This window comes from Calypte anna, chromosome Z (assembly GCF_003957555.1).
Source record: "Calypte anna isolate BGI_N300 chromosome Z, bCalAnn1_v1.p, whole genome shotgun sequence".
Classification (NCBI taxonomy): Eukaryota; Metazoa; Chordata; class Aves; order Apodiformes; family Trochilidae; genus Calypte; species Calypte anna.
The window spans coordinates 64,319,310-64,425,250 of NC_044274.1; the positions used below are offsets into that span (position 1 = coordinate 64,319,310).

The window sequence follows — 105,941 nt, forward strand, 5'->3', positions numbered from 1 at the left end:
TGATGTCCAAGCACATCCAAAATGAAATACAATTTTTCCTGCTCTGGAGAGGAAGAGCTGAGATGGTATAGGTCAGTAAACAGAAGGTGAAGAATGCAAGAGAGCTGAGTGAAACATTTCTGCCTACAGCTGTCAAAGACAAATGCAAATGTGACACGCATTTTCCACAAGGTGGCAGTGACTGCTCACGGTTATACACACACAAGCTGGCTCGAGGAATGCCTTGTGCTTTTTACCTCTTGGCAGCACTGAGCTGAAGGTAGTACTCTAGGTAATGGACTGGAGGAGAAAGAATGGGGTGTGGGTTCCTACTGGAATATGTGGCACCAGCTGCCAAACCCTCAGGAGCTGGAGCATCTGGGTTGGAGCGGATGTGGTGAACTCTAGGGAGGCAGAGGAGCCAGGCATTGGCTCCAACTGCATTCACAGAAGTTTTAGACCAGGATTAGGTCTTGAGGCAGTCCATGATATCTCCTCAAGGAAGCAGTCATTTCTGGGTTTTTTTCACCTTTCTTTGCATCTGTTTTTATCTCCTTCCCTTTTTAATCTCAGAAATCCCACTCTCAAGTCTACTTGCAAAGGCACATCTATGTGGACTGGAGAAAAGCATCACAGTAAGACCAGAGATGACCATCAGCACAGCCCCAGCTGCAGGACCATTGAGAGTGGGCACTGCACCCTGGACAGAGCTGACACCCTTTTCACCTCTACAGATGCATGCAGCTGAGGAGTGCTGCAGTGCCAAAGAGGACCTAGCCCAAGTCAAGCCCTTTCACACCTTCTGACAGCCCCAGCAGGGCCACCAGGAGCTTGAACTTTCCCAGAAGGATTTTGAGATCAGCTGCAGAGTGCTAATGTCAGCCAGGTTGATGACAACTTGCACTTGCTGCTCACAGGCATTGTGCAAGTGGCTGTAGGACAGGCCGGACTGCCTGAGGTGCACTACCAAGGCTCTGCCTAAAAGCACACATAATCCTGCACTGAAGAAAGGGCTTGTCTCAGCAACTTCATTACACTGACTGATTACTCATTGGGTTAGTTTGCTTCACTAGAGAGCAGAAATTAGGTTTTATGACCTTCATACCACCTTTCACCACTGACACACTCATGCACACAACTGCCAAGGAAAATAAATCTGGTTTTAATACTCCCTTTTTCTTTCATCAGCACTTGTGGAAAAAATCAGGTTTCTCTCCATAGCTTTAGAACTCTGAGGACAACAAAGTTTGTTCACAGTAAGAAACTATCACAAGACCTCCAGTGCTGGACAGTGAGGGATATTACTGCCACTTCTTCACAGTTCCCAGTCAGTTTTTCATGCGGAAATCGCTACAGTTCTCAGTGAAGTTCAGAGGTTCAGGAGGGGGCACAGGTGTTTGCTCTTGATTTAAAAAAAAAAAATTACATTTTTGAAGTAAAACAGCCTTGAAAAATCACCAGCAGTTCACGAAGCATGAAATCTTTACACAGATATCAAGGGAAATGTATAGGTCAGAACTTTAAAAGAAAGCAGCTGAGCCAGGATTATTCTGACAGACAAATATTTCTGCTACGCTGACCAAGGGACAGGAACACCATTTGGCTATTTTTAATTCATTCCCTAGCCACAACTTACCTTCACTTGAAACAAGAGATCATGAATTCACTGGGCTTAATTCAGTGTTTTAGGACTTGCAAGCCCTCTGAAAATTTCTCAATAAAAAAGTGCCAAAAAACCCAGTAGACTGCTACCCCATGCTACAGCCTACTGACAACATACTCCTTTTTCTGATTTACCATGTACCATGCTGTGCAGGAGATACAGACCTTTCTCAGATGCCACCTGAAAACCACAGCACTGGAGGTAACCTAATCTGGTAAACACCCTTTAAAGCAATCAGCACCTCTCTCCTACTTGTGCCGATGTGCATTATATCCTCAGTGGGAAATACAGTCAGCCTGTATCTCAGAACATGTGTTGTGCTTAGTCCATTCATAAAGCATCAGTTGATTTGCATCTTAGGTAAGTGATCTCTTCTTGTTGATAGACAGAACATCCAACCCTGGCATTGCAAAGCCATTAAGACCACTTTGGATGGCTCAGATCAATAATGAAAACTAAAAATTAACCAAGTCATCCTCCACAGTGGCTGAAGGTGCATCACCATCACCTTCAATACTTGTCTGTATCCTGTAGTAACAGGTTCTTCTTTTGGCTTCTAAAGATACTCATTGTTACTAACTCATCTGTGTGCCTCCTTCACTCGGAACCATGTGGGTCTTGGACATCAATTTAACACAGGCAGGGCCAATGTATTGATCTAATCTCCCAGGAGAGCCAGGGCGAACACCTTGGCAAGTTCAGCTTTAGAGCTTGCACACCAGTGGCCAAATTACACAAGGAAATAGGTGACCTATCTATATCACCTATACTGGTCTTGGGATATATAAGTGCTTGCCATGTTTTAGTGATTGTGTCAACTGCAAGGAAGTCAAGGGCAATCCACAAACAGAACTAAAACACAAGCAAAATATTCACTAATGGTTTTATTTTGTCTATTATTTCAGAACAGCTGACATATTTGTATTTCCTCATGAGAGTAAAAGAAAAAAAGCCAGTCAGTGAGGAAACTGGTAACACCCAAGTGTTGTTAGTCTGTTTGTTGCTCCTTAATACTGGTTAAAAAAAATACCTCTTGGGTTCTGGGCCAAAGCAATGAGTAAACATTAGTCCTCAGCTTTGCCAACAGCTGGCAAAGATTTTGGAATTGCTTTTGCTTTCCACCAGCCAATTCTCAGAAAGGTTACTGTTAAGGCTACTGTTAAGTCTGTTCAAAATTTCTAAATTTTCTAAATTAAAATGCTGACAAAGTTCAGCATTTTAAAGGCACTCATTCTGTGTAGCTTTGGGAAACAACTGTCAGGTTCTTCAACAGCAAAGTGATTGCCATGAATTTACAATTATAAGCCCAGTTATTAGCAGAAGTTATCATCATCAACTGTCCAGCAAAAAAGGCTGAATCATACCTTTCAGTTAACAAGATAAAAATACTTTAAAAAAAAAATCACATTCTCCTATGCCAGTCTCCCAGGAATATGTGCCCTTCACACTTTTACAACAGCTTTTCCAATATTTTCTCCCTTTAACATTCCAATGAAAGCCATTGGCATGTTCATAAATCCTTCAGTGACGTGTTCACAGTACTTCACTTTCCCCTGTCAAAAATAAGAAAGGGAATTACTGAGTTTTTATTCACCAGCTACCTATTTTTTACCATCTCTGTGAGACTAAACTGCAACCAAATTTTCTCCAGCTTCTACGTTTTACCTGAAACATGTAAGATGGCACATAGCAGGGTAACTTTGTAAAATGAGGTAGGTTGTTGTGAGGATCTGGCTTTGTTAAAAGACCTTCTGCTTGGAGTCACAACAAGAAGCAAAAGTCACTGCTATAAAAACACAAGGACAGATTTAGTACTGCTTGGTCCCCAAGCAACAGACAGCTAGGGGATTACTTCCCCAAAGCCAGGCCTCTCTCTACCCATAGGGAAATATGGAATTGCAAATCCAAGTGATCAAAAGCTGAGCCATCTCAAATTGTCACGTTTGCAAAAGGTAGAGCCTCTTAGTATACAGTGTTCACAGTCACAGCTTTTCACAGTCTTGAACCAAGTGTTAAACTTAGCTTCCATTTAGAAAAATAAAATTTAACAATTTCCCTATTAAGTCTCTCTACAAGCTAAATTTATAATTCCATAAACCAACCCATTCTTGGCAGTAATTTAAGCACACTACTACAGTGAAAATCCTTGCATATACTACAAATGGAAGAAAACTTCTGAATGAGAAATAGAGGAATTACTCTAAATATGAAACCCTTCATTTCCAGGGAAATATTTTGAATTACTTTGGAAGCATCCTTTTTTAAATCCCACAGGTATTCTGGAATACATCTAAGTAATACCATGTGTCAACAAAACAGAAGGGGTCAGGCACATTCACTACAGTTTGAGTGTCCCCAGAAGGCTCAAAAATCAAGCCAGGAAGAAGATAAGTATCATGTTTGGCCCTCACCTCAACAGCTATGACAAGAGACCCCTTGCAAAGAAGGGTGTGAGTACACCCTACAGAAAACTTCTTCTTTCCTTACCTCCACAACCCATTTTAGCAGTGCCTTCAGACCTTCCTCCCGGTGACTGTCCCAGCGGGTCACAATAAACCCTTCCATTTGAAGCTCTTTGAAGAGCATTGGAACCTGAACATAAGGCCCTGCAAGAAAAAGGAACCAACAAACCACTTGCAGTATCAGTTTCATTTGAAATAAGACTCAATGAATAAAGAGAGCTTTTAAGACAGTAAAGAGACCACTGAATCCCTTTGTGCCATTCAGAAGCAATTGCTATTTTTTCCAAACGGAATTTCCAGTGCAAAAGATCAAGGATGCATGAATACTCAGTCACTCAGGGAAACAAAGGCCTGATCTGTAGAGCTGTGTTGCTTAACACCCAACACTTCAGAAAACACATTCAGAAGTGCCCTCAACTTCATCTGAGAGGCTGAATTCTCTGGAAAGACTGTTTTGTCAGCTTGACAGCCTGCCAAGCTGGCTCTTACTAAATCTCAAATAAAAAAAAAAGTTACACACATTAAAAAATTTTTTCCATCATTAAAACACGTTATAGTTTCTCCAGTGTCACATTTTTAAAGTGATCTGGGAGTCCAAAGCTGGTCCGTTGCCAAAGAGAATTCTGGCCTCTCATTTCTTCTAGGAGGCAAATTTGGAAAACTTAATGAAGGCAAAATACTGAAACTGAATATTCATCACAGCCACATTTCCCAGCAGTTTCACCAGTAGCTGAAATATTTTGGGAAACAAACAAACAAAACAAAACAAAAAACCCAAACAAAAAACCCAACAAAAAAAAATGAACAAACAAACAAACAAAAAAACCACCCCAAAACAACAACAAAACCAAACCAGAACAAAAACCAACCCCTAAGCTGCACCATCTCTCAAACCCTGAGGGAAAATCCACTGTCTTATTTTAAAGTATGTAGTGTGTAAATGGCATCATGCCACCACACCAGCCTTCTACTGAGCTGCACCTGCTTAGAGCCCTGGGGAATCCTGTTTTACATTGTTCTGTCTCTTCTTCATTTCTAATCATCTGTTTTCCAGCTGATACAAATGTGCACAAGGGAGGATCAGTGCATACACACACACAGAGTGTGGTCACACTCCTGCTGTCCCAGAGCAGCAGTTCCCCAAATGTACACACACACACATACACTCAAATGGCATACAGAAAAAAAAAAAAGTAAAATCTCCAGAGACTCCCATTAGATCTTTCTCTCCACCATCACGAAACAGGAAATAGAAGAATGCTGTCCCACACCTTTCTGAGGCAGAGATTCATTGTACTGAGAGATGGCTCCACAGATTGCAATCCTTCCATATTTCTTCATCTGCTTGATAGCAGCAGTGGCAAATTCCCCACCCACCTACAAGAACCAAAGCATGTGCAGTGTTAGAGACAACACAGTGTCTGGCTTTGACTGACAAAACACCAGCAGGTTCACTGAATGTTTGAAAACACTGAGCTCCACTACTGAGAAGATTTAGTGGCTACAGAAACCCCTACGTTCAGTCAACACCTATGAGGATTTGATCCTCACTCTTCCAAAAATTAGTTATTAACACAGTGAATCAGTTTTCATTCTGTATTTGTTTCACAAAGTTTGGTTTGAAACTACTGGGCCAGACTTGCCCCGAGAACCCTTCTCCCCAGGGACATATCTAGGGTCACTAAAAGGCACAACCCACCTCAGCTTTTCCCCCACAGCAGTCTGCACTTTTACATCTTCACATCACAGTGATGTCAAGTTTTTACTTAATAATTCTCTTCTCACAAATAGGGATGTGCTATGCTCAGAAGCTTTTAATGGACAAGAACTGTGAGAAGACTTACTGCTCAGAAAAGCTTTGCACAAAAGTTGTGAGAGGGAATGGACTTGACCACAAAACCTATTTAAGATTTTAGCAGCACAGGGCGTGAAATATGGAAGGGTAAGGCAAAGCAATTATGATCTCCTGCCACAGGAGCAAGCACTTTGCTCTGGCACCACAGGTTCACATCGACTGCCAGGGGTGCTGCACTTCACCCAGAATGACAGCACTGCCATCTTATGGATCATCAGACAGACTGCTGAGATGCTAAATGGGTGAAGGTGGATGCTCTTTAAACCAGGCAGCTAGCCAGGGAATTTTAGGACAGTATGTCAGCTAATACCCCTGTGATAGGTTCTATGTCAGCAGGTATAATGTATAAATTAGCTCTACAAGCAAATTTTAAAAGCTGGTTCTCTGGTTTAAAGATGATTTGACAGGGTTTGACTGCATCCATACTGTTAAACTCTCTTAGCCTCCAAAACAAGATAGTCACAATCAAACAGCCTATCAGGAACAGTTCACAGCTCCTGTTAACTTCAGCTGTACTTGGAAGAGGTCAGAAACCCTCTGCAGGCCATTCCAGCAATTTTACAAGTTGTTCTTGCAACCTGGACCATGTAACATCAGGATGCCCATGTTCACTCTCCTTCCAGCAACAGCAAAAAGCTGCATGGGCTACAAGGTGGGGCCAGGAATGACAGTCTGTTCAGTATCAGTTTAAATGTTCACTGTTACTCCCAGCACCCCAAAATGTGCCATATGTTCCAGACTGAAGATAACTTTTCTCTCTCCATTCACATATACTGCCAACAACACAGCTTGGTCTTTTGGTCTTTGTCCTCGTTGCTACTGCCCTTATGAGCTGCAGAAATAAGTGTGGGAAGGTAACAGGAAAGCAGTAAGCTCTTGCAAAGATCATTCCTCTATTTGATGGAACTCAGTATTAGGTTTGTGGTGTAGTCTTCAATAAGAAGTATACCATACCAAGTTTCTGCTGTAGTTTAAGGAAATTAAGGTCTGGTCAGGGCAAGGCCCCTAGCCTGAACTCACATTGTCGAAGAAACAGTCATAGCCATCAGGAGAGGCTTTACGCAGTGCTTCATCCAGAGACTGAACAGTTTTGTAATTAAAGGCTTCATCAAAGTTTATTTTTTTCAGATAGGCAACCTTGTCATCTGAGCCAGCAGAGCCAACCACTTTGCAACCCTGCAAGAAAAGAAGAAAATATTTCTAAGCCTCCCTTCACAACACATGCTGACAGAGAGTGATGGGGGAAGGGCTCACCCTTGAAATCAGGCCGTCCTCAGCATTTGAGTTCCTGACCTCTAGGAAACATTAACTAGCTTTGCTACACCTTCAGGAGCTTGTCCCACCTCGAGGCATTACTGTAAGCATGTCTTCAGGGATGCCTGCCCTCCTGTGGCCCTGCTCTCCTGTCTCCCAGGTGAGCCTTCTGAGGAGCAAATATGAGCAGTTAAACCACTCACCCCAATTTTAGCAAGCTGCCCCACCACTGAGCCCACAGCACCAGCTGCAGCATTAACTAGAACTGTGTCTCCTGGCTTTATCTTGCAGACCTTCAGCAGACCAAAGTAGGCAGTGAGGCTGTGAAGGAAAAGAAAGAATGCTCAGTGCAATCATTTTAAAGCCACCCACTGTCAACAAGACCAAGTCCTTATCTCCCATACAAACTTCAGAGAAAGAAGGAAAGAACATAAGATGACCAAGGCACTGCAATAGTGAATACAGAAGCACAGCAGCTCTGTCTTCTGGAGTGCAATTTAAAGGATCCCTGCTTTGCTATATGACATGATAGCTGTCATATGCTGTTCTGGGGGCAATTCCAGAAAAATGGTGATAGCAGAAGAGCAAAATGAGCTAAAGAAGACTAGTTTGGGTGCCAGTGAAGTTTGAATCTTTCCAATTAGGTTAATTCAGATTTAACTGGATTCTTTCCAGACCCTCCTAGATCCTCTTCCTACCTTATTATAACTCTTCAAGGAGAAGCACCGTGATCTCCAAGGCAAATCTCTGATCTAGAGGATGGGCCAAATTTGAGGCCCTCTACAGAGTAAGGGCATCTGGAAGCACACGTTTTTTACCAGAGAAGTAGACAACACATTGGTAGAAAAAGACAGGAAAAAAGGATCATACCAGATAGGCAGATAGGCAGAAGCACCCTGATCAGCAAAATCCAGGGAATGGGTCTTTGCACCCATAACTCACCCTGGCATGCCAATCGTTCCAAGAGCCAGAGACTTGGGGAGTGATTCTGGCCAGCCAGAAGGAAGGAGTTGTAGGTCTTTACCATCAGAGATGAAATGAGTTCTCCAGCCACCTCTAGCCACTACAAAGACTCCCTCCTTGAAAACAGGATTCTTACTTTCTACAATCCTGTTTAAAAGAAGAAGAAAAAAGATAGTGTTGTGTCAGAGACAAATCATTACTGGCTCTTCCCTCCTTTATTCCTGTTATCCTGTGATGCAGGGAAAAGAAATATTTTGCATCAGGATATTTATCCTGTATCTGCTGATCCTTTAGGCCTCTGCTGTCTTTCCTGAAATGTCTACAATCTCTCATCACCCTGGGAATACTGGGCAAGATTATTCTAGACTCAGCCCTACTCACAACAAATCAAATGTTCCCATATGGATGCCGCTTTTTTTTTTTTAATATAAATAGTACCAGTCTGCTATAAATTCAGACCAAGCTTCTGCAAATTAGAAGGCAGGAAAGAAGTTTCCAGGATTAAAGGGTGGAAAAGCAAGAAGTCACAGATAGGCTGTAACATGCAATACCCTTCTCAGACAACTTGCACCTCATTTAATGATTCTCAAGATGGAACCTCTTGGGGTGAAAAAATAAACATACAAAAGCTGTATCTAATAGAATGGAGAAGTTCATACTTGCACTGTTTCTGTGCCAAGTGAAAATTCAACTTTTTTAGCACAATGGGAAAACTATATTACTATATTGGGGAGGGTTAGGAGAGTAACTCTGAAATATTGTAAACAGCTTTCTGGCCTTCTGTTCAGCAGACTTGGTTGTTAATTTATCCCAGCCCTCAGTGTTTCTGCAGAGAAACACAAGAGTCAAGGGGCAGCAACCTAGAGACAGCACAGTAGAAACAAGCTGACAAAGGGAAACATCTGTGTAGATAAATTACCACAAGGTTGGGAAAGAACATATTTAAGGTTAGATAACCCTCTGGCCAGAGCTGTATCTTTAGGTGATGTTGAGGTATTCTCAGCTGGAGCAGACAGCATGTGTGGTTTCAGTCATGCAATTACTAGCACATCAGATTTAAAATGTGGGGTTGACACTCATGGCAAGTACAATGATGGAGTACTTTGTACCTCTGCTTGTAAAAATTTCCTTTGGAAACTTAACATCAATTGTATCAGAGACCTGAACACCCCCCAAGAAAGCAGAAGAGGTTCTTAGAGGAAAAAACACATTCCAACCAATTACAAGAACACAGTTGCAGAATACAGTGAAGTCAAGAAAAAGTAAGGCAGGCTGCAGATGTAACAGATGTCAGCAAATTCCTTTGACATCTGCCATGTGTATGGAAAAAAAAAGAACTGAAGATCTTACCTGGCAACCTGTGTGCCTATCATTATGTCCCCTTCCTTCATGTCCCTTCGACTATAAGGTCTGTAACACAGGCAGAGATCACTTACTGTAAGTAAATTTAGTGATGTTCCTGATATGCTATGAAGTAGTTGCTATCATTTGATAAAAAGAGAGCACAGGCAGTGATGCTGAGCAGATCACAAAGCGCTTGTCATTGTAATGACATAACTGGATGTCTTCCAAAGCCAGCTACTTTTGTATCCCATCTTCAACAAATACTGGGATAGAGTTTTGGGGACACAAAAGCATTAATCTTCCCAGCATGGTCAGCCATTACAAGAAATCAGAGACTCCAAAGAACCTTGGGCACTAGGGTCCACCAGGCCTCTATGAACTACCCAATATCCCTGTGTTTGAACCTATTACAATGGGCATATTAGCCATTTCATACTCAGAATATGTACCCTTAAGTATAAGCTTGCTAAAGTAAGTGAAGCACTACTGCAACAGGGCTGTGGTCTCATCTGAGTCCATTGCATTCCAGTGGAAGAGATATGACAAGGAAGAATTGCGGAGTCAACTCAGTATCATTAACCTGATGTCTTGTTAAATCTGACACAGCTTCACATTGGGAGTTTTGTAATTTACACCCATTTTATAAAAAGCAGACACAGGCATCTGGGACTCAGGCAACAGGGGGTGCTCCCAGTACATGTTCTTTTGAGGTTTAAGTCAGAGATCAAATGAGGAATCATAGCCAGCAATTTAAAAAGAAGAAAAAAAAATATACCTCATGTAAGGATCAACACTGAGAAACACTGATTCAAGCAGCACCTCTGTAACAAAAGACAAAGCAAATTCCTGGGCATCAGCAGCAGCACAATAAACTGTAGTTTCCACAAGTCAGACTTCCAATAAAAACAACAAGAATTCCTGGCAGCAAAAAACCCATATCCTGTAATCCTTTAGGGAAAAACTAGCAGCATTGAGTACTATATTCATTAGCTTTGTCTGGATTATCACTATGCTGTTACAAACCACTTTCTGTAGTGCGTCCTTAGCAGGCTTGCTTCCTTTCATCCCTGTTTTTCTTTATCTGCTTCCCCTCTACACATGGCTCAAGAGGCCAGAACCCCTAAGCAAAAAAACTGGTTTACTTTCAACCCCTATATAAAATGCCTTTCCAGGATTCAACCAGCAGAAGGTGGTAAGAAATCTTGGTACAGGTCACAGCCAAACACCACTTTGCTGCACTAAACAGAAAGGAATGGCTTTCTTTTCTAGGTATCCAGTTCTGCATCTCTGTCTCTAAGGCCACTAGTTATTGTGATATACACAATTAAACACATTTTAATTTAAATTCTCATTCACTCAGAAGTTTTAGCTGTTCATCTCAGCCTCCAGAGACTACCATCTTCTCCAGTTTTTTCCAAAGGTTTTTGCAAAATATAGATGAAAACCTTTCACCAATAAAACATGTTTGGGTTTTGCTAGTTATCTCATTGCTGTGTGTCACGGTTCAATTCTTTATTTCTAAATTAAACAAACTCCCTTTCCTTGCAGTTCTCAGTCTTGAGGGTATATTACTTGAGCAATTTCTCCAGTAAACTTCATTTGGAAACACACTGGAACGTTTTTGCAATCAGGCACCATGTGTTATTAGGCAGCATGTGACTGTGAAAGGCACACAGCAGCCACTGCATGCCGGAGTTAAAACTGCTCAGCCACTGTTTCTAAAACATATCATCAAGAGGGGGCATGTCTAAAAATGCTCAAAGCCCATCAGCTTTGATGTTCTTGAGAAATCACCCTTCCCTGTTAAGGTACATTACAATGGGTCTTGCCACAAGACACGACAACCCATTTTCAAAAATCCAAGCCACAGAAACAAAGTTCTGCAGTCATTTGTCAGCAACCAGAACATCTCTGTAAAAAATAAAAACAGGTGGCACTCCACTTACCTCCATCCTTTAGATTTGGCAGCTCTATCTGTTTCAGTTCAAAGTCACTGGTTTTGGGGAAACCCTCAAAATGCTTCTTCAGAACCCACACCTTGGCAGTCACCATCCTGAGCAGGAAACAGCAGGGCCAAAGATTGCCTGCCAAAGAGAAGCCCAGTAGTATTGGTTAAAATTTCACAACGTAGAACAGTAGCTTGACAATGTGCCATCACACAAGACATCTGTTGGCATCCAGGGGCAATATTGCTGGATTAAAAAAATGTGTTAAGGACTCCTCTAAGAAACTCAGAGCTTCCTGCAACCAGATGAAGCTCCCTGCCTGCTGCCAGCAAGTCCTAGTCTGCAAAGCCAGCTCTAGCAAGATTCACATTTCCCACACTAAAAAAACAGAAGAGGAAAAATCTACCTGTTTGAGGTAAAAAAACAATGTCCTGGAAGGAGAAAATATGTTCACTCCTTAAACTTCTTCTTTTGCCCCAGTTACATGGGGTGAGTTCTGAACCTAAACTTTTATAAACTTAAATCAAACTGCAAGTGAGAAATAAAAAGGTAAGCAAAACCTCTTTTTGTGACAGCCCAAATGTTGAAAGACATTTCTACAGCTGCCAAGTTGGAACTTGGAGCACATTGTCAGCATCAATTTCCACACAATATGGAAACAAACGACTTGCATTCATTTTACCCTCACAGCCCCTTTTTCCTTTCTATAAGCAAGCACATCAATAAGGGCAAAGGAAAGAGAAATTTATACTTAGAGCAGGCAGGTGTGAAACTCTGTCTTCTGATGACAAGGTCAGTCAAAAATGTTCTGCATGCGACTCAGCAGCTGAACTCCTTCAGTCACACACACCTCCTGCAAGTTGAAAGACATCTGCTTTTATTGACAGAGCAGGTACCGCCCTTAATCCACTTTCCCAGAAGCAATAGTAAAACCTCAGTAAACCTGGCACAGGGAACACCCAACGTGAGTCACCTTTCTCCTAGTAAGACCTGTCATGCTGACAAACTGCCACAATTCAGCTCCCAGCCAGCTCCACAGCAATGTTCTGCAATATTGCAAGCTAAATATATTAAACTCATGGGCCTAGAAACAGTAAAATACTTAAGTCTGGAGGCCCAGACTATTGCCAGACCAGGAGTTTCTTCAAATCACATTTTACCACTTCAGCCCTAAAAATCCTAAGGGTTCTGTAACTGAAATTACTAAAAATTAATATTATACTCATGGTTCAATCCACCATTTAACACATCAAATAATGTATATGTACGCTGGTACTGCCAGGTAATACATTATGAGGATATTCATACATTTAGATGCCTGCAGGCTCTCAAAGGACATCCATATCCACACACCCCCACTACTCCCAGAGAAGGGATCCAGAGGATCAGAGCTTGCATGGCTATGCCCCTGCATGTTGGGAGATCTGTGCACTGCAGAGCAACCTTAACAAACAGTGGCAAGCGTTGGCTTTTTGCCTCATCTGTGTTGCAATGAGGCACATAACAGGGGAGAAGTATTTGTCCAGAGACTAGCTGCCTTCTGCTTTTTGTTTTTCCTGTGAAAATATTTAACTAGAATATGAAGGGTGGAAAGTGCAGAGACTAGTACCTAGCAGCATGTTTATCTACAAAATACCTGCAGACAAAAGCACTGATTAGGAACAGATACCTCAGGAAAATTAACATAACTTTTTAAAGACGCACAAGCAGGGACAAGGGTGAATGGAGCAAGCTCCCCCATTATTTAGATAACTGCAAAAGCCACCAGACCCATAAACTCATCAGCACTCCAAAGCTTTCTGTGTTGAAGCAGGGATATTCCTGTCGGGCCCATCACTTGGTGTGCAACAAGCCAATCCATGATGAGATGTTAGCTTTAATTTCCAGTTCTGTGCAGAAAAGGGAGCAGGGTGGTATTCCACAGCACGAGCTCAGTTGCCAGAAGTGTAATTAATATTTTCATAGCCAAACATGTGAAAAAAGAACTGTATCTCTAGCGTGAGTCTATAATTTGCACCCATGATTGGTTAACTGAGTTCTGGCTTCCATTAGAGGTGGCAATGCTCAACTATTTCATTACCTATGCTCAATGAGTAAGGGGCTTTTTGTTAGCAGGGGTCCCTACAGCTTATGGATGGGTATTTGAATATGGTAATAACTCATTAATGTTAATAGTACATTAATACAGTGAATTCAACTACTCAGTGCTCAAGGCTGTAACCAAGGTAAATTGAGGGACCTGTGGGGAGTGCTCCTTCCCATCCCATTCATCTGCCTTGCAGATGTCTTGCAGGCCTGTCTCAAGTCTGGCTGCTGACTGCTTGGGTTGTGTTTTTCTCCAATCTGTTTTTGTCTAGTTCTTACTGTTTCACTGTCATCTGAGTCCTACTTTTATTTTTGTGCCTTTTTTATTTTCCTTTACATGATTTTTTCCCCAAATGTGCTTTTTTTCTCTAAAATTTTACTTACTTCAATTAATAACTGACATATTCAGACCATTATAATCATTATTGCAAAGAGGCAGCTATGATAAACACTTGAGAAAGGACAGTCCATAAGGTGAAAAAAAGACTTATAAAAAAATAATCACTGGGGAGTCCCAGGAAAAAATTAAGGTCATGCATTTATACCAGGCATTCTTAAAAAAGAACCATCATAGCTTTTACTGAAATTGAAGCCCAAGTCAGCATTTATTCTGATGTCCTTCAATCTCTTCTTGTCCCTGGGTCTAGCCCATCAAGGTTTCTGAAGAATAAAATTTTACATTAACCTCCCTTTTTCCAAACTGCAAGCAAACCACCTTCATGCAGTTTATCACAGCTCAGTCCCCAAAGTCAGAGGGGAAAAGCAGGTCCACAATTCAGGGGAAAACGGAAGAGAAGAAGGAAGAGGTGAAAACTGGGATCCATTAGTAGATACTAGCACCAGGTATCCAGTAGATACCTGGAAAAGATGGTCAAGAATAAAAGAGAAGACAGACATACCTGAGAAAATCAAGAGGCTGAGGAGCTCATGGTAATACCTGCAATCTGGGAATCTTGCCATTAAAGTAGAAGAGCAGTAAAGCTCTCAAAGAAGCATGAGTCAAACCAGTTTACTTTCCTTAAGTAGTCCAAATTAATATTTATGTCTTGTATGGTATAGTTTCCTAGCCCAAACCTTGAGGACAAAGTCATCTTAGAAGCCTGAAAGTTAAAAGTAAATTAATTTCAAATTTGGGGTTAGCTTAACTGTTCATCTTGCTGCCAGTCACAATTAATTTGCAGATATGGCTGTGATTCTTATTTCCTTTTTATTCTCATTCTGAAGCAGAAACAGCTAAGTTCCCAGATATACTGGAAGAAAAGGGTATAAATAAAAGATGAGTAATGTATCAGATCTGAGTATTTCTCAGATACAATTAGTTTGTATATCTGAGCTACGAAAAAAACCACAGACCACCACAACAGCAAATTTGTTCAGGAAATCATCACCTCACCTAGTCCCTTCCTCCAAATCATATTTACATTATTTCTCTGCAGTATTTCAAAACAATCTGCCAGGCACCAGCATAAAGCACTCTCTAAATACTTTAAAAAACAAACCTGAAAGGACTTGTTGGCAGTAGAAACTGCCAAAATGGTCATAATCAGAAGGTACCTCAGGATTCCTCATACACTACAAGATTACCATTTACCTGGGAGTGAATATGGCCTCAAATTTTAAGTGACTTCAAGTGCTGGTAAAAATAGACTAATTAGAATTGACTCGTTCAGCTATCACAATATTTTCTAAGGCTTTTTTTTTCTTTCCTGTGGTGAAAACCAAGGTAAAGACAAACCACTCCCACCTTACCTTTAGCAGACACTATACTGCAAGTATCTGAGCAAGCATGAGTCTGCATTATGAAACAATAAAGCTGCAACTTTACTTCTCCGGGAAATACTATCAGGCCCTGGAAGGAGGTCAAAGATTGGATGGGAATGGTCATCCCTTGGTGAAAATACTGTACTTTGTTACTATCCTGTACTTTGTTACAAGGCTGTAATTGCAACAGAAGTTCAATAGCCTTGCAGAGCAAGCTCACACAGGGAGGGTGGAATAGGGAAGCCAAGACCCGAACTGAAAGACTCCCACTGACCTTCGGCTCTCAGAACCTGCACATAAAATAAAAATCTTAAAAAATACCTCAGGTAAGAAAGCATGTGAAGACAGCCAAAGATATAAAGGAAGACAGGACACTGCAGGTGACCTGTCCAGACAAACCAAGCCAAAACTTCTTCAAGGACAAGCAGGGATTCCCTGGTTACTGAGGGACACAACCATTCTTTCTACTTTTCCCTTTCTCAACTGCTGATACAGCCCAAGCACATGCAGCAATGTCTGGAAATGCAAAATCTCATCAAGCTGTTGAGACATAACAGCAGCAGTTTTGCTTCTCACGTTTGCAGGGACATGCCATGTTCTGTTTCACCATAGAAAGAAATATTTAATTTTACAGCTGCCAAAGAAAACTCCTATTTAAAAAAAAAAATAATAATTTAAAAACAAACAAGCAAACAACTCAGAAAAAACTTAAACTTCAAGAAAACAGAACTTAAAACCAAAACCAAAACTACACGAAGCAAGCAATTTTGTTTTAGGTGTAAAAGGTAAAAAATCACAGACTAGGGCTAGATGCTGTAAAGTTACTGCAAGAGCTTCAAGACTTAATAAGCTTCTCCATTAATTGCTCTTTCCCTCTCATCTCATTAACCCTCTGCAAAGGTTAAGCATTCCTCTCTTGCAGCTTAGTGTAGTAAAACAGCCCTGTGTGCTCAGAAAGGAAGTTACAAATGTACTTTCAAGCACCAGCAATCCTTCTGAGATGTTCTCATGAATCTCCCTAATACTACCAGGGCAGATTCATCCATGAATGAGTTAAAGCTCATAACACACACAAACAGGTTCTCCAATGAGAAGGAAGTCTCAGCTCCAGCCCACCTGGGCAGTCATGGCCTGGAAGGACAGAATCCTTCCACACCACCCTGAACTTGGACCTGAACAGAACCTGTGCTGAGTTCTCAGCTCACCTTTATAGGAAAGACACTGATATACTTGACTGAGTCCAGTGCAGGATCACCAGAATGATGAAGAGACTGTAAAATGTAACAGATGAGGAACAACTTAGGAGAAACAGCTTGGTTTAGTCTTCAGAAACAAAAGCTACAGAGGAATTTAGTGCCTTTTATAGCTGCTTAGTAAGATGGTATCAAGAAAATGGAAACCAGCATGATGATTTCCAGGAGTTTCCAAGACAGTACCCAATGACACATGGAAGATTTTGGGATTTCACCACTAAAACAAAATGGGGTCAGATATTGGAATATTGCCTGAAGAGACTGTGGTATCTACCTTCCTGAAATCATGTAACTTCACATGTCTGTGAACTGCGTGGGCTCTGCCCATGGGTACAGACTACATGACCTCCCAAAATCCCTACTAACCTAAATTATTCCATGACCACATAATAGCAATTATTAGGACTCTTAATTCATAACTAGTTCTCAGTACAACAAGGGCTTATTTGGTATGAACAACTGTGACCATGGAAATCTTAAGAATTAAATCTATATTAGTAACACGCAAAGTCATAATTTTATATTTATGTAATACTGTTGATTTTAGTTATTATTTAGTGCAGGTTTTTACCAGATACTCTTCAAAATACCTGAAGAACCAGAAAACTCTAACAGGAGATTTATTCAGGATGTAAACACCCTGATTTCTTTCATCAGAACTGAGTCCTGAGACAAAAAAATAGAACAATTATGTCATCTGAACCATAAATCAACAGCTCCATAGCACCATTTACAAAAGAACCACACCAAACCCCAAAAAAGGACCCTTACAATATTTGTCTACCCAAAAAGCTTTAACTTAATGCCATGAATAATAAACAGTTGTTGCTTTACCAAAACAGACCATTGTCTCTTATGTATCTTCTCTGACCACACTTTCAGTCCTTGGAGGTTCTACTGAGAACACTAGCGAGTTCCAAAACCCCTTCCTGAATTGATTATAAATTAGTTTTGTGCTGTATTACCAAATGTATTACAAAAATAAAAATCTTTCCTAATTCATAAAACATTCATTTCACAAACCTGTTAACCTATACTATATGTTTACCTTTATAGAGTGTGATTTCAGAACTAAGAAAGGTTCCTACTATGTATTTGGTATGGTGCACAAGTTGGTACAATAATACCAAAAGTTCTCCCAGACAAGCAGCTGCTAAAAGTATCTTTTCCTCCCTCAAAACACATGCTATATTAAATCCAACATGCTAATTCCACGTTAGGTAACAGCAACATTATTTCTTTTATTCCTTAACATTAAACACTATAATTAAAACAGCACATTTTACCGTTCACCAAATGAAGGACACAACTTTTAGGGCCTATGAGGTCAAAGTTAGTACATAACTACTAAGAAAATGTGAAATTATCCCTCTCCCTCACGTCACATAGAAACAGCGACCGTACCTGATTATAGTGGAAAGATTCCTACATAAGAAATGGTTCTTCCTTATTTCAGGCTTTAGCTAGAGTGGAAGAAAAAGCAGAGTAGCTGGACTACCTACAGCACTGGCTGCTGAGCTGCCAGTTCCCTCAGCCACACAATGACAAAATTATTTCAGCCCCAGAGAGAGCAGTCAGCTGCCACCTACAGCCATGGCCAAGCAGCCACAGAAACTAACCAGGAACTCTCTGTCAGGCAAGAAACACGCAGGCACCTTTGCCACAGAAGGCAGATGGTTTTGCCAATCACAAACTATTCACACATAATCTGGAAAGACTTTCTGTTCGCCAAATAAAAATTGTCTTTAATGACGGACGTGGCAGCACTGCCTCAGTAATGCCTCAGGCCAAGCTGCCCCCAGTGCAACTCCTCAAACGGGCTAACACAAAAAAAACGTGTTATCTATAACCTAGACCGGCAATATGAATTATTTCAAAGGATTAACACAACCTCAGGATCCAACCCGGGCGGGTCAGCACCATCAGCCCCGCAGCCGCTCCCCAGGGACCCAGAGCCAACAACTCGAACCCCCTGGGCCCGGAGTCTACAGTTACTACGCCAGTTTCAAGGAGTAAAGGCAGACCAGGTGGTTTGGCTTTTCCACTTCGACCCCAGCAGCACTGGACACCCGCAGCTCCTCCCGTGACTAGCAGACCTTGAACCGGTTCTCTTTATTCTGCTCAAATGCAAACACCGCTAGTCACCGCTAAACAGGCACAGACGCTAGACTTACTTGTGGATTTTTTCTGTTTTTTTGTGTTCTGGGTTGTTTTTTGGTTTCGGTTTGGTTGGGTTTTTTTGGGGCGGGGGCCAAGGGTGGTGGGAGTTGAGAGTACTGAGCTCCGCTTTTTAAATTTTAATTAAATTTAAGGGCGGGATAAGGACACATCCCGCAGTGAACAGGAGTTAGCACTCAAACGCGAAAGCTCCGCCACCTAACCCCACACTAACGCCCCAGCGCCATCTCACCCACCCGGTCTCTCCTCTCTCAGGCACTGCCGTCACACAGCACCAGCCCCGCCCCCCGCCACCATTTTCCCTTCCTTCCCGCTTCCACCCCCGCCCGTCTTACCCTGCAAAAGACTCGAGGGGGCCTTTCTGATCAGGGCTGGTCGATGCACTCGCCTGACCTGAGGGTGCCCACCGCCGCCTCAGACCGAGAATCTGCATTGCGGATGTGCTTGCTCCTCCTCCGAAAACAAATCAGCAGACGATCTAATTCCTTCACTCTCTCGCTAGGAAGGTAGGAGATGGGCGGCATGGGTCAGGCAGCGCAAGGGTAGCCTCCATCGGGCGCTTTATCTAACGGACGCCGCTTCGGCGCCAAAATTCATTTGTCGAGTGTCCGGCGGCGGCTCTGGTGCTGAGGTACTGGGAGCGGGAACGGGGAGAGCGCTGGGGAGCCAGGGGCTCGGCTTACAGCCTCCGGTGAGGGCTCACTTGGCACAGGCACCCGTGAGGTTGTGTGGGGCAGCCGCGGCTCCTCAGCGAGAATACGGGGAGTGCCGTGTCAGGGGCAGATATGGGGCTGTGCTGATGGCGCCTCAGAGCCGAGGCTGCTGTTTTTCCTGAGCTTCAGTGTTCCGGTGCGGTGGGGCTGAGGAGGTAACAGTCCTGCAGACTGTGAAGGAACGTTCCCCTCTGCAGGGTTCTGAAAGATTCGGACCTCTTTTTCCTTCGCTGGTTGGTAGAAAAAACCCAGCTTTGTGAGAAGCCAGGGTTCTGTCACAGTCTCCTTCATGCAGGTGCCGCGATGAGCATCGTGTGAAGGTGTAAAAATGTTGTACAGGTTACTGTGGGGATGCTTCCTGCATCTGGGGTTTACTTGGAATTTTCTATTTAAAAATGCATAATCTTTTGCATTTTTGTAAGTAATGCAGTATATTTTGTTTGCTTCTTTTTCTTTTTTTTTTTCTTTGTGATATGTAGGGTCACAATCCAGATACCTGTCTTCATACTCCTTGGAGGAATCTTGATCTTGATCTCTTGAACATAGAGAAGATGTACATCAAGTCAATTATTCTTGAAGGATTTAAATCCTATGCTGAGAGGACGGAAATTCGTGACTTTGACCCATTATTCAATGCCATTACTGGCTTGAATGGTAGTGGCAAGTCTAATATCTTGGACTCGATCTGTTTCCTTCTGGGAATTTCCAATTTGTCACAGGTAAAGAGAGAGAGTGCCTTTTAGAAAGGTTTTTCTTATGTCATCAACATCATATTACTCTCTTGAATGGTTTCTGATGGAGAACCTGAAGTGGAACTTATGTTAAAAAAAAAGTTTTGTGTATTTGGATTTTTCCTTACTTTAAACTGGGTCTCTACTGTTCTTGCTAATTCTTACCTTAAGATAGAATTATAGTTTCATCAATATACTACAGTGGCTGAAAGTATGCAGCTTAGAACATTACATTAAATGTACCTGCTATAAAGGTGGCAGCCTCAAGCTGAAGATCTTTTGCAGCTAAAGACACTAACTTATTTATTTTTAATAAACTTTTTCACTTATGGATTGTGTCTTAAAACTTGCCAAGAGGCTCGTCAGAAAAAAAGGTTATTTTCATGCAATGCCTGCTGTTTAAAAGATGACGTATCACTTCACTCTTACAAAAAATAATTGTGTGCTCTGAAATCAGCTTAAACCCCTGATTTCAGGTGATTTTTATTTCCCCCACCCCTCTATGTAATTGTAGACAAATTCAGCAGGCTTTCAAGGAACACTTCCTGATTAGTTTCCCTCTGAACTACTTAGGAGAATACATGCTTACGAATCTAAATGCTCTCTAAGTAAATATACTGGTGACCAAACTAGGCACCAGCTTTTTTTTTTTTTTTTAATTAGGACTATGAATCAAGTTTTTGTTAGGAAAATTGTGCTGAAACAATTAGCTGGCTCAGTAAGACTAGACTGGGACATACTCTGCCTGTTGTTTTGCAGTGCTAGCACCTCTCTGCTCCCCTATGTCAGTATCTCACATGAACTCTACAGCTAGATCTGCTTTTTTTTTGTTTGATTTTATTTCTCAGAAACATAGAGTGATGCACTGAAGCTGCATAATAAATATATTTCAAAAATGTATTTGTCTATTCTGTGGATTTAGGTGCGAGCTTCCAGTATGCAGGACCTTGTTTATAAAAATGGGCAAGCTGGAGTTAATAAAGCAACTGTGTCTATTACCTTTGATAACTCTGACAAGAGAGTAAGTCCTCTGGGATTTGACTCTTGTGATGAAATCACCATCACTAGGCAGGTGAGTATTTGATATGTCTATTGTTAAGTAACCTACAAACATTTTTACTATGCTCAACAAAGCTCACTTTTCAGGAAAAAAAATGCCCAATTAATCTCTAAAGTAACAAGTTTTGCAGCTGTGGCAATGCTTCTAGCGTGTTACTAACACAAACTGTAGAAGTAGATCCAGAGTAAAAATGGAAGTATTTGTCAGATCAGTCAAAGGTTATTAAATGTATTATATAACTATTTTTTTCTATTGCACAGGAACACAATAATAGTAGATAATGTTCCTAAAGCAAGTTAAAATTTTCTGTTTGGTAGCTTTTTCTTCTGCTTTCATATTTTTCTCTTAATGGGGAACTGTGTTGTACAAAGGACAAAGGAACCTTTATGTTTCCAATAAAGGTTCATCTCAAGTTTAAAAAACAAAAAAAGCAAAAACTTACAGAGTGTTGAATGAATTTTTCTTGTCAACATTGCCCTCAGTGACTGGTATTATGTTTTACTTAGATATTTTAAATGTCTCTTCAGTCCAACAACATGTTTTGATGTTCTATGTAGCATGCATATGTATGTGTATACAAAAATAGAATATGTGGGATTTGCTCAGATTTTTACTTCTTTATTACAGTTTACACTGTCAAGTGATTTTTTTTTAATCAAATTGTTTTTTCCATTTCTTTTCCTTACCTAGGTTATTGCTGGAGGTAGAAATAAGTATCTTATCAATGGTATGAACACTACCAACTCTCGTGTGCAGGATATCTTCTGTTCTGTTGGGCTCAATGTCAATAACCCTCACTTCCTTATTATGCAGGTATTGTGTAAATTTTTATAAAATCCTAAAAGTATGTGGATGCTTGCTCCCTGGAAGTGTTGAGGGCCAGGTTGGATGGGGCTTTGAAGGTGTTCCTGCCTATGCAGGTGGTTGGGTAGGAACTAGATGATCTGTAAAGCCCCTTCCAACCATTTTGTGAGTCTGTGAAGCTGCACTGAACTTGAGGCAAGATAAATAGTGGAAGAACATTTAATTTCCTAATAAGAGAAAAGCAACTTCTTGTCAAGTAAAAGTAAAATGTCTCTTAAGGTTCCTGGTAAAGCGTAGTTTGGCCCTAGAAGACAGTGTCTTCTAAACTTCATGTAGCAAGCTCTTTCAAAAACATACTAAGATTTTGTTCTCCTTTTTGTCTCTTTAACAGATAGGTGTTGCTTTTCCAGGTATGCTAAAAACCTAGAGATATTCTTTCCTAATACTTGTAGTCTGTGTTAGACAAGATCTTGAATGAAGTTCATATGGCTGCTTTTGTAAAAAGTTAACAAAGGAAGAGCTGACCAGTTGAAAATACTCTTACAAACATCAGCTCAGGGACTAGACAAATCTGAAATATTTGCAAGGAATAATTAAAAAAACAGGATTTACTGTTTCAAATGGAACTGTTCCAAGCAGAGGAGAAAGAAAAGTGCAGTTTTGCACCTACTGTTCTTCCCCCTAGTTACATATGAGCTAAATCTCCAAAAAGCTTATTTTTGATCAAGAATATATTCACTGTTAGCAACTTGATAAGAATCTAGAACATAATATGCAAATCAGTCCCTCAAGATGCGATCAGGAACATGGAGAACGAGGCTAAGAAAAGACCCAAGGGCCATTTCAAGCTTGCTTTCTGGGGAAGTGACAAACAAACAAAAAAAATGAGTACATTAGATTATCATCGTAGGAAAAAAAAAAAAAAGGAAGAACAATATTTGTGCTTATAATAATATGTATAAAAAGAAGTAGGCTTGGGATTTTGTTTCAAATTGTTTCCTACTGCATGGTACACAAAGACCATTTTTGTTTTATTTTTCTGTCACCAGGGACGAATTACCAAAATTTTAAATATGAAGCCACCAGAGGTATGAAAACCGTGGGATTTTTTTTTTTCCCTGAAGTGTTACAGATTTGTCTTGAATGAAAAAAAGTCAATACTGGGGAAGGGGGGAAGGTACCTAAGGGAGTTGTTCTAACATAAGAAAGAGATTTTTGTTACATTTTTTTGTCACATTGCTTCATTTTAGATTTTAGCTATGATTGAAGAAGCAGCTGGCACTAGGATGTATGAAAGCAAGAAAATAGCAGCCCAGAAAACCATAGAGAAAAAGGAAGCCAAACTGAAAGAGATTCAAACGGTACTACATGTTGGAAAGTGTACTTTCATTTATATTTGTTAAAGATCGTTGAAAAACTAGTGTGGTGTGGTCCTTAGTTTCTAGAACATTTAATTTCTCCACCTACAACTAGATATTTGTTCTTGCACATATAAGAGATTCAAAAGTCTTTATATAAATGTTCTTCCTGCTGTGTGTTTCAGATCTTAAGTGAAGAGATCACTCCAACTTTACAGAAACTGAAAGAGGTATGGAAAAGTAGAAGAGTGGTAGGGCCCTTAAAGTACTGAAAAAATACTTTCAGTTACCCTGAAGTGGAACAATAACATGTTTTCAAACTGTGTGGAATCTCTTAAGAGAGAAATCTTATTTTCACCGGTGGTGAGACACTGGCACAGGTTGCCCAGAGAAGCCACGGATACCCAGTCTCTGGCAGTGTTCAAGGCCAGGTTGGATGGGGCTTGGAGCAACCTGGTCTAGTGGGAGGTTGGAACCCTCCCATGGCAGGGGGGTTGGAACTACATGATCTTTAAAATCCCTTCCAACCCAGAATCATTCTGTGGTTCTATCGTATTATTCTATGAATACAGAAAATGTAACACTGAGGATTTCCGTGGAATTCTAGAGGGGAATGTAAGGAGAAGAAAGAAAACTAGAACTGGATAAAAGTAGAAGATAAAAACATATCTTCTTAAAAAAAAAATTAAGAAATATTTCTGCTGTACAATTAATTGTACAAGTATTGTTTTACCTAAGATTTTCCTAAGCAGGCCTGCAATGTACAATACTAAGTGTATTACTTATCATGGAGAACCTTTCCTCTTATCTACAAATATTAATGCTTGTAGAATTGCTTAGAAGATTTTTATAATAGTCCTACTTAATATTATGTTTCCATAAAAATTTGGAGATTTTTTTTTTTTAAACTATCTTTTCAGGAACGATCATGCTACCTGGAATACCAAAAAGTAGTTCGAGCAGTAGAACATTTAAGCCGTCTCTGTATAGCTTACCAGTTTTTTGTGGCTGAAAAGACACAGCAGACTTCTGCTGAAGTATCAATGGAAATGCAGGATAATATAACGAAATTTCAGGAGTCCATTGCTGAAAGTGAAAAGAAGGTGAAACAGCTTAATGAAGAAATAGCAGAGATGGAAAAGGAAAGGGATAAGGTGAGAACAGTGTCATACTTGTCTGAATACAAGAAGTTATATGAGAAGGGACTTATTTTTACAGATAACATACCCCTGAATTTTTATCTTCTTCTGTTGGGCTGTTTAAATTATACACTGCTCATGGTCATTCTTAGCCATTGTCTAAAGTACATCAATATAAATTTTTCACTTGTATAAAATTCTTTACTTCCAATCACTGTAAATTAGTAACTGAAGAGTAGGAACTGTTTGCCTACGTGTTTCTAGTCTGTGCATTAAATGGTAAATTTTGCCTGAATTTTTTTTTTTAATTCCCTTTTTTGTTGGTCTCTCATAAGTAATACACTTTAAGTAGGAAGCCTTTGGTTAACTGAAGTCTATACTGACCTCAGTTTTGGGGGCAATGAAATTGGTTAGTTACAGATGGACCACAGGGTCTTGGGATGCCTAAATGCAGCTTTTGTACATGTTGCAATACGGGATGATGTGGTGCTTCAATAGTGGCTTCAAGTTAGTTTGCATTTCTGAGGTAAGTGGTGTTCTGAGCTGTTTTGCTCTGGAGTCCATCTGCCTGCTTCACCAAATATTTAGACTTTATACATATAACTGTAAGCAGTTACTTAGACTGAATTACATTTCCTTTATTTCTGACGGTAGGAAGTTAGTGGTATGCTCCGTTCACTGGAAAGTGCTTTTACAGAAAATCAAAGAGTTAATACTAAAGCACAAAGTGCCCTTGATCTCAAGAAGCAAAACTTGAAAAGTGAAGTGGAAAAGTATGAAGAACTGGTAAAAAGTATGCAGGAGGTAAGACCTTTTTCTCTAATTTACTTTAAACAATAAGTTAATTCAGGTTGAGACAGACAACTGCTTTTTCTTACCTATTATGGTAAGAAAAATCCTATGACTGGCAAGAATTACAACAGAAAAGCAGAAACATATGGTAAGGGAATTTGCAGTTTGTGTGGCATAGGTACTAGGTTCCAATTAGAAACAAATGTGATGCACACAGAAAGAAAGATCTGCTCTATATGGTTACCCACCTTTTATTAAGCTGGGGAGAGATCTCTGTAGCTTCAGAAGCATTATGCTTTCTGGATATGTACTATTAAAGGAGAAATTTCTACTTTGTGTTTCTGAAAAATGACATTTTGGTGGGTTTTTTTGTGGTTTTTTTGCTTGTTTGGTTTTTTTGCAAGGGGAGAACTGAAGAACACTTGGTTGTTTAGTTCTTGGGAAGAAAGAGCTTTTCCTCCTAGTTCTTAGGTCATTGTCATCTCTTCCTGCCTTTCATCTTCTGTAGATCTTCAGTGCACTCATGGGGCAAGTACACACTTGAAAAGTTCCAAAGATTTGTAAGAACACAAAATTTGACAAAGGGTCATAGAAATGTAGTTGATGAAACTACTCATAGTTCCTCATGAACATTCTCCTAAACAACATGAATTTAAAGTTTAAAGACTCAGATTCTCTTTCTTTCTTTCTTTCTTTCTTTCTCTTTTTTTTTTTTTTTCGCTTTTGTTCATTTTGCTGAAGGATTCTGAAGCATTAGTGTCAAAGGAGAAAGAAGTCAAGAATAAAGAGGGTGAGCTAACTGCTTTACAGGAAGCAAAGGATAAAGATGCAGATGCTTTAGCTGCAGCACAACAGCATTTTAATGCGGTGTCTGCTGGCTTGTCCAGCAATGGTGATGGGGCAGCAGCCACTCTTGCTGAGCAGATGATGACCTGCAAAAATGAAATCAGCCAAGCAGTCACAGAGGCTAAGCAGGTAAGAATAAAAGCTTTGCCTGTCTCAGACCAGTCTTCACTCTCTTTTGAAAATTGTCCAAAAACCAGATGACACAATCTTGAAAGGATCTGAAAGGATTTGCAGAATAGCTATGCAAGTTATTTTAGAAGTTGGCATAGGCATTAAGCTAGCTTTTTGATAAAAACAAGTCTTTAAAAAACCCATAATCTGCATAGATATAGACAAGTAGGAAAAAGCTTTAACATTCTATGAGGAAGTATAAAATCTGGCATATGAGACACAAAGTACGACTCACAGTACTCAAAAGATTGATGCTATTGATAAGGAAGACATTTATACTGCTGTCCATAATATGCATTCATACTGTGGAGATTTCTACAGTAGAGGTTGATAGAATCAAAATAAACATGACATACTGTGAATGGAGAGTTCATAAAGAACTGTTTTCTCCTTAGTTAAATTGTGTGCTAGTCCCATGACTGAAACATTCTACTCCTGGTGTCTTAGCATAGAAAAACTTTGGGGGGGTACTTTTCATGGTACAATTTAAATTTTCAAAATTGGAAGTACACCTTACTTGTCCCTCTTAAGGAAGAACTCTTTTGGGGAAAATAACAAGGACATCTGTTTTTCACATGTTTTCCACATTCCATTCATGTGCTCCTATTATTATTATAGCAAATATAAATAATATAATAGAATAGAATATAGCAAATATAGCAAGTATTATTATAGCAAATACATTATTTATGTTTTTATTTCCAAGTCATGTGCCTTCTTAATTTCAGAAGCCAAGTCTGCTCTTTGGCATTTCTGCAGCCAGTGGAAACTTAAAAATTATATGAGCACCTTGCTACTGTAAGTGCTCCAAATCTGCATTTGCAATACTCTTTGAACATCTTGTTACATGTTTTCTGGATGCTTACAGGCCCAAATGAAGTTGAATTATGCACGACAAGAATTAAAGAATAAGCAAGCTGAAGTTAAAAAGATGGATGGAGGCTACAAGAAAGATCAAGAAGCACTTGAAGCTATCAGAAAAACGAAAGAAAAACTAGAGCACGAAATGAAGAAGCTGAACTATGAAGGTCTGTACAGACTACGTTGCATAATTTGGGGGGAATCTAAAAAAATATAGGAGTGTGCTGGGTTGACCTTGGCTGCCCATAGGTGCCCACCAAGCTGCTTTATCATTCCCACCCCTCAGCATGCCAGGGGAGAGTAAAAGTGATGAAAGGATCTTGGGTCAAATGAAGGGCAGGGATCTCCCTACTTGCCAAGTACTGTCATGGGCAAAACAGTCTTAGCTTGGGGAAGTTAATTTATTACCAATCCCATCACAGTAGGATAATGAGAAATAAGAGCAAACTTCAAACTCCTTCCCTCAAACCCTCCCTTCCTGAGCTCAGCTTTCGATTTTTCTCTTCCTCCTATGCCCAGACAGTGCAGGGGGACATGGAACGGGCATTATGGTCACTTCATTATTGCCACTACCACCTCATGATCTTCCCCTGTTCCAACGTGGGGTCCCACCCATGGGAGACAGCCCCCCATGAACTTCTCCAGTGTGAGTCCTTCTCAGGGGCTGCGCTTCCACCATCACTGGTGGGCTCAGTCTTGTCCAGTGTTTGGTCTGATTTGGAGTGGTCTGGAACTGGCTGCCAGACACAGAAGCAAAGGAAAAAAAAAAAATCTCCTTGCTTCCCATTGGCAGGCAATGTCCAGCAACTTCTAGGAAGCAGGGCCTCAGTACATGTAGTGCCTGCTCTGGAAGGCAAATGCCTTAATCACAGAATTACCATAGTTGTAAAAGACCTTCAAGATCCATTGACCTAAAACTGACAAGCCCTTAACTAACCTGTATCCCTATGTAGTATGGTTACACTACTTTTTGGGGACTCCACCACTGCCCTAGGCTTTCAGTGAAGAAATTCTTACTATCATCCAAACTGAACCTCCCCTGATGTGGCCTGAGGCCATTACCTCTTGTTACTATTACTTTTAACTTCATTGAACAGACTGATCTCCACCTCCTTAATACCTTTTTTCAGGTAGTTGTAGAGAGTTGTCTCCCCTCAGCTCCTTTTCATCAGGCTAAACAACCTCAGCTCTCTCAGCCACTCCTCCTAAGAGACAGGCTTCAAACTCTTCATCAGAAGAATGCTGTCTTTCTTTGGACATGCTCTGATAGCTCAATGTCCTTATCAAATGCCTCCTCACTTCCTCCTTTGTTTTAACTTTTATTGATGATCACTTCTTCTAATGGCATGGAATATCACTTGACTCGGTTGTCTTGGTGCTGTCCCCTCTCAGCCTCTTGCCCTCTCCCATCCTGCTGGTCTTTGGATCAAGGGTTTTAGGGATAGCCTGGATGCTGTGGGAGCATTGCTCAGCAGTAGTCAAAACACTCTTGTGTTATAAACACCATTGTCTAGGAATACCAAGCACAGCACTCTGTGAGCTACTGGTGAGGGAAAGTTATCTCCATCACAGCCAGACCTAATACAAGAAGGAACTGAAAAAAACAACTATGCTGCTTTCATGCATAAAGAAATTTCTCTGATCAAAGCTCTGCAAGCTCCTGTCTTCCACAGAAAATAGTTTAAAATAATTTGATTTTATAAACTTGAGGCCAATTTTTTTAAAGACTTATAGAAAATTTGAATTCCATCTAAACTTTATATGGACTGACTTCCTTATTCCTTCCTGGCTTTCCCTACCTAAAACACTTATTAAAGGTAATTTCTGATTCTGGGTAAGATTTGTTGCAGAATTTACTCAAAAATGCAAGTTGGTATTCCAGAATGACATTCAGAGAAACACTAGACTAGAAACTCTTTGTATGTTTGGTATTGTAATGGTGTTAATTTGTCTAATTCACAAAGAATTTTACAAAGTCTTTCAGTTATGTATTCTCTACATATATGTACAAAACAGTGTAGCATACAGAATTTTAAGCTAACAGATTTTTGTGTTCTGGATGCTTTTTTGCTGTTCACATTCAACTGTGAAGAAGAGAAAGAAGCAACCCTTTTAGCAAAAAAGAAGGCATTGAGTCATGACATCATCCAGCTGAGAGAACTGTATGAAGGCTTAATGGCAAAGTTTCCTCAGCTACACTTTGAATACAAGTAAGATCTCAGTATGATCCTAAAAGACATTTGAAAGTGATTTTGGAGGTACTTTATGCATGGCTTATGGGAGTTAGACAGTAATTCCATTAACTGCTTAGCTGTTGCTTTCCTTTTTGTGCCAGTGACTCAATTACCATCTTACCTCTGATGCAAGTGAAGGTAGGGAAGGAAGTCAGGAAATGTTAACTGAATTAATGGATATCAGGGAAAGTGATACAGTCATTCTTAAATGGCAGCCTTATCAAAATCTCTGGAACGTAAAAGTTTTGCGTGATGGTGTTTTCCAGCCATAAATCAAATGCAGTAGCTGAAACCATTGAATCCAAAAGTCTAAACAGTAAAATTACATAGTTATTACTTTTCAGAGTCCTGCTTGAGGACTGTGAGTAGATTTGCTCTGTGTAGACTGACATTGTATGTCTCCACCAATGAAGTACATGTATTCCCAGATTTACTTGCTGAGGTAATAATCAGTCTGAACATATTCCTATAATGGTGGTAATAATAGAACCTAGAATAACAATAATTTATTTTTTATATAAATTATTCACAATTGTGTGAACAAATAATACCAAATTCTGGGAGAACATTACTCTAATGACTTTTTAATAACTGTTTAGAGGGAAGTTCCTGTCTCTGAAGTATTTAAATTAACCATTTTCTATGGCTTTTTTACAGACAGAATTTAAAACTTCTTATATCAATATAATAACCAGTTTCTTGCTTTAAATATAACTTTTTAAGATGAGTGGGAGAGAAACAAACGTGATTATCATGATTTCTTTTAAGGGATCCAGAAGAAAATTGGGATGCAAACAGCGTGAAAGGTCTTGTTGGATATCTTATCAATCTGAAAGATCTGTCCAAAGCAAAAGCCCTAGAAGCAGTGGCTGGAAGGAAACTCTATCACATTGTTGTGGACACAGAGGTATGTTTATTACTTTAATACAGAACTCTTAAGTTGAGATCATGTGATTTGCAGAACGATTCTATGATTCTGTGAGCACTGTGTCTGAATACTTAAGGTGGTTTGAAGCCACGTAGGTGTTCAAACTGGCTCAAGTTTCTGGCAACAATACACTCCTCTTGCAGTGTCCTATCGTTTTACTTTACAAAATCTGTTATGTATTCAGACATGGTTTGTAACTTTTCTCCTTTGAGGTTACTGGCAAAAAGCTTTTAGAAAAGGGTCAACTAAAGCATCGATACACCATCATCCCACTAAACAAGATTGCAACCAGGTGTCTTGGAAAGAGCACAGTCAAGTTGGCCCAAACATTGGTATGTAACTAAATACACTGTTTACACTATTTTATTTGCTTTTACTTTCTTTACTAAAAAAAATGGGCTTCTTGATGATTATACTAATAATTTCCATAGGGTTTGAGGGTATCTTGGTTTTGTTTTGCTTTATATCCTTTCGCATATGGAATGTCTAGATGTATATTAATTAGTCTATTTTGAAATTGTTTTAAAATGTAATGAAGTTTTTAGAAAGTTTTTACTGAGAGAGGATAGAAATTAAATTTGGAAAAGCCTTACAGTGTAAGGCATACTTATGGCATTTCATTTGTTTTCTAGGCTGGTGCTCAGAACGTGCAATTAGCCCTTTTTCTAGTTACATATGATGCTGAGCTGCTGAAAGCAATGGAGTTTGTCTTTGGAACAACACTGGTCTGTAATAATATGGATAATGCTAAGAAAGTGACCTTTGACAAAAGGATAATGGCAAGAAGTGTTACAGTTGATGGAGATGTGTTTGACCCACAGGGCACTCTGTATGGAGGTAATTGCTGATTTTATTCATATAATAATACTGTGTGTCTGTTGATTTACTCAGCTCTTTTTTTCTTTTTTTTTCCTTTTTTTAATAAAAATTAACAGTAACCTTTTTTAGACTCATAAATATATCATATGTAATTGTATATAATACAAGCTGTTAGAGCAAAGACTTGTCAGTCTTGAGCTGACATAAAATGATTAGAGTAAAAAAAAAATTACAGCAAATTATTTGCATAAAGTAGTTTAGATTTTAAATACTTAAGTATTATTTGGCTATATAATCCTGTTGGAAGGAGACATGCTTTGAATTCAAGCACTTTTTGAAGTAATTTGAGGTAATAGATTTTGAAAAGTGAGTTGATTTCATAAAGAATTGCATATGTAGTATTCAAAATCTGCAGAACTAGATTCTGTGGCAGAGAAGGTAGTCTTGCTCCACTGAGAACTACTGAACTAGCTGCCTTTCTGCTTTGTCACTAAAACAAATCATCAGCCTGCATCTTTACTAGCATTTAGAATTTGCTGTTTGGCAGTGGTGAATCCACTATTCTAATTCCAAGTCCCTTGACTTTACTTTTTTATTTTTTTCACTGAGCAGGTGCGAGCTCAAGGGCTGCACCAATATTATCTAAACTTCAAGAAGTAAAAAACGCTGAATCACAACTCAAGATGAAGAAATGTGAACTCAAAAATGTAGAGGATGAGCTGGAAAGCTTGAAGGTTGTTGCTGAAAGGTAAGGTTTGCCCTCTGAAATGCTTGTCATCTCCCTTATGTGACTGAGTAAATATAACGAAAAGAAGTCTTTTTGGAGGGTATGGGGCCTGTTGAGAATGTAATACACAGAAAATTATTCCATTCCAGCCTCTCTCTATCACCAGTTTAATTTATAAGTACAGCAGTCAACAAGAAAAGTTAATTTTTAGACAACACATGCATGGAAACTTTATTTTGGGCAATACACAAAAAATACTTCAAATGATTTCAAGTTTTCTAAGGTTCTGTGAAATCTGCGGAAGAACAGATCTGTTCCAGTCATGTTTTTAACATACATTCAGAATTTCAATTTGTGATAGCACCTATTATTCTCCCAAGAAAATACAAAGATACTAAAGGAGAATATCCAAGTAATACTGCTGTAAGGATTTAAATGAAATAAATGAATAAGTGAAATAAATGAATAAGGATTTAAATGAAATAATTTTAAGTATATTTGATTTTTAGCTACTCAGTTAAAGAAGATCTTTTTAAAAAGATGAAACATAAAAATATATTTAGTCAGTTCTGTAAAGAACCTATAGGGAGGTGGTGTTGTGTAATATACTATTTAACAGCTTGATTTATTTTTCAAATTGTTTTGAGTTGTAATGTACTTAGAGAAATACAAACAAAAGGAATAATTTCTCATTATGCCAGCTGGAAAAACAAGAGCTTTCAGTTGTGAGATTCCATGTATTGTGTTTGTTACTTTTTAATACGCCCTACTGAGGCTGCTATATTAGGAGGAGTTATATTTGTAACAACTTACATACCTAGAAACTTCACAGTTGCTGTGGAAGAAACTGAATCAGACCTTTATGCATTTAAGCTTATTTGTCCCACAGTCTCATCGTGTTGCACGTTAGAATGGAACTATAAATATTTCTTTGTGTACTTTTCTCAAATTTAAAACTGAATAGCTTGATCCCCTCCATTCTAGCAGTGTATATCACTACTGTTTTCAAAGGTACCGGCAGCTGAAGCAGCAGTGGGAGATGAAGTCTGAGGAAGCAGAGCTGCTGCAAACAAAGCTTCGTCAAAGTGCTTATCACAAACAGGAGGAAGAGCTGCTCACCCTGAAGAAAACAATTGGTAACAAACACTTTCTTATCTTTTAACTGAAAGCTAATTGCTGGGACTGACATAGGTAAATAGCTTTTTGAGTAGCAGAATCTTTTCTTAAGAAGAAAATATGTTTCACTTTGAAAATGATAGCTTTGTATCTTGGAATATGTAAGAAACACAAGATCACAGTAGACTTTCACACAATTGATTTACATAATGTTGGTCATTCTCTTGAAGTGAAGGCTATAGTCTTATTAAATGTTGTGTATACTTTATCAGAAAAGGAGAAATGACATTGCAGTGAAGTCTTAATATTGATTTAATCCCATATTTGAGTATTCTTTTTGCAAACCCATCAGTTTCTGTAGATGTTTACAGTTAACAATTAAATAGTTTCTGTAACAAGAAGGCATTGGAAAGAAGTTCTGTTTGTATAGCTAAGGAAAAATGTGGAAGGAAAAAAAAGCAGCAATAAGTAAGACATCTGAAGAAAAATGATGGACAAAAGTGGTATGTATGTTGACCTAGTATTCTAGAGATGTGGTGATAGCTTATTAGATAAGTATCTGACTAATTCTTGATCGTATGACTTGGCATATACTTGTCCTGTCAAAAAAAGAGAAGAGGTAGGGAAAAAATTCTCGTTTCATTAATTTTATTGACTGGTTGATTGCCTATTTGGTGCCCTGCAAATAATGGTAGTAACAGCACAGTCATAGAGTAATCATTGAAACAGCAAACATAGAACCGCTTTCCTGTTAGGTGCAGAGATTAATTTCTTTCCGTGTGGTTCAGGTTATAAATTTAAAGCTAGGAACAGTGCCCAGTCTCAATATTGTACTTCTTGATTCAGTGGAGTGTGAAGAGGCATTGAAGAAAAGTGAAGAGAGCCAAAAAAAAGCAGAAGATAAATACAAGGTATTAGAGAGTAAAATGAAAAATGCAGCTGCAGAATCTGAAAAAGAGCTAAAAAATGCCCAGAAGAAGCTGGATGATGCTAAGAAAAAGGCTGATACTTCAATCAAAAAAATGAAAGAAAAGCAGCAGGTAAAACTTAAACTTTGTTGTCCATTTTAACTGGTTGGCAATTAAAAAGTGTTTGCAGTGATCAGAAAGCTTGATTATCATGAAGTTTTTATATTAGCAGTTTCAGAGCTTAGTATCTGATTCTGTAGTCACTGATTAAGAAATTGCTGATGCTTGCTTTGTTTTGTGAGATTGCCCCCTAGCTGAGAGACAGGCAGTGTTAATCTTTTACAGCATTTTCATAGAATCATAGAATAGGCTGGGTTGGAAGGGACCTCAGAGATCATTGAGTCCAACCCTTGATCAACTACCGCCACAGTCACTAGACCATGGCACTGAGTGCCATATCGAGTCGCTTTTTAAATGTCTCCAGGGATGAAGAGTCCACCACCTCCCCAGGCAGCCCGTTCCAATGTCTGATCACCCTTTCCGTGAAAAAATTCTTTCTAATATCCAATCTGAACTTCCCCCGGCACAATTTAAGACCATGCCCTCTTGTCTTACTGAGAGTTGCCTGGGAAAAGAGACCAACCCCTGCCTGACTCCATCCTCCTTTCAGGGAGTTGTAGAGAGCAATGAGGTCTCCCCTGAGCCTCCTCTTCTTCAGGCTGAACAGCCCCAGCTCCCTCAGCCTCTCCTCATAGGATCTGTGTTCGAGTCCCTTCACCAGCTTGGTTGCCCTCCTTTGGACCTGCTCCAGGACCTCAATATCCTTCTTGAACTGAGGGGCCCAGAACTGAACACAGTACTCAAGGTGTGGCCTTACCAGGGCTGAGTATAGGGGCAGACTACACCAAACTGAATATTAAATCTTTCAATTGAAGTATAACTAGTAAACTTGAAAACATATCTCTAGGAAGTTGAAGCTTTACTTCTTGAACTCGAAGAGCTGAAACAAGAACAGGCCTCCTATAAACAAAAGATTGCAGCTACAGATGAAGCCATCAAGTCCTACCGTAATCAAGTTAATGCTTTGGAAGATGAGGTGTTTAAGACAAAGGTAAAATTAATACTGTGTTTCATTAACTGTTTTGATGTTCTTGAACATATGATTCACTCAAGCTCAAATAATATGTTTTGGGGTTTTTTTCTGGATTTTTTTGCCATTGCTCAGTGATGGTTAGCCTAGACAGTTTTGTCTATGTTACCACCTGTGAATTTTTTCTCCTTGCTGTGTCCTTGTCTTCTAACAACTGTTAAACACCAGCCTTAAAAAGAAGCTAGTAAATGACTGCTTGATTTATTTTCCAGGAATCTGTAGAGAAATCACAGAAGGAGCTGGCCAAGCAAAAGGAAGTAATTGCATTACAGGATAAAGCAATTAAAGCCAAATCTGCAGAGGCAGCAAAATACAAAGAACAGAGTAATGAATTGCAGCTTAAGGTTAAAGCATTAGAACACAAGATCAGCAGACATCAACAAGAGGCTGCTGATGCTGCTGCCAAGGTATTTCAGAATTGTTTTTTTTCATGCATCTTACAACCAAGAGTGTTTTTTCCTTTGCTAAGTGTAGAGGAAATAACCTTTTTCCATAATAAGCACTCTCATATTTGTAGTTTCTTGATGTGCAAAGCTTTACTCCAGGAGGAAGAGAGGGAAATGTAACAGACTTGTCAGTATGGACTAAAGAGAGTAGATCACAGTATGAAGGTGATCAATGGAATCAGTTCTGACTGTGGATAAATTAAGTAACTAATTAAAGAAGCAAATCCTGAGATTTGGTGAAAATGGCTTAATCCAGATATAGAAAAATATATTCCAAGTAAATGTAATGGGTGTATGTGAAAGTTCCCTTAAAATCCTGATTCACGTACAGTCTTGGAAGTCACATGAACCATTGTAAAGGTACTTACCTGTACTGTGCTTGGATAGAGGAATTAATGGCATAATTTCAGGATATTTGGGGGGGAGGGGTTTGAATTATTTTTCATCCACATTTGAGAAGAAAAAAAAGAACCTTGATCTTTATTGCTTACAGGTGAACAAAATGCTGAATGAGAATGCGTGGATAGCTACAGAGAAGTCTCTGTTTGGTCAGCCAAACTCAGGTTATGATTTCAAAACCAACAATCCTGAAGAAGCAAGTCAGAAGCTGCAGGTATTGCAGGAGAAAAAAAAGAAGCTGGGAAGGAACGTGAACATGAGTGCTATGAATATGCTTGCTGAGGCAGAGGAGAAGGTAAATATTCTGTTTCAACCTGCAAAGGTGGGGTTTATGGTATTAAATATAACGTAGGTTTAAAATTCCATGTGTGTTATTTCTGAATACAGCAAAAATGAAACTAAAACTTCATGAGATAGCAGGAAAACTTTTATTAAATCTTTTATACTCAATTTTTTTAACAATTCACTTGTGTACTCCATCTCTACATTATGCATAATCTTGACTTGCAACTGTTAAATTTAATTTCTCCCTATTCAAGTCCATTTGAAGTTGGCAGCAGCAGCATTAGGCAAGATTTGTGATATTCCATATCACATATCACATATTACTGTATCTGAGAATTAGATTACCAAAGGTTGCAGTTCCTCTTCATGCATGATTGCCTGAAGGTGTTGCAGAGTTGTCTCAAATTCATCGTTATCTTGAGACTTTCCATGACAGTCTCAAAACTCACTGTTTCAATATTTCTAGTACTGTTTTGTGGTGTAAGTGGCCTGTTCTTCCTGTCAGCCTCCAGAAGCATCCTCTCTTCTGTGGGAAGGCAAATTGTAACATGATTATCATGAAGAGGAAGTGCAACTTTCAGACTCGTATCGGTGTCTTCCTCTTTGCCAACTGCTGAACATTCTAGTATTTCCATTTGCAAAGAATAGCCTAAAACTTAGATCCTGCATACAGTAATTGAGTGCTTTGCATTTCAGTCTCGTGGTTAATGGCTATTTCATGGTTACAAAAATTATGAACAGTGAAAATGTAAAATTAGCACAAAATGTATTTGAGCATAAAGTTAATTGAAATAAATCTTTTCTTCTCATCACACCAGTACAATGACTTAATGAAGAAAAAAAGAATTGTAGAGAATGACAAGTCAAAAATTCTTACAGCTATTCAAGAGCTTGACCAGAAGAAAACTGAAGCTTTACATATTGCTTGGAAAAAGGTATGACACTTAAAAAATAATTTTCACATTTTAGCAGAGGATCAGATTCATCTTAAATTACTATTTTGTGTATTTCCATGGGGAAAGAAAGGTCTCTAGAATTTGTCTCCCTTGCCTAATATTAAAATTACAAAACAATTATCTAATTTCTCCCGTTTCATCTCATTTTTGAGAATAAGACATTAATTCTTTGAGAATTGTAAAGATGTGGTTAAACATGCAAAACTTCTTTTTAGTGCTCCCTTTTAGTGCCTGCAAAAATTTAAGGAAGGCTAAAGTACTGGCATGCTGAAATCATCGTATGTCTGGAAGTTGGACAAAACAGTGATACTGATACAGTCTATTTTTCTTTTTTCTAGTTTTCTTAAGCCAGTATTTGACCTGGCTGACAGCACAAAGAAACATTCCAATATTTCTTGCATTTGATTTTTCTGAAATGCTTAGGATAAGCTGTCGTGTGCATATATCCCTCAGTGTTGCCTCTCCAGTACAGTAATATTTTCTCACTCTGCTGTATAAGCTAATCTTCCAAGACCTAAGAAGTCATTAGGTTAGGCCATAGTGCAGCTTACTGCTACATTTTTAGATGTTTGTGCTCTTGGTTCAAAGCATGTACATAAATCTTTTTATGGTCTGACTTACAGGTGAATGAAGACTTTTGTTCAATTTTTTCCACGCTTCTGCCAGGAGCCAAAGCTATGCTAGTAGCCTCTAAACCCCACAATATCTTGGAAGGTCTGGAGTTCAAAGTTGCCTTAGGAAAAACCTGGAAGGATGACTTAACAGAACTGAGTGGAGGGCAAAGGTTGGTGAACTTTATGGGGTTTGTTAATTTGCTTTCCATTGTATCTGTGTATATAATTGACACGTATAATTAATTTATCTTCTCTTTGCATGGGTCAGGGTCTTGCCTGGCTTAATATTAAAAGCATTATTAATTCAGTTCAGCTTTAGGAGGAATTCAACTGAGAACAATTGCATTACTTGGCATATTTAAGAAAATTTTGCTCCATTAAGAAGTGACAAAAAAAAAAATGTCTGGTGAGGTACTGCTGAATTAAATGCTCCAGTCTTTGAGTTGTAATCTCAAAAATCTGCAAGGTCTGCCCAGTTTCAGAGCAGTGTCAGTCACAGTTTTCTCCAGTGATTACAGCTACTATGTAGGAAATGTGATTCCTTGTTTAGATAATTCTAACAAACTGAAAAGTCAAAACAGAATTTAGGAAGAAGTGCGAGAGATACAGAACCTTCTGAAGGACAGAATGCTTCCAGAACTGTTCTTTGGAAAACAGCACTGCAAAGTGCAGAATTGCAAACAGCAAAAGCAGCACAATTTATTAAAATCCCTCTTGGCTTACCTGTTTTTCTAATAAAAGGGGAAGTAACACCTGCTATTTCTGGCAGAAGGCTTAACAGTTTGAAATCAGAACTTGTGGCAGAAGCTGTCACTCTGTCTCTTCAGAACTCATAGCATCAGTCTGCTTTTGAGAGCATATATTGTTACTGACAATTGTTTGCATGAGCCAAAGCCTTTCAAACAAAAGGGTATAACAATTTTCTTGTTCTCCCAATCAGATCGTTGGTGGCCTTGTCCTTGATCTTCTCAATGCTGCTCTTTAAGCCTGCCCCGATTTACATCTTAGATGAAGTGGATGCAGCCCTTGATCTGTCTCATACCCAGAATATTGGGCAGATGCTTAATGCTCATTTCAAACACTCCCAGGTATGATCTTGAAATCATTGTGAGCATCGGTTTATGTATTGTTTCCAGAGGCAGTCTGGGTAATCTTAACTGTTCAAGTAATTTATTACAGAAATGTGCATTTCTAAATTATTTCAAGGGGAATTTACACTAGTGGTTTTTTGGTTGGTTGGTTAGATTTTTGCTAGAGTTCTTGAACTTTAAATTTATAATTTTTATTGGGTTGAGATAAGCCATGCACTGGTGGAAAGAATCTATTTTTATTTTAGGGTTTTTTTTTCTTTCTTTTTTTTACTTTATTTTTTACTTTATTTTTTACTTTATTCTTTTTTTTTACTTTATCTAGCCAGATAAAGTAAATTAATACTATTTTTAAAGCCTTTTCTAGTGTTGTTTAGAGTTTTTATTTGGATGGCAGCATTTACCTTAATCTTTCTGATTTGTTTCAGTTTATTGTGGTGTCCTTGAAGGATGGAATGTTTAGCAATGCAAATGTCCTCTTCAAGACCAAGTTTGTGGATGGTGTATCCACAGTTACACGATATGAGCAGGTTCCAAGGAATGCTGCACTCATGAAAAAACATAATATTGAGAAGCAAGTAACACAAGGAGAACAGTAAACTTCTCTATTGGCACTGCACATGCAGTATCAGCTTCTGAGTGTTCTTTGTCCCCAGTATTTCACTATGCCAGGAAGAAACTCTTAACTTTTCTTGAAACAAATTTTTATGTCTTAGTTCTTTTAAGATTTTCATTAAGAACCTAAGGTCATAGGAGCCTTTGTTTGTGCTGTTAGCAAAGCAGACCACATTTATTCCTCTGCATGTCCTGCAAGCATTTACTGTCATCACTCTCTAAGTACAGCTGTTCAGCATAACATAACTGAAGTGTTTGAATGAGGAAAATCTGGTATGACCTGCAGTGTCTCAGCATTCAGAAAAGCTGCTGCAAAGATGCTGTACACTTTCTTCATCTCTGGTGTTGTCAAACACCAGAGAAATACAGCACACCAAGTTTTAAGCCACAGTAATTGGTTTTTATGGATCAAGCAATTTCAACTGCCAAGTTAGTTTTTATAATTCTAATTTACTCTTTTAATAATGGTTTTATTTTTACCAGTAAATACCTTAAAACTATACAACCTGGTGGTTTAGGTGGTTAGTTTTTATTACTTGCTTTTACCCATTTAGCAATACATTTATTTAGCAATAAATACTAGACTACACAACCTAGTGGTGTGCTTTGCTTCCCTGCCATTTTCACTGATCAGTGCCTACTCAGAATTTAAACACTTACCGATTCTGAATTTCCTGCTTTATTTCTCAAAGTTGGATTATTTAATTCTGTACTTTAAGAATTAGAAACAAGAGAATCTTAAGTATTTGTAGACATGGATAGTCATAATCAAATTCAAACATCCTGATTTTTCTTTTTTTTCCTCCATTTGCCTTATCTTTCCTTACTAATAACATTATCCCTCAGTGTCCAGCAGCAATGTATCTGTGCAGGAGGCAGATGGTGGATGGGCAGAGATGGGCGCTGCTCTCCACAGCAAGCTGGAGCACAGGAGAGGGACATGGGCCACCACAGCAAGCTGCAAGGCACTGTATTTTGGGACATACTCATCTTGACAGATAATGCTTTGGCCAGTTTGTGGGTAACAGCCACACAGTTTGCAGTTGTTTACTTGCTTTAATCTGATTTGTCTTCTGTTTCAGAATACCATTTAGAAAATTAATTTTAATTGAGACTGGTTTTGGGGGTGAAGTTTTTCAGTGTTATGTAAACAAATTTTCAGTCTCATGGTCTCATCTTCCATGTGTATAGCTATATAATCATATAAATAGAGTATAATCACATATACATATACACATCCTGTGACTTGTAATGTAATCCATCTCTTGCCTGGTTGCAAGAGACCAAACTGTTGGCTTAAAAACTGCATTCACACAGCTCCACCTAGCTGGACTCTGGTGGAATAGAGTCACCTTCACTCTGAAAAGCTGATGCCACATTGTGACCTGAGGGCAAATAGATCAGCAGAGGCCAGAACATGAAGTGCACCCTTATTTTGCTGTAAAATACTTGCAGTGAGGGGAAAAAAACCAATACCAGTCACTTCAAAGAACAGGTCATGCAGCTTTTATTTAATGTTACCTTTTTGGTAAGCAGGAGGGTTTTCTTTCAGTCAGACCATTCACATAGTTGGACAGTACAGATTGCAGTGAAGTTGATGGAGATCTTGCAACATTAGAAAACTTCTCAATATACATCCATTTAAGCAACAGCTTGTAGGTCAGAATTTGAGTGCTAGAGTCAAGTCTGCACACTGCACTCCAGGTATACAAAGCATTGCAGCAGCACAAGAAATGCCCACACTGGGCAAAGTACAGTGTGTTTTACATAGTGCAATCACTTTTAGAGGAAAAACTCTAGGAAGGCCACATCTTTTTTTTTTTTTTTTCTCTTTTTTTTTTTTTTTTTTTTTTTTTTTAATCCTGTCAAGTTTACAAATGCAAGGGGGTTAGAAATCAAACTCTGACTGAATTAATTTTTGTACAGGTAGGTTTGGTGTATAGGCACATGCTTTAGAGAGGAGCTCTGAATCTGTTCTGTAATCACGAGAAAGACATATTGCTTTGTGATTCATAAAGTGTTACCATCTCTAATCTTCCTAACTCTCTTGGCCAGAGTTGTTAATCCAGCTGTTTGTAGAGTTCCTAGAATACGCTCTTCCCTCTAGTGTAAATCCCCAGTAGAGAAATTCAGGTTGCTATTGACAATGGTTACAGTTATTCTACGTACAGTCATTTGACCACATTAGGCATTGCTTCCAGTCCACAGTGAAAACTCAAATTACTGGAGACATGGAGGCTCTCACTTTTCTGTTACTGTCACTCACCAATACAAAAAAACCCAAGTCAGACAATGAGCTGCTACAGCAAAGCATCACTACTAATACTTATCTAATACAAAAAAAAAAAAAAAAAAAAAAAAAAACACTCATGACACTACATGTCATGATAAGCAAGTTTTTTTTAAAGATACTGCAAAGTGATCTGCCCAGTAAAATTTAAAATGTACACTGTGCTCAATAGTTCAAACTACACGTAAACAAAGAGCAGCTACCTGCAACAAGGTGTAAATCATTATAGCACCAGCTCCCAGCACCAAGGAGTTGCCCACTGACCAGTTCAAGTGTACAATGCAGTAGTGCTCGCTGAGGTTTCTGCTACACGAGAGCAACAGTGGGACAGCTCTGCCCATTTCTTGCTGACATTTTTCTTACCAGGTGTGCACGAGTTACACTCCTCCCCATGGAGAACAACTCAGACAACATGGTTACAGTACCAGAAAACATTGAACAGGAAATGGCACCTGAGGGAAAAGTAGGTACTGCATACCTGATTCTGAATAAATGGGCATGAAGGAAGTGTGGCATTATCTGAGCAATCCTCTCCCTAACAGGCCAAATCTGGAAGGAGCTGCAGACTGTACAAAAAGAAAGAAGCCTTCCTATGCTGAAAGCCATGGACATGATACTGCCATGATGTAAGGATTTTATTTCACCATCAGCAAAGCATTTATCCCCAAAAAGCTGTACACATACTGGTCAGATTACGGTGCAGTGCTAGCTTTACACTGTTAAAAATCTGTTGCTATAGTGGTCAGGTTTGTCTTTCATCTCAGGAGGGCAAAAAAAAAAAAAAAGGAGACAGGCAGCATGGCCACATCATACAGCAATTTTACTCCACATTAATGTAGATATAATCTTTCTTTTTAAGTGCAAATTAAAAGAATTTGCTAGAAACCAGCATGACTTGGGCTGTTGAGAAATGACAGATGATTCAGTTTCTTACAAATATTGACAAGTTAAATCATTACAGGTTTCCAAAGCAAGAACAGGGTTACGAACAGGAAGGGAATAAAACATTATCACTATTAAAAAAAACGCATCATTGCAAACTTCAAACACTCTTCAAAAACATATCTAAAAAAGACTTTTCCTATTATTTTTTTTTTTTTTTTTTTTTGCCTGCAGCTGTGGAGTGTCCATGCAAAACAATTTTGAGAAGAGCAGTGTTCCACCTGGGTGCCAACTGGGCCCAACTTTGTCCCACACAGCTCAATAAAGTGCTCTCTTGTGCATCCTTTGAAGAAAAAAGTTCTCATTTAAAGTTTGGGAGGCCGAGGTTGCTAGCTGGGGAAGGCATAGCCTCGGTCAATCCATGTTGAGGTTAGAGAAGGAGGAAGCAGTGAAGTTAACAGTACTCTGCCTTTCTTAACTCACAGGCAACAGGCTGCAAGGGAAGAGCAAGGAGAACAGTGGTGGGTGTCAGCTGAAACCCTCCCCCTGGGAAGCCACAGGAGCTTAACAGAGGCTTCATCAGGGGAAGCATTTCATTTTTTTTAGGTGACAAACACTATGTCTACTGCAGAGTCCAAAAGATTTACTGTTTAGACACCACATAACATCTCCACATGTGCCAGAAGTGAAAGTCAAATATACCTTTCACTTCCTGTGCTGGTGGTTTTTCAACAGGTCCTTTGAAGGACAAAGGGGATCTAAGTAACATTCTTTTGCCGATTTAACAAAAAAAAAAAAAACAAAAGCATCTTGCCCTCAACATCTTTTATGTTGCACACTTAGAAACATTCTAGGGCAATTGTTAAGAGGTATTTACTGTGAAAATAACTAACCATCAGCTTAAAAGAGTAAAAATAACATTAACGGGGAAAAGAATTTAAGGCATTTTTTTTATTATTTTGGCCAGGAATGCTGCATGCTACAGAGTAATCTTCATTATCCCACTTAGTTTTCAGACCACTGCACTTTTTTGTTTTTGTTTTACATGGCACTTTGTAGTTTGTGTTTTACAACTTAGTCAAGACTTTCAAGTGTCTTCTTCAATATAAATGCCTTCTCCCGTAGCTCGGGTCTGCTGTCTGACGCCATCGTAGACAACGAACGAATGAGGTGCTCTCTGCTTTCTGCTGTCAGGCTTTCCCACTGCTGAGCTTCTGTGTAGATACAGACAGACACTGGATGTTAATACCAGAATGCCAAAAAAAAAAACCCAACAGGCCATCTCCATGCCCAGACAGGCTGAGAGTGACTTTCAACATTTCACTCACAAATCCATACTGCTCTTCCAGGAGAAGGCTCCTGAGGAGGCAAATTCAACTGGACAGTCAGGTGAATGTGCAGCCTCCCACACAGGGAGTCATGCCCATCTAGGCTAGGCTTGATTGTCTAACCCTGCAACATGTGAAAACAAGGGCCTAAAGATCCATATTATTCCCACTTCACAACTGCTTCATGTAATGTAATAAGATTTTTGCTAGAACAAAGGAAACATGAAGCGAAGAACAGAAATCCAAAGGAAACATTTGCTACAGAACAACTGAAAAGCCCTAGAATATTGAGACTTGAGTAGACTCATTCTCTGAAGTAAATTCTGCGAGGCTTTAATTCTAAATTAACAATGAGGAATTAAACTTGGCACTGAAAGGGTAAAAATTACTGTTTGTTGTCACAAACAGATTTACCATCTATGAAGCTCACACAAAATGCAGAATCTGAGTGCGCTCCACCCCATGTGCTCTCCCCTCCTCGCTGGACATTTTCCTCACCCAAGGAGTATCCAGCAGTAGTTTAGACACTGATTTATCCACACGTACTTCAAGCCCTCTCCAAGTTTCTTAAGTCACCAAACACAGAACCTCCAAGTCCCAACAACCCCAAAATCATCCAGTGCTGCAAGCAGATGGTGATGCCACTTATCCAGGGCTCCAGGCCACATAGCCAGGTACCTTCTTTACAGAAAAGTGGCTCTCCCAAGTGAAAAGCAAAAAGTCTCACCTTGCAGCTTGGTGAGCAGCAGCTGTACCACAGACAAAGCTTCTGTTCTTATGGATGTGTAGCTTTTGTTTTCTAAGGGATTTAAAAAAACGAACAAAATCCTACAATGACACCAAGAACCAAAGGCATGCTGACTGTACACAGAGCAGTCACCACTGTGGTCTACAGACCCCTCCCCTTTGGTTACCACAGCTCACTGAGCCCATGTGTGCTGGCACTCTGCAGTGCTACCTAATTAAAGCAAATTTGAACTGCAGAAAGCGACCAACTGGAGGATCACAAAGTGCCTAAACCTTGTGCTTTGCCTCTGCTATTACCACAGTACAACCCATCCCTTCCACACACTGGGACGTAACAACTCTGGCACAGCTACAAGTGATCAATGACACCTTCTGTATGTAACAGATTGTTCCTCTGGTGACCTGTGTTGGCTATAAACAATCCAAATTTTAAGAACCAACAGTGAGGGCACATAGACTTTATGCCATTAAGTACAATTGTGTCAGAAAAAAGTTATTTGGTTTCCTGAGCTAAAATATTGTTAAAAGTCGTGTTCCGGAAGGATTGATAGTCAACAGAAACTTTATCCAGAGGTTTCTCTGGACTGGTAGCTAGCTCCAAAGTAGGTGCTGCCTTTGGAAACAAGAGCCATACGCAGGTATGAGGAGGTCTGTGGCACCATTAGTCAAAGGATGAGTGGGACCACTAACAAAGTAATAAAGCAGCCCATGACTGTCAATATTAAATGGGTAGTACTTATATCCCCATGAGTGCTCTGCTCAGGGAGAGCACAAACTGTTCCAAAGCCTTGTAGATTCAAGCACTCTCTGCCTTGTGAAAATGCTGGGTTTCTCCAATATGTATTCCAGAAGTCTGAACTGGGGAAAAAATTGTGCTCCACTAAATCAACTTGATTAGGTGGGGTCCATCTTCTGCAGGGAGAAAACTACTACTACTACTACTACTACTACTACTACTACTACTACTACTACTACTACTGCTGCTACTACTGCTACTACTGCTACTACTGCTGTGTTTCCAATTCCCACTCCTGAGAGGTTACTCAGCCTGCTGTCTGTCTCCCAAGCTTGCACCAGAGAAATTTACCTCTCTGGGGAGAGAAGTAGTACTCTCTGGAACAGCTACTGCAACATCAGAATTATCACAGCACAGTACAAGGAAGGGTAAAATGTTATATCTAACAGCTTATGCTTATTCTGCACTTCTTTTGCTAGCCACCCCCCAGAGGAAGAATGTGTTGACAAGCAATTAATCAGCCACGAAGTGGAAAAGTCTATTTACCTAAAGAAAGGGTGACAGATGAACAGGTTTCCAGCAGTATTTCTGTCAAAGCCACAGGGTCTGAGTGCTCCTTATCAAACAGCATTAGCCTGCCAAATGCAAAAACAGTCAGACACCATGCATTGCTGGGACAGAAGTCTAGCTGACTTTCTCCAAGAATCCACTGCTAATCTCAGTTTCATTTAACAGTTTGAAGTAAAAAAGAAAAGAAACATCATCAAAGTCGAATGCAGAGAGAATTACCCTTGAAAGTAGGCATTCATGGCTTGTAGCACTCCCAGCTGCACTTTCCATGTGCCGAGTTTCAGACGGTCACACATTAACTTGCAAAACTCTTGGTGATAGCAACCTACAGAAAAATAAGGATGTTGTTGTGTTACCATGGGAAAAGGCAGAAGGAAACACTTTGTGCTCTGTTTCCCAGGTGTTTCTTGTGCTCCTCTTCAAGTGACATCAAGCTATTCATTGCATATGACCAACTCAACATCTGTAACCCTGAAAGCAACCCTGAAAACATTCACCACATCAGCACTCACTAATATCAGAAAATAAACAGCTGCATCACACCTACTGGCATGCTAACAAAAGCAACCTATTTTATTCCTGATATACCCAGTTCCTCCACCTTGTACCAGCTTTGACACAAATGTAAACAGGAGCAGCAGAACTAAGCAGCTTTGGATTACGCTGACTGTCTCCACAGAACAGTTTGGTGAAGTGAATTTATGGTAACAGTAATTTCCCCAGGGATGGGCTGTTGGGCCAGCTTTCTAGCTTGCTCACTCACTCACTCACTCACTCACCTTCTCAAAAGCCTCCCCACTCCCCCACATGATCTCCAGGTGCCTCCCTTGTCCCCCTTTTCAGTTTAAGAGGTAAGAGTTTAAGAGTTTGGGCAGACAAAGTGTGCTCTGCCCACCATTAGCTGACTTACGCTGGGTCTCCGGGTTCCTTGGCCAGGCTTTGCCCAGGGTCTCGAAGGCACAGATCAGGGACTCCATCTGCACCTCTTTCTCCCTCATGTCCTCGTCTTCTTCGTCATGCTTTGGTAAACCTGTGCCCATGCTCTCAAGAGAGTTCTGCGGAGGCCATGGGGGGAAGGTATGATGGACAGAGGGATGAGGGCAGGCTAGCCAAGCACTTCAGTGCAACTCAAGTCTTCCCTCGCAGCCTGTGCACACCAGTCCCACTCACTGCCTCCACACTTATGGAGGTGAACACAGGCCCCCCTGGCCACTGGCACCTCTGCTGCCACCAGAGAGCTGCAGAAGTGCACAGCAGGCTCCATGGCCTTTTATCCAAACATTTCCCCATGCTATACGAGTCCCACTTGCAGAGCTGCAAAGTGCTGCAGGTACTAAACAGAAGCACTCTACACAGCTTCCTAGGAGTCTCTTGTTGCCTTTACAACAGCCAGGAATTGACTTTTAATGCAATGCTGGAGACCACAGGAAGGGCTCTGGTTAGAGAACAGTTGGGCTAATTCAGAATTCAGGTAGCACAAGTACAACCCCTGCAGGGTTCACCAATGGTCTGGTATTCAGCCCCACCAAGGACCTGGCTGAGTGTGGAGCACTCCTCACGTCAGCAGCCCTCTGGGCAGAAGCCTGGTGTGTACATAACAGCATCAGCTGGACTGTCACCACTTGGGTGTCCTGCTTTGAAAGAGGGAAAACTCAGGAAGCTGAACTGTCACCTTCTTTATCATGGGGAAGATGATATCTGCCAGCTCCTGGAACCGGTCTTCTTTTGTTGCCTGCAGCACCTCAGCCGCGCAGCGCAGCGCCACCAGCTTATACTTGGGGTTCTCTTTCCGACACTCCTTCAGGACAGCCTGGACAATGTCACTGACAGGGGGCTGTCCAGGCACTGACTTCTGCAGTTCTAAACTGAAACACAACACACAAAGAAACTATCAGACCCACATTAATCCCTTCCCAAATGCTGCTTTTCCCACAGAAAGGATTCAATTCCTGAGAACAGACATAGAGTTGACTACCAAGAGCTGCAACTGTTGCTTTGACTGTTAAATTGCTCTCTGGTGAGCTACTTCACTCTTACTCTGTCCCATGTCCCTGTTTTCCTTTCCTGTCTCTTCTTGTATGCTTCCAATGTGCTTTTCTCCCTCACTCTTATACAGTGTCCACAAATTTATAGTCTCCTTAGCACCAGACAGGCAACAATACCATGCAACAACCTCATTTTGAGAACTCAGATCCTCAGAGCACCTCCTGTTTCATGACACTTACTTGCACGCAGAGACGACACTGGCAATGGCCTTTAACAGCTCCTCCTGCAAGAAGTAAAACAGATACCACTGAGAAATGCTACATAGTCACACAGCACAGTGCTGCTGCACAGATAAAACATCTGTATTCACTGCAAGAGGGAGTGGGGAAATACACTTAAGACATCAGCCTAGAGAAGCAATATCTGTCTCCTGCAACTCCTCATGTAGAGGCTGCAGGGGACTTGGCTTCCCATCTGCACTAAACTGGCATCAGAAAGGGGCCTTGCAGTGCCCCTGAGCACAAGCTAGCACCTCTTAAAGATAGAATATGGTGCAGTGGAAATAGTCAAAATGGGAACCCAAATCCTAAAGAAATCTGAATTCCAATTACTTATCTTCCTTGTAACTTCTCTATCTGCTAAATACAAAATCTGGAGTTCCTACATGTGCTGCTCTGCAGTGCAGAACATTGCTTGAGGGCCACGTGCTGGTGCTCACAGTGATCCATGAGGAGCTAGTTCCTTTTTTACCTTCCCAGTCCAGGTTCTCCCTGGCAGGCCTTGCAGCAGAGCAGAGAGTACTATCCCCAGGTGAGGTGGTACAAGTGAGCCTGTCTGTTTGGCAATTGATGCCATGGCAGCTGCTCCCTGGGCTTTCATCTTCCACGACTGGGACTGCAGAGCCTTCTGGGTGATGGTTATCAACTCCTGCATGTACAGTCTGATGCCACCCTGAGTACCTGCACATCAAACAGAAGAAAACTGTAATTTTGCAAAAAACCAAACAAAAAATTGATCTCACTTTAAAAAAAAGGAAAAAAGAAAAAAAAAAAACCAGTTACAGATTTATCTTTTTTTGTCCATGAAACATATCAAGGCCTACTTCAGGTAAAGGGGCAAAGAATTCCTCCCAAGATAACTGAAGATGGATTCTGATTTCTAGGTGCTTCCACCAAAAATCTTCAGCATGTACCTAGACAAAGAGCTAATCTCAGTCCATATAGTAGACACTAGACATTGTGTTAGCTTGTTTCTGAGGGATAAAACATTTATTTTTTTCAAAAACACGTAACCAAAAAAGGTTTTCGAGGTTCTTTTTCTCAAACTTCAGAAAAATGATCAGGTGACTGATACACCAGATCCAGTATCAGGTAAGAAGAAGCCAGCAAAACCATTTCACCATACTTCTAAATCTTCCTATGCTGGCAGAAAGCATGGCAAAAAAATCCCTTCTATAATGTTCTGTAAATTCATTAATTGAAGTTAAAACCACAGGCATTATGAGAGAGATCTCCAACCTGAGAGACACAGGCCAAAGCCCCCAGTAACTTCAGTGTGCAGCAGCCTCAAAGGATGGCATTAAAATTTTCCAAAATCCCCAGTTATCTGCACCATGATCAAGGCCACATTACAGTGGCATCCAGTGCTTAAAAATCTTAAAATACTTCTCCTTACTGTGCTTGTTCACCTCTGTATTTAATAGCCAGAACAGAAGCCAGCCTGCTGAAACTCATATAGAACACCTTTAGCAAAGAAAAAAACAGGAACAATCTTACCAAATCTTTTACACTGAGACATCCATATTTCCAAAATGGATTTCCAGAAAGGATGGTTTGTCTTGGCCCATGCTTCCCAGAAAGATTTTACCACTCTTAACACTACTTACCAGGTACATTTTCCTGCCAAACTTCAGTCCAGAGAGTAGAATTCTCCTTCTCTCCTTTCTCTTCATCAGGAACCTCATGCATACCAAGAAAAGCCAATGGTAGCACATGTCTGGCGTGGCTCTTCACCACATCTGGGCTGTAGCGTCCCATGGCATGCACAGTTAAAGCACAGCCTGTTCTGTAAACTGGCTCTGAAGGAATAAACCAATCACACATTATGACCAGGAAGCAGGATTTTCCTTTACCAGCTTGGACTGCCTCTTGGGGAGCAGAAGATGCACAATATTGTGTAACGATGTATGAGGAATATTCAGCCAGTGAAACCAAGCATCACCATACAGAGATGTTTCTTTACCATGTTTTGCTATCACTGGGTGCTTTTTCAGCACTGTATTCTGTAACTGAACACTCCAAAAGCAACATACCTTCCTTCTCCATGTACCAACTGCTGAGTTTGTGTAGCAGCTTCTCAGTGCTACTGTCCCGGGAAGTCTGTAACAAGGAAGAGATTAAATCACTCAAATACTTTAAAAATAAAAATGACAGCAAAAAAAGCAAATAAAAAAATAAAACCACCTCAAACCCCAACTCACCCGGACCAGATGCCCCATAGCAAAGGCAAAAGATTTCTGTACCACGCTGTTGCGATCAGTCAGGCCACTAAGTAAAGCACTCATAAGTTTGCCTGTTGGAAGAGACTTTGTTTTATCAAAAGTGTGATTTTTTATTGCTTGTGGCAAGAATGACAATAGCCTGCACTTCATTAGATTGCCTGAATTTATGCATTTTTCCTTGTAACATACTGGCTGGGTGATAGGTCTGCCTGGTCCTTATGTCAGAAGAAGTGCACAGCACAACAGAGCAAGGCTCAGCCTGAATCCCTTGACTAATAACATTCCTTTGATGTGCACACCCCAACTGATCCTGCTTTCATCTTTGCTTCTATTCTGTAACAGAAAGGTGACCTTCTTTCAAATACCAGAGCAGAATAAACTGTAAAGATAGGACCCAAGGAGGCAGAATGCCTGTTAATGGTCCTCCCACAGCTGAAGCTGAAGGAACAAGTGCTTACTGACAGTGCTGCACTAACAACACAGGCATTGTCAGTCTGCTCCAAGAGAGTCTAGAGATATTTCTATATATCTAGAGATATATTGTCCTGCTTCTGCTGGGCAATAGTGAATTCTCTCAACTCCTTCCTCTACATCTTCCAACGTGGTGAGGTATTTAACATTCCCAGGACCTACACCCAGCCTGCCAGACTCATACCTACAAGGGCAACTTAAAACATCTCTCTGCGGAAAACACACATAAAGATCATTCTTGTGATAAAAGCACTTTTAGAAGCTGACAGTTAGAAGCAGCTTTAAAACCTGACACTTACCTGAATAAGGTGTTAAGTCCTGAGGACACTGTGTGGTTAATGACACAATTACACTGGCACAGCCTCCCTGGAAGATTGCAAAGGAAAACAAATGTAAGATAAAACAGTATTATCCCCTGGTTATTGCTGTTAATACTTTTTTTGATGCTATATCTATTTGTATAACATGATCTAGGCCCATTCAGCCTCATCCAGCCTCTTCTCTGATAAGCTGAGGGCCAAAGGGTAAAAGCAGAACAGTTTGTAACAAATGAATTATAAGAATTGAATTATTAAGGGAAAAAGTTACCAAGACCCACATTCAGGATAGACGGTCCTGGAACACTTAAACTATCAAGGACAACCTTCTACACCCAAGTGTCACAGCACAACAGCTACGTAGCCCAGGGAAGGTTAAAGCAGCATGCATTCAGAAAATCAGAAGTATCAGTGGACTGAGACTTAGATGCAAAATTATTACAGTGTGAATGAGTTCAAGATGTCACTTTAAAAGAGGAAGTCAACATAACAGTTTTCAGAGTCACACTGCCCTGTGTTCCCCTCAGTTTCCAAAATCTATTAACTATCTATCAACTATAAAATCACAGACATACCTTTGTGCCAAGGCCTACTCCACTTTTGATCAGTTCACACAGCCGAGGAATCAGCTCACCCAGGACAGACACATCCAAATACTGCAAGCTCTAGAGCAAGGGGCATGGGAGGGGGAAAAAAGAGGAAAAAAAGGTAATGGTGGCAGACTTCAGCTACTCCTAGGTGAGGTCTGCCTTAGTTCTGCAGTCTGGTCCTCAGCTGAGAGTTTGCTGTAGCATACGATAAATGCACCACAAAGGGCCTTCAACCACACACAGGTTCTCCTGTCCCACTTCTATGTCGAGCTGACCTTGCTCGTTTGCTGGAACTGAGGTAGTCCTGCACTCTAGCTATGTAGGAAGATGGCAGTAACACACTAGGAAGAGCTCCTTTTGTGGGGGGAAAGGAATGCAAAGTTGTGGGTATTTTAGGACAAAACTCAACAATACCTCACTGTCTGAAAACCTGGCAATAACATATCCCAACTAGACAATGTAATCAAACTAGTCAAGACAGGTTTTCAAACAGGTCAAGACAAACAAGTGGAATAAAAGACATAAAGATATAACAAAGATGTGTTTGGCATAATTTCTGATCCCCTATGCCTAAAATGGCACTGGACAAACAGAAAGCATCATGTTACCAGAATTGTCTATAGCACACTGTCTGCAGGGAGGAGATGCAGACTCTAAGGAAATTTAAAGATAACATACATACAGGTAACTGTCCCTGAGCTTCAGAAGTCAGATCTGCTGTCACTTTCCCCTCCTGCACTGGTGTGGTGAAAGGAGTAACTCATTATATCCCATCCAAGCATGATCCCCCAGACAGCCCCAGAATATGGAGTAACAGAGAGAAGGCTGCTCATAAGCAGGACACCTCCACAGGGGAAGCCATACTGTCTCTCCCCTCCCTAGGGAAATCCCAAGCATTGATCAGGGCAGCACAACTGCTGCTGAGGGATGGCAGAGCAGAGGAATGGTTTAGAGGAGGGATAGCAGCAGCTGCTGCAGCCTGTGGGGTGGCAGTGAGTACACTTTTACTTGAGCCTTTCATCCCCAGCTGCTTTACACACCATTTATAGAAAGCTCACCCTCTGACACCAACACACAGCTCTACATGCAGTTATGTACAAGGCCTGGTGTTGTTACTAACTTTTCCACAAGCACATGAAACAAAGAATACCTCTGGTGGCCATGCTTTTCCTAAAACATGATCACAGCTCACACCTCCTGCCTCCTTGCATGCCCATGGCACTGCACGGTGCCTGAGAAGGAATGAGGGGTCTTTTCTTTGGGAGGGGACAGGCATTTCCAGAAGACAAGAAGCTCTGTTCCTACAGGATAATGTCTGAGCATCTGCAGCTCCTATGGTGCCAATCACCAGCTGCCAACAGTGCTTTCAGTAATAGCAGCATTATCTCTAAACATCTCCACTCTCAAAGCACTGGCAAGGTCCTGGTTGGGATATCTAAGGAACCATGAGGCAAGGGGTGGACAGCATTTGTGCCTTGAGAACAATGAATGTCATCAGTTGGAGGCCCAGGTGAGAAGCTGATTGTGGAACTGTGGGCCAGAGATTCAGAGAAATGTCAGTCAGGATTATTCAGAACAAGCTGAGCCCCCATCCAAAGAAAAGCACTTGAAAGATGCCCTCTTCATGGAAGCAGGCAGGTCTTCAGGTGGAGAAGTAATCTGTTTGACTCCAAATGGAGCCAAGGTTATTTACAATTGAGCAGAAAAGCAAGCTGTGGCAATAGGATGAAAGATGTCAGTACATGAAAAATATGGTGGACAGCCATCCACATGGAGAGGTGATAATAAAATTAACACTGAAGAGGTATTCTGTAAACTTTCCACTTTAATCCCTATTCTTCTACAGCACACCTTACACTAGAACCCATCTGAATTAAGTTCTTACCATGTTAATTGTTTCCATCATGGGAGATGACTTGACAGCACTAAGTCTGGCACTATCCATTGCAGTCTAGAAAAACAGGAAAAAAACAAAAACAAAGTGTAGACTGAACATGAAAAGAGTGGAATGGGCAACATCAGATATAACTCACTACCTCACAAACTCAACCCCAACTCCATTTCAGATGCATACATACAGAAAATTTGTCTACAGACTATGAATGTCTACCTTATGGAGGCAGATGGATGTTCTAGCTGAAGAAGCTATAACACTGAAGAAGCTGCACTCCTGACATCATGAAAATGAGGGGTAAAAAAAAAAGAAGAAGAAAGAAAAAAAAAAAGATAAAAGGGAGAGAAAAGCTAAAAGGTCCCACTCTGATGTATTCACATGCTTCTCATTTGTAAGGGGCAGAATTTTGCCCCCCTCCCTCACCACAATGAAACTAACTAAATTTCCTTCTGAGCAGTGGGTTTCAGTCACCTTCCCAGAAGACTGCTATTTATTCTTTGAGAAAAATTAAATGACACAGTGCTGGCAACATCCCCCTCCAGCCATTAGTGCTATGGCACACTTTCTAATTTATTTTATAAGTCTTGCAGTTAATTCCCTGGGAAAAACAGCAGCAAAGTTTTAGAGTACAGGTGCATTCCAGTTAATTTAATAATTAACTCTCTTCACCTCTCTTCACCTATTTCACAGTTGTACATGGAGCTGAACAACAGCTCTTTCTAAGATAGTTCTCCTCTTTCTGAAACGTGGGGGTGTCTAACAAATTTTAAAAATGCAACCCTTCCAAAACCTCCACATTTCTCCAGCCATATTCTGTCAATCCAAATTTTTTTAGTAACTTACTAGCTATTTATTTTTTAACACCTCTCAACCAAATCTGCTATTTTTCTGTTCACTGAATGAAGTTTAAATCTGTTATCTCTCTTCTATTGATACTTTCCCATTATGATTGAACTTACTTTCTCCTGATCTGTTGCACAAAGACTCAAATAATTGAGGACTTGAGGCTCCAGAACACTCAAGGATTCCAGCAGGGCTGGGATGAGTTTTGGAGCATGAGGTTTCAGCATAGACCCAGCACTTTTGCTGATCTTCACAAGAGTGTTAATGCTGGAAAACATCAAAGGGAAGGTCAACAGAGAAACACACAGACTTAGCTGAAAACCCTCCATGGTCTTCTTTAATTCAGTACTATCAAAAAGTCAATTCAAATCTCAGATACACCAGTATAAATCTACCTGCAAACAAAAATCTGGGTGTTTTTCTGCCTAAGCAAAATCATGACCAAACCCTGAGCTTTCAATTGATGTTACATTTTGCTTACTTTGGCTAAAGAGACATCACTACAGACAGCTGTAGGAAGAAATAACACATTTTCATGTAAAGAAGCTCTGGGCAAAGTCACTCCAGAGACATCCATTGTCTCTGCCCAAAAGAAAACAAATTACAATCGTCTGTTCAAATTTCATGTTCACGTAATTTTCAGACTGACCACATCTCAGGCTCCACTTGGCAAAGGGCTTTCATGTCTTCAGAAAGGATGAAAATATTATAGAAATATTAACTATAACTTGTTACGAGCTTCCTGGATAATCATGTTCAATAAAAGACAATTACTTTTGCGAAGACCAGCTACATTCCACACCTGAATCTTCCAGCTTTTCTGTCCTTCAAGCAAACCAAGGAATGAACAAGGCTACAAAGTGATGAGCATATAGAGTCCCTGCACATCAAGGGACATCAAGCCATTACATAAACTGTTACATGACATAAAATGCATTTGCACATTGTGACCAAATCCAGTAGCCTCTGGGATGTGAACTGTTATTCCTCACAACCAGCTGTGAAATCAGTCATGGCTCTTTCAAGAACTATCGTGGGATTTTTTTGTTTACAAGCAGGAAAGATAAAGCCAGTCCTGAAGGACAGCCTCAAGTGTAGCAAACTGCTTGCACATCAGTTCACCAGTTGTACAGGGAGAAAATAACTTCCTGCTGGGAATCCAATCTGGCATTTACAGAGAGGTCAGATACTTCCAAAAGACAGGCACAGTTCTTGGGGCTGCTGTTTGAACTCAGTGAGATAAGGACTTAGCAGAAAGGCTGTTTTGGGGAGAAACTTGTCAGTGCAAACACAAAGAACATTCTGCAAGCTCAGGTGAATAAGCTGTGTCTCTTTGGGACAAATTATGACCTAACCCCCAGGAAACTGACATGAAAAACTAACCTGAGAGATCGGACTTCAGTAACTGTGCTTACTATTCCTTTGTCCAGGAGGCAAGGGAGCAATACAGCTATTGTCTTCTGACCTGCTGCTCCTTTAGAGGGATCACACATTTTCACACAGACCTGGGGACAGATGAGAATCGGTGCTGCAAGAAGGTACAAAACTCCTGCTCACACTACATTAAAACCCCTTCTCCATCACACAGAAGAAGCCAACAGCAACTAGAGCAACTGCTGATAGCCAAAGCCTGCTGCAACTGCTGCTGCTGACAGCTGTTACACCTACATTCTCATCTCCAGGAAGTACTTAACCCTCTTGATCAGCTTCCAGAAAAGGCAGATTCAGAGCCTAGATCTGAATCTGAAGGAATAGACAGACTGAATGACCTCTCAGCTGAGGGACAGCCTCACTCAGCCATGTGCATTCAACTATTCCATGAGGCAGAATAGCAAGTCACAAATCAGAAGAGATTCTGCAATGGCAATAACAATATTTTGGAACCAGATCATCAACTTGAGCCATTGAAATGCCATTCTGCAGCATTCTGAAGGACATAATTTTAAATATAGCTGTTACAAGCTCTTTCCATTTCCAGTGATGTGACTTTTTTAGAGGAATATAAACAAAATATTAAGTGGTATGTGTACAACACCCCCAAAATCCTGTGTCAGATACAGCACCAGAGAGTGAAGTCCAGACTGGATTACTTTAGTTCACATCAGTGGGCTGGACTTGGTAAACTAGATCAGTTGGCTTGGAAGTTACAGGAAGTTTCCCTTAAATCACACTCCCAAATGGGGGAAAAAAAAGTTACATTAGGAGAAAAAAACCCTGCTCATAATATTCCTTGTAGAGAACTCCACATCACATTATCCTCGAGCAGCAGATTTGTACCAGCGTCAACCAAGTACAGAAGAGCATGAGGTCAGTCTTACTATGACTGCTTCCTAGGGATGTTCTCTTTATCACAACTGCATCTTACACAAGAGATCTTTTCAAAACAACAATCTATAGTGAACAGGTCACTCCTGCAGATATGAAAGTGAATTATTACCTGGCACCAAAACCGTACATTGTGCAAATTACAAAATTAGAGTGTTACCTTGCTTAGAGTTTTTAGGGCTAGTTCTGCTGCCTTTCGCACAGTCTCCTGAAAAAAGAAGTCCACTGTTACTGTTTTAAAATCTTCTGTAGAATGATTCATATTAATTGGTAAGTTTAACTGAAAAACGTAACACTAGCAATGACAAGGCTATATTTGTGGCTAATAATCTAGTATCTTTATTGATTGACCTTTTCAAAACAAAACAAAAAACCTCCAACAACCACAAAATAAGAAAATGCCTATCAAACTATAAAACTAAAAACCAACCAAACCAATGGAACCTTCTAGTGTCAAAATAAGTATGCAGTCCTTTACTTATGCTTTGCCCCCTCCTCTATATACTTGTTGCTTAGTGAAGCTTTACTCACCTGAATGTCTAGAACTAAAGAAAGATGGACTGAAAACAAACAGTAGAATTAGTGTAGCTCTACTGGCATGTGACACCCACTACATTCTTCAAATTTGTGTGTACTGATGAAGCAGGGACTTATTAGTAATATTCCTGGGTACTGAAAGATAATCACCTGGACTGGGACGGTCCTAGGATGTTCTTGGAAAAAATATGGCCTGCAGCAAGTAAACCTTCCCAAATAATTTCCAGGTAAAATTCAAGAATTAGACCCTTCATAAAAGGCTATTTTGGAGGCTTATATACCTCATTAGCACTGCTCAGCTGTTTTCAGTGCCCTGGAACAGTTCTGAAGATACTAAATATACTGTTTTGGAAGCCACTTCCTGATACACTTTGGAAAACAGCTCAGCCTTGCTTAAGACTGAGCAAAGAAGATCTGTAGAAAACACATCTCAAACCTGGGAGGACCTGAGGACTCTGACTTCATACATGCAAGTCATTTAAGCACACAAGTGGCCCCAAAACATTTTTGTACTTGCAAGTCAAACAAATACTTAGGAATTATTTTATGTCCAGAAAAAATACTGACCAACCAAGAATAAGCACAGTCAGAATGCAAATCTACACTTAAAAATATGAAAAAACACACAGAAGGAATTTAAAAGGCAGCCTGGTACTTTTAACTGCAAGGAGCCTGAATTTCTGGCCTGCTTAATACCCAAAATTCCCATTGGCTTCAACTTCACTTCTCAGAGAATCTCTCTTTAAACACCTCAGAGCTCGGTCACTGTACTTCCTGCTGGAGATTCCTGTTCAATAATCAGTTCCATTACCTTAATGTCATCTTGCACTCGGAAGAGGATTTCCCAGATCTCTGGAAGCTTGTCTATAATGTCATCCAAAGGTCTTCCTCTTAGTAAGTCATTCAGTGCCAGACAGCTGCAAACAAGGAATTTATTTCCTTCTAATGGTCAACTTATTTGATACAGGTGTATATATAAATATGTGTGTAACTATTGGTAGATGGTTAAAAAAACCCAAGAACTGCTTCACATTCCTTATTTTCACCAAACCCTAAACCTACTCTGTCATAAGACCTTTTCCTTCAGCAGAGAAAAAAATATTCAGCCAGTCAGGTGAAATCTGAAACAGGTGACAGAAAGGCTGCTGTGGTGAAAATTGCTATTGCAAACATTCCAGTTAAAAAACAATTTCAGATTTCCTTACTGTAAGTATAGGTTAAGAACAAAACAAAACGGTATAAAGCCTGGAATTACAATTAAAATTGAAGTTCTCAATACAGTATAATTGTAAATAATTATAAGAAAAAACCAGTTTATTAAAATACTATACTAATTGGCATCCTGCTGCCACACATGCACAGACAGACAGACTGTCAAGTTTTTTCCAACATCAAGCAGTTTTTCAGGTCCAAGGATAGGCAAGAACTTCATGACCAGAAAATTCCTTCTTTAGAGCATGCTGTTTAGTATTATGCTCAAGTTACGTGTAATAAAAAAATTCAGGCTCAATGAAGCAAATAGCTTCAAGATTTTATCACACTCCAAATGCAGAACATGAGACTGGGCTCTGTCCTATGAAAGGACATGTTTTCTTTACCCCCTCAACTTCTTCAGGTTAACAAGTTTATCATGAAGAAGAGAGTTCAAAGGAAAATCTCTTAATTTTCCTAGCTATACCTGGATTCCCTGATCCTCCACAGACTGCTGGTTAGGTTACTGACCAAATCCTCAAGAATTTCCTTCATGTACTTATCAACCTATTAATAAAAAAAGGAAAAATCATGAAACAAGCATGGACCATACATTATTGTCCTGTACTGATTAAAAAAAAATCTTTTTGGACAATGCAACCTGCTTTCAACCACAGCAGATTAACAAATGTTTGCCAAAGCTGACCCCAGGCAAAGTTACTCTGACTCTGCTTTGGACATGCTTTTCTCTTCACTGTATCAAGGCTTAACACTGAGACAAGAAGAAGAAAGGAGAGTTCCTCAGTCCTTCATGAGCTGAACTGTCTAAATGCAGCATCAAACATGTATGTGCAGGGGAAACAGTTGTGCTTTGATGAGGGATCAGAGTGAATGGCTTAACGCTAATATCAGTTTATGTTTACAAACCCAATTACAAAGTTTCAGAGCCAGAACAGGGGAATCTCACAAGAATCACTTATTCCTCAAACTATTCTGGGAGGAGCTATGCTGAAACTGATGGAACAAGCTCTTCCCATAGGCTCCCTCCCCCTTATAAACTGAGGAACCATATCTAGATGCTCTTGCTCTAGGAAAGACTTCTTAGGACATAAGGAGTCCTGAAGAGCTTCTCTTCAGGAGAGAGCTTCTCTTCTAAATAGCATCAAAGCAACATAAAAATGTGAAAAGAACCCTCTTTAAGTAAAGTAAATCATAAACTTTAACAGTGGCTGCACTAACAACGTCCAAGATATCCTTCCACATGTAAGAGGCAGTACAAAATTTCTGCACATTCCTCAGTTCATCCATGTATTTAAGCACTTCTTTCTCTGTAGGATAACACCTCACCCCTTTCCGCACAGCCTCTCCTTTCACAAGATGCAATTGTCCCATGGAGTTCTCTGAGATGCTGCTGGCTAGCAGCTTACCTGGCACTCTGCACTTTGCTGCTCACTCACCATTGCCTTGTCAGTGACCAGGGCATTCCAAATGCTGGTCATTGCCTGACGAATGCCCAGGTTGGGGTCAAACTGGTAACGGTAGAGCCGGGGAAGAAGCTGGGGCAAAAACGGAGCCAGCTGCTCTCCAGCCTTGGCAGCTATCACATTGAAGCCAAAAGCTGCTCCCTGAAATGATGACAGAAAGAGTATTTGTTGAAATAATCTGCTCACTCAGTCAGTTATTGCTCCTGGGCACAGTCAGTGGCAAAGCTGACTGACAGTTTAGATTTCAATCAAATCAAAAGGAGTAGAATGGTACCAGACCCCATCAGTGCTATGGTGCCACAGTGACCACAGGCATACAATCACACTCAGTAGGCAATACTCTACTTCAAAACTTCCTTCTCTCCAACCTGCACTTCATGATACCAATTGACCTCATTTGCAAAGTGGTGGTGAATTAAAATGATCAAGGTTTGACTATGTTCTTCCTAAAGAGATTTTTCTTAGAGAGAATCTTTCCTGGAAAAAATGGTGAGAGTGGGTCACTGCTTCCCTACAACTCTGATGAGTTTATAGGAAATAGAACCTAGGATATGAAAAACTAAAAATAAAACTACTCCACCTTAGCTCTACAATCTGACATTTCTAGGAATTATCATATTGCATCTGTCCATCTTTGGTTTTGAACTCAAGTATTCTTCCATAGTCTATTCTTTCTTCAACACTGTAAATTCCATTTTCAATTCTAACACATTGGAGCTGATGCTTAAGCATGAAGTCCCATAGTTTTTGGCAGGAGAGCCAAAAAAGAAACTGCTCAATCCATTCAGTGCAATGATTGTGGTTTTCAAAATATTTTCACAGTTTGAAAGCATCAATACCTGGCCTTTTAACACACACAAAAAAGAAAAACATCACAGTTGATTCAGAAGGTCATAAGATGATGATGGTAAGAACCCTGTGATACCAATGTTTTATTGTAAGAACTTCAAGTAATCCTAAAATTGTTTCTCAGTATGGTATATTTGCATTGGACCTGACACTAAAGTATTAACAAATGGCCTCCACATGCAGCTATTCATAACTCACATAACCAAAGACAGAAATGCAGTTATTGTTCCAGAACTCACAGTGAGAATAAATGTGGTATGAAAGCAGCAAATTACCTTCCGAGAATTCCACATGGCATGATGGTTGGCCAGATTCATGAATTTGTACACCAGGTCTGGTTGATTGAGATCACTAGCCAGTGAACAAAGCTCCTTGTAGGTAGAAAGGCCTTGACTTTGGAAAACAGAAGGGAAATCAGTGTCAATAGTTTTAGCTACACAAATGCCATAATACCTAAAACTATAGTCAAACCACAGCCTAAAGCAGACAGAGAGAAGTGAATACACTATCTGAACCAGAAAAAAGATAGCTATGGTAACTTAGAGAATAAGAAGGAAGAAAAAACTCAATAAGCAGATTTATAAGCAAGGAAATACCACTTCACCACTGACTGTGTTTGTCATTGAAACTGTCAGGAAACTTACCCATCTGGAGTTTTGCTCAAGCCACCCTGAAACACCACGGTTTCTCCAGTCATCTCATGCTTAGCTCTGCTGGAAGAGAGGTCCAGTATTAGCTTTACCAAACCCTACCCCTGAATGCACTGCATGCTACAGAAGAAAACTAATTTGTTTTGCTTTATTAACTAAGTAACTTCCCGTTTTTTCAGTTCCAATCCCACAAATAACATACAGGTGTGCAAAGCCACACACACTGCAAGGAAACTCATGAATGTGTATCATGTTATGTGAAGGAGTTGCTGCAGAAAGTGAGGGTTTTGCTGTACAGCCAGAAGGCAAAATGTCAAATCAGTGAATGATGGGGTTTTACTTCTGTCCATACACAAGCCACCTGTGTATCACCACTGGATCCCCACACACCCAGCCTATCTTTTTGCCATTCACAGTGGCCACAGCCACATCAGGTTAGACAGAGTGGGCTGTTAAACAGCATTTCCAGCACTGCACAACACAATTACTTGCCAGAAGTCCTGTAAGACCAGCATTTTTTGCACTAAATCTGACAAGTGACCATTAATACCACTTCCTCAGGAAAAGGTACATTTCAGGCACAGGCATGTCCCTACTTCTGCAGCATTGACCTGATACAAAGTTGCTGCAAGAGGTCCTTCATTGTCCTTTGCAATTATACAATGCAGCAAGTAGAAAATCTAACCAAATCCCAACTGATCTTAACAGTCTGCATCAGGACTGAATCATGATTTTGAAGCATTCTTGAATGTAACAAAAACAGACTAACTCCAGACTAATTAAGCTGAATTAAGAAACATCCCAGTTTGACCCACTGGCAATGTAAGGATATGATTGGCTTGCCCTTGGCCACAGAATATAACTTGCCACACACGAAAGAGACACATTTTTGCTCCCACCAGAAACACACTCTCCCTGTGTTCTGAGCTCATGGTACCTTTTCCCAGTCATAAGGGTATCCACAAGTGTGGTGACTAACTCCTGCTGATCCTGTTCACTTCCTAGTTCATATATCAGCCCAAGACCTTTTGAAGCAACATCTTGACTAAGCTCTGCAAGAGATTTGACAAATTAAGATTAAAAATAAGGACAGAATTAACACAAAAACTTAAAAACAAGATTCAAGCAAAATCATGGCCTAGCAAATGAAGGTCTGTACTGCAGTTCACAGCTCTCCATTTTGGAGCAGGTTTAGTTTAGTAAGACACAAGCTTTCTAGCCTGAAGCAGCAATTTGTTCTGAAGACATTCTCCCCACCAGATTACATGACATCTTCATGTTAATACTGTCACTGCAGCTGTTGAAATAGCAGAGAGAGTTCTAAGAGCTGTAAGTATTCTGACACACTGCTGGCCTCTGAAGTTCAGGGAAGCTAATGGCAATACTGTCTTCAACTTCAGTGAGCTCTGTATAGGCTGCTGGATGCCATCCTTACCACTAGCTACCATGGGTAGGATCTATAAGCCAAAACCTGCTGCCAAGAGGGCTAAGCACTCCTGGCCACGCAGAACTCTGTGATATGCATCCTGCTGCCCAAAGCAGAACACAAGTAGCACCACTGAACAGATTCTTTTATTACAGCCTGTAGGGGCAACTACAGAAAAAGATTTGTGGTTGGTTAACAAAGCACAGAAAAACCCTGTGCTGCTTGTCTACATGAGGTGCCTAGAAAATAAATCATTCCTATTACATCAGGAATGGGAAGTTTCTACAGTTACCTTCTAATGCTGACTGACAGAGAGGGTGTAGGTGACTTTCTGCCTGTTAAAAGATTTCCTTCATTCTGGTAAAAGTTCATCAAAAGACAGAACTCTTATGATTTCATAGTACTTACCATCACTATCTGACAGAATTGAAACAAATGCACTTTGAATATCCTTGAGATGAGACTGTAAAATGAAAAAAAAAGGACATTATTTCCATCCAGGTTTTGGACCCTTTATCCCCTGGTCTCAAGTTCCTAACAGTTAACAGACGCTACTGTGTCAATGCAGTCAGCAGATGGAGCTACAGCTATGATAAGAAGTGCCCAGACAAACAGACAAACACACCATGCTATTAGTAAGCCATGTATTTTATTTTCTCTGTTTAATACATGGCAGTCACGTGTCATAAATATGGCCTGCAGCCCTCGTGCAAGGATGTCTTTCTGTCATCCTCAAAATAGTAGATTTTGCCACCTCCCACCAGACCCATTGTTCAGAGGAGTGTAATAATCCACAGCAAGGTTTGAGATTAACATCTTAGATTTGCAAAGCACCTATTGTCCCAAAGGTTTTTATCATTACCTGGAGAGCACAAAATGGTTATGTGGTTCCATCACAGTCTATAGTATCTCTACGCTGGGACATGATATTTTGGTTGGAAATGCTTTATTAAGTCCTTGTACAGGACTTTTCACAATCTCTCATTATAAACGAGCACCCTTAATGTAAGATTTTTATCAAACTGCACCAAAAATACACTGAGCATAGAGCACATCATAATAATTCTAGGTTCCAAAGCTGTGATAAACTCTGTGAAACAAATGAGTTCAGGAATTCCATCTAGCTCTATCCCTTCTTCCCCTCTTATATCTCCTTTCAAGATTTTCCAAATATAAATCCTAAAAACTATGAAGACACCAACCTCTTCTACCCAAGAGATGTACTACTTCATCCTAAAACAGCTTTTCACACTAAGCTCACTCTGGTTTAATAACAAGTCAGATGTTTAGAAAGGTGCTTAACAGCCTCATTGATCTGCCAGTTAGTATGCTCCCCAAGTAGCAAAAGATGTCTCAAAAAAGCCTCAATATGACCTGCAGCATCAGTGGAGGAAAAGAGGCTATGAAAATGAAGGGAAAGGAAGGGACAGACAGTAGGTGAGAAGCAAAAATAGGGGCAAGGAGCCATTGTTAAGAAAGGGCGTATTTCTTACCTTAATTGCTTTATGTGTGCTGAGTTTTTTCACCATTGACAGAAGCCAGATGCAAGCTGCCTGCCTAACATGTGGGTTGGGGCTGATAATGTGCTTGTTCAAAATAAGGTCGAGGACCCAGGGAACCACATCATTCACTTTCAAATCTACATGACAGCAAGAAAGAAAGGAGGAGGGGGGGAGCCTTGAGAATCAGCCACACCCATTTTTAATTTAAATATAATGTGCATGGGCAATGTAAAACCTAATCAGTGAAGAGTACTTAGGTGACAACTTAACCTCTGCTTATTAAGGAAAAGCTTTTAGTGGAGTCACTGGGAAAGCATTTCTCCTCTAAATAGAGGAGATATTTCTTCTCTAAATAGAGTCCTCAGTTCCTTCATGAAAGCATTTCAGAGCCTAAGAAGAGGTACCAATTATCTAGTGCAAAACTCAGAGCAGTACTTTCTTTTTTGTTAGGACTCCCACATTCTGCATATGCTTCACTTTGCATACACTTAAGATCTAAGACCACTCTCAACATACTAAAAAAACTTGTTTGCAGGTCTGAGGCTGATATTTACAGCTGCCTGTTTCAAAGACAGTATTTTGTCATGCCTGTTACTTCAATGGGTACAGAATATTTGTGAAATAAAATTTCTGCACTTAGAGCATGTAAATGTCACTTAATTGTATCAATCCAGGTTGTTGGAAAGAGACTTCCATTTAATTCTTTAACCCTATTTCCCAGTATTTTAGGACAGTTGCATACGCTAAATCTCAAACTCACACGGCATGGCAAACCAAAATGAAAAAAACAGAACAAATGCAATGCTAAATGACAACGAGTTAAGATCTCATCAGAAGCTCTTTAAACGACATGAAGTAAAGTCTTTTATCCTCTGAGCAGATGGACATCAAGACACCAAGAGATGTGGAACCTGTATACAATTCAGCCTTGCAGAACATCAAGCTATGCATTAATAAATATAGAATGTCTCTTACTGGTACTGTTATAAATTAAAACACCACAGAAATAAAGTTACGAAGCCTGGTGTTGGTCCAGAACTGTAAGATTTTATGTTCCTCAGCCCACCCACTGTACGAAGAAAGCCTACCTGAAGGAGGTGTATATTCCTCCTCTGTGACTGTCCATGCATCACGTGCAGCCACTGAGCTGGTTCCTACAGCAGCACTGGTAATAGCTTCACCAACAGTGAACTGCAGCTCTATTTGTTTGGCCTGAAAAACACAATGGAGCCTCACTGACAGTACTAGCTAAAGCCACACCAAAACCTTTGGCACTTACTCTACAAACCTACAGGCTCTCTCCCAGGCCCAGCTCTCAGAACTGATTTGATCACTCTTTTGATAAACCTCTGGGACTAAATGGCAGCTCAGACTCACTGAAATTGGCAGAAACTAAGGCAATGTCAAACTCTCCAAATAAAATCATAAAAACTAAAATTTCCACACTTATATTTAAAGTGTGCCGCATACATTTGCTAGTCTCTGCAAAAGTTCAGCTTAGAGAACAGAAAGAACTGGAGGGACAGGATGAAAATAAAATAAAGAACAAGATTGCCAGTCATTAATGAAAATAACTGTGTTGCTGTTACAGTATGCAGTAGCAAAAGATTTTCCTGCAATTATGAAGGAGAAATCCTGCAAAATTGCGAAGTTGAGCATTTCTAGGAGATGAACAAACTTATTTTCACATTAAAATAATTAGGACAATACTTTGCTTTGTTTCTCTGTCCTCTTTTCTCTATTCTCTAAGCCCTCAGGAACAGAATGTAAAGAGCTTTGCTACTTTTTAGTCATTATTTATGACGTATCTTGAGTCATAAGAACCAATTTCCATAACTGCTGAGTACCCTCTTTATTTTCTGAAAGCATAAAATACTCAGGCACTTGAATAAGTAAACCTTTAGCTTCCTGCAATCTAAGATATGTTTTTTTTTCCCAAGTACCCATTTTCTGAAAGAAGCTGTAATATCCCTAAGCAGTTACAGAAGATAAATACAGCACTTAGAAAATCATTTTATGTTTGTCTACACAATGTTCTTACTATTCTCACTTGTTTGATCCTTGACTATTTAATTTTGCTTTTAGGCATACTGCAGTATGCATAGCAGGCTCTGAAGAGCTGTGGAAGAATACAGTGTACTACACTGATGCATTTAAACTGACAAAAGATACATATATTCCTATAATCAAAGCTTCTAACTCAAGTGAGGAACATGAGCTGATGTAGTTCAGATGAAAAAGAAGGTGTATTTGTATTATCTACCTTTAGGGTACTTCTGAAGGCCAAAGTACAGACTTGTGGCTTCATTACTACAAGTTCTTAAGATTTTACTCATACAGATGAATACACAGTCCTCCTGAACAGGAACACATACTTGTCTCAGGAAGTGGGGCAGAGATCTCAACGGGTAAATTTTTAAACTGTAGCATAAAACATTTTTCAATCCTCAAATTTACCTATGCACCCTATTTCAAGACAGTTTTAAAAAACCCAGAGGCACTATTCAAAAATGCAGCTGTCCTTGTAAAATTTACTCTAGAAATATAAAAAACATCGAAACAGAAATACCCACAGCAGTATAAAGAAAAATTTATTGATCATGCCTCACCTCCACAGAATCCATTAAACCCTGCAACAGTAGCTTCTGGTGGGGAAAATCTTCATCTCCCACTGGGAAGTAACCTAATGTTTGTATTGCTCGTTCCTTCATCTTAAATACAAACATAAAAACAACACCATCACATAACTTTCCTGTAAGTCTAGAAGCTACACTTTAAACCCACTCATTCTTGCCCTTGCTTAAGTTTCACTTACGGTATCAGGTGTTGGACATTTAAGTAACTTATTGGATCAATCAGTGTACCTCTCTTCCACAACAATGATCAAAACAAGTGTCTTGTTACCTTGGAGAATTGTTTCCAGGTAGAAGAAAATACTCAAAACTTTCTCTAATTAAATTATGGCCATTCATAGTTTTCATCCCTTAAGCTTCTACTTATGACTACAGAAAGCAAAATTCATCAACTGCCAGACAACACTGAAAAAACCCTTAGCCTGATTCTGAGTCACTAAAGCAAATGATTAGTCTAATTCCATTAAAAACCAAGGCTGAGTTTGACAGGTAATACAGAAACCTGGGGACACAGCATTCTGGAAATTAACAAGAATCATAGTAACAGCACAGAATCTTGCCTTATTTGTTTCCTTGCTGGAAGGGATTCGGGCCAATAAGCTTTCAACAAGCTGCAATTTTGTAAATCCTGTTCCTTCGCTGGGGATTGGCAAGGGGCCATTCCTTCCTATCTCCCCAAGAGCAGTACAAGCAGCCACCACAAGGAAGGGAGAGGAGCTGTCCAGAAAAGAACCTACAGCAACAAAGTAAAACATGGCTTGGATTTTGTAGTATTTAGGTGAGAAGGCAGGCACCTATATTTCATGAAAGCAGAGAGCAAAGGGTTTATGTCCTCTACAGCTGGTAGAAAGCATTTGCTAGAAAAACAAAGTGAAAGGAGACACTCAGAAGATTCTAAGCAGGTCTACATGCTGAGAGGCCACCTAATTCTTGTTGAAAAAGGTTATGTCCATGCATCTAATCAGATGACATTTTTACAGGCTGTAAATTCTATCACAGAAAGTAAACTCAAGTTTACAGTATCTATGTGGTGAATATGTTAGAAAAGTCCTAAGTCTGGGGTGGTTAAAAAACAACTGTTAACATGCAGCAAAGTCTTAGGAAGGAAGTTACCTATTGTCTCTGTCGTTGACTTTATCAGCTGTTCTTGTTCAGGCATGACTGCAGTGTTTGGCTGTTCTATCTCATGGAGTTCCATTGTCCGGATTTTCCCTTTGGCCAAGTACCTTCCTACTGTAAATCCCAAAGCCAACAAGGATCCATGTTGGACCTCCGGGCTCTACAGACAACACCAACAGTGCAGAAAATCTCATTTTCAAAGCAAGTAACACTTACAAAGCACTGATTTAAAAACAGATATGGACAAGCCAGATGAGAAGGCAACCAGAAAAATGCAGAGTTTCAACACATAACGCAAGAAAGAAGAGTTTGATATTGCTAATGCTCTCTTATGGATGAAGTTTAAGATAAACTAATAAAATTTATAAGAGGTTGAGGAGGACATATCAAAAAATTTCACCAGCACTCATACTGATAAAGTCTACCCCCAACTAGATAGGCAAAAAATTTTTTAAAAAAAATCCAGCTCCTCTCATTTGTAAGTACAGACTTAAAAGGATTAACTAAGATAAAACTACACCATCTCTGCTTAAAAACTGGGTACACTACAATTAGGGAAACAAAAGGTACTCCTTTGTAAAAAAAGGAGAGTTACTTTAGATTTGCACTTCTAGAAATGAGATACGCTTCACTGAACGCAATGGCTTTACTCAGTTCAGGAGGCCACACACTGTGAAAACTAATTACTACCATTAAGTGCCAAGAACATTAATTTGTCCAATGCTGATTTGGCACTGAGACTATCTAATGATGTTGCTCATTCCCACAGGTGAATACTAACAAGAAGCTTTCGTGCAGAAATAAGGCTGTAAGACTTAAATATTACCTTAGTTTAAAAAAAAAAAAAAAGGGGGGGGGGGGGCTTAAACTCTGGTGAGTTCATGTATTTCCCACAAATCTGCAAAAAGTTGCATCAGTGCAACTGTGCTGGGAGCAAAGGATCCTTAAGCAAGCTTGGCCACCAGGGACTGCTCCTTATTGTGGTTGTGCAGCAGCAAAACCAGATGAAGCTGGGACCTTCCCCTGTCTCCACTTCAGCTACCCATTTACACTGCAGTCCTCACTAAACCACTGCAGATCACCACCACCCCACAATGATTCAGCTGGTTTTGTACATTTGCAGCAAACCAGAATACGAACACAAAAATGCATGGGAACACCTTTTTTGTGTTTCACAGCAGTTCACATCCCTCTTTATGCTCAGCCAAATTCAATGCAAGGCCAGCCTTGCCTTCATGGGTGACTGGTGCAGAATGCAGCAGTGGGGCTGGGACCCATCTGTGCTGGACCCATCTTTGTGACTGCAGAAGCTGTGCCCTACATAAAACTAAGCCAATGACACAGCTTTGGCTCACAGACATAGATCTCACAGGTTCAAAATAAATCATGTTTGTTAATTATAGCATTAAGTGATTAGAAGTTCTGCCATCAGCAATTCTTGCCAGCATTTGAACCTGTTACCTGCAATGTAAAATGGTGGCCCACTAAGTCTTTCAGAGAGACTGAAATAAAAACATCTTGGGGAAATACAATGTAAAAATGCTACTACTTTCCCTCCCTTTAAGGATTCAAGACACACTAGCACAGAAACTTGCCCTAGTTGTTTTCAGGATTTATTTTTGTTTCTGCTTATAATGGCAAAATGCAGAGATAAAGGTAATGGAAGGAGGATGGAGCCGCAAGAGGAGGGAAGGAAGGCAAAACTACTCTGTAGAGAGACTGAAGGCTGCTGAGCACTCCATGTGAGGTGGGAGGGAATAAGACAGTCCCCAGCCTGCTCACACTGCTGGCAGGACAAGATCAGAGTCAGGGGGGAGCCAGGAGACTGCTGTGGCTCAGGAGAAGAAGGGAAGTAAAACATTTCATGAGTTAAACACTTTATTATTTCTGCAAGTAATAAGACCTGCAGCAACTACAGGTAGTTGCTCATGAACAGGGAACACATAAATTGTTTGAGATAGGTGTTGTGATCCATTACCACTAAACAGGACCAGGAACACTTAGCTGGCTAAACCTGGTCAAGTATTTGCTGGTGCTGGCTTTGCTTGAGAAATGCCTCCAGGAAAACCACCTAGTGACCTTACCAACAGTTTCAGGGATTAACTTATTCGGAGATCTGCTGCACTCAACTACAACAAAAATCCCTTCTCATCATCCAGCTGGAATACAGATAGTAAATTTTACACTCAGATTAGGCTCATACATCCTGAACTCACTATAAGATTCAAATTTCCTTGAATTTCAGGGGAAACATGAGAAAAAACAGACAGTGAAGGTAGTTACATGGTTGTCTTTTGTCATCTTGATCAGCTGCTCCAAGGAGGCTTTAAGCTCATCTCCAGACATGGTAGACAGCACTACAGAATAAAACAGGGCTGCAAGTTCACGCATTTCCTCTTTGTTTGTGTTCATCAAGCTCTGTGGGAGTTTTTAAAAAGAAATACAAAATATAACAGCAGCTTCTTCTACATTCTGTTCATACAGAGCTCCAATGTTCAAGCACAGCTGTTGTGCAACTACATAAATACTACTAAAATCAGACCCCACTCTTTAAACCAACAGCCTTAACATTTAGGAAGAAACAATTCAGCAGAGCATTCATTACACACTCTGTGTTTATAAAATTACCACTAGCCACAAGCAGGCTACCCACTGGTTTTGCATTAAACACACTGATTGAATGTTTGGCTGAATTTTGTCTTCAGAGAAAAGCCTCCACATTTTTCATATTGAGCAAAAAAAAAACCCAAACAACCTAAAGACACTATTTTTCCTGATACACTGAAGGCTTACATTTCCTTTTTATTAAAGAAAGGAAAAAAACCCCAAACACCTAAAGAAGTTAAACCAGTTAAGTCCAATGGTGACAAAAAAGCAAATGTCCAAGAAATCACAGGTCTTAGTGCAAATTTATCCATTTTGCATTAAAGACCTTCTATTACCTAAATCATTACACTGTTGAATTTGGGACGCCTCAATTAACTTGTTAAGCTATAATCTTACCTCAGCCATGAATATGACATATAATGCAAAATATTCTCATGAAAAATTCACACACAAAGCTTTGAATGCCTTGGGCCACCATACAGAAGGTGAAAATAAGCAGAGTAAACAAAAAAGAGATAAGATCCATCAGGTTCATGAAACCTAATGCAAACCTCATCTCAAAATTCACACCAGATCCCACAGCCAACTTAAAAGAAAACCATGCACCTGCTCCTTTCATTTGGCAAAGGGAAATCACACAAAGGATGATTTACAACAGTGCTTCTGGAACTAGATAGTATCACTGCCCCTAGAAGATTAATTTTGCAAATGTATACCAGGACAAAGAAAAAAAGTTTTTTTCTGCAAATGACGAGCAGTACAGAAAAGGAGAATGGTTTTAAGTTCCCTCCTTTGAGGCTCACACCTGCATTTAAATGAGATGTGGTAAACTGTATACAGTGCAATGCAGCACAAGAGAAATTTTTTTCAGCCAGACTCTCCTAATAAAGCAAAGGCAAGCTGCAAATCATCGATGCTTGAAGCAAAGCATAAAAAAGCAGAAAGTTGCCCAAGAAAACAATCTAGGGAAAGCAGAATTCTTTTTATTCTGTTTATTCCCAAGCAGGCTCCAGCTTCTCTGGGTTTTTTGTTTGAGGGTAACAAAAAACCCTCCAAAGAACGGGCTCAAAAACAATTAAAGATCTAATTAATATCATATTCTGAGAAGCCACTTGCATCTTCCCACTAGAGCATTACCAATTCCTTAAAAAATCTGCAGAATTTTATTCTCAGTTTTCTTGTGCTGTTTAATGGATCTTCTGATCAAGGGCGTAAACTGACTGACAACATTAACAGGATGAATGACATAGGTTACCTGGACCATGTAGAACACCAAAGATCCAAAAAATAATTTTCCCTAGCTTGCTACACATCATGATGTGTTGACTAAAAGCATAAATACAGGATTTCAAACTAAGTGCAAACTTGAAAATAATACTCTGTTCCACAATCAGAAAATGCCAGATTTTGCTAATGCCAAATCTTCTCCACCCCAAAAAATAAACCAGTTTTCATTGTACCTTTATCCAATCCATTTTGTCTACAAATCTGGTGGCTAGTTTTTCTGGATATACTGAAACGACTTCTAGAAGACAATACATGACTGGCAAACCTAAACAGCAATTAAAGAATCAGGTTATTAAGCAGCATTATACAACAATCTAACATCAGTGACACAAATAGGTTGAGAAGTATCAAGCATTTCAAATAATTCATTTGCAATTCACTAGGGATAACAAACAATACAGAATAATAAATAGGGTATTTCTCAGAAATGTCAGGGAACTAACAGAAGAAAATGTTCTGGTAGAAATTTGTTCTAAAGGCATTCAGGTGTTCTAAAGCTATGATTGTCACAGACAAACTAATAATCAGTATGAGGATGACATAGCATTCACTGGTGAGGAAGCTGTTACAGACAATGGTCTCCAAATTTTAAAGCATCATTATGACTGATATAGCAATTTTACTGTCCTGCTTTCTCCCACCCACACAGCAGAATAGAAGAGGAAATGTTAAAACTGAAGAGTATGTGTTGCAGCCCAGTTCAAAGCACTGTGTGTGACAACTGACCCTGTTAAGGGAAAACTTCTTCAAGAGGTTGTTGCAAACAGCTTCTTACCTCCAACACCAGCTAGGAGCTGCTGAAGAAGCCCAATATATATATGTACAGGGTTGGTTTCTGCACTTTTTGAAGATGAGGAGGAAGAAAATGATATATGGTTGCCAGACATGAGGTTTCTTATGTAACGTCCAATGGCTGGAGCATGATCTTGCATATCTGCCAAGCTCTGTGAGGTTGGCACCACACCTGCACTGTGAGCAAGACACATCCGCAGATACAGAACTATCTGAGAAGAGAAGAGAAGAGAAGAGAAGAGAAGAGAAGAGAAGAGAAGAGAAGAGAAGAGAAGAGAAGAGAAGAGAAGAGAAGAGAAGAGAAGAGAAGAAGACAACGAGTGTGTCAGCACTTAGAAAATCGTGGAGAAGTCAAAATTAAAGTGCAGGGAATATGCTGTATGTAGTGTAACCAAAGCAATGCAGTTTATTCTTTAATCAAATCTAGACAGAAGGGTCAGCGTGGAGACAGGAATAAACAGGAAGTGTAACAAATCTCAGGACCAGTTTTTGCAATACGCCTGAGTAAGCAGACTACAGTGCCTGCATCACTCAAAAGAACAAATCATACACACACTTATGGTTTACCATAAGCTGATGCAATTTCCTTGCAGGCAGTTCAGCCTGTATCCTATACTAATTTGGCATGCATACAAATGCAACCCAAAGCATTGCTAACTTTGCATCGTTTGCCTCTATGAATCACTGAAGCTGGGAATCTGCTATGAAAAGACCATAATGGGACTTTTGCACAGGATTGCCAATATCACCCTCTGAGAAGCCACTAGATGAGGTATGCTGCAGAAAGCAGTGAAGCAGCCCCCTTGGGAACACTCCTCCCACACCCTCTGAAAATCCTGTTCAGACTGCTGTTTAAGGACAGACAGATAAAGGATGGAGAGTTAATCCCCACTTCTGTTTATAAGAGGAATTTTAGAATGTAGGGTGACTTATGGTTACTGTTAGCTTCTTGCACTGTCCTCTAAATAAATAATGGTATAAGTATCCAAGGAAATAAATCCAGACAATTACCTCTCCAAATGTGGCAGGATTGAAAGGCAATGCTGCAGTTCCAGTCATATATTTAGCTGGAGTTTTCATTCGGTGAGAGGCCTAAACAAGAGAGTATATATATAAAGGTTGGAACAGTCAGCCCCAAGAACAGCAGAGATGTTGGAAAGGTCAACAAAATTTTGCTGATGCAACTGTGTTTATCTTCCACTTAGCAACTGAAAATGTACAACAGTTCTATAACAAGAAGGGCACAATGCACATGGTAATAGTACAGTTTAGGTGCATCTGAATTCATGAGAGGGAACGACAGGGAAGGCTAGAGGAGGACAATATTCTTTCTTCCCCTCGGGGAAAAAACAAAGCGTTTGAGATTTTAAAAATAAAATATCTCATAAACTTCCAAAGACTGAGGTGCCCCAGCTGATAAACAGCCAGGAAACCTGGAGATGGCATCTCTGCCTGGGGAGGCCACATAGCACCCAGGATTCCCAAGTACTGGAAGATGGGCATCCTTTGCTACTCCAGTCAAGTAGAGGAAGCCTCTCAAAACCTCCTACCTGCTGCAGCAAATGAGTAACTGCTTTCCATGGAAATGGAAAATACCCAAACAGAAGCTTTCAGTAATGCCCACTGCAAACACTGCAGAAAAGCACATCCTTATCCTCTAGGTGATACGCACATCAGCGCTAAGGCTGGGTTCAGCCTTGCATCAGAATAAATACACAAGGCAGCAGCACAAAGTCAACAGACCCTCAAATCTCTTAACATGCTCAGATCTGTCTTTTGCTGCACTGCAAATTAAACAACATCCAGAACCTCTAGTGAAAACCTGAATTAGAGAACCAGAAGATGACTCTCTTGATTAACAGGTTCCCATCTGTACCCAGCAGACCAGGTATTACTTTTTCACACAAGCTTTCTTGCAGAGGGAAAAAAAGATCACACTAACTCATGCAGCAAAGCCATTTCACATCTCAGCCAAGCAATGCACATGAACTTCTCAAACATCTCAAACAGTCACAGATTATTTATGATATGTGAAAATTCACACATTGAGATAACTAAGCAAAGAAATGTACATCCAGGATTTTTTACTATGACTTTAGGACATGTAAGGAAGATCTGAGAAGTACTCAAATTTATTTTTTGCAATTCACCCAAGAGTGAGGCAATCTTGCTTTTCTCAGTAGTGATTAGATTAGGCTGATCAATAATTATCTAATGACATTAAAGAGGTCCAGGAAAATTTAAAAATTAACTACAAGTGGAAAGGCATTTGACAGTGTTATGTAAAACTCAGTCTTGTTTTCTTAACTTTTTGTATCTATCTGAAGAACAAGTATTTTGGACAAAAAGCAAGTTTTTCATAAAGCTTCAAATACTTCATATACTAGAAAGTACGCCAGCAGAGTGTACAGTATTTCACAAGAAATCTCTAAGGTATAAGAGTTTCTGCTATCACAGATCTCTTTCAAAATCAGATATGCTCTGGCATTATATGCTTCTGCCATTTAAAAAAAAGTAGACTATCAGAGGAAAAAAAGTCTTCTCATTGACCCTCCATGTCTTCTTCACAGCATATACACCTAGTATAGCTACTATACACACAAGTTTGTAATTTATTTACAAGGCCATTATTTCCACAAGTGGCAATGAAAACGAATAACTAAGCCTTAAAGACAACAAACAAGACACCTTCACTTGCTACAATATTTCCTTTCCTCACCTGGAATTTTTTTGTTGCTCTTTTTATGGACAATATTATTTTTCACCTGCCGAACTAGACAGTTATCTTCCTTCAAGAACATATTTTATGAGTGAACTGTACTTGTGAAACATGTAGGATTAACACCTATGAACACCAGATTCTTTTCTCCACTCATCTTCTGCACAAACAGCATCAAGCCAGATAATCCCATTGTTAAAGGATCTGCTTCCTTGTTTCTTCTTGGATCTCTCACCAATTATTGCCAGAAGAATCTGCTAATCTTGTCTACACAATACTATGTGTGGTATTCACTGTGATGCCACCACACGTTATGTGCCTGAGCATCAGGCATGTATTTGTCTTTTATTGAGACAGAAGCACTGTACCTTGTCTTGAATGTAATGGACCATCTCAGGGAAGGAAGGCATCTGCTTCCCAGAACTCTCCTTTTCATTTTTACCAGGAAATGTCCTCAGAACCCGCTGGGCTTCTCCATGTACCTCCTCCCGCCTTCCAAAAGAAGAGATAAGAAACAGATGTTATTTGAACAGAACAAAAGACCTTTAATATGCAATAAGAAACCTTGGGAAGCTGGGGAAGATATGAAAGTTTTTAAATGAGAAGTTATTTTCTTGAAAGGAAAGAGGGGGGGGGAAGCTTGCATTAGAATTTTAAACAAATTGTTCATTTTAGAAAGGGGGAAGAAAAAGTATAGTGATGAGTAACCTCTGCAAAACAAGTCTGGATCAGCCCACTTCTGCTGCTCTTACATTATGCCACTGTTCAACCAGTTCCTGGTTCCAACATCCTTGTTCTCCTATCTCCTCTCCTCCACATCACTTCTTATATTCAAACTTCATCTGACACCTACCAGGTTAATCACTATCTGCTTAGCAGAAGATAAGCTCCTGAAACAGTGCTGACACTGCAGAAGATCAACTCCTGAAACAGTGCTGACACTGCAATAACAGAGTGGCTGTGTTGTAATTGATCTGTTTAGCTTCCCTGAGCTACACAAAAGATACATCAAAAATCAAGCAATTAAAGCAAGCTGGAAAACCCCCCACCACTTAAATTGCAGTAACAGAAAACTGTGAATTATTACTGTAATTTAATGAGTCAGTTAATCCTCAGCAGAGAGTGGCTGCTCTCACAAGAGCATACTTCTAACTCTTTACAAATACAAGCTAAAAACAGATCAGTGAAATTTGCCAGAAAAAGGTAATTTCTGTAAAGCTAACACATTTTTACTTTGCAGTTCTATTTAATCATTAACATAAAGTGCCTAAGTGACAGCAGTACTTCTGAACAAGAAAAAAAACCCAAGCCAAAGACCATAAAGGTCAGTAACAGGTTTCCACAGAATTGTCAATGCCTCTGTGTAAAGGTTAATTTCCAAATTATCATAATTGATTTCAGTGAGTGAATTTTTATGCACATAAATACATACACACACACATATATATGTATTAATATTTCATCCATATATATAGTGAATACAAATATATTTTTGTGTGTGTGTGTGCACAAAAATAACTTAAAAAGGAAAACAACTTACGGATCTCCAGCAGCCAACAGTAGTAAGTATCTGGAAGGGATGTGATCTGGAGGAAATACCGTGCTAGCAAACTTCACAGCCACTTGACGTACTTGAACTTCAGGCTTAAAGAGAAGAAACACAAGCATATGGTTGAGTTTTAGATGGATATACTAATAACCTGTACTCACCACTTGTAAAATCATCAGTCATTGTTTTGTTACTGGTACCAGCATGACTCAAAGACCTTAGACATTTTGAGACTGTTCCTGCCAACTCTTTCTATGGCAGAAAAAAAGGGAAAGAAAAGCTAGCTTCTCATTCCTACACAATTGGAGAATGAAATGTTTAATTAAATACACACACATTTTTGGGAATCAGAAATCAAGGCTATCACTAATTCTTAGACATCTGAACTACCCCACCAAGGCAATTTTGAAATGAAGAACGATAGACCTCATCTATCCATACAAAACAGACATGCACTTAGTTCTCCTAAGCCCCAGAGGTAGAAAAGAAACATAAGCTTAGGTTGGTCATTCTCTCTGCTAGGCTCAGTCTTAAAATGGTATTGCCTGGAGACCTAGATTACTCAAGCATACAGACAAAAGATTTATCAGCAAGAAAACAGTCTCCTATACACTTGCTAGTGCAACCACGGGGAATACATTTATCTCCACAGTAACCCTGAGCAGCCGAGCAAACATAAAAGGACACAAAAACCACTCAGTGAAAACCTGGGGAATTCTAAACACAAAAATTCTAAACACAAACAAGATAGTAAAATAAGACAGCAAGAGGAGCGTGGTTTCCTCTAGATTAGTGTCTCGAGGCTGGGTTCCTGGAAAGGTTACCAGGTGCCCTATAATGTTAGAAATCACCCAGCACACTGAAATCCCCACTTAGCAGTGAATGATCCTTTCTCTTTCTGTCAAACTCCTGCTTTCATAAAGCATTTCACAAGATAGTGTCTTTAAAGCATGTATTTCTCAAAGTTTCCTTAGGAGACTATGAGAATCATTCAGCACAATCACAATGGCCTTCTTTGCAAATCAGAACACAAACAGCAAACTGCAGTGTCACAGCCACTGTACCATATTAACTATATTTCACCTGAGCATATAGCCCCTCCCTTCCTCCAGACAGGCCAATAAATACAGTAAAAAAAAGAGCCATCTATTTAAAAAGTAAGAGGAAACAGGAAAACAATGAAATAGCCCTTTTCTTAACGTACTTAATTTTGACTCCACTGAAAATACCTTTATTAAATAGGAAGCTACAAGAGCTTCCATCAGGGTACGCTGGGCTCCTTCCAAGTTACTGTATGCTCCAACCATCATAGACAAGGCCTCCTGAATGGCAAGCCTAGTATCAGCATCTTCCTGCAGTAAAAATGCAAGAGTTTTCACTTTACAGTGTGAAGTGACAACAATTAAGCAAAATCAGCACAAAATATTAAGGATTTCCCAAAGCCCCGTCAGCACCCACCTTGCATAAGGCTTCAAAAAACTGCTGTACCAGTGCTATATCCTTGGTAAAGAGCTGAGGCATTCGGCTGAAACAAGATATTTTAATTCATGAAGTTCTGGGGTTTTTAAATTGAAATGCTTCACATTTCATTGGTTTTCCCTCATCCCACATTTTAACTGTCAAGCGAAACCAAGCCAGCATGGAAAGTTTGCTCTGTATTATCCATTTCCACCACAGAACAGCACACCCCCCTTAACAGGGTTTGGAAAGTGAGATATTCTACAATCACTTAGACCACCAGCATACTACTGAGTATACTACTACTTCATGCCCTCTGCTCTTTCCTTTACATTTTTAAAATTTGTTTCTAGCAATCCAGAAAGTGGAACCCTTCCTTGGATTCTGTGCCCAATTCATGAGCTCCTATCAATCACTGCTAGAGGTGCTATCAGCTATATTTCTCTTTACACCTCTAGAGATGTCACAAGAAGAATGCTTTTTTCTGCACTGTACACTCAACTGAAAAATTGGCAGGTGGCATAAAGCTTGCTGCTGATAAATTAACAGATTACTGTGGAAAAATTATTAAATACCCCATTGCTTAAATGGTGCTTCAGTTACCTGGAGAGTTTTCCAACAGCTGAATATGCCATTGACAGCAGTTTTGAATCCTTGAATGATGAAACAATAAACAAAATTCAGCAAAACCAGAAAGACATAAAGGCTTATCTTTTAAAATTAAACATTGACTTTAAATCCTGCATCCAAAGTGCTCAAACAGGACTTCATGGACAAATAATAATCCTGGAACATAGATTACTGTATCCAAGAATAAAATTCTTACATTGAACAGAGGGAGCATGCTTTTCCACAGAAACACAAAATTACAAATGGTTACAAAATGTAAATCTTCCTTCTCTTAAGGAGATTCAGCAAGTATATTGAACAGTACCAGAGGGACAGAAGCATTCCACTGGCCCTAAAATACAGCTTTACACAAAGGAATCTGTTAGCACAATGGAGAATTCAGCCCATTTATATACAGGCATATTTGCTCCTGAACACTCCTTTTTCATGCCTTTCTCAGTGCCAGAGGAGGCCCACAAATTCAAAACAAACTTGGGCCAGAAGGGCACATTCAAGAGCTCAAATGAATTATTAAAAGGATCAAAGCTGCAGAAGGGGGCATCAGCCTCTTGTAAGATACATGTAGGAGTACCATGGGAAATTCACCTTCTAAAATGGCACTGGAAAGACCTCTTTAGGACACCCTAGCATTTGTAGTTCTGTTTTTAACTCCGTTCCCATAGCAATACCACCCTGCTCAGACAGGATGGAAGGTTTAACAAGCAGCCTATACAGCTCCTTACCATAACACCTGGAGGCAAGGCCCCTGTGTGCTGCAGAGTAATAAATAACAGCAGCTAGATGCTCGACTCACTCTTTAAGACACCAACACTATTATTTCCTGAGACTTATGCTAACAGTGTCCAAGCACCTACCCATAGCTTTTAGATAAATAAAAGTTTTCCTACGTAGCCTTTTAAAGTATATGCTTCTTTTCCAACAAAGTATCTTTAAAAGATATAAAAGATAAAAAAAAAGATAGTTATCACTTTCTTTCATAAAGGTACTTGACTTTTGGTTGTATTCACATGAAGAATTATAGCTCTATAGTAAAGAATGTTCCAGCTTACCTCTTTGTATTCATTGATCAGCTTTGTAAGTCCGTTTAAAAGCATTGGGCCTAACGGCTTTATTTTACTTTCTGGACAACTGCAATTAGAGACACCAAAATGCAAAACATTATCTTTTGTATCCCTTAGAAGTATCTTGTCTCAGTGTAACTTTTCTTCATCTTTGTTAAGATAAGAAATTACAGGTTTATGTGTGCAAGCACACACACACAGATTTCAGGATTACAGAAAAATCCCTGCTTTCTATGAGTTTTTAGTACTCTTTGTCTGTCACTACCTCAGCTAGATATTTAGTAAGCAGAGCTCACTCTGAATTACTTACATGATACAAATATGATGCACAAACTGCAAGGACAGACTTCTCAGTTTTGCATTTGTGTTTGCACCAAAGAGTCCATCATAGACCACCTGGACAAAAGGAACAAAAGATCAGATCAGAGAGTCTCTGGCTTCACTTTCAGAGATTTTCTAATTCCTCTTCTTTAAAAATTGCCATCAGTAACAGTGTTTTGCTTCCCTAAGTACTGGAGGAACTGTTTTATCAAACTAGAAAAAACAGCTTAGGAACCTAACTATTACCTGAATGTTAGCTGGAAATGTTTCAGCAGCTTGCCTGGATCGCAGAAGATGAGGAACTATCTTTAATTTAACACGGGTGCTTACTGACTCTCGTTTCATTTCTGGCTTCAGAACAGATCCCTGTCAGAAACAGAATTGAAATAATACGGTGCATCTTTGGACAGCAGTACTTTTATGTTAGCTAAATGTCTGTCTGATGCAAATGAGAACACACTGGGACAGAGAAATATTAAATTACAAAAATGTTCAGTGAAAGCACAGATCAAAGGAAGTGATAGATTAAAAAAAAAATATATGTATATATTTGTATATATATGTATATATATGTGCATGTTCTCTAAAGAAAACAAGGCAACTAAAATTACAGCTTCAGAAATTAAGCAGGTATGGTGCTCTGAAGGCAAATCTTACCTCCTTGGTTTTCAGTGGTATATCCCCAAGATACACTTTATACATTTTGTTGATGATAGCAGGGTTGTTCCAGTCAACTAAACTAAAGAAAATAACATATTGGTTATACACATGCTATGTTCCCAGCCCTTGATTACTTTTTAAAGTAACATATTTCCAGAGTTTTAACAGTTCTAGATCTAATTATCCACACAATTTATAACCACAAAGAGCATGATCACAAATTTGACCTCCACATTCTGATAAGATAATCCCAAATAATTTGCAAGAAACCTACATGTTCCCTTCTCTCCCACTGAAACAAGGTATATAAACAGTTTTAATACAATATGGTCATCTCCTAACAATTTTTTCCACATTATTCAGTCTCAGTGCTCTGATGCTTCACTAGAAAAGAGGTTGTTTTTAATTCTAGGACTACATAATCTTGTTCTCTCAACAAACCCTCTGTCTGCTCACAATAACAATCTAATGTTCCCTGTTGATGAAACTATTTGGAACATCCATACATACCCAAAAGACACACCACAGAAAACAAGAAGCATGCACACCTCAAAAAAGTGAAGACAGAACCATCTCTTTCTTTCTATAAAGCAACTGATTTCTAAATGTGTGAGCTGTGAAGCAGCATTCCTTTCTCATTAGAGACATTAAACATTGCTTATTAACATGCATCGTATCCACACAAGTATTTTGCTCTCCAGCCAAATAATACCAACAAAGGGGGGAAAATGAGTAAAGCAACAAAGACTGCCTTCTTTAACCAGGCTAATCATCTCCCTTGTCATGACTAAAGCACATGAACAGACTCAAATGGAGAAGGTTTCACATTAAGTGTTCTAATCCAAGTTAAATATTTTTCTGTTTCTAGTAACACAGAAGACACCTAAATAATTCAAAGGCAGGCCTCACTTGCTCCGAATCTCCTACATGAACCAGCAAACCTTGCACAATCAATGATTCAGCAAATAGTACCAACTGCAATTAATCTGTCCTCTTGATGGGTTAAAGACAGAAGCATTGTCTTTAGACAATGAAAGGTGGACTACAGACAAGCAAAAGCTTTAATAAGGCAGAAAACAGTGTCTGTCAAACTTCCTGGACTATGGTCCACTTCACAATTGTGGTCTCTTTACTGACCTAACATAACAAATTAAATGAAAGTATACTTTTCTGGGAAAGACAATACAGATAACAGCTGTTAATCACTTACTAAAAGGGCAATAAAAACAAGGAGTAACAAAATGGCTCAAAAATAGTACCTAAGATGGCTTTAAAATGGACAGCTAAAGCTGTCAGCTTTGGAGCCAAGTCATGTTACCAGCTACAGGACTGAGCCACACCATTCACAGCACCATGTGAATACAGATATGTAGAGGACTGCAGCCTTCCTTCTTTGAGAGCACAGTCTCTCTGAAACACTACACTAATTGCTGATAGCTTTGTCAGGAACATTAACAGCATGTCTTCCAAATATCCAAACTTGTACCTTTGTTTGCTCTTTAGTTCGAGGTCTGCTGCGGTGGCAACACTGTGCCTTGTATCACTGGAGGCTACAACCAGGTGTATAACAGCTTCAAGTTCTGGCACTTGCTCAGCTTCAATGAACTTCACTATCCCCAGCTTACACTGTCCAACAGTGGAAAATGTAAAGGCAGTGTTACTGACAAGAAAACATAATTCACAATAACTGTAGCAGTTCAGATGTCAGAAATGATGGCTTCTGCTTGCTAAGAAGTCCCCATGCTCTACATCACTTCAGCAGCACCTTCCTCTTGCCTCCTGTCAAAGCAGTCACTTGCAGCACAGTATCAGCATTACAATTAGGGATAGTCTTCCACTTCTCTGCTAAAAAGGGACAATTCATCAACATAAGAGTTCTGCAACCTTAATATCTTTAGGAAGAAAACACAAAAGAACAGGCTGCAGTTGTGGTTACTTCCTAACTGGTCTGGAGATCCGCTGGCACCTACCACCCCATCTCATGGTTGCAAAGTCCCTAAATAAATTCTCAAGGCAAGATCTGGTCAGAATTAGTTACACATTTTCCCTCTGGCCTTCCCTTTGTTTGTAGCTGTCCCTGTTACAATCCTCAATTCATTAAGAACCAGCCCCAAAACAACAAGCACCTGTTCCAGAAGTTCTGGCGTCCACGGGCTATCTCCAATTACCCTTTTGGCTGCATAAAAGCTCATCCCTGGAGGTGGCTGGGGGATTCCAGGACCTCCCACACTACTTGATGAAGAGCCCTGGGCTGAGGGCATGTTTTGTCGACTCTGAGATTCATTCAATACAAACCTAAGCAGGTGGAAAAGAAGCTTTGTTAGAGGCTTTACCAATTCACACTGCAGATGAATTCAGACCTGGAACAGAATAATAAACACACCATGTCCAGATTCACATATTCATCTTTAATTAATTCCATGCCATAAGAGAGAATTTTACCCAGTTGAGACTCAGCTGCCAGTTATTCCAGCATATTCTGCAAGAGGCACAGCACTCATTATAACAGTCTCTAAAAGCTATCTCCAGCTACTAACCAGAAAGGACAATCACTTTTGTATTAGAAGTGAATACTCAGACAGTGCTGTGTTTGAGAAATTTTTTGAATAATTTGTACTACAAGCACTTTAAAAACACTTGTATGATTTCTATGTAAAACACAAACGTAACATGGAAAATTCTGAAGCATATGTGGCACGATGAAGTGGTGGGAAACTGTCCTTGATGTAAAAATAAATAAATATATAAAAAAGAAGGATAGTGTCTTGGAAAATTGCAGGTTTAGTGTCAGGCAGGGAAGGGAAGAAAACAACATAAAGGTTTTGGAAAAAAATCATCTTAGTCTTCTAGGAGACTGGACAAACTAGCTGCTCTGTGACCAGCTCCAACCTCACAAAATCCAGTCCACCTGTCCCTGTATCCTTGAAAGCTGGTCAACACCTAAAGGCATCAAAACTGTCGTGCAGAGACCAGCAAAAATTATTTTGCTCTGGACTGCCATAACCTGTTCTGCATTCAGCACACAGGCAACAAAAGGAAGCGAAATGTCTCAATAATAAAAATAAACATTAATCTAAAATCTCATTTCTTAAAAACTTGAAGCACTTCAACTTGATGATGAGTTTCAAGTCCTACAGTCCAGCTCTCCGGCAGTTTTATTGCAGACTAGCAAGGCTAATTCACAACTGGGTAATGATGGAGCAAGTTCTACAAAGGATAAATTAACTGTGCACAGCTGCCAATGGTCTCACCCCGGGGTCCAATATTTTAAGAGACGGAGACATCCAGAGCCACAGGCTAGCTAAAGATCCTCTCTGAGCACCTTCGGAATGAAAATGCAAACTTCACTCCTACCCTTGTGGTCTCTCTGCGTATTTAAAAATTGTCATGCTTGGTCAAAATACAACAGCATGGAAGTAAGTGAAGTCTCATTACAAAGTTCAAGGACTTAATATATTGAAGCTACAGCCACATCAATGTGGGGGTTGCAGCTAAAAGCACAAATCTGGGCCAACTGAAGTGTGAGCTGTGCACAGAGGAACAGGCTATGCATTTTCAAATATAAGCTGTGAGATTCTACACACTCAAATTGTAAGGAAGTGGTCCCTTAGACTTATGATGTTTCCAGCAGAGGTACATGGAGAAACAACACATGCTCACTATTATAGAAGTCATTCCTTAACATTAATCCACTTGGGTAAGTAGGAGTTAGATACTCAAAAAAACCCTATGGGAATCAAGTAACTGTCAGGAGGAAGCAATGTCTTCTACTGTTAAAATTATTCCTGTTTTATTTCAAAGCAAAAGATTCCCTAACAATACAAAGACAACAAAAAAAAGTTATTAGAAAATAAATTTTGAGAATATATTGATTTCAGACACTGGAAGATTCCTTACAAGCAGTGATCAGGAAATTCAAGTTGCTCTGTAAATCATTCTTGCTCTCACAAACACTGCTCACATGAAGACCCTCAATTACAGTTACAACATTTTTCATCAGAAGACAGATTAAAGACAAATATTGTTATTAAAGGTTCAATTCTGGAAAACACAATTTTTCAGAGATTAAATTTGCTTATGACCTTGGAAGAATAAGCCTCAAATATCAACTACACAAAGACGAGCACATATTTTGATCTGGCTTCTGTTTTAAGGGCTTGGTTATTTAACAGACAGCTCACATGTTTCATAGCTTCACTTTGATTCCAAAAGAGGTCAAGGGCAAAATAACATAACACCTAATTAAGTAGAAAAAAGACATTTTGTTAAACAAGCAATATGATAATCCTGCTCTTAAAATTAGGACCCTGCTTTGGATCTTGTAGAAATATGTAACTGGCTTCATTTGAGCTGGGAAATAACATCATTATTTTAAATTAGTTTGCAAGGGTGCAGTTTGGTGTCAGACATAAAGAACACATCAATGTTAGAGCAGACTGGCTTTAACTAGTACTTACCCATAAGGCATAAGAAGAACATCCAACATAAAGTCCAAAAGCAGCTGTACAGTCTTTGGTTTTTCAGCAAGATTAAATGGAGAAGCTGCTGCTTTCAGTGGTTCAGCAGGGTATTTCATGTGAAAAAGGGTTGGTATTAGAAGATGCATTAGGCTGAAAAACAATTATATTTACTGCAACCATTTTTTTTTTAAAAAACCACCTGTTTATTCTTAGCATTCAAGAGAGAAAACAATAAACCTCATCATTAATAGCAAAAAACATCTTAATGAAATCTTAATTGACAACCTGGTGGCCTGTATTTGCCACGTGACATACTTAAAAAAAGAATGCAGAAAATAAATTAGGATTTGTGCTTGTAATAGAATGCATACATCTGCATTCATGCGTGCACACATATCTGGAGACAAAAAGTCACTGCCTCTGTACAGGCTTTTAATGTTTCATAATTATATGTCACAAAATACAGTCTATGACTCCTTCATCTATAAGAAATCTAAAGTTTTAAATCAGTCTGCCTGAAGCCGAAGTTGATTAACATTGCTCAGCTTCACCAAAGAGTGCACACAGACAAATATATTGATTACAGACCAGTACAGAGTTCCCACAGCTCTCTTCAGTCAAGTACTTGCTTTTCACCATGGCCAAAGAATACAATCAGGTATTTCACACTGATCTCATAAATGGAAGCAAGGTTTTACTGCAAGGCCTTTCACTGAAGTCAATTTACACTGTCACAGTGATGCAGAGTGAATGAAGATGTGATTTTAGTACCATTTTTCCACAGTGGAAATCCATCTCAATGTAAACCAGAAACTGGTCCATACTAAACAGTTTTCTAGAAGTTCTTGGTACACAGCAGTTCCCAACTTCAGTCATTTTTTATTTATTACAACTTAAATATTTCAAGTGAGTAGGAATCCTGGTTATCTCACAATTTAGAGTAGCCAATCTGAGACAGTTACTGCTGTTCTTGTTGTTGGAGGGAGAATAATTACTGAAGGCCTGGTCTTAAGTTGGGAACTTGAATTTGATGAAAGTGGATGGAGGATACAGGCAGACACATCCATTATAACAGGAGGCTTCATATCATACAAGGAGTCTGCTGCTGCAGATCCTATATATTTACTAAAACACTAGTCTATATGAATTCTTTGTACCACCCAAACTACTAAATTGCCAGTCCAAACTCAACAAGCCAAGAACATCCTAAGCAATGAAGATATCACCAAGGAAAACAGTAATCTTCTAAAAATTGATGCAAATTGTTTTACTGGAACAATATCAACACAATAATTCACTTCAAGGATAAGTAGTTATACCTGTCTTGCTGTGGTTGAGGTTTCCCTTCCATTGCAGTGAGAAGAGTTGGAGCCAATTCACATTGTTTTTCCACAGGTAGGCGGGGATATCCCATCTTAACATAAATTATGGTAAAATTCTAAAGGAATAGAAAAAGTATACAATTCAGCAGCAGTGCAAAAGAAGTATCTGTTCTTCAAACTTGTCTGTTGTGTTACATAATTCAATGTTAGAAACATTGTATGCTTTGAAAGACCAATTTCTTAATTCTAAGGCTCCTTGGACTGACAGCTATAAAAGGGGAGGCTCAGCACTACCTACTCAGAAAGGGTTTTCTGAGCAGTTCTTGTTGAGGCTCAGCTTTAAAAGGAAGAAAAATTCTGAAATGGAACAGAAAGCAATATTGAATACAAATCAAGTAGCACAGGCAAAATTTCCCTTAACAATGTGTTCCAAAATCATCACAATTAGAAGCTGCTAATTTAAAGCAGAGTCCAGTGAGAGGACAGAACATCAGAGCAATACCGAACACTGGACTATCTAACTGCTATTGTGTTGATCCAAGAACCACAGATATAGGAGTTGTGTGTTCAGAAACCTACTTGAAAGAAATGTTGAAATCAGAAGCATTACCCTTCTTTGCAGTTGGCACTTGTTAAGATTTTATGAAGCCTCATGGCACAAAACAGTACACATCAATCAGATACATGAATGATAACAGATTTTTGCCCTGTCTAGCCAAAAGCAGCTTTTTTCAATGTCCTCTTCAAATAAGATGACCATTTTACTGTTTTACAGAACACGTGCACTCTAGAAGCCATCAGCCATTTCTAGAAGTGAACTCCAGTTGTTTAAACATAATAGGATATTACTTCTATGTTACCACTGTTTAAAATATAAATATTTCTCTATCAGTTTCTAGGATGCTGTTTTCCATTTATGCTATGAGAAGGACAGACAGTTTCCCTCTGATTCCTAGAATTTTTCACCATGGTGATTTGCAACAGACCTACTACAGTTGAAATTAAAATTGTCCTCAGTTTGACAAAAATATTTTAAACTACTTTCACTCTTGAAACTAGATTGAATGAGACTATTCCTTATATAAAATTAGGGTTTTTTTCATCTCTTCTTGCTCAGCTAGGGTCCTGACCCATAAAAACTTGTTTCTCATGTGCTCAGAGAAATACAGGTATTTGAAGTAAGACTCTGATCCTGCACTTACCAGCACAAGGATTGGTAGCTGCTTGCAAGATGGAGCTTCTAACAATGAACAGGCCCTCTACAATACGAGCAATGACAATTCATGCATTCATGAAATATAAAGTGTAATTTGAACAGAATCAACAGTGTAGCTGCTTTATAACATGAAGTTTCACCCACTCCAGACTATAAAGCTTGGTTTAAAAAAAACTTCTCAAAACACCAACCTGATGACAATAACATACTTGCTAATAAAACTAACAGGTAAACACAAGAGCTTTGAAGACTATTCTGTTTGTTACAAGTAAATCAGCAACTGTTCTTGGAAGAAAAGGCACTTACAGTGACAAAAGACACTGCAGAAGGATCTTGATACTGAACCAGCAATGTCTCCACTGGAAGCTGAATTTTTGGACGACTTTTGATGCGTTTATTCAGGTGAACCAGCAGCTCCATGACCTATCAGGAAGAAAACAAAAGCCTTTAAAAGAGCTACTATTAATTTTATTACTTTGAACTCCACATGTCACCCACAATCCATAAGGCGGACTTGTTATAGACAAATTGGCCTGAGCTTCCTGATTATTTAATCTCAAATAAAACAGGAGCCATTATCTATTGTATTATCTTGAAACCATTCTGATACGCCTCAAGTCACTCTTAAGAAAAATACATTAAAAGTCCCAACCCACGCCACAGCTGATCATCTCCATCTATAGAAATGCAAGAAATCATTACTGAGGATGTCCAGATCCTTCTATGCAGCTGGTTATGATTCCTCAGAAGTGAGCCAGGCCTGAAAATCTGCAGTGTTGCTCTAACTTATGGCTACAGAGTAACTCCATGACACAGAACAAAAAAAAAACAAGGAAAAGAACCTCACCCATAACCCTATCACACCAACAAATAAGTGTATGAAAACTATGTTTGGAGTGGAACTGTACAGAACTTAAATCCTTCAGCCAAGAGGAGAAGATGAGGGCAAGAGGAGCCTTGTGATGGTCAGGCAGGAGCACTGCGCAGCCCTGACCTGGGCAGCAGTGAGAGGTGACAGCTTGGGGGAACAGCCCTGGGCTCCAGTGGACATCCAGATGAGCAGGGCCTGGAGTGTGCTGAAACAAGAGAGGTGCAGAGTAATAATGAAGACTCTTAAGTAGTGGAGCACAGGCACAGAGGATATGTGTAGTCTATATTTGTGGAGGTTTTTCAAGACCCTTCTCAATAAAACGCTCAGCATCCTGGTTGGGATTTATCATGGAGCATTTTAAACAGGAGAGGGAGGCCTGGAAACTTTCTGAGGTCCCATCCAAGCTGAATTAGCCCGTGATTCTGCAATCCCATGAAGTAGTTTCTTAGTATAGCGTCAGAAAAATGTAATTTGTAAATCCACTAAATGTGATACCATAACTGAATGGAGGAACTTGGATAATGACAATCTCCACTCTGCAATAATGGGTTGTAAGAAATCACACTGAACATCTACATATGGGACCCAAAACGTACTAAAATCTCAAGCATGATGATGCAAAACTGCAAGTGACAGGCAACAGAGTCAGCTCAGTTCCAGTAAAACTAAAGACAGTCCTAGATGCATGCTAACTTCAAACAACTCAGGTCAAGAAGCCCGGGTGGGAACAGTCCTGTGCTTTTTGTGCCTCATTACCCTGGCCATTGTACGGTGACAAAGTAAATTGCTGTCACTCTAGCTGGTCATGGAATAAAGGTATGCTTGCTGAGCTGCATTTGAGCTAAGATAGCATCTTTGCATCCACTCCATGACCAGGTATCAAACACAATAATGCCCAGATATAATCCTGATAATCTGCACATCTGACCACAAGCATGTGACTGAGAACAGAGATAAGCTGACAAACTATGTGTCTACATTCAGGCAGTTCCTCTATCACCCATGAGTCTTCCTCACTTGTGTAGGAGTCTCAGGAAAAAGAAAGGAGAGTCATGGGTTGAAATTAAAACAGATTTAATAAAACAATAGTATGAAATACTATCAATCTCAATACTGAAATTAAATATGAAGTTATACAGACCCCATACAGTGGACACAAGTTCACAGAAATCACAGTGTTAGGGGCTGGAAGGGACCACGAGGTCATAGAGCCCAAACCCCCCATCAGAGCAGGACCACCTAGTGTAGGTCACACAGGAACACATCCAGGTGGGTTCTGAATGCCTCCAGAGAAGGAGACTCCACAACTTCCCGGGGCAGCCTGTGTCAGTGCTCTGTCACCCTCACAGTGAAAATGGTTTTTCTTATGTTTACATGGAACCTCCTATGCTCCAACATAGATACACAACTACCCCTTGTTCTATCATTGGTTATCACTGAGAAGAGCCTGGCTCCATCCTCCTGGCTCTCCCTTTACATATTTATAAACATTTATGAGGTCATCCCTCACTCTCCTCCTCTCCAAGCTGAAGAGACCCAGCTCCTTTCCTCATAAGGGACATGTTCCACTCAATCATCTTGGAAGCTCTGCTCTGGACTCTTTCAAGAAGTTCCCTGTCCTTGAACTGAGGGGCCCAGAACTGGATACAATATTCCAGATGTGGCCTTACCAGGGCAGAGTAGAGGGGAAGGAGAAACTGTCTTGATCTACTCATAACCCCCCTCTAGTGGACCCCAGGATGCCATTGGCCTTCTTGGCTACAAGGGCACACTGCTGGCTCATGGTCATCCTTCTGTCCACTGGAACTCCCAAGTCCCTTTCCTCTGTGCTCCTCTTAGCAGTTCAGTACCCATCCTGCTACATGGTGCTGTTCTTTCCCACATGCAAGACTTCACACTTGCCCATGCTGCAATTTATTAAATTTCTCCTTGCCCATGTCTCCAGTCCTGCAGTTTTGTGCACTCCAAGCAGTGGATTCCAGAAATCACACACTGTATCACAGCTCCAGCAACACTCCTAACAAACAGAGAGCAGACCTCGGACAGATTGGTAGATGAGACCCTCCAGGGACAGCAGCCACCGAGGAAGAGCAGCAAAATTCCTCGTTTATAGTGAGAGTGACATTTCTGGTCCAAAATATTTCTGCTGGCCAGCTTGGATCAGCTGCCCAAGCTTCACACCCCCTATCTAGCTCAAAACTGCTAAAAAACCCAGTCACTGTAGAAACCTGAACACCATGTCTGGCCGAAATAAAATAGTGTCTTATCAATTTTGTTCTCACAGACTTGGGTGCTGCAGGCTCCTCAAAACTGCACTGAAAACAGAAAATTGATTCTATAAATCTATCCTAACGGAACCAGGACACTAAGTAATGTTGACAGCTATAAAATTTTGCTGTTGCAGAATTATTAATAGTGGTCACAAATTCCTATTATTCAAAAGAGGAAAAAAACCTGTCTGAATACACTTTTTTTGAGAAGGATGAGAAATGTGCATATGACTACAATAATGTTTGAGGAAGCTGCTAAAATTACCCATGGTGGCTAATGTAAAAAGACGTGGCTGGATTTGAGTATGCGTGAGGGTTTAGCTAATGTCCTGCTTCTCTAATTGTGAGTATCAAATCAGTGCATGAAGGATCTCATCCAGTAGTACTCACAAGACCTGAATCTGAGAAATGTTTACACAGTTCCAAGTACAACAGCTTCTTGTGTTTTCGTTGGCTTCACCTTGGCTGCATAAAGTGACACAGTATGCAGCTGGCACAAATGCTGCCTGTCCATCAATACCTCTTGGAGCACTTCTGAACGACCAGAGTGAATCTATCCTACATTAGTTCTTTGTGTGACACTGCTGGGTAATTAATTGAGTAGAAGACATCCTAGAGTTGAATTTAACTTATCTGCCAAGCTGTAGCCTGAAGAGGGATTACCTTTTCAGACCAGACAGATTAAGAAGGTATAGTTCATCCACATACTTAGATTATGTCCTGAATCTGAAAGTGCATGAGGACAATGAGTTTAAATTACTAAATGAGGCAGTAATACTGACCTGACAGTCACAAAATTAAGGGCAGTGATAAGACCAACAAAGTAGTATGCTGAGGCAGTAGGAAGAAAAATAGAATTTTAATTTCTCCTTTCCATCACAGCAGTATAGGCTTGAGGAGAAAGTTAGTTTGGGGAGTCAAAGTAAAATCAGAGTAGTCAATCCATCCAGCATACTCAAAGAATTACCCTGCGCTTCTAACATTGGGTGAACCAAGTCCCTGAACAACTGCATTGATCACTTTGGCAGCACATTGTCAGCACACCAGTGTTTGTTGCTTATATACTGTCAAAAGCTACATTGTCAATTCAATTAAAATACTGTAAGTTTTCAAAATCACAATTAACTATGTTGGCACATTTTTTGTTTGCTTTATTTCAAACACTACGCATTTGCAAGAGAGAGACAGAAGATGAGATGGCAGTTTTGTTACTGCCTATAGTCAGTCACTGGTTGAAGAGTTTGTCCTCTCTTTTCGTTCTATTTAATAGCCTTTATTAAATTAGCTTGCCAATGGCCTAAGTGCTCATTTGAAAAAACACATGCTTTCCTTTTACTTACATTGCCTTAACATGATTTTGAAGCTGGCATTGAACAACAGCCACATTCTTTGCTGTCCACCAGGCAAAATTAGCATTGCAAAGCTAGGTATTTGTGTTTAAAAATCATAACCATCAGACTTCTTAGGACATCTTCCCATCATATTAACAGCAAAGTAAGAGCAAGCAGAAAACTGAAATCTCATTTCTGGTGTAACAGGTAAAGGCAATGCGTCCATTGAACAGATTTATCTGCAGCTTATACACACCCCACAGTAAATCTTCACTGATGCTAATTAGAATGAAAGTCTACCCCCTCTCTCTGCCTCACTGATAAATTATTTTGCTATGTAAAAAATATTAAACAAACAAACAAAAAAACCCAAACACATACTGAGCCTTCTTGTTATACTTCAAATTTATTATCAAAACAATACCAAAGATTTAACTGCCCTTCACTGATAAGGCAAGAGATGAATTCAGGGTCATTTCCTTGACTGAAACATATTTAATGAATACTAAGTAATACAGTAAATTGATGTAATGGTTTAGAATATAATAATCATCTTGTATAAATAAAAATCTAGTTTAAACACAGAGACAGATGATGGAGAAATGAGCTTTATTTAACTATTCATTATAACACAAAAACTATAACATACCATAAGCATGCTGTGTGATTTTGACACCCCTTCTAAAATTAAAAAGAATTTTTAAAAAATTAAAAAATCAGAAAACAATTCCAGTTTATGGACTAGTATCATATAAAATAACAAAAGAAATTTCACTAGCTAGTTGGATGCTTTTCTTCAGAGCTTCAAGTGCACATGATGAGCAGGTATTCATAAGAACTCTCTGATACCTGTCCTTCAGCACAGTAGAATGTCTTCACATCTATGGATCTACTTTCATGTAATCACAGCCAGGGACCTGTTTTGTGCAGAACTTTTAGAAAAACTTGTGTTACAGTTACTTGCAGACTATCTACTCATAAACCAAGTGAAGCCATGACTATTTCCCTACTTATAAAAGACATAGAAGGGATTGTAAAAGGCTTCTTTTCTAACACTACTCTCCAGCAGTCCATCTCCACTTTGCTCAGAAAGGTCCTGGTCCACCTCAATCACCAGGCAGCTTCTTCTGATGAACAGCTGCAGGACCAAGAATTCATCCTTTGCTTTCTTATCCAGCTGCTCACAATCTTTTATATTCAGCTGCTGTTGCCCCATTTGCCTCTTCTGGTGACATCCTCCTGGCAGAACAGGAAACACAAGCAGGTGTTCCTCTGCCTGGACCCAGAGCAGGTCAGATCTCTTCTGTCATTAACATTAGGTTTAGCAATCCCCTCACACCATCCCAGACTGCTGCTGCACAAGATTTGTGCAAGAACACAGGCCTGGGAAAAAAAATAGGCTACTAAACAGAGGTCACCTCCCTGCTACAGAAGGCAGCTACATCACTCAATTCCTTCATGTTCCTATTCAATTTCATCTTTAACACTGGTTGGTCCTTTCCTGGTCACTGAACAGAAGAAATAACCAGTGCATAGTGCACAGGAACTAGGGCCAGGCCCATCAGATCAGCAGAGGGGAGGCTGCTGCAGCTCCATACCCCCAGGTCTAAGCAGGAGAGTCACACATTCACCAGTGGGTTCCACAGACAGAGATCCACATTAGTTCCTCCCCATATCACCTAGGTCCATGTCTTTCCATACCACTGCTTCCTCCACTAAGCATCCCAATAGAAGGCTTGTGCAATTGCAACATTATCTTCCCCTGCATCCCACTGTGTCCTCTACCCCTGGGCTTGTGGAGATGGGCTTTTGATGGGTTGATGGATCCTATAATGCACCAGGGAGCAGCTGGGGCAGTGCTGGTTCTGCACTTGCTGTTATCTCCCTGTACTCCTTCACAGGTGTGCAGATGAACTTAACCTAACAACAGTGAACTGAATTACCCAGGTACACATTAAATTCCATCTCCAAAGCTGCTTGGTCCTTGTTCCTAGGCAGGTAACCAGACAAAGATTGTAACAGTTTGGGGGGCTGGAATTTAATATCTACCTGACTGAATTCTATACCAGGGTACTGAATTCCTCCAGATCAGAATCAAATTCCATCTTCAAAATTGTTCAGTCCTTGCTCCTACTCCTGTTATCAGACAAGCAAATGACACTAATGAGTAGGTCTTAACTGTCTTTTACACTAGAAGCAAGCTCACATCACATATGCCATGAGTCAGGTGGTTGCACAACAGACCTACCCTGCAAGCCACAGCAACTGCCACTATGGCACTAAGTCTTGGTCTCAGGCTAACTCATAGCTAGCTGCCCTCAAGTAGAAACAAATGCAGCCTCCATACACCAGCAAGAGCCACACATCTACAAAACACTTTGCTGATACAAGAATCACTGTTCTATTTAAGTTTTAACTGTTGTAAGAAACCCATTCTTTATCATGTTCACAGAAACTCTTCCTCAAAGAATAAAGTTCTCAACAGTGAACATGCAAGCGTACTATATCATGATACACCAGGGGTATTTTTTTTCTCCCTGACAGTGAAAACATACCATTATAGTATATTGGACCCTTACCTTTTTACGAACTCCTTCCTGTGTGCTGGACAGCTTGAGGAGAACAGGGGGTAGGAATTTGGAAATAATGTTCTGTAACTGCTCGTCTGTTTCTGCATGGCCAAGACGCAAGAACACACGTTCAAGCTGATCTGCAATTTAAAATAATAACATATTAAAAAAAAAAAAAAGTCAAATTGGCTGAAACTCAAAATTGCTGTTGGAAGAAAACAACTTTTGCTGAACATAGTGGGCTTGTAAAAAATTCTGCACATTTCTTCAAGTGCTTCTATCTCAACAGCGGTCAACAGAGATCCATCTTCTATTTTTAATGCCAACTGAGCAAACTGTTCAAGGCAGAAACCAGCCTCACAGCTTCCAGAACTAGCTTTCACGCCTACATGGACACCATTCCTATCAAAGACAGAAGTAGATGACATTTCCTTTGCATCACATTGTTTCATATAGAGACTAGAAATTTTTCGTAGGTGAAATGGAAGACTGGCATCTCCAAGTCATTTCCTGTCCTTTCACTTTTGAAAGCAAAGGTGTGTGACTGTGTAGGGAACAACTTTTGAAAGTATGCTTGCTATGCTCTGCATTCAGATCATCATGTTCTGTATCTGCAGTAGCTGAACTAGAGGGAAAAAAATCCTGGCCAATTCTTGTTGTTATTTTAACCAACAAGAACATACAACAGAACCCAAGACCAACTACAGTTAGTACAGCAGAGAGGAAAGAGTCCAGGCAAAGCATTAGTTATAAACTTTGTGCAAGCCACTCTATGGCAGCTGGGTACTAATAATCAGGCAGCACACCTGAAAGTAAAAGACAGAAGCTACAAAGTGAAAAACATGTTCCTTTTTTAACAAGGGCATGGGTAACAGTTTTAAACTGGAAGAGGGTAGATTTAGGGTAGACCATAGAAGAAATTCTTTACTGTGAGGGTGATGAGACACTGGAACAAGCTGCCCCGGGAGGCTGTGGCTTCACCCTCCACTGAAAGTGTTCAAGACCAGGTTGGAAAGAGCTTGAAGCAACACAATCTAATGGGAGGTGTCCCTGCCTGTGAAGGTCCCTTCCATCCCAAACCAATATATGAATCTACTATAAGATAATTTCACGAAAACAGATGGAATTTCAAGGAAACCAAAAACTTCTGTCAGCACAAGGGCTGAGGACCATCTGTCTTAATACAAAGAATGGTAAAGTCCCTACTTTAAGTGCCAAGATGCAGCTACCTCAACAGCTAAACTAGAAGCATACCAAAACCTCCAGAGCATAGCAGCATTCCAAGCAACCAGGCTTAGAACACTGTTTGTGAACCAGACCAGGTCCACCTCTTCTCCATACTGCATCACTGAAGCCAGATACACAAGCAGAAGGAGACCAAGAGCTTTTGAAGGTCTTTGGATACCCTAAAAAGAAAAAAACATTGCTCCAAAGACTAATACAAGGCAAACTGTTACAAACTGAGCTTAGGGGGAGACCAAGAACTCTCCTCCAGTGGAAGAGGATCACTGAGCTCACTGTAAAGGACTACAGAGGAAAAAAAAAAAACAAAAAAAACTGGTAGGGCAGAGGTAGAGACTGAGGTGACTGGATATAGTTGAAACTTAATGAACAAAATAGATGTTGAAATGCAAATACATCTGTTTTCAGGAAGCCTGTAATGATGTAGATGCAGAAAACTTCACTGTCCTATTTTTAAACTCTGTTATCCTTGCTCAAAGAGCCTTCACATCATCATCCCTCCTCTGCCACCTGCAGATTAAACATAAACATATCCTTTCTAGCATTCTATTTTCTGCTAAGCAAATATGACAGGCAACTGAAAAGACAGAGAACTATGAAATTTTACTGCCAAGGAAATTATAAGATGAAACTCTGCAGCACCTACAGTGCAAACTGACAGGAGAGTCAATCTCTTGTATCAGACAGATTTCATGGAACAATCAGGCTGCTAATCAGTCAATGATTTCATTATATTTATTGCATAGTCTAGTTACTATAATTTTTAATCCTAATGATTTCTCTTTTCACTTCTTTCACATGTCACACTTGCCCATTAATAGTCATCTCCTTCAAGACCTCCATGGTGTCTCACAAATCCACCAGCACTATGGGACTGCCTATGCCAAACTGCTGGAAGAAGACAAGCAATAAATGAAATAATGAAGTTTTTTGCATCATGACCTGGAACTCCAGGAGCTCACTGCAGACCCACCATCCTCAAGCAAGCCAGTTGAGCAACCTCACCCACACGTTCCTTCACAGAGCAACAGATCAAAATCAAGTGTAACAAAAGCCGAATTTAGCTGTTGGTAAAGCCATATGCTGCAGTCACTGGACTACACACACCTTCTGAAAAACAGAAACCAGTCTGTATGTGCCTACAGGAGCAGTTCAGCAATGCACTGAATCACAAGCATAGAATCCATATTTCCTGCTTCCTCCATTATTCTGTTGCTAGAAGTAGCTACTAGAATTGCAGAATAGTTATCAGGACTATTAGTTATCAGGAAAAATAATGCTATCCCTTGTTTATGCTGCAGGTGAGATACATCTATTACTCCTCCCATATCCCTGCTGCTTGATACCGGACTCCAGAATCCTCCTCTTACCCACAGCATGACAGGACTTTGCAGCAAATTCAAGGAGATTCATGCCTTGCTTCAGTTAAGAAAATGGTGAGGAGTTTATCAAAGCCCTCTCCAATGCAGGCGGCATCCATAACAATGGGACAGGAAAACAAAGAGCTACAAACCCTCCCAAGTATTGCACATCAACCCTTTCCTCCCGTTTTTGTTCTACTAACAATTAACACCATCTCCAAGGCTGTAAGTATTCATTGTGGGAAAACATAACCCCTGGAGATACAAAGCATCACAAAGAATGGTTCAGGAGAGGAGCTGAGGATGCAATATCTGGGAGTATATGCGTGCTGCAGACCAAATGGCTGGCATAGGGCAAGCTCACTCTCCTCTCTGCCTGATGTCTTCTCACAACCTTCACCCAGCCTGCCTGTGCAGCCTGCATCAGCAAGCAGACCACTGTGCATAAGACATCAAACAAGACAAAGGGTTTGTGCCCAGCCCATCTCACAAGTTTTTAAGAATGAAGCAAAAATCTCTATCTATTTTTACAGGCCCTACTACTGATGGTAAAACTACACTATTGTAATTTCAGAGAGACACCACTAGGTTATATAAGAATAATAACCTTATATAAAGAATAATAAGTGAAGCAAGAGGTTTAACTTGCTTTGCTACATGCCATAGAAAAAAAAAGATGACATAAATCATTTTGGATAAGCATTAGCAACTGAAGTTAACTACTACAGTCATCTTATCACAGCCTGACAGTAAGAGTACTGAATTTTACTTAGAAAGTTTTACACATCTCAGTCTTTACCCTTGACAGCAAACACTGATCTCAAAATGCAGCCCATGCAATGATATACCTCCTATAATTTTTGCTTTATAAAGTTTACTAGTAGATTTAAAGATACTTCTTAAAATTTTCTAGAAGGCTGGGAAGAAGGCACTAATGGAGGGATTACATTTAGTGTAATATAGCTTTATCCTTATCTAAAAATCCAATACTTAGAATGTTTGAGATTTTATAAAGGCTTTTCCTTCCTCAGCCTCACAGTAAACCTTCATCTCAAATTTAGGACTGCAGAATTCCCTTGATATTGACTCCCACGTATATCACCCTGTGCATCAGCTAATTGTATGTTTATAAAGTTACATCCCTACCATTCTACTACAGTTCAGCTCTGGTGAACGTGGTGCTGGGGGACGAACACACTGCCAGAAGCACAGGACCAACTGCTAATGCAGTGCAGAGAATTACAAAAAAAGGAACCCAAAACACTGTCATTATATTATTTACATTGGTGAGAAAGTCAAAGTGAAAGGAGAGAAAGGGAAAAAGGAAGAATACTTTACTGGGAAAGAAGTGGAGAACCCCACGCCCAATGACAAACCCACATATCAGAAGCAATGGAAAAGAGAAATGCACTCCTGGGATCACCACAAGCCTTCCAGATGGACTCCACTATGCAGAGTTCCCCCTTCTGCCAGATAGGATTGGAAGGAACAAACCAAGATTAAATCACTACTACCCTTCAGCACATAACTGAATTCATTATTCTTGAGATACTCTTGCAAGTTTTCCTTTACAAACATGAAGGCTGGAAGCAACTTCCTGAAAGATGATTGTGCTGGCACTCAGAATCTGCTTATGAGTTCTGTGCCAACCATAGTCCCTGTCAGACTTGCCCGTTATACTAGAAAGCACCTAAGAACTCATATCTGATTTATTAATTAGTCTTAATAACACATCTATGACAGTCAACATTTTAGTATGGATTGGAAAAAAAAAAAAGCAGCACAATCAAGAATGAACGGCATGAACACAAAAATTAACATGTAGTTTTATTTTTTAAATATATACAATTAAGTACACACAAAATGTGTTAACAGATTTTCACATATTTTGGCACAATCATGATTTTTTTTCCATGCTTCTGTGCAGTATTTTCACACAACATTACATTTTTGTGCCATTTTCTTAACAACAACAAAAAAACCCAAAAACAACAAACAAACAAAAAGTTCTAAGAGGATAAACATAAATACAGAGATTTTAAAACTTGGCACTACATATGAAGAAATGCTCCCTTTCACCATATGTAAAAGAACCAAAGTGGCAGGAAAGCAAGATTTATCTCTGGATCTCTGTTTCCAGCAGCAGTGTCCAATTTGTGTCAACAGACACAGTGTATTTGGAATCTGAAATCCCAAGTTACCATGGCAATGCAGTTACCTATCTGTGAGAAAATGCATGTTTCAATTCTGGTTCTTTCCAGTCTCTGCTTAAGGCTACAGGGAGGATCAGCAATTAGGACCACACCTCATACAAGAAGGAAAGGAACAGATTTATAAACACAGACAACCTGTACGAATTATACAAGAAAGTCTCATTAGCAGTAATGCTTTAACTTGTGCTTTATAAACTCCCAAATCCTTTAACACTTGTCATAGGTCAGAGTTATTTCTAAGTCTTGCTACTTCAGAACTGATGTCTGAACTTAGCCTCCTAAGCCAAGAGAAAAGCCCCAGCCTGCTCAGTGAAACTCATCCCTTCTTCCTCTTCTGCTATGCAACAGCCTGCCAAAGGGACCAACTCAGGGAAAGGATGAAGCAAATAAATTAACAGCTTTATGTTCTTCTTCTGGTATTGCCGACCTTTCTCTTCTCCTTTTTTCTTTTTTTTTTTTTCTTAATTAAGATCAGAATTAAAATTGAGAAGTTAACTCACTGAATGCTTGGTCTTACCGAGGTAGCTAGCTCACTGTTTATCCATCTTTTTAACAAAGCAATCTCCTCTTGGTTCAGCTAAGGGCAATTCCATTTCATGTGTCCAGGTTCTCCTCCTTATCCTTACACAAGATGAAGAATTAGCTCCCTCTGGCACTCATAGATACCATGTACAGCACATCAGCTGTTCTGCACAGACCCCTCAGCAATGTACATTCAAGTTGCTCGGTATCAAGTAGAGCACACCCTTCTTATAAAAACTGACTCAAGGAACTACTAGGGCTAGGATATGTCAAGGTAACTCTATTTCACAATTTAACTACTACCACAAAAACACCACAGGAACCAAAAAGAGAGCCTGAGTCCTCTGAAACACAGAGCACAATGTGTGATGGGAAAATTCTGACTTTATGCACAAAATTTATCTTCACTTTCCTGAAAAGGATCTGTTTAGTGGGAATGCTATATTAAACCTATAGCTCTGCTTCAGTAAACCAACCAAATAAAAAAACCCTCCCACATTGCCTGAACTCTGCAGAACCATTACTTTACAGCAGCAGCCATGGTATTTTCTTCAAAGGGACATACACCAAATACTGAACACAGAAGCATTTCAACTTCACTGCCTGGATGGCATGGGTACAACTGGGGAGAGGTCTTTGCTAAAGCAAAAACTCAAACACTCCCCTCAGTCCCTCCAGATCTAAGCAATTGTTTCTGTACTATTTTGCGGGCAGAACAAATAAAAGTTCTCATCTGTTGTGCCACAACAGAAATAGGAGTCAAATTCCTGTTCAAATGGTATTAAGACTCTGGGAGAAAGTATATCTCCTATGATTACAGCAGCCAAGAGTCGGGATTTGCTGGTGCTATTCTTGGATCTACCAGTAACCCATCCCGTGCCTACAGCCAAATCACTTAAGGGGTCATTTGTAAAAGCAGGCCTGTCACCACGTTATTTTACAAGACCTAAGTGGAAATGCTTGGGAAGGCCTGGGGGAGAAAGGCAATATTCCCTTTTTTTCATTCTGTTCCTCCATTTTATAGAGAACCTTTCACAAAAGCTTGAACAGCATACTGAAATCCATGTGCAATATCTCAGGCTTAGGGTCTTCCTTCAAGGGGATAACTTCTCAATCAAGATTAATTTTCCTTTCTCTTGCATCTGAACTCTTACAGCTCAATTCAACGACAATATATAGATTTTGCATTGGTTTATAAACTGTCCTGTTTCCATTCTTATGCTGCGTTCAAACAGTTTGTTCTCTAAAAAAATAAGCAGCCTTATAAAGAGTTTAAGCAAAAAGAGTTTGTGTTTGACTGGAGCTACAGACAAAAGCTTCCTTACAGCTATGTGCATATAAAGCAAGGAAAAGTGGTCTAGTAGCAATTATTCTAGTTATTTCAGAACTACTCATAATTCTAAACAGGAACAGATTTCTTTCCAAATATGCTGAAATATAACTATTTAAATATATAAAGACAGTAGGCCCACATGGGGCCCTCCTTTTCTATTCTTTTTCCATTAGCTTTCCTTTTTAATTAAACCCACAGTACTTTCTATTCAGTGACAGCCGAGGTTCAAGGGAAAACAAAACAAAACAAAACAGCCATTCTCTCCATACACCCCTCACTCCAGAACGGACTTCTAACCAACCAGTAAGAATCCCTCAATTCTGAAGGATGCAGTGGTCAAATAACCTGAATGATATAATATAAATATTAGCATGAATCTCAATCTGACATTTGCCCTTCCCTTTTAACAGAACGGGCTGTGTAGCAACCAGGATAGGACTGAGGAGGGATTTTTTTTCAGGATCAGATTTGGAGGCTGGAAAGCCAGATCACGCAGAGATGAAAGTCAAGGAGTTAGAAGAAAAAGATCTCACACTGACAACTTTCACCAAGGGGAATCATGTTAACACTGTAAAACAAACACGGCAAAAGAAGTATGGGAGGAGGGAGCCGGCAGCCAGCCCGGTGCCAGTGCCGAGGAGAGGAGAGAGTGGGTGAAAGCAACAGTGAGGTTGTCACGGTCATGGTTACAATTTATCCCAGTTGTCAATGGAATAAATAGCTTGGCACTCCTGTCCTCCAATTCAAGGATCAGTGTAACTAAAAGATCCTCCTTACTCCACCCAGAGATCCTGGCTCTGGCTACAGAAAGGACACCTTCACCATTGCCATATGTTTTATTCCACTCAGCCTAGACCCAGAAACATCTAACAAAGAGCAGAACGAGGACGACATCTACACAGCAGCACACGGAGAACAAAACAACTCAAGTGACACATCACCCAGAAATGCCTCAGAACTGAAAGCCAATAGCACAAATATGCTCAAAGTATTTCTTCTGCCCTTCCTCTCTGGTGGTTGCCAAGTACTATTTCAGGGCAACCAACGGCCCTCTCGCTCGGCTGACTCATACATTACCTTGCTATTAACTCTATAACATACATTATCTTCCTATCAGATCAATAGTGTACATTCTCTTGCCACTAGCCCTATTGGAAATAAATAAATAAATAACTTTCAAAAACGGTAAAGAAAAAAGGTTATTTTAGAATTTCATAGTCTTCTCTAGTGATAAGTCGATTCTTTCCGGCACTGGACTGCAAGAAGTATTTGGAGGTGAGAGGAACACAGTTCTGGGCTGCCCCTGCCCTGAGCGCCTGGCAGCAGAAGCGTGCAGCTCCGACCCTGTCCCCATCATGTGCCGAGAGCCGCAGAGGCTGACGATGTGCTTACACACCTACCCTCAGACACGGCATTGCGCTGACAGCACGTAAGAGGTCTGCGCCAATCCATTAATGTTTCGGAACACGTTGTTTTTACAGCGGTTCCGAGGTGAACAGGCGCTGACTGCACAAAACAGGGCAAGAGCTGGCGGCAAGAGCTGCCGCTCGCCCTTTCGGGGAACGGGATTACAGGGAGAGCAGGTGGCCGATGCCACACGGGGGGTCTGCCGGCTCCCCGTCCCGGACCCCTCCGGCAGCCGCCCTCCGTGGGCTCCGTCTACCGCCTCCTCCCGCCGAGCCGGCCCCGCAAGGTCACACGGGCGGGAAGAGGGCGCAGGCCCCGGCAGGCCGCAGCCAGCCCGTCCTGCCCGCCGAGGGGCCGGGACCTTAGCAGCCGCCCCTGCCGCCGCAGCCTTCAGTTTCCGCTTCCCGACATGGCTGCCCAGAGGGACGGGGCCGGCCTCGCCGCCTCCTCGCCGAGCTGGACCACCCCCCGTGACAGCGGAGTGCCGCCGAGGAGAGCCCCGGGCCCGGCACCGCCGCATCGCGCCCGCCCCACCTCCCTTATCCCCCGCGATCGGGAGTCCCCGACGCGGCGGCCACTTACTAAGCTCGTCTTGGGCAGCCGCGGCGGCCGCAGCCATGTTGCCAGCTGGGGAGGGAAGGGAGGCGGTGAGAAAAGCTCCGCAGCCGCCCGGCCCCGGCTGCTCCCCGCCCCACTCTCTCCTCTCCGCGGCTGGCGGCGTGGCGCAGACACTGGCACCGGGCTGGCTGCCGGCTCCCTCCTCCCAACCCAACCCCACCCCTACCCCCCTCCTTCTTCTCCTCCTCCTCCTCCTCCTCCTCCTCCTCCTCTCTGCGGCTCTTCCCGACGCCAACTACCGCGAGGGGCGGCGGGGCCCGGCAGCGCCCGCCCTCCCGTCACCGCCGTTTTATATTTAGAAAGAGCTGAGCCATCGTCCGAGCGACTCGCTCGCCCGCCGCTGGAGCGCACACGCACCGGCCCGCCGGCGCTGCTCGGGGGCGGACGGGGAGCCTGTACCGACCCCTCCACCCGCGGCTCCCCTCCCCCCGGTGGGTCCCAAGGAGGGGCGGCGGCGGGCAGCAGACTGACCCGAATCCGCGCTGACCTCCATGGCGGCCGCGGACTCCGCGGGGCGGAGTAGGGAAAGGGACGCGGTAGGCGCGTGCGGCGCAGCTGCGCCCCCTATCGGCGGCCAGGGTGCCCAGCAGACCCCCGTCTGGCAGGGGCCCGCCCACTGCTGACCGTAGCCCCGCCCCTCCCCGGCAGGGTCCCGCCCAGTTCTGGCAGGGCCCCGCCCATCGCCCCGATCCCGGCTCTGGGACAGCCCCGCCCGAACCCCGCTGCACCCCCGAGAGTCCCAGTGGACCCCGGCGTGGTGCCGGTCCTGCCAACAGGAGTGCTCCTCAGCAGCCCTCCTCACTCACCTCCTCGGCTATAGCACCTGTGCGGTCAGCGGCAGGCAGAGCTCCTCCACTGAACGCGTTCCCTGGCACCTCCATTTCCTTGCTTAGTTGGCCGCAGGCCAGCATGAGTGACAAACATACGTTTAAAACAGACGAACAAACAAAAACAAGATTTAAATGCTGAGCTGTGGTATTCCAACTAAAGCGAGAAAGCTGCCTTGGGAAATACTTCGGGAGCTGTTTTGGGGTTGCTCCGAGTGTGGGAGAATGGCGTGACCGGCTGACACAGCAGCTGCCTCCTGAGGTCTCTCTAAGGAGCACCCTTAGATGATGCTAAAGACACCCCTGGGCTGCCGCTGGCCGCAGACTGTGCGGCGCCCTTTTTCCAGCTTGTCTAATGCTTCCTGCAGGCGGCGTGGGGTTAGCTGGTGGCCTCTCCCTACAGCTCCAGAGGCAGTTCCTAGTGGCACAGGTAAGCCCAAAGTAACATGATGTTGAAGAACCAGCTTCCTTCTCGTCTTGAATGAAAAAAAAAAGCCTACATATAGTGCATATACATATTACATATTAATTCTATCACCATGGTTTTGCTTCACAAACAAAGATTTATATGTGTGTATATATGTCCAGATGAGAACTAGCTGTGGACAATTATCTTTTGCTTTATTTGTCAAGAGTGATTCTGAGGAGTTTAATGTCAGCCTGCAACACTGTGAGGCTGGACTCTAACTAGCTGCAAAGAGGTGGAATTTTTTGGAAGAGGGAGGTTTGCGATTCATCTGTCTCTCAAGGAAACAATAAACACTTATTGATACGGAAAGGGAGGCCAGAGGTCTAAGATGCATACTCATTTCTAGCAGAAAAACAGCATGTGCTCTCTGAGGAGCTGAGTATTTTTTTGGCAGATATTTCCAGCATCAAGTACAAACCCGGTATCAAGGTTTAAGGCTGGTCTGGTGATTA

At 40.3% G+C, this 105,941-nt stretch overlaps 3 protein-coding genes across 11 annotated transcripts; 1 reads left to right on the forward strand and 2 right to left on the reverse strand.

Annotated features, from left to right (window-relative positions):
• Window positions 1-2,511: 2,511 nt before the first annotated feature.
• Window positions 2,512-19,061, reverse strand: PTGR1 (prostaglandin reductase 1). 5 transcript variants are annotated; one of them, XM_030467680.1, is made up of 11 exons: window positions 18,980-19,061; window positions 12,218-12,319; window positions 11,467-11,604; window positions 10,296-10,341; window positions 9,527-9,586; window positions 8,156-8,323; window positions 7,417-7,534; window positions 6,980-7,135; window positions 5,376-5,481; window positions 4,130-4,248; window positions 2,512-3,195 (listed from the first exon to the last, which is right to left on the reverse strand). In XM_030467680.1, the coding sequence occupies exons 3-11, from the start codon at window positions 11,570-11,572 to the stop codon at window positions 3,085-3,087; spliced, it is 990 nt and encodes a 329-aa protein (XP_030323540.1). In that variant the 5' UTR covers window positions 11,573-11,604; window positions 12,218-12,319; window positions 18,980-19,061; the 3' UTR covers window positions 2,512-3,084. The 5 variants fall into 5 exon arrangements, with proteins under 5 accessions (XP_030323540.1, XP_030323543.1, XP_030323541.1 ...); XM_030467683.1 differs by having other exon boundaries at window positions 18,976-18,995; XM_030467681.1 differs by lacking the exon at window positions 18,980-19,061 and adding an exon at window positions 18,457-18,539.
• A 946-nt stretch (window positions 19,062-20,007) lies between these two features.
• Window positions 20,008-39,657, forward strand: SMC2 (structural maintenance of chromosomes 2). The gene is made up of 24 exons (XM_008495851.2): window positions 20,008-20,175; window positions 21,110-21,259; window positions 21,938-22,060; window positions 23,101-23,139; window positions 23,302-23,412; window positions 23,595-23,639; window positions 24,330-24,563; window positions 25,203-25,352; window positions 26,082-26,315; window positions 27,226-27,385; window positions 29,311-29,428; window positions 30,221-30,359; window positions 30,593-30,712; window positions 31,013-31,217; window positions 31,812-31,947; window positions 32,938-33,062; window positions 33,889-34,082; window positions 34,918-35,061; window positions 35,313-35,507; window positions 36,040-36,240; window positions 37,049-37,165; window positions 37,810-37,970; window positions 38,741-38,888; window positions 39,317-39,657. The coding sequence occupies exons 1-24, from the start codon at window positions 20,008-20,010 to the stop codon at window positions 39,485-39,487; spliced, it is 3,588 nt and encodes a 1,195-aa protein (XP_008494073.1). The 3' UTR covers window positions 39,488-39,657.
• A 1,329-nt stretch (window positions 39,658-40,986) lies between these two features.
• ECPAS (Ecm29 proteasome adaptor and scaffold) lies at window positions 40,987-104,738 on the reverse strand. Of its 5 annotated transcripts, none has more exons than XM_030467745.1 (49): window positions 104,158-104,312; window positions 95,507-95,637; window positions 88,762-88,878; window positions 87,237-87,355; window positions 85,915-86,067; window positions 83,584-83,752; window positions 82,944-83,083; window positions 81,455-81,536; window positions 81,044-81,163; window positions 80,787-80,872; window positions 80,465-80,543; window positions 79,389-79,438; window positions 78,786-78,852; window positions 78,557-78,679; window positions 77,319-77,422; window positions 76,147-76,270; window positions 74,071-74,151; window positions 73,043-73,271; window positions 72,441-72,532; window positions 70,657-70,791; window positions 68,368-68,533; window positions 67,815-67,987; window positions 67,231-67,332; window positions 65,710-65,833; window positions 64,613-64,758; window positions 63,528-63,582; window positions 62,631-62,745; window positions 61,688-61,756; window positions 61,319-61,436; window positions 60,168-60,335; window positions 59,198-59,277; window positions 58,331-58,436; window positions 57,143-57,190; window positions 56,041-56,162; window positions 54,774-54,924; window positions 53,806-53,871; window positions 51,906-51,995; window positions 51,313-51,379; window positions 50,522-50,613; window positions 50,354-50,420; window positions 49,928-50,119; window positions 48,793-49,001; window positions 48,282-48,325; window positions 47,729-47,921; window positions 46,967-47,111; window positions 46,276-46,381; window positions 46,033-46,121; window positions 44,731-44,802; window positions 40,987-43,889 (listed from the first exon to the last, which is right to left on the reverse strand). In XM_030467745.1, the coding sequence occupies exons 1-49, from the start codon at window positions 104,192-104,194 to the stop codon at window positions 43,750-43,752; spliced, it is 5,553 nt and encodes a 1,850-aa protein (XP_030323605.1). In that variant the 5' UTR covers window positions 104,195-104,312; the 3' UTR covers window positions 40,987-43,749. The 5 variants fall into 5 exon arrangements, with proteins under 5 accessions (XP_030323605.1, XP_030323609.1, XP_030323608.1 ...); XM_030467748.1 differs by lacking the exon at window positions 104,158-104,312 and adding an exon at window positions 104,665-104,738 and having other exon boundaries at window positions 43,607-43,889; window positions 61,688-61,753; XM_030467747.1 differs by lacking the exon at window positions 104,158-104,312 and adding an exon at window positions 104,665-104,738 and having other exon boundaries at window positions 43,607-43,889.
• Window positions 104,739-105,941: the final 1,203 nt, after the last annotated feature.

Coding starts and splice junctions, on each gene's coding strand:
- PTGR1 (XM_030467680.1), bottom strand. CDS start 11,572: ATGGTGACTGCCAAGGTGTGGGTTCTGAAGAAGCATTTTGAGGGTTTC. Junction 7,535..8,155: donor GGAACGATTGGCATGCCAGG/GTGAGTTATGGG, acceptor TTTCCTTCACAG/CCTCACTGCCTACTTTGGTC. Junction 5,482..6,979: donor ATGACTGTTTCTTCGACAAT/GTGAGTTCAGGC, acceptor TGGTTCTTGTAG/GTGGGTGGGGAATTTGCCAC.
- SMC2 (XM_008495851.2), top strand. CDS start 20,008: ATGTACATCAAGTCAATTATTCTTGAAGGATTTAAATCCTATGCTGAG. Junction 22,061..23,100: donor CTCACTTCCTTATTATGCAG/GTATTGTGTAAA, acceptor TTCTGTCACCAG/GGACGAATTACCAAAATTTT. Junction 37,971..38,740: donor GAACTGAGTGGAGGGCAAAG/GTTGGTGAACTT, acceptor TCTCCCAATCAG/ATCGTTGGTGGCCTTGTCCT.
- ECPAS (XM_030467745.1), bottom strand. CDS start 104,194: ATGGCTGCGGCCGCCGCGGCTGCCCAAGACGAGCTTA. Junction 81,164..81,454: donor TACCACTGAAAACCAAGGAG/GTAAGATTTGCC, acceptor TGTTTCTGACAG/GGATCTGTTCTGAAGCCAGA. Junction 80,544..80,786: donor GTGCATCATATTTGTATCAT/GTAAGTAATTCA, acceptor CTCTAATTGCAG/TTGTCCAGAAAGTAAAATAA.